At 42.2% G+C, this 126186-nt stretch overlaps 3 protein-coding genes across 3 annotated transcripts; 1 reads left to right on the forward strand and 2 right to left on the reverse strand.

The window, feature by feature from the left end:
- Positions 1 to 3560: 3560 nt before the first annotated feature.
- On the forward strand, positions 3561 to 67383 carry LOC139367289 (guanylate cyclase 2g). Its single transcript, XM_071105513.1, has 23 exons — positions 3561 to 3854; positions 4634 to 4901; positions 6075 to 6373; positions 20097 to 20445; positions 26179 to 26303; positions 34729 to 34911; positions 38883 to 39027; positions 39712 to 39847; positions 40005 to 40108; positions 41893 to 42059; positions 42223 to 42366; positions 42691 to 42774; positions 44289 to 44393; positions 45506 to 45577; positions 45673 to 45841; positions 46326 to 46481; positions 46712 to 46889; positions 56523 to 56663; positions 56877 to 57069; positions 60204 to 60378; positions 62868 to 62966; positions 63671 to 63762; positions 67261 to 67383. The coding sequence occupies exons 1-23, from the start codon at positions 3561 to 3563 to the stop codon at positions 67381 to 67383; spliced, it is 3801 nt and encodes a 1266-aa protein (XP_070961614.1).
- Positions 67384 to 71647: 4264 nt separating this feature from the next.
- Positions 71648 to 87396, reverse strand: LOC139367532 (tectorin beta). The gene is made up of 10 exons (XM_071105777.1): positions 87327 to 87396; positions 87025 to 87215; positions 86720 to 86871; positions 86539 to 86611; positions 86144 to 86247; positions 76936 to 77019; positions 76601 to 76763; positions 72390 to 72468; positions 72039 to 72071; positions 71648 to 71721 (listed from the first exon to the last, which is right to left on the reverse strand). Exons 1-10 carry the CDS (start codon positions 87391 to 87393, stop codon positions 71648 to 71650), a joined length of 1020 nt encoding a protein of 339 aa, XP_070961878.1. The 5' UTR covers positions 87394 to 87396.
- A 4025-nt stretch (positions 87397 to 91421) lies between these two features.
- Positions 91422 to 100913, reverse strand: LOC139367290 (uncharacterized). Its single transcript, XM_071105515.1, has 5 exons — positions 100752 to 100913; positions 99526 to 99700; positions 98994 to 99195; positions 98636 to 98667; positions 91422 to 91789 (listed from the first exon to the last, which is right to left on the reverse strand). Exons 1-5 carry the CDS (start codon positions 100911 to 100913, stop codon positions 91422 to 91424), a joined length of 939 nt encoding a protein of 312 aa, XP_070961616.1.
- Between the last annotated feature and the right edge of the window lie 25273 nt (positions 100914 to 126186).

Genomic DNA, 126186 nt, shown 5'->3' on the forward strand with positions numbered 1-126186 from the left:
TGTACTTTTTCTAGGTGGCTCCCATTTTGGCTGTAGTGTTTCCCATCGCGTGGAAGAGAGTGCGTTCTTTGGTATTTTTCTTCGGTAAAGACAATAACGATTCTCCGTCTTAAATTTTATAGTTTATTTACTTACTAGGGTACCTAAGGTTTGATTATAAACGTTGTTTTACTTGTTTGGAAAATGTATTAGTAACGTTTGGGATTCATTTTGTATGCATTTTGATGGAGGGAAACTGGGTGGATTATTGACTGAAGCACGCCAGCTAAACTGAGATTTTATGGATATAAAGAAGGACATTATCGAACAAAAGGACCATTTGTGATGTATCTGGGACCTTTTGGAGTGCCAACAGAAGAAGATCAAAGGTAAGGCATTTTTTAAATCGCTATTTCTGACTTTTGTGGCGCACCTGCCGGGTTGAAATATGTTTTTCATGCTTTTGTATGCACTGTCCTCAGATAATCACATGGTGTGCTTTCGCCGTAAAGCCTTTTTAAAATCTGACACAGCGGCTGGATTAACAAGACGTTAAGCTTTATTTTGATGTATTATACTTGTGATTTTATGAAAGTTAAACATTTATAATTATGTAGTTTGAATTTCGCACTCTGCAATTTCACCGGATGTTGGCCAGGTGGGACGGCCCATAAGAAGTTTGAGAAAACGGCATTTGAATGTTTTGGTACATACTGGAGAGCTCTCCTTTGTCTACAGCCATTCAGCATTGTTCACACCCTCTTAAACCAGCCCCACCCATCTCTTTAAGGATTCACCTGTGAGGTCTAAACAGTAAGTAGTGTAGTAAACATTAAGACTAAAAGTGGTAGTAGCCTACAATAGGTAAAAATTCCAGGTAAACAGAAAGTGTCCAGATAAAAATATTTTATAAATATTAGATGACCCTTACCCAGACACACTTGTCTAAATTGATGGGTCATGTGAAATAAATGCTATAACCCCCAGCCACATCCAGTGGTGGAGAAAGTACTACATTGTCATACTTGAGTAAATGTATATTTAATTAAAAAATTCTTATGTTAAACTAGATGGTTTAATATTGATGGATAGCCAGGGGCACACTCCAACACTCAGACATAATTTACAAAGTATTTGTATTTAGTGAAATGGGATGACCAGGGTTGTTCGGGTGAGTGTGAATTGGACATTTTTCCTATCAAAATGTAACGAGTACTTTTGGGTGTCAGGGAAAATGTAAAAAGTAGTAAAAGTCAAAAGCCAAAAACATAAATAGTAAAGTAATGTACAGATACCCCCCAAAAATACTTAAGTAATATTTTAAAGTATTTTTACTAAAGTACTTTACACCACTGCCCAAATGTCTTCACACCATACATTAGCATACTTTATATTGTGGCGTATAGCAGGTCAGCCACCAGGTGGAGACTCGCCGTTGCCTGGTGACAGACGGAGTCTACATCATGAGGCGATGGCACATGGGGGAGGGGACTGGGGGAAGAGAGCTTACTCCCGTATCGTTGTGCTCAGTCCCAGGGATAATGGAGGGAGTTCAGTTCAGACCCGGAGCCCAGAAGTCTCCTGCGGAGACCTATTCTTTTCTACAACGAGCGCCTACTGAATCGCATCCAAACCGTTTTTTAATCAAGCTAACGGAAGACGATAACATCAAAACATACCTCTGCATGTTTGAACAGACAGCACTACGGGATGAATGGCCAAGGCCGAAGTGGGCAAGTCTGCTGGCCCCGTTCCTCTCTGGGAACGCCCAAAAGGCGTATTGCGACCCTGACGACAAACAGGCGGCTAACTACGACGGACTCAAACAGGAGATACTCAGCCGCCAAGGGTACAGCCTGGCCCATCGGGCCCAACTGTTCCACAACCAGAGGTTTGTGGCCGACGCACACCCCCGAGCCCAGATGAGCGACCTACTGCACGTCACCAGGGCATGGCTCCTAACCGTCGTATCCACCCTCTCTATCCTAGACAAAGTGGTCCTGGATCACTTCTTAAGGGCGCAACCCCATGACATGAAGAGGACAGTGAGTCTATGTGCATCGCAGACCTTGGAGGACCTCCTGGGATTAGTGGAGACACATCAGAACACTGAGGTCCTGCTGAGTGGGAGCCGGCTGGAGTCGTGGACCTGTCCGAGTGGACAGAAGGACAGCCCCACCGCTGTATACCCCAAATCGACAGTCGGCAGGGCCAAAGGGCCGCAGACCCGTGGAGAGATGGCTGGGGGAGAGCCGACCCGCCACCAACGACCCCAGGTAAATGGTAAATGGAGACTAAAGGAGGTGTTTTGAGTGTGGCGCCCGGGGGCACCTTGCCTGGAATTTCCCAGCTCATGAGGAGTCAATGCCATGAGCAAGCCCTGGAGGCAAGATGGGCTATGCAGTGAACAACGTTATTTCTTGTTGGACGACCCGTCGCCTGCACGGCCCGGAAGCAAGCGGTTGACAAACCCGTATCTATGGGTCCGGAGTAGGAGTCGGAGAGGGAGCTGGAACCTGACCCCACTGGTGAACCACTAGAGGAGGAGCCCATCCTCCCCCTCCTTGATTTCGAGGGACCAGTCGAGACACCCACTGGGGGCCAACTGAGGGGACAATTCGGGACTGCCTAGTGGGAGGATCCGAACTTGAAAGCCGCCGCAGCCCGAGTGATAGCGATGGATGGACAGCTACTTCCGGGGGTGAGTGACTTGCAATACCCCCATTTCCAAATCAAGTATAACTTTTTGTATCAGGTGTCGCGCCAACAGGGGTAACTTTGACAGGTACTGTTGCTGCCCCGACGGTTAATGGGATCTGTTCTTCAGCTGGCCCACACCCACCTGTTGGGTGCTCACCTGGGAATGGAGAAGACCTGGGAATGGATCGCTGCCCGGTTCCACTGGCCCAGGATGAGGAGGGCCGTGGAAGACAATTGTCAAAGCTGCCCGAAGTGTCAAATCACTGCACCAAAGTACACTTCCGAAACCCGCTGGTCCCCCTACCGATCATTGGGGTGCCCTTTAAACGCATCACCATGGATAGTAGGACCCCTGGTAAAAACAGCATTAGGACACCGGTACATCGTGGTATTAGTAGATTATGCCACCCAGTATCCCGAGGCCATTCCACTATGGGCGGCAGTATCCAATGGAATCCCAGGAGCTGTTCCACCTCTTTAGCTGGGTGGGAATCCCGAACTAGATCCTGAAAGACCAAGGTACGGAGTTTATGTCCCGTCTAATGAAAGATTTGTGTGCTGTCCTGCAAATCAAACAGACCTGGACCTCCGTCTTTCACCCGCAGACAGATGGGCTCCTCGAGCGGTTAAATAAAATGCTCAAACAAATGCTGCAGAAGGTCATAGAGCAGGACGGGAAGAACTGGGACCAGCTACTACCCCACCAAATGTTCTTGATCCGAGAAGTACCCCAGTTCTCCACAAGTTTTTCCCCTTTTGAACTTGAACCCAGCCCAGTAGCAAACGCTCAGGGAGCTTGTCGATCGGAACACGGCGTTGTTCTCTGAGAAGCTAGGCCGCACGACCCTCATTGAACACAACGTCCGCATCTGGCACGGGAAATGGTACGAAAGTGGCCATATCTGATTCCTGAGGCCCGAAGGAAGGCTGTGAAGCAGGAAGTGGAGGCTATGCTGAGGATGGGGGTTGTTGAAGAGTCCCACAGCACATGGTGCAGGCCTATCATGTTGGGGCCCAAACCGGACGGTAACCTGCGCCTCTGTAATGATTACTGGGGTGTGAATGACATCAGCTTGTTCGACGCCTACCCAATGCCGAGGATGGACGAGCTCATTGACCGATTGGGAAAGGCCTGCTACATCAGTACCCTCGACCTGACAAAAGGATATTGGCAGGTACCGTTGGCAGCCTCCTTCCGGGAGAAGACTGTTTTTCACACCGGACGGATTAACCATAGAGTACTAGCAATACAAACTGATTGTCATAGCTAGTTGAAGTTATAACTAGCCATGCAAAATGGCATTCTGAGAAAACATCACTAACGTTACACACAGTTCATACACGCTGATCGCCATTTCATCCCCATCACTGTCCTCAGAAGACTCAATGTCTTCTTCAATGAACATGTTTTTACCTAATTCAGGGATTTCCTCATCGTCTGATTCATTTTTCAGAGTCAGAGAGAGTCAACATGGCATGATCGTCCTCCAGAAAGTAGTTCATCACAACTTTTTCCCACTGAAATTTGTCGATAGCGCCTGATAAATTCAGGGCAGCAATGTTATTGAGAGCAGTAGGAACATATTGCTTTATTGCTTTATATTGCATATAAAGTTTGTTATTATGGCACATGAAAATAGTAAAAATAAAGAAAAACCCTTGAATGAATAGGTGTGTCCAAACTTTTGACAAGTACTGTATGTACAGTATAAGTGTGTAAATAAGTGTATCTATGTATGTGTATCTACTAAAACTGTTTCAAGTTTTGAGGGAGCGTGCAATTGGTATGCTGACTGGAGGAATATCCACCAGAGCTGCTGCCAGATAATTGTATGTTAATTTCTCTACCATAAGCTGCCTCCAAAGTCGTTTTATCAAATCAGAGAAGCTCATTTGCGTAAGCTACGGAAAACAAACACAATTGGATTTTATCGATGGCAATTTGAATTCACAGAGATACTGTGACAAGATCCTGAGTCCCATTGTTGTGCCCTTCATCCGCCGCCATCACCTAATTTTCAGCATGATATTGGATGGCCCCATGTTGCAAGGATCTGTACACAATTCCTGGAAGCTGAAAATGTCCCAGTTCTTCCATGGCCTGCACACTCACCAGACATGTCCCCCATTGAGTGTGTTTGGGATGCTATTGATCAACGTCTACGACAGCGTGTTTCAGTTCCTGCCAATATCCAGCAACTTCACACAGCCATTGAAGAGGAGTGGGACAACATTCCACAGGCCACAATTAACAGCCTGATCAACTCTATGCAAAGGGGATGTGTTGCGCTGCATGAGGCAAATGGAGGTCACACCAGATACTGACTGGTTTTCTGATCCACGCCCCTACCTTTTTTTTAAGGTACAGTATCTGTGACCAACAGATGCATATCTGTATTCCCAGTCATGTGAAATCCATAGCTTACACTCTTTGAGAAAAAGGTGCTATCTAGGAGAACTCTTTGTAACTCAGTAAAATCTTTTAAATTGTTGCATGTTGCGTTTATATTTCTGTTCAGTGTATATTACCAGGGCCTGTATTCATAAAGCGTCTCAGTGTGAGTATAGGCAATCAATGTGGGAAAGCAGTTTGTTTTTTAAAAAGTTTGGTAACAACAATTCCTATGAATACCCTCCCCATAATGCATAGTAAAAAGCATTTCTAAACCCTTATCTGCTTTCCATAATGCGTTATAATGCATAACATAGGCTCTAAACGGCTTATTAACGGCTTATTGATGTCTATAACTACATTATGTACATTATGCATGCTGCATACAGTTGTAAGAGTTACTATGTATTCAGCAATGTGGACTTGTAATTTCACCCTATACAGGTTTACACGATGCATGCCTATGTAACTACCAGTTATTATAGGGATACTTATTGTAGTACAACCTGACATGACTGCAATGTTGTTTTGTGTGTAACCAACAATGGGAGAAAAAAAAAAAAAATGTAACCTACTGTGCAACCTCAGTTTTCCATCATTCATTGAAAGGTCAGGAAGGAAAGGAAATGGGAGGAGAAAACAATTATGGCTAGAAGCATTTTGCACACTGAGATGTTTCATTTATATGAAATAAAAAGTTAAATTTTTTTGGCTGCTCATTGGGATATAAACAACAGGTCAAAGTGTGTACATTGAGTGCCAACCACTCCCTCTTCACAGGTACTCTGAGAGAGTTCGATCATTATTCCCCCTGTGAAGGTAGAGGGGCAATGTCAGAGGAGCGTCAGGGGTATTTAAACCTCTCACCATAACAAGAGAGCATACTCTGCTTGTCCTAGAAGGACTAGGAGGATGACAAGGAGAATGCACACCCTTTTGCCTTTACCTCTCTGCAGCCTGAGCCATAGCTCCCTGTATTTGTCTCTGCTGCTGCTGCTCATAGCTACTACCCCAGTTCTCTGCAATGGCATGAATGGGACCAACTCTTACCGGCTACTGATTGGCTTCCAGGCTCCCTGGAACGTGTCCTATCCCTTCAGTGCCCGCCGGTTAGGCTCCGCAATACAGATTGCTGTGGAAAAGGTCAATAGCAACCCATCATTTCTGGGGAACTACAGCCTGGATTTTGTTTATGTGGACTCGGAGTGCGACGCCAAGGTTTCCATAAGAGCCTTCATTCAGCAGGTGTGGAAAGAAAACGTGTCGGCGGTCTTTGGTCCGGCTTGTCCCGAGGAGGCGGAGGTACAATTCAAATCAATTCAGTGCAGTTTAATAAATGTTATTTCATTTCAATGTACATTTGTTTTAAATAATTTGAGTATTTTATGAATTTGAATGCATATTTGGAGCTTACGTAATGCAAATTGGTAACACTTTGCTATTTCAGATTAATTTACAATTTACTATTATATAATATTACTATGTAGCGGACCATGGATATAATAAGTGAATACTTTTACATGCAGATATACGATAAGATAGATCATTATGCTGGCCAAATAAAACAAAAAAAATACTGTTTAAAGGGACATTTAAATCAAAGTTTGTTTAAAATGTTCTGACCTCAATTATGGTTTTATATTGAAATAAGTCCACAGCCTAGGTCATTGTGTGTGTTGTGTATATCCAGCTACCCTAAATGACTGAAAGGATAAGCACCACATCTCTTAGATCGTATTAGGTGCTTTCTTCCCGCAATCATTTAAGGTTGACTCATTTCAACGAATCGACACAATCGATGGTGTGAGACGTGGTTTAATCTTGAAATGTAGGCTATTTTTGAGGGGGAGGGGGAGGAATTGTGGAATTAATTTAAGATAATGATTACCACTATAGTAAATGTATTTTCACACCAAGCCTGATGCGTTTTCTCCCCACCTTTCAGAAATATTCATACATCAACAAACTAACCGTTGCTGCTGTGCTCATTCTCCTGCCTTTTAGAAGGCAGTGTCAATGTAATATGTTGTTCAACGTGGCTAGAGACGACGCTGTAATGATAGATTATTTATCTATGTTACTGAGTATATTACAAAATGGAAATCATGACAGGAGCATTTGCTTTAGTTGCGTCCCATTTAGGATGAGACGAAATGCAAAACTGACACCTGTCGTCATTCCTTGCACATAAACTGTTCAACTGTTGTTTTTACAACAACTTATTGGCAGCCAGATACCTGTACGTTATCGTACAAAAATACGCAGTATATTACCATACAGTATTTTACAGTATCCAATACTGTTACTGTTATTAATTTACGGTACAACTAATAATACCTTAAGTCTTTTTACTACCAAATACTCCTACTGTAATCTATTGTATGGTACTAACACTGTTACTGTACTCTATTGTACATACTAATACAGTTACTGTAATATATTATATGGTACAAACAGTTACTGTTATCTCTTGTATGGTACTAACACAGTTACTGTCATCTATTGTACATTACCACTGCTGTGACTGTAGTCTATTTACAGTAACATATCAATTACTTTGAGGAAAAGATGCCTTGAGTCAATCACAGAAGACAAGAGTCCCAATCCTCTGTACAAAGAACAAGAAGGGCTCCAGAGTGCGTTCATTTCGTCCGGTCAAACAGTAGCATTAATATCCTGATTCCTGCATGAAAGTGTCTGCCCTGCCCTGAGCCTGTTTCTCACTGAGCCCTACGAGAGGGAGAGAAGGAGAGGGAGAGAAGAATGCACAACATTTCAAAATGCAATCGCGGGAAAGACACATTTTTAGCCAATGTGATATTTGTACACAAAAATATGTATGCAAATTAATCTCTACTGAACAAAATAAATATTTTGAGAGTAAAATGTAGCACATAGCCTCATTATCAACCCAAATTCATGACAATCACTGATTTAGGTAGCACATCAAAATATCTTGATCATGCTTGGACATGTTGGATGAAACTTATTTCTTGAAGCATACCATCTCAGTAGCACTGTGAATAACGATTAGTTGTTTTTTTTAAACTGAAAATGTAAAGTGCACCCAGGGGAAAAGTTAGCCTGAACACGAGTCTGGACACTGACCCCTAAAAATAAAAGTGAATGATATCAATCAATATACAGAAAGAGAGAGAAACAAGAGTGTGTATGAGGGAGAGGTGTGTGTGTGTGTGTGAGAAAGGGTATATTACTAGAAACATTTCAAGTTTACCAGCAAACTACCGGAAATTTGGTGTCTTTCAAGGATTTTATGTAATCTATAACAAGACAACTAGTGGCCCTTTGGGTACTTTAGATTATCACAGGTGTCTGTAATCATCTTTAGCCCTCTGTGTGGTCTTATCACAGGTAAAATACACGGAGTAAACCAAACATTAGGAACACTATATTAGGAACACCAAACATTAGGAACACAACTCAGTATTGAGTTGCAAGGCAGACCCCCATTTTGCTCTCAGAACAGCCTCAATTTGCCGGCGCATAGACTCCACATGGATGCTGGCCCATGTTGACTCCAATGCTTCCCACAGTTGTGTCAAGTTGACTGTCCTTTGGGTGGTGGACCAATCTTGATACACACGGGAAATTGATGAGTGTGAATAACCCAGCAGCATTGCAGTTCTTGACTCAAACCATTATCCCTAGTACATACAGTGGGGCAAAAAAGTATTTAGTCAGCCACCAATTGTGCAAGTTCCAATTGTGCAAGATGAGAGAGGCCTGTAATTTTCATCATAGGTACACTTCAACTATGACAGACAAAATGAGAAAAAAAATCCAGAAAATCACATTGTAGGATTTTTTATTAATTTATTTGCAAATTACGGTGGAAAATAAGTATTTATGTAGGTCTACATAGCCTTGGTCTCCGGACCTAACAGAGAGTACAGTCGTCCCCGTGGCGGAGTGGTGCCTTGGAGAAGGTCAATCCCGCAGTCATAGGGTCAGTGCGGTGGAAGCGAAGTGGCCCGGGCCTTACTGAACACCTCCCGGAGGTCCTGGTGTTCCGCTTTAATAGCAGAGAGGTCCGGAGCAACTTCCGAGCCCCCAGAAAGACGTCCCGGGGCAGGCTGCGTCCCGGGCTCCATCCCATGATGGCACCAGCAGTCCAGTCTATGATGGGATTGTGTCGCTGGAGCCAAGACAATCTCCATGCCATGGGAACCTGAGGAGACTTAATAAGCGGCAATTGGACCGTCTGTGTTTCTCTGACACACAAAGGTTGATGGGATGGTATTGTGGGTGACCCGGCCTATAGAGCGCCCGTCCAGTGCTCTAACGTCCATGGGAATGGAGAGGAGCCGAGTGGGGATGCCCAGCTCGGACACCAGGATAGCGTCCATAAAGCTCTCATTGACCCCAGAGTCGATGAGTGCCCAGAGAGATTTTGATTGGTTCCCCCACAGCAAAATTACATGAAAAGGGGTGTGAATAAGGGGAGAGGAAAAGTTCTCCATATGGCCCACCAGAGTACTCGCTCCTACCGGTGAGCCTGGTCTTTTAGTGGACAGGTGGAGACGAAATGACTAGTAGTCCTGCAATACAGGCAACTGTGAAGCCTGTATAACCGTTCGGCTGGAGACAGCCAAGCTCTGCCTAGTTGCATTGCCTCGGGAAGAGGTGATTCGGCAGACTTCATAGACTCTCGGGGGAGCTTGGGTAGCCTCGGGTTCTCTCAGCAACAGAGCCGTCTGGGACTTCCGGCATGCCTTGGAGGCGAGGTGGAAACCTTGGGCGGGAAATCTCCTCTCCTTCCTTCGTTCCTGTAGTCGCCCATCAATCCGAATGGTAAAGTCGATGAGCGAGTCGAGATCCGTTGGTAGTTCCTGGGCTGCGTCCTTTACTTCCTCCAAAACTCTGTGCAGGAACATGTGAAATAGCGCTTCCGGGTTCTAAGCACTCTCAGCTGCCGACGTGCGGCAATCCACGGCATAGTCTGCCACACTGAGCGAGTTTTGCCGAAGCTAGAGTAACTTCCGGGCAGCCTCTCTTCCGGACAATGGAGCATCAAAACTTTATTTGTCACCGCCACAAACTCCTCCAGACTGAGGCATACTGTTGTTCCCATACTGCCGTGGCCAGGCGAGAGCCCTCCCCGACATTAGTGTGATGAGGTACGCTATCTTAGAGCGGTTCGAGGGGAAGGAGGAGGGCAACCGCTCGATGATGAGGGAACACAGAGAGAAACGCCCAACAGGTGCCCGACTCTCCATCGAAGCGCTCCGGGGAGGTAAGCGGGGTGGCCGGGGAGGCGGTAATGCTGCCTAACAGACAACCACGGAATTGCTGTTCAATGCTTGGTCATGGAGTATGGTCAAGGTCTGGAACCCTTCCATAATACCACGAAGCAACTCCTCGTGCCTTCCAATGGTGGCTCCTTAGGAGGAGATGGCGTTGCGGAGCTTGGGTCAGTCATGGCAAGTTCGTACTATCACGTTTTAGGGAAGTCCAAGATACAGACAGTATCAAAGTAACAAACGTTTGTTACTAGAACAGGGGGCAGGCAAAACGACAGGTCAAGGGCAGGCAGAGGTCGGTAATCCAGTGTGATGTGACAAGGTACAGAATGGCAGGCAGGCTCAGGGTCAGGGCAGGCAGAATGGTTAAAACCGGGAAAACTAGAAAACAGGAACTAGAAACAGACAAGTGCAAGGGGAAAACGCTGGTAGGCTTGACGAACAAAATGAAATGGCAACAGAAAAACAGAGAACACAGGAATAAATACTCTGGGGGATAATGGGGAAGATGGGCGACTCAAGTAAAAGTGAGTCACAGTAAAATACTACTTGAGTAAAAGTCTAAAAGTATTTGTTTTTAAATATACTTAAGTATCAAAAGTAAACGCAAAAGTACAAATAATTCCATATTCCTTACGTATATTAAGCAAACCAGATGGCACCATCCAACACATAGATATAATTTACAAACAAAGCGTGTGTATTTAGTGAGTCCGTCAGATCAGAGGCAGTAGGGATGACCAGGGATGTTCTTTTGATAAGCGCGTGAATTGGACCCTTTTCCTGTCCTGCTAAGCATTAAAAATGTAACAAGTACTTTTGTTTGTCAGGGAAAATGTATGGAGTAAAAAGTAATTTATTTTCATTAGGTATGTAGTGAAGGAAAAGTTGCCATAATAACAAAGCAATTTTAATAAAAAACAAAAAACATGATACCTTATTTACATAAGTATTCAGACCCTTTGCTATGAGACTCGAAATTGAGCTCAGGTACAACCTCTTTCCATTGATCATTCTTGAGATGTTTTTACAACTTCATTGGAGTCCACCTGTGGTAAAATGAATTGATTGGACATGATTTGGAAAGGCACACACCTGTCTATATAAGGTCCCACAGTTGACAGTGCATATCAGAGCAAAAACCAAGCCATGAGGTTGAAGGTACAAGACAGGATTGTGTCGTAGGCACAGATCTGGGGAAGGGTACCAAAAATGTTCCGCAGCATTGAAGGTCCCCAAGAACACATTGTCCTCCAGGATCGAGGCAAAGATAAACGGATCAATGTACAGAGAGTTCCTTGATGAAAACCTGCTCCAAAGCGCTCAGGACCTCAGACGGGGGCGAAGGTTCACCTTCCAACAGTACAACGACCCTAAGCACAGCCAAGACCATTCAGGAGTGGCTTTGGGACAAGTCTCTGAATGTCTTTGAGTGGCCCAGCCAGAGCCCGGACTTGAACCCGATCGAACATCTATGGAGAAACCTGAAAATAGCTATGATGCGATGCTCCCCATCCAACCTGATAGAGCTTGAGAGGATCTGCAGAGAAGAATGGGAGAAACTGCCCAAATACCGGTGTGCCAAGCTTGTAGCGTCATACCCAAGAAAGGCCATAGCTTTTTGAGTTCTTCTAAGCTCGGTGAAGGGCTTCCATTTATTGTGCAGTGCTACTGTGCATACCTGCTGCTCAGACCACTGCACCATCGCAGTTCACTCTGCTGTGCACACGTGATCTTCATGAGCTCCTCCACTCTTTGGTCCGCACCTTTGGGGCGCCTCTTGTGAAAAGATATTGACCATCTCCATCCTCTTCCATGGTGTCAGACGTCTCTTCATCTGGCAAATCTTCAGGCTGCCAGTTATTGCAGCCATACTGTAGCTGTCCTTTTAGGCACAATTTGAAGGTTTGGGCTAGATTTCTTTAGTGTTAGTGCGCTTTTTTCTTTGGAGACGGGCAACCATATTAGTTCTGTTTTTGTTCTCTACTAATTTTTTTTGTTGCATAAACAAAACCAATTCCCCCTCTTCTGTTTTGTCCTGAAAGCTGTCAGGGTGCTTTTGTATAATTGCCTTGGTAACTACTGCACACTGGTCGCGTGTAGGGTTCAAGCAAACCTTTTGGATTCCATTTACAATAACTCTAATCATGTGTAGTCTATCTTGCTTCTCTGGTCTTTACCCATTGTTATCCTGTCCCATGGGACATTGAAACTGTCCACCAACCAGACAGCAGCATTGGGGAATAGATTGTGCCTAAGGCTGTCTGAGACAGCAGGGGATTACACACGGGGAGTTGGCTGCTGGCTTTCTTGAGCACCATTATCTAGAAAATAAGGGAAGTAGTAACAGGTCATAAAATATGAGGGAGCACAAACAGCAACTTCACAGGCTGTTTGTACCCCTCTGGTCTGGGCACAGAGTTCCAAAGTATTAAGTCCCAGACTATCAGGTTCAGAGTTCAGCCTATTCACACATATAGTAGTGCACACAATATTTGTGTACAACGGCAGTATTTGCTACTCTGACTTATTTATTTTACTTCTATCGCAAGCCTTTCCCTTGAAGGCATGGATCATTTAACTACAGTGAATTGGTGAGCTAATGTTTTTGATGTCCTCCTCTTAACCAAACACAGACCTTGTGGCTCTTCCACACAAACTTTAGTTAGTTAATTTAATAAAGTCTGCAGTGGCTCCTCCAGTTTTGGCAGCACTCTCTGTATGGCCTTTTCAACAGTCTCCATTTCACCATGATATTTGTGCGTCTAACTTTCTCACTCATCATTATTCACTCATCATTCAGGACTATCTGTAATCATGGTAGCATCCACATTAATATAGAAATGTTTAGAAATAAATTCTATTCTTATTTACAATAAAAGTGACTCCAAAATGACACAATACATTATTTGCTATTCATTTCTATTGGGCACAAAATTATCTAAAACACATCCAAAACAAACAGCAAATGTGTGCAACAAGTTTGTAGAGTCACAAGCTGGATGTAATCATTGGGTGCTAGGAATATGGGACCAAATACTACACTTTTGACTACTTTAATACACATTTTGTACCAATACTTTTGGTCCCCTAAAATGGGGAGACCATGTACAAAAAGTGCTGTAATTAAAAAAAATACAAATATTGATATTGTTATTCTGTTTCAGTAGATTCTCTTTTGATAAGTCATTCATGATTTGTCTGATATCATTGTCTGAAGTGTTCGGTTTAGTCACTTTTTATAGTGCATGCCATACCATCATTATTTATTGGAACTCCTATATTATTGTTTGAATGGTGGTGGCCGATAACAGCATTTTTAACTTGTATTCTAAGATTGAAATGATTATTCAAATATTCCTCATTGTCAAAGGAAACAAATGTGTCTTTTATCTCTACACCTGCACCCTCACAACTGTGCTTAGGCATGGTCTCAGTGTGATGCGGATTACTGCTACCTGTGGGCCTACCTCTATCCCCATAGTCAGGGTGCTCCACCAATTATTTATGTTTTCTGCACAAATGTGATGTGAAAGATGACTTCGGACAACTGTTTAATAGACATTGTATTTTTTGTCAGATCCCTGATATGCCATTTCAGTGCTGGCAAAGCATTGAAAAAGTTGGGAGATATGAAAGTACACCCATCAAGTTGACATGTCAGATTCACATCCTCCATTTTTTCTCTATTTTGTGTTGTTATTGCTAGCTTGTGGTATTAAAACTTAAGTTTTAAGTTCCTCGGTGTACACATCACAGACAAACTGAATTGGTCCTACCACACAGACAGCATCGTGAAGAAGGCACAGCAGCGCCTCTTCAACCTCAGGAGGCTGAAGAAATTCGGCTTGTCACCAAAAGCACTCACAAACTTCTACAGATGCACAATCGAGAGCATCCTGTCGGGCTGTATCACCGCCTGGTACGGCAACTGCTCCGCCCACAACCGTAAGGCTCTCCAGAGGGTAGTGAGGTCTGCACAACGCATCACCGGGGGCAAACTACCTGCCCTCCAGGACACCTACACCACCCGATGTCACAGGAAGGCCATAAAGATCATCAAGGACAACAACCACCCGAGCCACTGCCTGTTCACCCCGCTATCATCCAGAAGGCGAGGTCAGTACAGGTGCATCAAAGCTGGGACCGAGATACTGAAAAACAGCTTCTATCTCAAGGCCATCAGACTGTTAAACAGCCACCACTAACATTGAGTGGCTGCTGCCAACACACTGACTCAACTCCAGCCACTTTAATAATGGGAATTGATGGGAAATGATGTAAAATATATCACTAGCCACTTTAAACAATGCTACCTAATATAATGTTTACATACCCTACATTATTCATCTCATATGTATATGTATATACTGTACTCTATATCATCTACTGCATCTTTATGTAATACATGTATCACTAGCCACTTTAACTATGCCACTTTGTTTACATACTCATCTCATATGTATATACTGCACTCAATACCATCTACTGTATCTTGCCTATGCCGCTCTGTACCATCACTCATTCATATATCTTTATGTACATATTCTTTATCCCCTTACACTTGTGTCTATAAGGTAGTAGTTTTGGAATTGTTAGCTAGATTACTTGTTGGTTATTACTGCATTGTCGGAACTAGAAGAACAAGCATTTCGCTACACTCGCATCTGCTAACCATGTGTATGTGACAAATACAATTTGATTTGATTTGATTTGACACACATGGGTTTTAAAGAGGCAACGTTTTTAAAAGTGCAGAGGCTCTCAGACACCCCACAGACAAATATTTGTGTTTCTTCACATGCTTTATAAATGCCGGGGTAGAGTCTGTGGGGAAACCACACTGTTTGCACATCTGCAAAATTGTGGCGAGGCAAGGAGGCTGAAGACGTGCGTATTTTCCAGACGTTGAAATCAGGCACATTTTTGGTTCTGAATGAAAGTTCGAAAGTAGACGTCTATGTTTGGGCCAAATCAAGGCTGGTCCAGACTGGACAAAATCTGAACCAAACATAGACAACTATGATTTGTTCAGATTTGGTCCGGATCAAACCAAAATAACACATATAGAATCATGTAGTAACCAAAAAAGTGTTAAACAAATCAAAATATATTTTATATTTGAGATTCTTCAATGTAGCCACCCTTTGCCCTGACTCTTGGCATTCTCTCAACCAGCTTCATGCTTCATGAGGTAGTCACCTGGAATGCATTTCAATTAACAGGTGTTAAAATTTAATTTGTGGAATTTCATTCCTTTTTAATGTGTTTGAGCCAATCAGTTGAAGTACAGTTGAGCCAATCTTCTTGAACTACACTGTTGGTTAAGGGCTTGTAAGTAAGCATTTCACGGTAAGGTGTATACACTTGTTGTATTCAGTGCATGTGACAAATAAAGTTGGATTTGATTTGATTCAAGAAACCAACAAAAAAAACGCAGACTTAGTCCGGCTTCGACACTTGGTATCACATGAAGGTAAAATGTTCTCCCTTCCAAAAACAGGGGTGTATAGTTTGGGATCACATGGGTTGCGTGGTGATGGTTTGTTACTATGCCAATAAACAACATTATCCATTCGAACCTTTGCCACCTAGGAAATTTGTGTGACTGGACCTTATCAAATATTACTTGAGTACCCCTCGCCTTTATGTACGGTGTTTATTTATGTGAATTTCACACTATTTTGTGGAAACAGCGAAATACAGTGCCTTGCGAAAGTATTCGGCCCCCTTGAACTTTGCGACCTTATGCCACATTTCAGGCTTCAAACATAAAGATATAAAAATGTATTTTTTTGTGAAGAATCAACAACAAGTGGGACACAATCATGAAGTGGAACGACATTTATTGGATATTTCAAACTTTTTTAACAAATCAAAAACTGAAAAATTGGGCGTGCAAAATTATATAGGGTGATAATTGAACATCATGCCTCACGGTACAGAAATAGGAGATAGCCAAGTCCCCCCTTTATGTCACCCTATCCAACAGCATGCCACTCACGGGTAGGTTTACACACGAAGAGGGGAATACAGTGAAATATGGAAAGGTTTATGGAAACAAGGTGTACCTCAAATATTTCAAGAAGTAGTGGAAGAGGTGGTTTAGCTTAACAGCACCTACATGTATGCAAAAATGCCCTCTGTGTCAGCCCTGACACCCTCCATCCATCAGCAGCTGAAGCCACTGCAGGTGCCCGTGGCAATGCCTGCCGACTGGCATCATGGTCTCTCTCTCTCTCATATACTGCAGGAGGCAGAGAAGATAAATAAGGTGGCATATCTTCCAGAACGGTGCTGTGAATGACGACAGACAACAAAAGATCTCAGTGACCCAAGTCAGCTGGCCGCCACTCACACACAACGCTGCACTCAAATGGTTCTAGATCCCCAGGGTGAGACAAATATAGGCCAGTCAGCACCGGATGTCTGTGGACATTGAAATGAAGGCTGGCTGGGCCCGGGTCAAATCTTAACCAAACATAGACGTCTATGTTTGGACAAATCAAGCCCTGTACTGACCAGACCAAATCTGAAACAATTATACACGTCTTTGTTTGGCCCAAATAGGCTGGTCCGGACCGGACGTCTGTGGATGTTGAAATCAAGACCGGACCAAGTCTGAACCAAATATAGGCATTTATGATTGAATCAGATTTGTTCCGGTCCGGAGTGGCCTTGATGTGGCTAAAACAAAGACATCTATGATTGGTTCAGATTTGATCAGGTCCGGACCGTCCGGAATCTGTTTTTTGGACCTAACTTGCTTGCCACTTTTTCCATGTGGTTTCTTCCTTCACAGAGCAGAACAAAAATCAACCCAAAAATATCGCCGGTCTGGACAGGACAAAAAAAATACAAAAATAATCTGTCGGACTGCCAGATGGTGAAGCGTGATTCATCACTCCAGAGAACAAGTTTCCACTGCTTCAGAGTCCAATGGCAGCGAGCTTTACACCACTCCAGCCTACGCTTGGCATTGTTCATTGTAATCCTAGGCTTGTGTGCGGCTGCTTGGCCATGGAACTCTTTTCATAAACAGTTATTGGAACTCGGGTACTGTTTGGAACTCGGTACTGAGTGATGCAACCGAGGACATTCCCAAAGGCACTTCAATCTTTTGTCTTGCCCATTCACCCTCGGAATGGTACACATACACAATCCATGTCTCAATCGTCTCAAGGCTTTAAAATCCTTCTTTAACCTGTCTCTTACCTTCCTCTACACAGAGTGAACTAGATTTAACAAGTGAGATCAATAAGTAATCATAGCTCTCACCTGGATTTGCTTGGTCAGTCTATGTCATGGAAAGAGCAGTTATTCTTAATGTTTTGTATACTCAGTGTATACGTAGATATCTTTGTTAGAAATAATAATATATTTCCCTTGATGGAGGGATGCTGAATGTAAAAAAAATCTCAATTTACCCCACTCTCTCCTACAGTTTCTAATAAGGAAGTGAATTTCAAAATGTCAGATCAAATCTGAAAACTGTCCCATACATATCTAAATTTAACCCAACCCAGCATTTAACCCAACCCCTCTGAATCAGAGAGGTGCTGCCTTAATCGTCATTCACGTCTTCAGGCGCCCAGGGAACAGTGGGTTAACTGCCTTGCTCAGGAGCAGAACAACAGATTTTTACCTTGTCAGCTTGGGGATTCGATCCAGCAACCTTTCAGTTCCTGGCCCAATGCTCTAACTGCTAGGCTACCTGCAAAACAGACACCTTTAGTCTACCACATTCCATAGTTGCTTCATGCACCATTACTATCCTGTAAAATCAAACGAATTTGCTGCATAGGATATGCTGCAAAGGATACCCATAGTATAATGGATTAAATATATGTATCAATCATAATGTTATCAACATTGTCTTCAGTCGTGCCAAGATATTGCATCGGGAGGGGATGGGGGGGGTTAATTCAGGCTAAGTGTCCTGCGTTTTACATGTAGCTCCTATGTGCTTGGTTTACTTTTAACAATGGAAACTATTCATTTGTATGATGTACCTGTCAGAGCCATTTTGTTATTGTACGGAAAATGTATAGAAGAAATGTTGGTTGATATATGAATGTTTATAGAATGTATAGAAACTGTTTAGAAAACGCTTATTGTGTACAGAACTGCAGACGGATATATCGGTCCACTAATACAGGACTATTAAAGGCTCGGTGTACTACTTATGTGAACAACCATTTTGATTGTCATTTTTTCATTCAGATTTTTCAGGGGGTGCTGCAACAACCCTTCCCGTGGCTATGCTCATAGATAGAACCTAACCATTCCATACAGTATATGCATAATATAATACTAGAGTTCACAGTCAAAAATGATTCCTGGAGTTTGTTTATTTTTGCAGCAGACTAAATATTTACCAAAGACATTCTAAATCTATGGCCTTTTATATTTTTCTTTGTAATTTGTATAACGGCACAATCATGTTTTCTCATTCTGGCATGGACACATCAAATATTTTTAATGTAGGAAGAACTCCGGTAGGTTCAGGCTTGAATTTTGGGTTTATGTGTGTTTTGTAGTAATATCTAAAAAGCTTTGAATTAAAATGCACATTAGAGATTGCTGTCCATTACAGTAAGTCTACCATAGATTGTAGCCTAATGTGATTTGTCTGCTGAACATTGTGTTGGTAACTTTTTTTCTCATGCATTCCGGTACCTCTGAACCCCCAGGTCAACCCCTCTAGTGCTTACTTTGTGTTCCTGCACCTCCAAATTTGCAAATGAAAGGTCCAGCACAGTAAAAATCTAGATTTACCTGTGTTTTATATATTTTTCCACACTATGAGGTTGGAATAATACTGTGAAATTTGGAAAATTATGATAATGCCCTTTAAGTGTAAGAACTGTTTGAAAAGAAATTTCAGCCTGTATTGGTGGGATGTAGTTTTGGCCTGCCTGGTGACATCACCAGGTTCAAAACCTCTCTGCAAATAACGGCTAGTTTTCAGTATTCCACTCCCCACTCAGACCACTCCCAAAAAGTCCACGCAAAATTCTTACTTGAGAAATTGTTCTTTGCTAAGAAGCTACTTTTGTTTCTTTTTGACCATTTGATTTTGCGATAAAACGGTTGCATTGGACTTGAATAGCACTGAATAGGCCTATAGTTTGGTCACTTATTTTGAGGAATTTTTAAAACTAATGTTTGAGGACAAGACGTACCCTTGTTTGTTGAGTCTTTGGCAATGAACTGGCTGGGAAGTTTGAATGGCCAGAGTGTGTAGCTCTGGTGTAGGACAAATGTGATCATATAGGCTGGTGGTGATGCATTGGTGCAGTACATTGCAGTACTGATGCATTATAAATGTAGCCTACATGAGAAACAGATAAATTCATGAATTCAACAATGGACCTGTCGGTGACAGAACACTTGTCCCAGAGAACACTTTCTAATGGTCAAACCAAGGTATGCAAGTATATGGGTAAACTTGGCTAGGTTGGAATAAATTATATAGGAAAACCTGCAAAACTGTGAATTTTAAACCGGGGGAAAAATGCACATCCCTCCCCTGTGCCCAAAAGAAAAACACGCAACCCTCCACAAAGTAAAAAAACATGTTGCACCCCCCTACACTATTTTGGACCCCCCCCCCTTCCCCCCAGTAATTATCGAACAGTCCCTAATGACTATGTATTCACTTTTGGAGGCACTGTAGTATCCTTTAAAATGTATACATTTTGCACGGGCAACCATGAACAATGTTTATGAATATAATAATAATTTTACTCTTTGTTTTACAGGTCACCGGTCTTATTGCATCTACTTGGAACATCCCAATGTTTGGCTTTGTCGGACAATCCTCCAAGATGGACAACACTGCCATTTACGATACCTACATCAAAGTTGTGCCCCCCCTTAAAAGAAGTGGAGAGGTCTTAGTTAGGACACTGCAATATTTTGGGTGGGACCATGTGGCTCTGATTGGAGGGGGGCTAGATTCAAACACTTGGGACAAAGTCGATGCTTTATGGAAGTCTGTCGAGGATCAGCTCAGAGCTCAACTCACCGTAACAGCAAGTGTTAAGTTTGACACCAGCAACATGGAACTTGTCCACAGGAATGTCAAGTACATCTCGACAGTGGCAAGAGGTAAGCAAACAAATGTTCCTCCTCTATTACTTCAGTTACTTCAGTTAATCAGTTATATAGTGCTGTAGTGTCTTTTAATGTGGTAAGTGGGTTTGTATTGCAGATGGCCTGATGAACTATGCTTGCATGATGAGTAACCTTGCTATAGACCTGAAGACTTGCATTATCTCCCTATTCTATTACATAGGCATCGATTGAAGCTCAATGTTAAATTCAGATCTCCCTGCCATCATATTTAAGCCAATATGACGCCAATCTCAATCAAAATTAGCAAATCAACTTGATTGGAGATACACAATACACTCTCACCTCTCGTCATGAGCCATCCATCCATTACCAAGAACCGTATACTGGATTTTTAACAGGGCCGTTAAGCATTCCATGCTGACCACACTGCGCGCATCGCGTGAGCGAGCTTTGCAAAATAAATGTACACATACATGTTATTCAATTATTGCACCTACACTTGCTGACGCACGCGTCTGCGTAGCCGGGTGCTAAAATAGATCTTGGTTCTATTTGTGATGCTCAATGCGCTGCAAGTCTTGCCTCTCAAATCTTCTCATTGGTTTTTAGGAGCATATACCCCACATGGGTGATTGAAATATGAACTGCGGTCCACTCTCCAGTCGGTTGTGGTAATGCACCGTAAAGTTGGTTGCCAACCACCATATAAAGTCCAAAGAAGAAAAAGAAGCCTGAAGGAAGGAGGAGAGAAACAAATTCGGTTTACCATTTTATCTGTGGATTAATTGTTGAAGTAGAGGACCTTGTGCATTTTGGGTAAAATAACAAACCAATATTTATATCCCAAGACAAATGAGCTAGCAACAGCAAGCTAGCTAGCTAAATTGCCATAAATGCTTTTCGGCCTGTCCTCAAATTAATATAATTGGTTCAGAGTTCATTTTGATATTTTAACCCGTCATGATCACGTCAGGTGTGGGGGGACAGAATCAACATACGCGCGAGCGGTGTGGTCAGCATGTTAGGGTTCTCAGACAACTTTGTGCCCAGAATTAATTCAATGTTTAGGCATTGGATGAGAACGAGACTACAGCGTCCATAAAGTGACCATTAGACTTGCGGACCTTTTGGACCGAATACGTTTGTAGGGGCAACAGATTTGATTAAATGTATAATTTATTGCTCTTACTTGCTCATTTCTGTCCATTAAGAACCAACGATGTGCTACCTTTTTGTAGCATTTCTGACAATGCTAACATATTTTTTAGCCGAAGCCCAGAGTTCTAACACCGGGTCGGTTGCTCAGCAACAACACAGCTGCTTTCACCAGGCTGCCAGTCATAAGAAGTGTATGCGAACAAACCTAGGCTACTGTAGATAGCTAGCTATATGGTTGTATTCAAGCTGAGGTAAATCAATAAATGCAAACAGATATTTTGATTAGCTAGGTAGCTAGTTAACGTTAGCTAATGTTAGCAAAGACTTGTATAGCTAAACCAGCCTGTCGTTTCCAATGGCAACAAAGTAGTCATAGTGGGCAGAACAAGCAAGGAGGTGGGCAGAGCCAAGCACGATTAAAAAAAATAAAAACTTTTGCAAAGGGTAAAGTCTACAAAACTTTGTCCACTCTGTTCATAAAAAAAATCCTCATCAATCTACACACAATACCCCATAATGACGTTGCAAAAACAGGTTTTTAGACATTTTTGCAAAAAAAATTACAAAAAAATAATGAAATATCACATCTACATAAGTATTCAGACCCTTTACTCAGTACATCGTTAAAGCACCTTTGGCAGCGATTACAGCCTGGAGTGTTCTTGGGTAAAACACTATAAGCTTGGCACACCTGTATTTGGGGAGTCTCAAGCTCTGTCAGTTTGGATGGGAGTGTTGCTGCACAGCTATTTTCAGGTCTCTCCAGAGATGTTAGATCGGGTTCAAGTCTGGGCTCTGGCTGGGCCACTCAAGGACATTCAGGGACTTGAAGCCACTCCTGAGTTGTCTTGCCTGTGTGTGTAGGTTCGTTGTCCTGTTGGAAGGTGAATCTTCACCCTATTCTGAAGTTCTGATTGCTCTGGAGCAGGTTTTCATCGAGGATCCCTCTGTACTTTACTCCGTTCATCTTTCCCTCGATCCTGACTAGTCTCCCAGTCGCTGCCTCTGAAAGACATCCCCACAGGATGATGTTGCTTCCACCATGCTTCACTTTAGGGATGGTGCCAGGTTTCCTCCAGATGCTTGGCATTTAGGCAAAAGAGTTCAATCTTTTTTATTTTATTTATTTATTTTACCTTTATTTAACCAGGTAGGCAAGTTGAGAACAAGTTCTCATTTACAATTGCGACCTGGCCAAGATAAAGCAAAGCAGTTCGACAGATACAACAACACAGAGTTACACATGGAGTAAAACAAACATACAGTCAATAATAAAGTATAAACAAGTCTATATACAATGTGAGCAAATGAGGTGAGAAGGGAGGTAAAGGCAAAAAAGGCCTTGGTGGCAAGGTAAATACAATATAGCAAGTAAAACACTGGAATGGTAGTTTTGCAATGGAAGAATGTGCAAAGTAGAAATAAAATTAATGGGGTGCAAAGGAGCAAAATAAATAAATAAATTAAATACAGTTGGGAAAGAGGTAGTTGATAGGGCTAAATTATAGGTGGGCTATGTACAGGTGCAGTAATCTGTGAGCTGCTCTGACAGTTGGTGCTTAAAGCTAGTGAGGGAGATAAGTGTTTCCAGTTTCAGAGATTTTTGTAGTTCGTTCCAGTCATTGGCAGCAGAGAACTGGAAAGAGAGGCGGCCAAAGAAAGAATTGGTTTTGGGGGTGACTAGAGAGATATACCTGCTGGAGCGTGTGCTACAGGTGGGAGATGCTATGGTGACCAGCGAGCTGAGATTAGGGGGAACTCTACCTAGCAGGGTCTTGTAGATGACATGGAGCCAGTGGGTTTGGCGACGAGTATGAAGCGAGGGCCAGCCAACGAGAGCGTACAGGTCGCAATGGTGGGTAGTATATGGGGCTTTGGTGACAAAACGGATTGCACTGTGATAGACTGCATCCAATTTGTTGAGTAGGGTATTGGAGGCTATTTTGTAAATTACATCGCCAAAGTCGAGGATTGGTAGGATGGTCAGTTTTACAAGGGTATGTTTGGCAGCATGAGTGAAGGATGCTTTGTTGCGAAATAGGAAGCCAATTCTAGATTTAACTTTGGATTGGAGATGTTTGATATGGGTCTGGAAGGAGAGTTTACAGTCTAACCAATCTTGGGTTCATCAGACCAGAGAATCTTCTTTCTCATCGTCAGAGTCATTTAGGTGCCTCTTGGCAAACTCCAAGCGGGCTGTCATGTGCATTTTACTGAGGAGTGGCTTCCGTCTGGCCACTCTACCGTAAAGGTCTGATTTGTGAAGTGCTGCCGAGATGGTTGTCCTTCTGAAAGTTTCTCCCATTTCCACAGGGGAACTCTGGAGCCATCCCTGACCAAGGCCCTTCTCCCCCGATTGCTCAGTTTGGCCGCAAGGCCAGCTATAGGAAGCGTCTTGGTGGTTCCAAACTTCTTCCACTTAAGAATGATGGAGGCCACTGTGTTATTGGGGACCTTCAATGCTATCTATATTTTTTGCTGGTTACAATCCTGTCTCGGAGCTCGAACAAATCCTTCAACCTCATGGCTTGGTTTTTGCTCTGACATGCACTGACAACTGTGGGACCTTATATAGACAGGAGTGTGCCTTTCCAGATCATGTCCAAACAATTTCAATTACCACAGGTGGACTCCAATAAAGAAACATCTCAGGATAATCAATGGAAACAGGATGCACCTGAGTATTACTTATGTAATAAGGTATTTCTGTTTTGTTTTAAAAACATTTACAAACATTTCTAAAAACCTGTTTTCGCTTAGTTATTAAAGGGTATTGTGTGTAAATTGACAAGGAAAACATTTTATTCAATCAATTTTAGAATAAGGCTGTAACATAACAAAATATGGAAAAGTCAAGGGGTCTGAATACTCTCTGAATGCACTGTACATGTACTTATCTGGAGTGCCTGAGGGTGGCGCTGTTACCCTGCCTCAGTGTGCTAATATATTACGTGGTGTCATGTTAAAAAGTAATACAAAGGAAAGCTCAACATTACAAAACATGGAACAAATGAGACCACCATCTACTCTGAACCTAGAGGGAAATTGGAGTGTGGATGCAGAAATTCAACCTTTATATCATCGCCAATGGCATCACAGAGAAATCCGAAAAAGTGAAATGTGCCACATTCCTGCACGTAGCCGGAGAAGATGCAATCAATCTATTCAATTTTGACAGTGATGTAGATGACTTGGATGTATTAAAAGAGCGTTTCCGAATGTGCTGTGAGCCCCAATTTTTTTTTGACATACCTGAGGCATATCTTTTTTTACGAGAGTACAAGGACAGAGTCAATTGATGCTTGTGTCACTGATCTAAAAAAATAAAGCAAAATACTATGTTTTAACAACATACCGAGTCACTGATACAGGACAGAATTGTGTGTGGAATCACAAATGACCAAGTGCGAGGCAGATTACTCAGAGAACCAGATCTCCTGCCAGCTAGAGCAATAGACATTTGCCGTGCTAGTGAAGTGAGCCAGAGACATTTGAGAATGCTTCATGAGTAAGTCGAGCTTCACAAGTTGCATTAGCGAAAGAAAACACAGAAATGGCGAAGACAAAGACTGTGCACAGCTAGTAAAAGAGAGATCACAGGGAGAATGCTCACGTTGTGGATACAAACATGAACCAAAAAAGTGTCCAGCATATGGTCAGATATGCAAAGTATGTTACAGGAAAAAATCCTTGTGCCAAAAAGTGCTCCTCAAGCACACACACACGGGCAGAAAACCAGAGGGTTCACAGCATAGACAGGGGGATAACAGCAGGAAATGAGGACATGTTCATTGGGACAATTAAAGTGAAACAGAGTGAAGTGCAATGTGTAGCTCAGCTAGTGAATGTCAATGAGAAAAATACTGAGAAAGAGCAGTGGACAGAAACACTGAGAAAAAACAACCAGAATCGGACTGTTAAGCTATGTACGGGAGCTGACTGTAACATCTTATCTCATCTGTGAGAGACTTGAAAACGCTGAAAGTGAAATTCAGTGTCGATTCCATGCAAAAATCCAACTGTAAGCATGTGACGTATTCTGGCCACCAGAGGCTCTGATACCATAGGATCAAACTGCCAGGGAGAAGCTGTGGCCACTTATACAAAAGGCACGACAAGAGGGAAAAAAGGCTGGGTTCAAGGGCCCACACACGTTCATCAAAAGAAGAAAGATTACTGGTTAACGCTGATGACATGAACCACACTTGAACTGTGAGTACTGCCAAGAGTACATTTACTGTGGTGCCACGAGTAAATTTACCGCCCGAACTACAATTAAGGAACACTTGCCAACCAAAAAAAAAAATATATATATTTGTTATACTGTTAACCACCGCTACCTCAACTGAGCGTAGTTTTCCGTCGAAGTAGCTACTATTCATTTTGCGAGACGAAGCTCCTACACCAACCAGTTGTGGGCCGGTTTCCCAGAAACAGATTAATATTAGTCCTGAACTAAAAAGCATTCTGAATGCATTCTGAATTCTGAATGAATTTCATTAAAAGCACCATTGAGTCCAGGACTAGGTTTTATCTGTCAAGGAAACTGTCCAAAAATGCTTACTGAAACCTAAGTTACCGAAACCATAATTCCCCATCTTCTCCTAGTGATTGTGGTGATGACCAACGCTGAGGATGCAATTAACCTTTTAATGGAGGCGGAGAGGCAAGACCTAATGGCTGGAGAGTATGTTTTTTTCCTTCTGCAGCATTTTGAGGTCAGTGGCAATTTGGTGAGTAAGCCTTTCTTAATTCAAGTTTCAAGTTGTTAATGTCACGTCCACAAATATAGTGCAATGCCTTTCTTGCAAGCTCCAAACCCAACAGTGCATTAATCAAAATCAATGTAGCATTAAAAATAACGTAAGGTAGAACAAAAACACACAACAAATAAAAAATAAGAAGAACACGAGAAAGTAAGAAGCTATATACAGGGTCAGTTCCAACACCATATTTGCAATGTGCATGGAGTGATTGAACTAGATACATGTATGTATAAGGGTAAGGTGACTAGGCATCAGGATATATGATAAACAGAGAAGCAGCAGCATAAATTATGATTGTATTAGAGTGTGTGTACGTGTGTGTAGAGTTGGTATAAATGTGTGTGCATGTTAGAATGTGTGTGTGTTGGAGTGTCATTGTGCGTGAGTGTGTAGCTTGATGCCACAGTTAGGGTTAGCTAAAGTTAGGGTTAATTAAAATTTTCTAAGTTGTAGTGTGTCTACAGTGTACCTATAAAAGGTTAGTTTTGGCTGCTCCAGATCATGTCATCAGAAGAAAAACTCCTGGACCTTGAGGCTGAGGATTTTCTGAAACGTGCTCTGTATTATTGTCAATGTTTACACCCTATGTATAGATTTAGGATCAGCAATCAGAATCTCCTCCCCCAATCCTAACCTTAAAAACTTCTTAGGGCTTAGGCCTCTTTTTTTCTCCACCTCCCGTGCCCTAAGTAAACTGCCTGTTCGTCAGGCCCTGAAGCCAGGAAATGCACATAACTGTTACCATTGGAAAGAAAACACTTTTGAAGTATGTAGAAATATTAAAATAATGTATATCACAATAGATATGGTAGGAGAAAATCCAAAGAAAAAACAACCAGATTTTGTTTTTGAGAGACCATCCTCTTAGAAAGGCAAGAGAAAGGTCATACTGAAAATTCCTATGGCTTCCACGGGGTGTCAGCAGTCTGTGTTCATGGTTTCAGGCTTGTAACTTCAAAAACAAATAACAAATAACAATTTAAGGAGAGGGATACAGTCTTGGAAATGTATGTTTGCGCGTGCCATGAAGACATTACGCACCTGCTAAAATCGGTTTCCTATTGAACATAATTCTTTCCGAAATAAATATTATAGTTTGATTACAATTCAGAGTAAATATAAACATATTTTGACTTGTTGAAACAAAGTTTAGGGGTAGATTTTCAGATTCCTTTCTCTGCAAGTTGAACAAGCGGATTACTCAAATCGATGGCGCCAACTAAACATACTTTTTTGTGATATAAAGAAGGATTTTATCTAACAAAACGATAGTACATGTTATAGCTGGGACAAATCAGAGGACAATTTTCAAAAAGTAAGTGAATATTTTATCGTTATAGGTGAATGTATGAAACCTGTGCCAGGGGAGAAATATTTTGATGTGGGGCGCCGTCCTCAAACAATCGCATGGCATGTTTTCGCTGTAATAGCTACTGTAAATCGGACAGTGCAGTTAGATAACAAGAATTTAAGCTTTCAGTCGATATAAGACACTTATATGTACATAAATATTTAAAATACATAATATTTATGATTATTTATTTGAATTGTGCGCCCTCCAGTTTCACCTAGCCCTCCATTAATGGGGGGAAATGCAAATGAAAACCTGACCCAAGATCAGCATTTATGGAAAACCTCACCCTACTCCAGTCATAGTTTAGCAACCATAGGTTATTCAAGACGCATGTCAACTGCTGGCAGGATGACAGCTCAAGGGGGACCTCTAATGGTCTTATAATATAATTATAGAGCCCCAAAGTGGACGTGTCATAATACCCATAAAACCTAACGGTCAAACACGGAAATGGTTCCAATCATTTTTTCACCATTCATTTTAGAACCACTTAAAACATGGTCTGTGTTTCATGTAGGCTTTCCCTGACGTGCATTTTTGATAACCACTTGAGTGTTGCTTTATCAGTATGCTTAGGGTCATTGTCCTGCTGGAAGTTGAACCTCCATCCCAGTCTCAAATCTCTGGAAAACTGAAACAGGTTTCCTTCAAGAATTTCCCTGTATTTAGCGCCATCCATCATTCCTTAAATTCTGACCGGTTTCCCAGTCCCTGCCGATGGCCCAGTCCCTGGCCAAAAAGCTACATTTTAGTCTCATCTGACCCAGAGTACCTTCTTCCATATGTTTGGTGAGTCTCTCACATGCCTTTTGGCGAACACCAAACGTGTTTGCCAATTTTTTTTCTGTAAGCAATGGCTTATTTCTGGCCACTCTTCCATAAAGCTCAGCTCTGTGGAGTGTACGGCTTAAAGTGGTCCTATGGACAGATACTCCAATTTCCGTTGTGGAGCTTTTCAGCTCCTTCAGGGTTATCTGTGGTCTCTTTGTTACCTCTCTGATTAATGCCCTCCTTGCCTGGTCTGTGAGTTTTGGTGGGCGGCCCTCTCTATGCAGGTTTGTTGTGGTGCCATATTCTTAAAAAAATAATAATAATGGACTTAATGGTGCTCCGTGGGATGTTCAAAAGTTTTCGACTTTTTTTTATAACCCAACCCTGATCTGTACTTCTCCACAACTTTGTCCCTGACCTGTTTGGAGAGCTCCTTGGTCTTCATGGTGCCTCTTGCTTGGTGGTGCCACTTGCTTAGTGGTGTTGCAGAATATGGGGCCTTTCAGAACAGGTGTATATATACTGAGATCATGTGACACTTAGATTGCACACAGGTGGACGTTATTTAACTAATTATGTGACTTCTGAAGGTAATTGGTTGCACCAGATCATATTTAGGGGCTTCATAGCAAAGGGGGTGAATACATATGCACGCACCACTTTTACATTTTGTAATTACGGTGTAATTACGGGGTAATTACGGGATGTAATGCAACTAGACTGTTGGTTTATAAAAGTCAAAGAAAGTTAAACTCGTTTTTATTAGTTGCTCATGCATTTAAATGGCTAGACAAGTAAATGGCTAATGTACCCATCTAGCCAGGCTAAGGTTGATAACTAGCTAACCATGAGCTAGCTAGCTAGATAACATGTATTGTGTAAATGTAAAGACAGTTCACAGAATTGTAAATTTAAACAAATGTAGCCTATTGATTAATTGCTCAATTTAGCTAACATTAGATAGCTAATCCAGAGATTCGTACCTCTCGTCCAGATCATCATGGCCCTGGTGAGTGATGTGAAGCTTGAGACAGGCATGTGTAGTGCTGTATGATAGCCACATTAGCAGCTAATTAGTCATTTGTTTTGGGGGCTAAATATATTGATACAAGTCAACTTGTCTGAAAGAGATTTACACAGTTATCAAAATGTCACACCAGGGTGAGTCTACACAAAACACAGCCCTTATTTGAAGTGTTTGAATGAATGGTGGAAAAACGATTGGAATAATTTCCATCAAAACACAAGTTTGTCCTTGTAACTGTCACGCCCTGACCTTAGTTATCTTTGTTTTCTTTGTTATTTTGGTTTGGTCAGGGTGTGACAATGGGTGGTTTGTTGTGTTTTGTCCTGTCTAGGGTTTTTGTTTGTTTATGGGGTTGTTTTCTAGTCTAGGTGTTTTGTATGTCTATGGTTGCCTAGATTGGTTCTCAATTAGAGGCAGCTGTTTATCATTGTCTCTGATTGGGAACCATATTTAGGCAGCCATATTCCTTGGGTAAGTCGTGGGTGATTGTCGATGTTTAGTTACCTGTGTAGGCACTATTATTATAGCGTCACGTTCGTTTTGTTGTGTTTGTAAGTTTGTTTAAGTTTCTTCGTTTCATTAAAGAAGATGTATTCTCATCACGCTGTGCCTTTGTCTCATCGCTATAACGAACGTGACAGTAACCAGCTAGAAAAACCTAGCACTTCATATAATAGGGGAAGTGCATTCTAAATGCAATCAGTGTTTTAAATATTAAACAGGGTTAAATATCGGGGTTATGATCGATGATAGCACTATAAACTGAACAAAAATATGGAAGCAACATGCAGCGATTTCAAAGATTTTACTGAGTTACAGTTCATAGAAGGAAATCATTCAATTTTAATACATTCATTAGGCCCTAATCTATGGATTTCACATGACTGGGAAGGGGCGAAGCCAGGTGGGCCTGGGAGGGCATAGGTCAATCCAGAATGAGTTTTCCCCACAAAAGGGCTTTATTACAGACAGAAATACTCCTCAGCCCCCCCCCCCCCCCCCCCCGGAAATGGAGGTCCTGGGCTGGCGTGGTTGCACGTGGTCAGTGGTTGTGAGGCCGGTCCAATGTACTGCCAATTCTCTAAAACGATGTTGGACGTGGCTTATAGTAGAGAAAGGAATTCAATTCTCTAGCAACAGCTCTGTTGGACATTCCTGCAGTCAGCATGCCAATTGCCTGCTCTCTCAAAACTTGAGAAATCTGTGGCATTGTGTTGTGTGACAAAACTGCTAATTTTAGAGTGGCCTTTTATTGTCGCCAACACAAGGTGCACCTGTGTAATCTGTTTAATCAGCTTCTTGATATGCCACACCTGTCAGGTGGATGGATTGTCTTGGCAAATGAGAAATGCTCACTAACAGGGATGTAAACACATTTGTGCAAAAACATATAGAAAAAAATATATATACAGTGCCTTGCGAAAGTATTCGGCCCCCTTGAACTTTGCGACCTTTTGCCACATTTCAGGCTTCAAACATAAATATATAAAACTGTATTTTTTTGTGAAGAATCAACAACAAGTGGGACACAATCATGAAGTGGAACGACATTTATCGGATATTTCAAACTTTTTTAACAAATCAAAAACTGAAAAATTGGGCGTGCAAAATTATTCAGCCCCCTTAAGTTAATACTTTAGCGCCACCTTTTGCTGCGATTACAGCTGTAAATCGCTTGGGGTATGTCTCTATCAGTTTTGCACATCGAGAGACTGACATTTTTTCCCATTCCTCCTTGCAAAACAGCTCGAGCTCAGTGAGGTTGGATGGAGAGCATTTGTGAACAGCAGTTTTCAGTTCTTTCCACAGATTCTCGATTGGATTCAGGTCTGGACTTTGACTTGGCCATTCTAACACCTGGATATGTTTATTTTTGAACCATTCCATTGTAGATTTTGCTTTATGTTTTGGATCATTGTCTTGTTGGAAGACAAATCTCCGTCCCAGTCTCAGGTCTTTTGCAGACTCCATCAGGTTTTCTTCCAGAATGGTCCTGTATTTGGCTCCATCCATCTTCCCATCAATATTATTATATATTTTTTTATTATTATTATTATTTTTTTTTGAATTTTACCCCTTTTTCTCCCCAATTTCGTAGTATCCAATTGTTGTAGTAGCTACTATCTTGTCTCATCGCTACAACTCCCGTACGGGCTCGGGAGAGACGAAGGTCGAAAGTCATGCGTCCTCCGATACACAACCAACCAAGCCGCTGCTTCTTTAACACAGCGCACATCCAACCCGGAAGCCAGCCGCACCAATGCGCCGGAGGAAACACCGTGCACCTGGCCACCTTGGCTAGCGTACACTGCGCCCAGCCCGCCACAGGAGTCGCTGGTGCGCGATGAGACAAGGACACCCCTACCGACCAAGCCCTCCCTAACCCGGGCGACGCTAGGCCAATTGTGCGTCGCCCCACGGACCCCCCGGTCGCGGCCGGTTACGACAGAGCCTGGGCGCGAACCCAGGACTCTGATGGCACAGCTGGCGCTGCAGTACAGCACCCTTAACCACTGCGCCACCCGGGAGGCCCTTCCCATCAATTTTAACCATCTTCCCTGTCCCTGCTGAAGAAAAGCAGGCCCAAACCATGATGCTGCCACCACCATGTTTGACAGTGGGGATGGTGTGTTCAGCTGTGTTGCTTTTACGCCAAACATAACGTTTTGCATTGTTGCCAAAAAGTTCAATTTTGGTTTCATCTGACCAGAGCACCTTCTTCCACATGTTTGGTGTGTCTCCCAGGTGGCTTGTGGCAAACTTTAAACAACACTTTTTATGGATATCTTTAAGAAATGGCTTTCTTCTTGCCACTCTTCCATAAAGGCCAGATTTGTGCAATATACGACTGATTGTTGTCCTATGGACAGAGTCTCCCACCTCAGCTGTAGATCTCTGCAGTTCATCCAGAGTGATCATGGGCCTCTTGGCTGCATCTCTGATCAGTCTTCTCCTTGTATGAGCTGAAAGTTTAGAGGGACGGCCAGGTCTTGGTAGATTTGCAGTGGTCTGATACTCCTTCCATTTCAATATTATCGCTTGCACAGTGCTCCTTGGGATGTTTAAAGCTTGGGAAATCTTTTTGTATCCAAATCCGGCTTTAAACTTCTTCACAACAGTATCTCGGACCTGCCTGGTGTGTTCCTTGTTCTTCATGATGCTCTCTGCGCTTTTGACGGACCTCTGAGACTATCACAGTGCAGGTGCATTTATACAGAGACTTGATTACACACAGGTGGATTGTACTTATCATCATTAGTAATTTAGGTCAACATTGGATCATTCAGAGATCCTCACTGAACTTCTGGAGAGAGTTTCTGCACTGAAGGCAAAGGGGCTGAATAATTTTGCACGCCCAATTTTTCAGTTTTTGATTTTTTTAAAAAGTTTGAAATATCCAATAAATGTCGTTCCACTTCATGATTGTGTCCCACTTGTTGTTGATTCTTCACAAAAAAATACAATTTTATATCTTTATGTTTGAAGCCTGAAATGTGGCAAAAGGTCGCAAACCACTCCACACATTTCTTGTTAACAAACTATAGTTTTGGCAAGTCGGTTAGGACATCTACTTTGTGCAAGACACAAGTAATTTTCCCAACAATTGTTGACAGAACGATTATTTCACTTATAATTCACTGTATCACAATTCCAGTGGGCCAGAAGTTCACATACACTAAGTTGACTGTGCCTTTAAACAGCATGGAAAATTCCAGAAAATGATGTAATGGCTTTAGAAGCTTCTGATTGGCTATTTGATGTCATTTGAGTCAATTGGAGGTGTACCTGTGGATGTATTTCAAGACCAACCTTCAAACTCAGTGACTCTTTGCTTGACATCATGGGAAAATCAAAAGAAATCAGCCAAGACCTCAGACATTTTTTTTAGACATCCACAAGTCTGGTTCATCCTTGGGAGCAATTTCCAAACGCCTGAAAGTACCACGTTCATCTGTACAAACAATAGTACGCAAGTATGAACACCATGGGACCATGCAGCCGTCATACCTCTCAGGATGGAGACGCGTTCTCTCCTGGAGATGAACGTACTTTGGTGCAAAAAGTGCAAATCAATTCCAGAACAACAGCGAAAGACCTTGCGAAGATGCTGGAGGAAAGTACAAAAGTATCTATATCCACAGTAAAAATGAGTCCTATATCGACATATCCTGAAAGGCGGCTCAGCAAGGAAGAAGCCACTGCTCCAAAACCGCCATAAAAAAGCCATTCTACGATTTGCAACTGCACATGGGGACAAAGATCATACTTTTTGGAGAAATGTCCTCTGGTCTGATGACTCAAAAATAGAACTGTTTAGCCTTAATGACCATTGTTATGTTTGGAGGAAAAAGGGGAGACTTGCAAGCCGAAGAACACCATCCCAACCGTGAAGCACGGGGGTGGCAGCATCATGTTGTTGGGGTGCTTTGCTGCAGGAGTGACTGGTGCACTTCACAAAATAGATGGCATCATGGGACAGGAAAATGGTGTGGATATATAGAAGAAACATCTCAAGACATCAGTCAGGAAGTTAAAGCTTGGTTGCAAAGGGTTCTTCCAAATGGACAATGACCCCAAGCATATTTCCAAAGATGTGGCAAAATGGCTTAAGGACAACAAAGTCAATGTATTGGAGTGGCCATCACAATACCCTGATCTCAGTCCTATAGAACATTTGTGGGCAGAACTGAAAAAGTGTGTGTGAGCAAGGAGGCCTACAAACCTGACTCAGTTACACCAGCTCTGTCAGGAGGAATGGAACCAAATTCACCCAAATTATTGTGGGAAGCTTGTGGAAGGGTACCTGAAACGTTTCACCCGAGTTAAAACAATATAAAGGCAATACTACGAAATACTAATTTAGTGTATGTAAACTTCTGACCCACTGGGAATGTGATGAAAGCAAAAAAAGCTGAAATAAATAATTCTCTCTACTATTATTCTGACATTTCACATTCTTAAAATAAAGTGGTGATCCTAACTTTTTACTAGGATTAAATGTCAGGAATTGTGAAAAACTGAGTTGAAATGTATTTGGCTAAGGTGTATGTAAATTTCCCGACTTCAACTGTATGTGTCGTTTGGTGTACGTCTCATACCGATAACCAGCTAAGTACTGGCTTTACTTTACTCAAATTTGAGAGGTACGATAAACAAGAGCAGAGGAGAGGGGAACAACGTTTTACACTGGAATGCAGCCATAAAAACTCATCTTTGTCCACCACTTTTGGTTTGAACAGGACAACCTGTGGAAATATGCCATGAACAACAGGAAAGACCTGGCGACCATGAGGGCCTTCGACATGGCCTTTGTCATCGGTCAGAAGTCCAACGAGGGTTACGACTACTACGACTTCTTTGAGCAAGTCTATGAGAGGCTGAAGACGCACCCTTTTCACAGCAAACTTACATCAGAAAAAGAGGTGAGAGAAAAGAGGTTCTCAATGTTACCAGTTTTTTTTGCATAATCCATCATAATGGGTGCATTAGAGCGAATCACTTTTGTCAAATCGCCTTTCAACGTGTATAGCATTATGAAGCGTTGGTGTCAGTTGGGTATGGCAGTCTTAATACCCTAGCTCAAGACCAATAATGTTAAAGTAGGCTACAAAAAAGTAGACTAAAATCAATCCAATCCCGAATCAAATGTAAAGGCTGTTTAGAGTTTTATTGGGCTGGCTTTAGGACCATGCGAAACATCGCTCGGAGAGAAACCTCCTTTCTCTCAAGTTAAGAAGGCAGAGAGCAGAGACAGTGACAGACAGTTTTCTTTGCCATTCAGCCATTTAGCTAATGCACCGATTGCTTTGAATTTGATGTCGGCATTTGAAACATTCACGGCCAGTTGTATAAAAATAGTTGAAAAGATAATAACACAAGGAATAAATACACAATGAGTAACGATAACTTGGCTATATACACGGGGTACCAGTACAGAGTCGATGCAGCAGTATGAGGTAGTTGAGGTAGGTATGTACATATAGGTGGGGGTAAAGTGACTAGGCAACAGGATAGATAATGAGCAGTAACAGCAGTGTATGTGATGAGTCAAATGGGGTCAATGCAGATTGTCCGGATAGCTATTAGGTTAACTATTTAGCAGTTATTTATTTATTCAGAAGTTATTTAACAGTTATTAACTATTTACAGTGCATTTGAAAACTATTCAGACCCCTTAACTTTATCCACACTTTCATTACATTACAGCCTTATTCTAAAATGTATAGCATTTTTTCCCCCCTCATCAATCTACACACAATACCCCATAATAACAAAGCAAAAACAGGTTTGTAGAAATTTTTGCAAATTGATTAAAAAAAATACAAAACTGAAATATCACATTTACATAGGTATTCAGACCCATTACTCAGTACTTTGCGATTACAGCCTCAAGTCTTCTTGGGTATGATGCTACAAGCTTGGCACAACTGTATTTGGAGAGTTTTTCCCATTCCTCTCTGCAGATCCTCTCAAGCTTTGTCAGGTTCGATGGGGAGTGTCGCAGCATAGCTATTTTCAGGTTTCTCCAGAATTGTTCAATCGGGTTCAAGTCCGGGCTCTGGCTGGGTCACTCAAGGATATTCAGAGATTTGTCCCAAAGCCACTTCTGCGTTGTCTTGGCTTAGTGCCTAGGGTCGTTGTCTTGTTGGAAGGTGAACCTTCGTCCTAGTCTGATGTCCTGAGTGCTCTCGAGCAGGTTTTCATCAAGGATCTCTCTGTACTTTGTTCCAGTCATCTTTCCCTCAATCCTGACTAGTCTCCCAGTCCCTGCTGCTGAAAAAACATCCCCACAACATGATGCTGCCACCACCATGCTTCACTTTAGGAATGAGAGTCCTTTAGGTGCCTTTTGACTCCAAGCAGGCTGTCATGTGCCTTTTAGTGAGCAGTGACTTCTCTCTGGCCACTCTACCATAAAGGCCTGATTGGTGGAGTCTTACAGATACGATTATAATTCTGGAAGGTTCTCTCATCTCCACAGAGGAGCTCTTGAGCTCTGTCAGAGTGACCATCGGGTTCTTAGTCACCTCCCTGACCAAGGCCCTTCTCCCCCGATTTCTCAGTTTGGCCTGGAGGCCAGCTCTAGGAAGAGTCTTGATGGTTCCAAACTTCTTCCATTAAGAATGATGGAGGCCACTGTGTTTTTGGGGCTTTCAATGCTGTAGAAATGTTTTGGTACCCTTCCCCTTATCTGTGCCTCAACACAATCCTTACTCAGAGCTCTACTTACAATTCCTTTGTTCTCATGGCTTGGTTTTTGCTCTGACATGCACTGTCAACTGTGGAACCTTATATAGACAGGTGTGTGCCTTTCCAAATCATGTCCAATCAATTGAATGTACCACAGGTGGTACATTCAAGTTCTAGAAACATCTCAAGAAAGATCAACGGAAACAGGATGCGCCTGAGCTAAATTTCAAGTCTCATAGCAAATGTTATGAATACTTATGTAAATAAGGTATTTCTGTTTTATTTTTAATACATTTGCAAAAATGTCTATAAACCTGTTTTTGCTTTGTCATTATGGAGTATTGTGTGTAAATTGATGAGGATATTTTTTTAAATCCCTTTTAGAATAAGGCTGTAACATAAGAAATTGTGGAAAAAGTAAAGGGGTCTGCATACTTTCCGAATGCACTGTATCATTGGATCAGTTCCACTGGAAAGGTTTTTGGGGGCACTAATTTCCTGCTCCAGGCTAGATGGACGTCATATTGTACAATTTGTTTCTCTCCCTTTCGTAGGTCTAGATTAGATGGTTGCCTTCAAGATGAGGTAGCTTCCAGTCATATAAAATATATCCAGTTTCCAGTCATATAAAATGTAGTAGAATTGCATGAAATTTATTTATAAAAGGCCTACTCTATGTCATTAAGTGCTCAGGCATGCATTGTTCAGAACAGTGTTTTGCTAACAATGATTTGAGTTATATTATTAGCCTAAATTATGACTATGCAATCTACTCATCACATTAGGAATAGTAGCTTATATTACATTAGTTTGAAAGTGCGATGATAGACGCACGCAATCCTTTATTATAAAGGTGAAATTTCATGGTGAAAAACAGCTTTAAACTGACACACCGCTTATGGATGTCAACATTTGAAGTCGCCCTTGTTGTGACTTGCATGTATTAGGCATCTATTTCACATTGCACTGCATGCACCGTTCAAAAGTAAATTAGTCAATTTATGATGAGGTTCAGTAGTTGTTAACATTGTCTGTGCCGTTCCACATATATTTAAACCTTTTATTTTTGCTGGGGTCAAAGGCTGGGGTCATTTTTTTCCTGTTCTCCAAATAGCATTTTAGAGTTTTTAAATTGTGTAAAAATGCAGTAAATGAGCTTCAACTTCCAACCCCCACGCACCCCACTTTGCCATAGCTGAGCTGAACTGACGCCACTGTTATGGGGATAAAAATGGTCCCAAACTTTACAAAATGTGATCAAAGGTTATGAAGATTTGACTACAGTCGACTGCAACTTTCTGCAGTTGCTCTTCACCAACTTCATCCTGCAGCCATCACCTGCATTGTGGCAGGCTCTATTGTAAACCAATCATTAGAGAGTTTTTGTTTGACTCACGGGAACATGACAGAAGACATGACTGGAACAGGAACCAACTTTGCCAAGATTTATAGCATGCTACAGTGGATATTCAAATGAAAGTGATATTTTTGTCTCTCTCTCACTAATTGATTGTACAATGTACACACACATATATTTCAGTTTGTGAGTGTGTGATATGGGGTTAAAAACATTTTATTTAAACATTATAAAGAACAACTTTGATAAACAATGGAAACACTGCCATGTTGATCTGAGCCTTGCTGTTGGAAAACCACATTAGTGTCTGACTTCACTCCTCGACTTTCTTCGACAGTCAGTTGCATTAGTGTTACCACTCAAAAGCACCTAATATCTTTAAGGTAACACTTTACTTGATGAGTACCTACATAAGGACTTCCTAACACATTCATACCTCATACATATCACATACATGAGCATTTTAACAATATTCATTAGCAGTTTTTCAACTTAAGTAGATTTTTCGTTATGTCTTGCAGATGTTGACAATAAGCATTGCATCACATCTCTCAACTAGTAAATTAAGACAGCTGAATACAGGGTTTTTTACTAAAAACCTTTCAGATCAACATTACATTCACATGTGTGGTAAGATCACTTTAGAACAGTCTCAACTTTGATGTCCAAAACCATGCCCTCATTAACCCCTTGTAGCTTGGCAGAAAGTAACTCTGTATTGTATTGTATGTATTGCTTATGAATGGGTTGTGAATGCTTTATGAAGTCCCTTCAAGCAAGTCTTACCCTTTCCATTGAGATCTAGTAAAAGCATGAGATTCTGCTGTGGGTGATGTTGTGTTCCAGGTTAGCCCTTACTCTGCCTACTTGCACGATGCAGTCCTGCTTTACGCCATGGGACTGAAGGAAGTCCTGAAAGATGGCAAAGACCCCCATGACGGCAGTGAACTGCTCCAGAGACTGAAGAACAAGAACAACATCCACTTCTATGGTAGCTTCAATTCAGCTTCTATTCATTCATGGCTAGACAGAAAAAACTCCAGCACATTTATGTCTAGACTCTGGAATGTTCATTGTCCCTGTCAAATAAATTAAACCTATTACAATGCAGTGACATTCAGAAATCCAAGCCCTGAGCAGCTGTCTACACTCAAGTCTATGGGAAAGCATGATAATGGTGGCCAGGTAGCCTAGCAGTTAAGCTTGTTGGGCCAGTAACCGAAAGGTTGCTGGTTTGAATCCCTAAGCTGACAAGGGAATACATATTTCAATGTGCCCCTGAGCAATGCACTTAAGTCTAATTGCTCCTGTAAGTCACTCTGGAGAAAAGCATATGCTAAATTGTATTATTTCATCAATTTTTTTAAATGAATTTACCTGTTCACAGATTTTTTTCTGTTGAGAAGCAGCTGCCATTGTCAATAAATAAACTAGCTGAAACGAGCCACCTACAATTCCCCACGTGGCAGCTGCTTGTCATTATTCTAAGCTGGCCATCCAGAATCAAAGCAACACACTGCCTTCTGCCCCATTGAAGCGTGCGCATTGTTTTTCGTGACGTTGTTAGCTAACCCATTTACAGAGTATTAATAATTGGTGTTGCACTGCTATGGAGGATTTATAAAAGAGTGTAATGTAAGCATAATCGTTGTATGTGGGGACCTGTGTATTACAGGAGCATCTGGACTGGTCCACTTTGATGAGGAGGGTGAGAGGAACTTGGACTACTCCATTTTTGATCTGCAGCATACTGATGACAGCACCACATTTGTGCCCATCCTTCATTTTGACAGCCACACCAAATCTATCAGGTGACACAATGTAGAAGTTAATTTCAAATATATTACCATTTTACCGTGTAATTTCTTTGTAAATACCTGGCCATTTCTGTATCGTACAAATAATTGGGCCCGCCATGAATATCGGATAGTAGGTTTATAGAATACATGTCATGTTGTTCCTTTGCAGACCGACCCCAAAGTTTGTATCTGTGATCTGGCCAAAGGGAAAGCCTCCGACTGATAACCCTGACTGTGGCTTTGACAACAAGCTTTGTCAATGGCTCTCCAATGGTAATTCCCAATATCACCATGCAACAATAATCTACACTAGTGGCATCCCTCCCTACAGGCGGTAAATCATTGGATCTGATTATTAAAATTCAATGCAGTTCACTCTGAGGACTGCATCCATATAAATACTATTTATACACTGTCAATTTGCTGTCTATGGTTATTTTGCTCATTGCTCACTGTCAGTTGCTCACTTTTCACATTATGTATTCAGAAAAATAATTTGTTTGCAAATGCAACTTGGGACATGTAAATAATTATTAAGCTACTCATTTTGAATCTACCAGTGGCATCTCGTGTGACAATAAGAAGTTTTGTTTACAAAAATTACTGACCCTTTACTATAGAAATAGGATGACTATTGTGATGCACAGTAAAATCAGTTACTGGCCTGCCCTACATCATAGAAGGCCCTTCACCATATAAATATAATTACAATAGTGATACAAAATTGCCATCGTAATTTGGAATGTTCAGTCACTGAGCATTGTGGGTAATGTAGTCATTCTACAATTTCCAAATTGGCCTACAAATGCATACATCATATGCACGGTTACCCATGGCAAAAACTGGGAAAATAAACAAAAATCCAAAAGACAGCAGAATATAGAGTGGCCAGTGACACACTTTTTTTTTTGCCTAAAATTAAGAATATCTGTGCCAAAAAATTGTCGTAGAAGATCATATAGATCGTATTAAAAAATGTAATGTCATAAACCTTCAAAGTTCCATAATGGGGTGCAAATGGCAGACATATTGGTCAAGGGGAAATCCAAATCAGTCTAATTGGAATGAATGGCAGTAAGACATATCAGAAATTGTGTAATAGAATTATTATCAAGCTATAATCTAATCATATAATTATAAATACAGTTTATACATGTTTTTATAAAAAAAAATCTGTATAAATAGCCTCAAAAATAAATGTAAACAGACCATATTATTTATTTATTATCCTCTAAAATGTAAATATTATAATTACCAACATAGAAACTAATTGTACACAGTTTCTTACCTTAATGTTGTCATCCTGATCTCAAAAGCAGAGCTGTCAAAGTTGTGAGAAACCTTTCAGGTCCAGTGGAGGCGAGGCACTTCCTCCTGGTGGCGGCATTCACTTTCAGTCACGGTGCTAAACCTCACAATTTGGTCAAGCCTACCAATGACACATTGGCAACAGTCGTTACTATGTAAATTCAAGATGGTGCTACCCATACCTCTAATAAACCATTGTTCAAGCTCAAAATGTTAAAAATAGAGATGTTTCTATGTAAAAATGCACGTTTAGTATTAGTGGATTGAATACATATATTTTCTTAGCGATACCTCCTAAAGTGTTTCCATTTCACTATAACAGTATTATAATATACATATGCTCATTTTAATGTATATATACATAGCTGTACATTGTGGTCTTGCTGTTAAAGGGACATTACACTCCATAATCAAAGATGATCAAATGTTTTTAAATCTACAAAAATATTCTAACATCAAAATGAATCCACGTCCCATGTCTTTGATTCTGTGTATCAATCCAGCCATATGCCTCAATCTGAAATTAATGGAAAAGATCAGCGCAGAATAAAATCAGGACATTTTATGGTGCTTATGTTTTACATGTATTTAAGATAGAAACATAAGTGTGTCTACACACCAGATGACCTGGGACGTGGTAGTATCTCAATATTAGTCTACAATTGATGTCTGAAAATATCTGGAAACTTTTATGTTGAATTGTCCCTTAAATGGTCACTTTAAAGCTAACCCTGGGCTTTTTTAAATAGATATATCCCTGGTGATCTTGCTGGTGGTGTCCCCTCTCATCGGTGTGTCAGCCCTGGTCTTCATTGGCCTCCTTATGCTGCAGAAGTTCCGGCTGCAGACCAGGCTGGACGGCTCCTGCTGGTGTATCATCAACTACAATGAGATCACTATTATCAAAGAGCCTAAAGTATGAGCCAATTCAAAAATGGACATGTCTGAGATTCCTCTCATCTGAAACATTGCGTATCAATGGAAACCAAAGGGAAAGGGAAAGGGGATGCCTAGTCACTTGTCTAACTGAATGTATTCAAAGTATGTATGTAACTAACAAAAATATGGTTAACGTCTAGGGAGTGCCGGCCCTATCTATGAGCACGACAGCCAGTAAGACTGGAAGTAGAGGCTCCTATCAGACCATCCTCTCCTCCACTAGCTACGGACTGAGAGACAATGCAGGGAAAGAGCACATCTACTCCACTATAGGTCTTTTTCAGGTATACATAGACAGAATACAATCAATATACTCTACAGCCGGATGACTCTGCTGGTTAAATTAACATACTGTTCCACAGCCATGTCATAAATTACATAGATGTTAGCATGAATGCCGTTAGGAATGTTGAAGCAAAACTCATGTTTTGAACTGTTTATCATGTCAGGTGTTATGTATGCATAATGTATACCCCTTTCAAATAAAGGCCCCTACCTGCAACTGATACAATCTAATAGATTAGAATAGAATAGATGTTTTAACTGCCTCTGTGTGCCTGCCAATGTGTTACTGACACTGTGTTACTACCTACCTCTATTTTGTTCAGGGAAATCAAGTGGCCATCAAATACATGCAGAATCAATCTGTCAGCGATATCAGGAAGCCGTCCATCATCGCAGAGTTCAACATGGTAAAGTTGGGTTTCACTAGACTGAAGCCCTTTTGTGGCATTTTCAAACGACACAACATTACATTTTTAGTACAATGCCTTTTTAACTTCTAACCATTTCTAAAGTATAAATCCAACAAACACATGGTTAGTACATTTAGAAAGGTAAGAACTGAGCTTTTGAATGGTCAGCTTATGTAAAAAAAATATTGTATATGTGTATATATATATTGTGTGTGTATATATATATATATATATATATATATATATATATATATATATATATATATATATATATATATATACTGCATATTTTGGGGCAGACCAGGGGGTTTGATCAAGACGTTTACACAGATCAGACACGGACAGAGTTGGATTAGCTCGGTTTCAAGGGTGTTTATTTAAAAAACAAACACAAACAAAATAATGATCTGTGTCTTCTGGACTTTCCTCTCTTGGGGCTTGACGTTCCCCCATCGAACCCTAGTTTGCATTTCTTTGAGTTCGCTGTCAACCCGGCTTGCCTGAGCGCATCCAGCACTGCCTGTGGATGATGATAGCATCCAAATAGGCCGCTGCGTACTGTTGGTGGGGTCGAAGTACTTTGTCCATCAGGTGCTGGAATGTGGGTGGGGCTCCGTGGAGACGAATGGGAGCCCCCGGTACCAATGGTCTCTTTTATACCGTTTCCCCGGGATGGCCGATATGGCCTCTTGTACCATTTCCCCGGGCCAGATGCGGATGTGGTGTTCAATGAGGGTCGTGCGGCCTTGCTTCTCAAAGAACACCGCCATGTGCGGATCGATGAGCTCCCTGAGCACTTGCTTTTGGGTCCTCATTGTTCGGGACCACCACTGCTATCGTTGGCGTCTTGGGTCCCGACCATAACACGGCCAAGGCTGTCCTATGGTGCCACTTCTTCAACAGGTTCACATGGTGAATCTGTTGGGGTTTCTGTCTCCCTGGCTGCCGTGCGCGGTAATTGACGGGTCCCACTTTCTCTATCACCTCGTACGGCCCGCTCCAGGAACTTGCTTTCGGCCGTCGGGATTAAGCCCAACACCTTGACTCCCACCTGGAATTCTCGGGGCTGGGAGAGTGATGGAGTGCTGCATGAAATGACCTAGATTTTGATTTGTTTAACACTTTTTTGATTACTATTTGATTCCATATGTGTTATTTCATAGTTTTGATGTCTTCACTATTATTCTACAATGTAGAAATTTGTACAAATAAGGAAAAGCCCTTGAATGAGTAGGTGTATCCAAACTTTTGACTGGTACTGTATGTATATATATATATATATATATATATATATTTACATAATTGATTTATTATTTACATAATTGATTTACAATATTGAGTCCAAAACAATTGCAGGGAGTTGAAGTTTGTATGCTTATGATTATTCTGTTGTTTTTTTTTTAATAAAAAAAAAAGGTAATCTTAATATTTATTAATAATTCATTATTATTGAAAAGCCCATTTGAAAGTATTTTTGTAAATAATGCTCTGTACTCCCTTTTATAAAACAGTTGAGAGAGATGAAGCATGAAAACTTGGTGCAGTTCTTTGGGGTTTGCATTGACCCTCCAAAGGTCTGTATGGTCATGCAGTACTGCAAGAAAGGCAGCCTGAAGGTAACAGCAAAGGACAGTGATGGTCCGGATTGAAATGACAACAACTTGAACTAATGAGGCCGCCATAAACTATTTATAAGTCCTTCGTAGATGCTTTACAACTGATTTATAAACAAATTCACACTATATAAACTATGTTACAACAATGTATATAGAATGCTATTTGTCAAACATCTGTGAATGCCATATAAACAGTTCGTGAAGGCTTCATAAAGTTTTTAACCCATCCCTTATGTTCCGGGTCAATTTGACTAATTTTTTACATTTTTTATCACTGACATACTTAATCTACTCTCCTAGGTATGAGTCTCAAACTTGTAAAACGCGTAATGTACACACAATAAAACCCTACCCGGTACAAGAAAAGTGACATCCATGATGTTCTGTGTCAATTTGACCCGGAATTTGACCGTGAGCTTGGTCTATATATCTCTTGAACGTTATGTCCTAGAAACAAGCTGCTATCTGCACAGGAATGATGCAACCATGCTGATCACAGTATTTTTTTTCCTACGACGCTCAATGGCTGAGCAACAAAGATCTGAAGTCAATTTGACCCGCAATTTGACCCTTGAACTTGACCATTTTCTAACTCTTGAGGCTGAGCAACACTGATCTGAGCAACAAAACTGAGTTTTGACAAATCATGATTATTCGATCTTATGGATTTCTGACTATTTACATGCATCAAACATTTGGGTCTAAGTTTAGAAAGGTTGGAGCTATCAACCCATGGGAAAAAAATCTGAAAGGTGACATTCTCAGCAACATTTAGATAAGGGGAACTGTACTTACTGTACCTTTTGTGTTCACTGTACCGAATCAAACTGACCCAGAACATAACTTGTGTATAGCCGAATCGAACCTAAGAGAAGGGTTCAAGTTGATGTTCATTTAAAGTGGTACCACTGCTGCTTTTCTTGTATCACTCTGTATGAGGTATCATATTATGTGGTGCGTTGTGTTTAGTAAAAAATGAAAGTTCAGGTAGTACTTTCTCATTTATCTCTGTTTCCCAAAAAACCCTCCCTAATGGACACGACTCAGATGTCAATCATTGGGTTGTAAAGGATTGCTACAAAATGTATCATTTTTGTTGTTTGTGACTGCAGGATGTTCTGAAATGCACTGACATTGAGCTGGATTGGATGTTTAAACTGTCCTTTGCATACGATATTGTTAATGTGAGTAGCAAAATCCCTTTAGACTGGTACGTCCTTTATGTGAACAGGGCTAGACTTTTTCCCGGTTTAGTTTGACACTGTTGATTTACTTGCAGGGGATGGAGTACATCCACAAGAGTAGCCTGAAGTCCCATGGCAACTTGAAACCCAGCACGTGTCTGGTGGACAGCAGACTTCAGGTCAAACTCTCTGGCTTTGGACTGTGGGAGTTCAAATACGGCACTAAACACAAAGTCATCCCTCTGGAAAATCCCAAATTTGAAGGTTAATAGTTCAATTGATCATGGGAGTAGAACTGAGTAGTTTGATGTAATCACTATTCAGGCCAGTGTTTGGAGATGTTTATGAGGCCTTCCTTTATAAGACCTTTATAGATGCTTCAGAAATCATTCATAAGCAAATATCATGCTATATAAAGTAGGGCAAAAGAGATATTCCACATTTGGCAAAGCAACAAATGTAGTGACCTTTTATATTGACCATTATGTAGTATTACTTTGCTTAAAATAATTTGTGAAGCATCTATGTAGGGCTTATGAAGACTAATGAACGCCCTATGATGCCTTTATCAATTGTTGTTTGTGGGACCTTAAATGGACATAAATTATATCAATGTTATATTAAACGTCATGAAATCCATTATGAATGTTGAGACAGAGCTCATGAATGTGTTTATCAATGTATGCCCCTCTCAAGTAAAGTCTTACCACAAGTCGAATTAACCACAGTTTGATGCCACTTTGTCCAGAGATGTACTGGACGGCTCCAGAACTTCTGAGGCAAGACCAGCTCACGTTCAATGGCACACCCAAGGGGGACATCTACAGCTTTGCAATGATTATGCGTGAGCTGATCTATAGCTCAGAGGTGGGTCCATACAACAATATCCAGCTGGAGCCAAAAGGTGCGTTGTTAATTCATTCTAGAAGGTCCTCGAAAACACCACAAATAATCCATCCTTTGTGGGGAAAATAATTGTTTAAAGTGGTAAAACGTTGGATTTGAGCTACCTGAAGTAGATCTAAAAATGTGTGAAATCTGTATCAAGTCCATTAGATACTGGGAAATGGTAGTTTTGTTGTACTTGGTATCACGTTGTGTAGAAAGTGTTTGTGTCTCATTGGTTTTCTCCAGAGATTATCAAGCAATTGCGGGTCCCTCTCTTAGGGGAGCCCCTCAGGCCGACTGTGTGCCCCCAGATGTGCAACGAGGGGCTGGTCGACCTTCTCAAGGCCTGCTGGAGTGAGAACCCTGACTACAGACCCCCTTTTGGCTCCATCAGAATACAGCTGAAGGAGACCAGCCCAGAAAGGTCTGTCGTGGAGAGACCAGCCCAGACTGGGACAGACTTGCCCAGACAGGAAGAGACCAACATGTTGAATGCACCGAGCTGCCTGTCTAAACTACTGGCACACAGCTCGGACACCCATACATACCCCACAAGACATGCCACAAGAGGTCTCTTCACAGTCCCGAAGTCCAGAACAGACTATGGGAGGCACACAGTACTACATAGAGCCATGACTACATGGAACTATACTCCACATCAAGTAACTGATGCAAGCAGTAAAATTTGATTTAAAAAACAGATAAAAAAATACCTTATGGAACAGTGGGGACTGTGAAGCAACACAAACATTGGCACAGACACACGCACACACACACACACACACACACACACACACACACACACACACACACACACACACACACACACACACACACACACACACACACACACACACACACACTATAGATACACACGGCTTTAGTACTGTAGATATGTGGTCGTGGTGGAGTAGGGGCCTGAAGGCACACAGTGTGTTGTGAAATCTGTGAATGTATTGTAATGTTTTTGCCTTAATTTCGCTGGACTCCAGGAAGAGTAGCTGCTGCCAAAGCAGACATTCAGACATTTCTTATATGGTGGGCTGGTATGTACAAAACAATCTTCTTGAGTTCCAGAAGGTTCCATGTTGTAGCTGAAAGGTTTGTCTGCCTGGTTGAGTGATTATCCTCTAAGGGCCAGACAAATTGGTATTCAGCTTATGTCCTCTCAGTGATCTCTTTACCCAGACACAATCTCCAACTTGAAGTGAGGGATCCTCCTTGACATTGTTACTTTTGTTGTAGTTCTTATTTTGAGCATCCTGATATTTCTGTACCTCTGTCATTAGCTTTGGAATTGCGGGCCATTATCAGTCACTTGAACTTGAGGCATTTTTGTGTGAACAGATCTTAAAGTCAATTGATCACAGTTGCTGTGGTCACATTGCTTGTGGCTATGACTCCAGGCCTTTTACTGTACAGGTCTGTCACAACAATCAGGTATTTCTGGTGAGCTAGAGCTGCTTGTAGTTCTCCGAAGATATCTACTTGAATATTTTCCCAAGGTTCCTCAGGTCATGGTATTGGTTGTAGTGGTGGTTTCTCTGGTCTGAGCAATTCTTCACTCAGTGCGCATGGCACACAGTTTTTCAAAAAGTTGGTGACGTCGTCCATCTTTGACCAATATACTTTTCTGCAAAGGAACTGCTTTGTCTTTCTTGTTGCTGGGTGTCCTTCATGTGCTCCAGTGAGCACATTCTCTAGGTGGACCTTTCCATCCTTTTTGCATCTAGGGTAGCACTTCACTTAGTACAGGATCTTGTAGCGCCTCTTGAGTGCCTTTCAAGTGTGATGGCTGCTTGTAACTTCTCAATGAAGGTATGTTGACAGTAACCCCCCCCCCCCCTCTCCCCACCACTTGGGTGAGCCTGACAAGCCGGCCGAGGCATAGAAGCCCGACGAGCTGGCTGAGGCGTGGGAGCCTGACGATCCGGCTGAAGCATGAAACCTGACGATTCCTCTGAGGCGTGGGAGCCTGATGAGCCGGCTGAGGCATGATGGGGCATGGGAGCCTGCCGAGCAAACCGAGGCAAGGAAACCTCACGAGCCAGCTAAGGCGTAGAAGCCTGACTAGTCAGCTGAGGCACCCCCGGTTCCATCGGCGGCGGCATCCGGACCCAACGTCACCACCAAAAACAAAAACACGAACTCCCTGATGCTTCAAATAGGGGTGTCAGTATTCTGTAACGACAGACGCTGGAGACGAGAAGCAAGTACAGGGAGTGAACATTTAATAAAACAAGAACAGCATCTGGACAGGGTGAACAAAACAACATTATGACAATAATGCTGACACGGGGAACCAACCGAGGAACAGACAGATATAGCGGGGCAATCAACAAAGTGAAGGAGTCCATGTGAGTCCAATGAGCGCTGATGCGCATAATGATGGTGACAGGTGTGCGTAATGAAAGGCACGCTTGCCTCCTCGAGCGCCAGAGAGGGCGAGCGGGAGCAGGCGTGACACATGGGCTACTGAAGCATTGCAGGTAATGAACCTAATTCGACCTGGGTGGAAGTAAGCCAGAACAGGCGGTTCTGCTATTGTAGGCACCTTGTCTCTCTTTCTTTCTTTCTCTCGGAGGACCTGAGCCCTAGGACCATGCCTCAGGACTACCTGGCATGATGTCTCCTTGCTGTCCCCAGTCCACCTGGCAGTGCTGCTGCTCCAGTTTCAACTGTTCTGCCTGCGGCTATGGAACCCTGACCTGTTCACCGGACGTGCTACCTGTCCCAGACCTGCTGTTTTCAACTCTCTAGAGACAGCAGGAGCGGTAGAGATACTCTTAATGATTGGCTATGAAAAGCCAACTGACATTTACTCCTGAGGTGCTTACTTGCTGCACCCTCGACAACTACTGTGATTATTATTATTTGACCATGCTGGTCATTTATGAACATTTGAACATCTTGGCAATGTTCTGTTATAATCTCCACCCGGCACAGCTAGAAGAGGACTGGCCAGCCCTCATAGCCTGGTTCCTCTCTAGGTTTCTTCCTAGGTTTTGACCTTTCTAGGGAGTTTTTCCTAGCCACCGTGCTTCTACACCTGCATTGCTTGCTGTTTGGGGTTTTAGGCTGGGTTTCTGTACAGCACTTTGAGATATCAGCTGATGAAAGAAGGGCTATATAAATACATTTGATTTGATTTGTCAGCCCCTCCCCTTAAATCTCAGCTTCTTTAGTAGCTGAGCACAGGACTTGGGTACCAAGGCTCAGACAGCCTGTGAACCAGGGCCCAGCATTGATTGCCAATGGGGTTGGAGATTATTTGTTCAGGGAAAATGGGCACAATGTTTGTAGAGTAGATGGGGACCAAGAGGAAATCCATGATCAGAGAATGGCTTTACCCTCTGCCTAACAGCAGGAACCAGGTTAGGCGAACCAGAGCTCACCTGTGATAACGTGGGGATTTTAGCACAAGGCTCCACCAGGGCACAGAGAGAGGAACTTGGGGAATCATTAGTCAGCACTGGCGACTCAGGGGAGATGGAAACCTCCACCTCTAAGACAAGACGGCCTTCTTTAAGACCCAGCAGTACAGTAGGACCCTCCAGTGGGCCCTGGGCATCGAAAAGTAGGCACTCCTCTTTTGGGACAGGAACAGTCACAGGAGTAGGGCTGTTACGGTGACCGTATTACCGCCACACTGGCGGTCGCGAGTCATGACGGCAGTCAAATTCTACATTATCTTTTAGTCATGGTAGCTAGACTTCCCCAAGCTCTGATGTTGATGATGGTCATTAGTAGCCTACCAATCTTGCTAACTTCCTTGTACTGCCTGGTACTCAGCACTCTATTGTCTCTCTAATCACTCTGACATAAATGCAAATGTAATGAAAAATCTAATAAAACAGGAGGATACCATCAGCTTTCTACGGGCTAGGACTACTATAATTATTTCTCAACTTTCCTAATATTAAGCACATTGCTTTTCTTTACCACAGGAGTATAAACCCGTCTGGCTAGCATGAAAATGGACCACTGGGAAAAGTGTCCTCCATTCGCTATTTAAGTGCATACTGTAGATTACTTTTTTTCCCCCACTGCCTTGTTTCGAGACAGGTGCATGATATTGGTCCCTTCTAAATCAAAACAAATGTCACACATATATTATTTAGTATGTATGAAGACGAGATTAAATCAAGAACAGTCTGATGGGTGAAAATATTAGCCTATCACTAATTGTGAATTATGCCAAGCTTGTGTTTAAAAGGCAAGAAACAGCACGCCTTTTTTGGCGACATTTTCTAATCATAGTCTCACCTCATGTGAAGGCCTATATGTTTTGATAAGGTTTGTATCAATAACGTCTTAAAATTAAGCACATGAATCCAGTTTACAACGGGTGTAGAGCCTAATTGGCATACATATGCAGCGCTTGAGTTTCAACTTTGTGGAAGATCATTTTCATCCTAAACATGGTCGATCGATATTTAGCCTGACGAAAAGTAAATGTGGACGGAATTGAGCTATCCGAGAGAGCCATGTGAGTGAGAGGTGCTTCGGAGAAATCAGCCTGGAGAAGGGAATTATAATTATTTTATTCAGCCCGAGGGTACAACGGCCACTGGCCGCAAAAGGGATGGATTTTTTTAAGGGGCATTGCGGCCACACAAGGGGGATGCTGTCGGGATATTCAAGGCATTAGCAAGTGCGTGTCAAATTATGAATGAGAGATGAAAGGATGTGCAGCCTGTGCAAATAACAATGCAGAGCTCATGCCTTTCATAGGACTATATTTTCAAATCATTATTGGAGTCGCATCATGCACACTTAAATTGTATTAAAGATACAAACGTTGGGCTATATGTTTTGATCACAACTAAAGTTGCATAAATAACTCTATCAAGCATATAGGAAGACCTGTTTCTTTGTTAACAGCTCAACACAGAATAGCCGCATGTGCGCACTCACTCAGAAATCTTTTGGAGAAAACATCCTTTCTACAGTATTTTATTCAGCTATGTTCAATAGTAATCTTCATACTACAAAATAATATCAAATAATGCCGCGGAATTCTAAGCAAATCTTGTCTGCTAAATTAACTAGTGTAGCCCACAGACATATGGCAGACCAGGGCCTAACATCAGGACAAAGAGTATGCTATTCTGTCCTTCTGAAATAGACTACATTTTCTTCATGTCATGTTTCTTCAGACCTATCTAAAATACATAATGGATTGATTGTGATGGTGTAGGCTATGGATTTATTATACTTTTTTTTTTAAATGTAGATGTTCCAAAAGTCTGCGTCAGGGGCTTGTAGGCTATGTGTGGAAGCCAGGAGACGCTAAAGGTGTTTATGTTAAGTAAAGATCAATTACCGTGAGAAGGCAGTTATTTGCTTGACAATCACCAGGCTGACTACATTTAATGACTGCCACAGCCCTAGACAAGAGAAAGCGTTTGAAGCTCCCTCTCAGCTGGAAGAGTAGGGGACACCAACCCCTCAGAAGAAGGTGTCTCCTCGATAGTGTTAGGTTCTTATTATCAGAGTAAGAACTCAACGGACACCATGAAAGCTTAAACCAAGTTTATTTGCCCATTTGGTCAAAACAGCTGCATCAGACTAAAGACATATTCACACAAGCGCTGATATGTAAACCCTTTCTCCTATGCTGAGTCTCCTCCTACACATCTCAACAGCCAATGCATCTCTGTTGCTAGACAGAACCTTAGTGATAGCAGCACTTCCTCACTTCATCTGACCTGACCTCTGCCCCAAAGTGCTCACTCCTCCCTAACTCGCGGCTGTCATGTTGACTCGTACCAGACGGTGTCTTTCCTTCTCCCATAGGATCCCTGATGGCTAACAATAACATATCCTGACATAATGTAAATGTTATAAGTCATCCTCTCTCCCTCAGTGAAAGGAATAGGTATATTTCATAAGTCAAGAAATCAGAACCCAACAATGGAAACCAGAGCCTCAGACGGCTCCAGCTGCAGGTCTGAAATGCCAGGAACTGGGGTGGCCCACTTACAATCCGATGTGCAAGCAGGTGGCGCCACCTCCTAAAAACTCCAGGAGAAACAACTGCATTTGGTGGTACTCCTCACATGGCAAATCAGTAGGGTAGGACTTACACCAACCCGGCCGTGATGAATGGCAGGACTGGCTGAGTAACTCAATGATGACAGCTGTCATCATTGACTTCCGGCGCCGACAGAGATGGCCGCCTCGCTTCGCGTTCCTAGGAAACTATGCAGTTTTTTGTTTTTTTACGTGTTATTTCTTACATTAGTACCCCAGGTCATCTTAGGTTTCATTACATACAGTCGAGAAGAACTACTGAATATAAGATCAGCATCAACTCACCATCAGTACGACCAAGAATATGTTTTTCGCGACGCGGATCCTGTGTTCTGCCTTACAAACAGGACAACGGAGTGGATCCTATGCAGCGACCCAAAAAAACGACTCCGAAAGAGAGGGAAACGAGGCGGTCTTCTGGTCAGACTCCGGAGACGGCCACAGCGCGCACCACTCCCTAGCATTCTTCTTGCCAATGTCCAGTCTCTTGACAACAAGGTTGATGAAATCCGAGCAAGGGTAGCATTCCAGAGGGACATCAGAGACTGTAACGTTCTTTGCTTCACGGAAACGTGGCTTACTGGAGAGACGCAATCCGAAGCGGTGCAGCCAACAGGTTTCTCCACGCATCGCGCAGACAGGAAAAAACATCTTTCTGGTAAAAAGAGGGGCGGGGGCGTATGCCTTATGACTAACGTGACATGGTGCGATGAAAGAAACATACAGGAACTCAAATCCTTCTGTTCACCTGATTTAGAATTCCTCACAATCAAATGTAGACCGCATTATCTACCAAGAGAATTCTCTTCGATTATAATCACAGCCGTATATATCCCCCCCCAAGCAGACACATCGATGGCTCTGAACGAACTTTATTTAACTCTCTGCAAACTGGAAACAATTTATCCGGAGGCTGCATTCATTGTAGCTGGGGATTTTAACAAGGCTAATCTGAAAACAAGACTCCCCAAATTTTATCAGCATATCGATTGCGCAACCAGGGGAGGAAAGACCTTGGACCATTGTTACTCTAACTTCCGCGACGCATATAAGGCCCTGCCCCGCCCCCCTTTCGGAAAAGCTGACCACGACTCCATTTTGTTGATCCCTGCCTACAGACAGAAACTAAAACAAGAGGCTCCCACGCTGAGGTCTGTCCAACGCTGGTCCGACCAAGCTGACTCCACACTCCAAGACTGCTTCCATCACGTGGACTGGGAGATGTTTCGTATTGCGTCAGATAACAACATTGACGAATACGCTGATTCGGTGTGCGAGTTCATTAGAACGTGCGTTGAAGATGTCGTTCCCATAGCAACGATTAAAACATTCCCTAACCAGAAACCGTGGATTGATGGCAGCATTCGTGTGAAACTGAAAGCGCGAACCACTGCTTTTAATCAGGGCAAGGTGTCTGGTAACATGACCGAATACAAACAGTGCAGCTATTCCCTCCGCAAGGCTATCAAACAAGCTAAGCGCCAGTACAGAGACAAAGTAGAATCTCAATTCAACGGCTCAGACACAAGAGGCATGTGGCAGGGTCTACAGTCAATCACGGACTACAGGAAGAAACCCAGCCCAGTCACGGACCAGGATGTCTTGCTCCCAGGCAGACTAAATAACTTTTTTGCCCGCTTTGAGGACAATACAGTGCCACTGACACGGCCTGCAACGAAAACATGCGGTCTCTCCTTCACTGCAGCCGAGGTGAGTAAGACATTTAAACGTGTTAACCCTCGCAAGGCTGCAGGCCCAGATGGCATCCCCAGCCGCGCCCTCAGAGCATGCGCAGACCAGCTGGCCGGTGTGTTTACGGACATATTCAATCAATCCCTATACCAGTCTGCTGTTCCCACATGCTTCAAGAGGGCCACCATTGTTCCTGTTCCCAAGAAAGCTAAGGTAACTGAGCTAAATGACTACCGCCCCGTAGCACTCACATCCGTCATCATGAAGTGCTTTGAGAGACTAGTCAAGGACCATATCACCTCCACCCTACCTGACACCCTAGACCCACTCCAATTTGCTTACCGCCCAAATAGGTCCACAGACGATGCAATCTCAACCACACTGCACACTGCCCTAACCCATCTGGACAAGAGGAATACCTATGTGAGAATGCTGTTCATCGACTACAGCTCGGCATTCAACACCATAGTACCCTCCAAGCTCGTCATCAAGCTCGAGACCCTGGGTCTCGACCCCGCCCTGTGCAACTGGGTACTGGACTTCCTGACGGGCCGCCCCCAGGTGGTGAGGGTAGGCAACAACATCTCCTCCCCGCTGATCCTCAACACTGGGGCCCCACAAGGTTGCGTTCTGAGCCCTCTCCTGTACTCCCTGTTCACCCACGACTGCGTGGCCACGCACGCCTCCAACCCAATCATCAAGTTTGCGGACGACACAACAGTGGTAGGCTTGATTACCAACAACGATGAGACGGCCTACAGGGAGGAGGTGAGGGCCCTCGGAGTGTGGTGTCAGGAAAACAACCTCACACTCAACGTCAACAAAACTAAGGAGATGATTGTGGACTTCAGGAAACAGCAGAGGGAACACCCCCCTATCCACATCGATGGAACAGTAGTGGAGAGGGTAGCAAGTTTTAAGTTCCTCGGCATACACATCACAGACAAACTGAATTGGTCCACTCACACAGACAGCATCGTGAAGAAGGCGCAGCAGCGCCTCTTCAACCTCAGGAGGCTGAAGAAATTCGGCTTGTCACCAAAAGCACTCACAAACTTCTACAGATGCACAATCGAGAGCATCCTGGCGGGCTGTATCACCGCCTGGTATGGCAACTGCACCGCCCTCAACCGTAAGGCTCTCCAGAGGGTAGTGAGGTCTGCACAACGCATCACCGGGGGCAAACTACCTGCCCTCCAGGACACCTACACCACCCGATGTCACAGGAAGGCCATAAAGATCATCAAGGACATCAACCACCCGAGCCACTGCCTGTTCACCCCGCTATCATCCAGAAGGCGAGGTCAGTACAGGTGCATCAAAGCTGGGACCGAGAGACTGAAAAACAGCTTCTATCTCAAGGCCATCAGACTGTTAAACAGCCACCACTAACACTGAGTGGCTGCTGCCAACACACTGACACTGACTCAACTCCAGCCACTTTAATAATGGGAATTGATGGGAAATGATGTAAATATATCACTAGCCACTTTAAACAATGCTACCTTATATAAATGTTACTTACCCTACATTATTCATCTCATACGCATACGTATATACTGTACTCTATATCATCGACGGTATCCTTATGTAATACATGTATCACTAGCCACTTTATACTATACTATGCCACTTTGTTTACATACTCATCTCATTTGTACATACTGTACCCGATACCATCTACTGTATCTTGCCTATGCTGCTCTGTACCATCACTCATTCATATATCCTTATGTACATATTCTTTATCCCCTTACACTGTGTACAAGACAGTAGTTTTGGAATTGTTAGTTAGATTACTTGTTATTACTGCATTGTCGGAACTAGAAGCACAAGCATTTCGCTACACTCGCATTAACATCTGCTAACCATGTGTATGTGACAAATAAAATTTGATTTGATTTGATTTGATTTGTAGCGTCGATGGTTTCTTCCTCCCCTAGCAGCCACTCCCACCAGGCCTCAGCCAATTCACATTACAATGGCCATACTTAACTCATTAATGCAAACAAAGGTTATAATTAGCATAAACATTAACATTCAGTTACTCACTCCTTAACTCAGGCAAATGTCAGAAGGGCTGGCCCATTTTTTGCTTAGTGGGCCTGTCTGACTTGTTGTTTTTGTTGCACAAAATTATAATTATCTGGCTAATAATGGGGCCTCAATTAATAAAATGGGTTGGTGTGTTAGCAATGCAAGAGGTGGTTTTTGGTCCCAGGCATCCCTTGCCTAAGCTAATGATGTTTTCACTATGATTATTGTTTTCCTCACCTCACGCAATATCAGTCTATACCGTGTATCGACTCATCTATTTTATACTTCTCAGTCATGTGAATATCCTTGACAACATGGTGAACAAGTTGGAGAGCTATGCCAACCACCTGGAGGAGGTGGTTGAAGAGAGAACCAAACAGCTTACAGTAGAGAAGACCCGGTCGGACAAGCTTCTCTCCAGTATGTTACCAAGGTAACACAGGCCTTCTACCTACAAGCATTTGGATTATGTAAAAATAAACATTCCAAGATAATTACGCTACAAATATTGAGATTTATAAGATACTATTTTTGCAAAATTCTGTGCTGTTTTGTGGACAGAAACTTTTGTGGACAGAACATTGGTGTAACATACCCTGTATGTATATTTAACCCACTCCATTGACTTCCCTGGCTTGACTAACAGGTACATAGCGGACCATCTGATGGCTGGGAAGTCGGTGGAGCCTCAGGGTTATGACATGGTGACAATCTTTTTCTCGGACATCGTTGGCTTCACCACCATGTGCTCCATTAGCTCCGCCCTGGAGGTGGTCACCGTCCTCAATGACCTCTACAGTCTCTTTGATGAGATCATCAAGCTCTACGATGTCTACAAGGTACATTATACCTGTACAATCATTTTAAAGTGTTAGACAGACCCCAGTGTTTTGGGGTACCACTTCACCTTAAGTGACACCATTAACTCACGTAGTTATTAGGGCATGGTCAAACTTTATTGAAGGTTACCTACATAAGGAATTCATAACCCCTACATAATGCATAAGCAGTAAATACGCATTTTAATAAGTAACTTATGAAATGCTGATGTAGGCTATTGTTTATGAATACATTATGGGTTCTGCATGTGCCTACTGCATGTGACTTTCCCCAAAAAAATTGTGTTACCGCCTGAATTTAAAATTGATTCAATTTAGATTTCTGTCACTGGTCTACACACAATACAACATAGTGTCAAAGTGGAATAATGTCTTGAGTCAAAAAGTATTCAACCCTATTGTTATGGGAAGCCTAAATGAGTTCAGTAGTAAAAATGTGCTAAACAAGTTGCATAATACGTTGCCTGGACTCACTCTGTGTGCAAAAATAGTGTTTAACATGATTTTTCAATGACTACCTCGTCTCTTTACCCCACACATACAATTATCTGCAATTTAACCTTTATTTAACTAGGCAAGTCAGTTAAGAACAAATTCTTATTTACAATGACGGCCTACCCCACCAAACCCTAACGACTCTGGGCCAATTGTGCTCCACCCCATGGTTCTCCCAATCATGGCCTGTTGTGATGCAGCCTGGTATCGAACCAGTGTCTGTAGTGACGCCTCTAGCACTGAGATGCAGTGCCTTAAACCGCTGCACCACTCAAGAGCACCCAGTAAGGTGTGGTGGTAATTCTAACCAAGTGAGAGAGACTTTGTTATTTATTCAAACAATCAATCTTTATTTTATTATAAATTAAGAATTGCAATAATGAAGCTGGTCAACGACCACCCATCGGTAATTATTGAGAGCCCAACAAGAATATTTGAGTTACAGCTCTTTATAGCAAAGTATATATTTCTGAATGTTCATGACAAACAACAGATGTGTATAATTATACAAAGGTACATTATGCTATCAAGCAACAGACAGCGAGATTTACATTGTGCCAGGTTTCTGTCTCTAGGTCATTTACTGCTCGTTTACACAGGGTTATATTCTCCTTAACACACAGATACAAATCATTCAATGGAATGCAGGCTGTAGGTTCTATCACCAAGCCACCATAAATCAATTGCTAGCGCCAAGCCCCAGAGGCCTAACGAAGTCCCACAGACAAAGATGAGAGAGTACTGAGAAACCTTATTTGATGCATCAACAGAATTAAACATAATCTTGTAATTTTGGATGGTGTATCAATACAGCCAATCACAGCAAAGATACAGGCGTCCTTCCTAACTCAGTTGCCGGAGAGAAAGGTAACCGCTCAGGGATTATAAGGCCAATGATTATGAGGCCAATGGTGACTTTAAAACAGTTACAGAGTTTATTGGCTGTGATAGGAGAAAACTGAGGATGGACCAACAACATTGCAGTTACTCCACAATAGTAACCTAATTGACATAGTGAAAAGAAGGAAGCATCCTGTGTGCACAAACATGCATCCGTGCATCCTCTGTGCAACAAGGCACAAAAGTAATACTGCAAAAAATGTTGCAAAGCAATTTATTTTTTGTCCTGAATACAAAGTGTTATGTTTTGGCCAAATCCAATACAACACATTACATATTACCACTCATCACATTTTCAAGCATAGTGGTGGCAGCATCATGTTATGGGTATGCTTGTAATCGTTAAGGACTGGGGAGTTTTTCAGGATAAAAAATAAATGGAATGGAGCTAAGCACAGGCAAAATCCTGGACGAAAACCTGGTTCAGTCTACTTTGAACCAGAAACTGGGAGATGAAATCACCTTTCAGCAGGACAACAACCTAAAACACAAGACCAAATCTACACTGCAGTTGCTTACCAAGAAGACAATGATTGTTTCTGAGTGGCCGAGTTACAGTTTTCACTTAAATCTGCTTGAAAATCTATGGCAAGACTTGAAAATGATTGTCTAGCAATGATCAACAACCAATTTGACAGAGCTTAAAGAATTTTGAAAATTATAATTGGCAAATGTTGCACAATCCAGGTGTGGAATTGTAATCGGGTCAACTGTTATCGGGTCAATCTCATAATATATATATTTTTTAAAGTCAATAACAAAAAAAATTGTCTCATAATTTCATAATTATGTTTTTGGATCAAATATTAAGCATTTTACAAACTTTTTTTACAAAATGTAAAGTTCAACAAATTAATAAACAAATCAATATTTCCAATTTTTTTTTTTTTACATTGCTCCCCTAATAAAAATGTCTGAGTTAAACATAACACTGAAAATGTGAATATATCATAAAATGATCAGTCTTTTTCCCAATTTGAGCTCTTTCGCTGTTTCAGTAATGAGAAGGCCAAGTGAGGTAAAGGGGGTGTTTGAGAATTAGAACCTCATTCTGAAGGCATATAAGTGAATAAATTGACTTAATTTGTGCTCATCTAATTAATACTCCTGTAGATAATTGGCTGGGGTAGGCCATCAATGTAAAATAAGAATTTTCTCTTAATTGACTTGCCTAGTTAAATAAAGGTTAAATAAATAATAATAATGCATAATACTGTGTTTTATTCAAATATGTTTGTTTTTTCTAATGATTTTTTAAAAATAAAATGACCCAAGAATTGAATCCAGATGCATTTCGGTAATGAGAATTTGTGTTAAAAATGTTCAAAATTCTGGTGAAATGTTTAAATGGATTTAAAATAAGACGTTTTCCCAAAAACTAAAGATCTTAGTCCTCAGAATTATAGTTGATTTTTGCAGATGCGTCAGGGTTTTATTACACAATTTGCTACAGACATTTTAAAACTAGTTTCATGAGAATCACCCAATATCTGCCAAAAGTGATTCTAACATGTATTTCTTCCACTTTGACATTACAAAGTATTTCTTGGAGATCATTGACAGAAACGGACAATTAAATACATTATAATCCCACTTTGAACACAACGAAATGTGTAAAAAGTCAAGGGGTGTGAATACTTTCTGAAGGCACTGTACAGTAGGTAGCCTTGTAAGATTTACAGTGTATATTGTAAAATGTACGGTGTATATTGTGGCCATTTATGTGTATGGTGTATCAGGTGGAGACTATAGGGGATGCGTACATGGTAGCTAGTGGGCTACCCATCAGTAATGGCATGAAGCACGCATCTGAGATTTCTACAATGGCTCTTCACTTCCTGTGTGCCATCAAGCTCTTCAAGATTCGTCACTTGCCCAATCAGAGCTTGTCTCTCCGCATCGGGATCAACTCAGGTCAGTACGTACGAACAATCTGTCAAATCGAATACCCAGACAGCGGCTGTCAGCCATGAAGTAACGAATCCTAACTCGAGATCTGTGTGTATAATTTAACGGGTGACTGCATTTCCTGATTTGGCACAAAAACAGTGTCTACCTATGTGAAAACAGCACGTTTCTATGATCTGTGGTTAAAAAGATAAGGTCAAAGGAATTGGTCAAATGGTCAAGGTCAAATGGTCACAAGGTCAAATGACATTAAAAATGTATGAGTTTCTAGCCCAAGGAAAGGTATTTTCTTGCTCCCCACATCACCTTGAATCTCACAGTGTTTAAAAATCACAGTTAACTCAGATTTTTCTACGAAACATAGAAATGCGCCATTTTCACATTTTTACACTGGTTTGTGCTGGAGATAATGGAAATGATGTTGAAATGTAATGGAGTTGCCCATGAAGAAATGCTAGCAGCCATGACGGATGGCAAACGAGAGTTGTCTTGGGGGTGTGGAATAATGTGGAAGTTTCTTGGGTGTTTTTTTTGCCATTCAATCACAAAGAAAGAAAGCCAGTAGTGAGTACGGCGAGGTAAGCTAAGCTAGCTTCGCTATGGAGAGAACAAAGTTTTGAAGTTGAGGACTTCTCTCCCCCTGATTGACTTACCATCTCAAGATGGTCAGCTAATTCCGTTCTATGTGTAGGCTAAAGCCTGCGCTGACCTTGTGTTTAGCCAAGCTGACAACAGCTAGCTAGCATAGCTTCGTGATAGCTGCAGCTGTCCATCCTATCTAGCTGATATTTCATTGCTAAATCAGTTATAGCAAGATAACAAGAGCCTGTGTCGAATGTGTTTTATAAGACACTCGTTCTATAACACCTTGCTAGTTTCAACATTTCATCATATCATGTAAATACATGTTACTGTGGAAACTGTATCAACTGTGAGTTGTATGCCTGGTCTTGAGTCATATCAGTCCTACAACACAATATGCTATAACTGGCTAGTTTTGTCTATTGTCATCTCTCCTTAAGTCTGCTGTAAGGTCTTTCCCAGGGGACATATCTCAGAACTACTGATATCCCTACAACAGGTGTAGGCTACATGTGGACATTGCTCAAACGTCGCCCAGCTTGAGTATAGATACATTTATCAACAACAACAAAAATCGATGAGTGTGTTTATGATACAAAGACAAAACATTCTGTGCTGTAAATATCATATTGATGTGCTTATAAAGACTGTACGCCTACACCTATCTAGCAAATAAAAATAAGTTGTGTGTAGAGTACAACTTCAGCTGTCTATCCAAAACTAGAATTTGGCAGTCTAACCACACACTGACATGCACCCCACTGGGCACAGACTTTAGTTCAACGTCTAGATTTGATTTACATTTGGATGAGTTGTCAACTATGACAAATTCAACGTGAAATCAACCAAAAATGTCACAATGTAGTTATTTAATCCAGCAGGCAGAATTCAATAACTACAGGCAGATAGATGTGAGATGCAGGAGGAAGGCACGTATGAAGAAATTCTAAACTAAGGTCTCCATTCAATCCGTATCGCGGAAATTCACCGTTATAGCGTGATTGAAATTTAAAGGCAACGTTCCCGTATTAGCAGAGTCTGCATTCACGGTAAACGCATATGTCGCCTCAAACGGAAACCATCTATACTTTGTAGCGCGCAATCGGTAGTGCTTCAGCGATACAGATTGACTAGAGTGTGTTCATAACTTTCAAGTGTAACAGTTCCATGTAGAATAACCCGTACATCACATTATACTGTAGAAGCGTGTCTTCTGCTAATATAACAAAGTGAAAATATCATACCTTCATGTATGGTGTCCCGTATAAGACAGGATTTCCCTGACATGTTTGACAATGGTGGTTAGGTGAATTCCAGGACAGATAGTATTTTGACCATGGACCAGATCAAATGCCAATGGGCTACAGTTGGCTGTTGTTAGCAAGGTAGCTAACTAACGTGAGCTATGCACATCTTCCTCTGACCTGCTACATCACATTACATGTTAGCTTGATGTATTTAGCTAGCTACAGTATCATTCCCCTTTCATCTGTGGTATCATAGCTAGCTAGCCTGGCTCGCTAGCATTGTCAAATAATGTTGCACAATCAAAAGTAGCTACTAGCAATCGCGCATCATTTGCAAAAGTGGGCATGCAAATAATCCATACCCAACCCGCCAGTAAGTCGTGACAAACTCACTTACAAAAATCAGTTTTGGACGAGAATTACTTTATGACCAAAATCATCCTATTTACACTTTGTAGTCCATTTTGACACTATAATTAATGTTTCGGATTCATATGCCACATAGGCCGTTTAAAACCAGAGAAGTTGGTTCTAAGGGGCAGTTAACTTTTAACTTGGACTGTTGCAGGAATCACACATTGATGTCAATGGGACATTTGTGCCAAAAATCTGCAAGTTACTGATGTGTGTGTGTGTGTGTGTGTGTGTGCCTGTGCACGTGTGCAGGTCCAGTGGTTGCTGGAGTGGTGGGCACAACCATGCCTCGCTACTGTCTGTTTGGTGACACAGTGAACACTGCTTCCAGGATGGAGAGCAACAGCCTGCGTGAGTTCCATACACCTGCTCCTGAAACCTAATGGAAAGCTATTGATGTCAATTCAAGTGATACTACATAATTTTAAAAATATGTATTTATTTATTTCACCTTTATTTAACCAGGTAGGCTAGTTGAGAACAAGTTCTCATTTGAAACTGAGATACCAAGATAAAGCAAAGCAGTTCGACACATACAATCAATAATACAGCAGGAAAATCTATATAAAGCATGTGCAAATGACGTAGGATAAGAGAGGTAAGGCAATAAATACGCCATGGTGGCAAAGTATAGCAAATAAACACTGGAATAGTAGGATGTGCAGAGGATGAATGTGCAAGTTGAGATACTGGGGTACAAAGGAGCAAGATAAATAAATAAATACAGTATGGGGATGAGGTAGATTGGATGGGATATTTACAGATGAGCTATGTACAGGTGCAGTGACCAAATTATATTGTGTTTCATTTTGGTGTCTCTGGACTATGTTCAAATTCATAGTTGCCTAACAGGGATCACATTGAATTGAATGTAATTGAATTTCCTCAAACATAGTTTGTGTGTGTGAATAGTGTTGTTTCATCCCAACTCCACTTAGCTGTAGCTCCAGTTTATACTATTGTGCATTCTCCATACATTGGTAATGATCTTGTTGTATTAGCTACATTACAATAGTTTTTCCCTCCTATTGATTTGATCTGTATATATTCCACAGCCCTGAAAATCCACATATCCCAGAGCACAGCTGAGATCCTCACTCAGATAGGCTCCTTTGAGCTGGAGGAGAGAGGAGACATTGAGATAAAGGTGAACATTTGACCGTTCTGTTTTGTCTCGTGGGTTTCATAACCACGCTTTATAACAATGAAATAATGATGACGGGAATTAGTTCAACCATTTATCTGAACGTGCTCATCTCAACACATATTACTCATGATGCTCTGCTTATAGAACTATGGTAAGTGCAAATGGTACAACCTTAATACACAACAACTACATGAACTGTAGGGAGAATCTGTTCTAAAAGTCCAAGCTTCTAGGTTCACGCCACTTGTAGGGTAACAGTGGTCAAACTGACTCCCAACAACAATGTCACAAACTTGTGTGGGTGCGGCTGAGTCAGTGTCCTGAGGTCGTAACTGTGAGCTCCTAGGTATTCAACCAATGATTGGAAGAATGCACATTTGTCCTTACAAACTCCCAGTCCATAGTCATTCAATCTCTGTGAGGTCACATCCAAGTTCTGGAGATGGTCATTTTCATTCTTTCCAGTCACGAGGATGTCATCCAGGTAGCATTGCACTCCTGGCAATCCACTCAAGAGCTCGTCCATCGCCCTTTGGAACAACGTTGCACACTTGTGATTCCAAACGGTAAACAGCAGTACCTGAAGAGCCTCTTGTGTGTTATGACGGTCAGCAGCTCCTTTGACTTTGTCATCCATGTGCACCTTCAAGTAGGCTTGGCTGAGGTGGATTTTGCTGAACTTTTGACCCCCAGCTAAACCCACAAAAGGGTTGTTGATGTGTTATAGCAGATGCTGATCTGTGGACAACACAAGGTTAACTGTGACTTTAAAGTCTCCACATATCCTGATTCTACCATCCTTCTTAATTAAGGACTGGTATTATGGGTGTCGCCAATTCACTCACGCTGACTGACTGGCATCGACTTTTGCGCTGATAGCGTACAGTATGCTTTCAGAAACTTTGGTTTGCTGTCTGGCTTAATGCTAAGTTTCACTGTAATATATTTCATGTTACCCAGCTCTCCATTAAAGACTTATCCATGTTTCTATAAGATGGAGGGTAGGCTTGTGTCTCCGCGTGTCATTGTACGCCAGTCCAGTGGGATTTTCTCCAGCCACGAACATCCCGGTAGTGACGGATAGTCTCTTTTCACGACGTAGTGGCAGCTTTTCAGTATGTCCGTTTAACTGAAGTGTGACGCCAGTGATGCTTATCACGGCGACAGCTTCACCTGTGTAAGTCTTTAACACGATGTGTGCTGGCTGAAGTGAAACGTATTTCAGTGTCTTTTTTGTAGACTGTGCCTGACACGAGCTACAGCTGCCCCTGTGTCAATCTCCATACGCACCGGCTGCCCCTCTAGCAAGGGAGAGACATAGTAGCCGTGCGGCCCCCCCCAGCAACGGTCAGTATATTCAGTGGGACTTCCTTGTCTGATGAGTCACTCACCTGAGTGTTCTCTTGATCAATAGTGTGAACTTGTCTCTTTCTTTTGTTGGAATGACTCTTTCTTGTATTCCGTCTTTGATGTTTTCTCTGAGTTATTTTTGTTGCCCTTTTTACCACAAGCTAGGCAATCCATGTCCTCCATGTCCTTACACCAGCCTGATCTCCCGAAGCATGTACCTTGATTTCCCTGTCTCTGATTTTTTTAGTTGAAACTCTGTGCACTTTTCCCAATGAACTCAACTGCTGAGCCTCTTTAGCAGCTAGTTCCCTGGACACTCTGACTTCAATAGCCTTTGCCAAGGTCAGGTTACTTTCAATCAATAGTCTCTTTTGTGTAGCTTCACTGCGTATCCCACATACTAGTCTGTCTCTAATGGTGTAATTTAGAACATAATTAAACTCACAGTGCTCTGATAGGTTTAGGCTCCACAGAAGAAATCAGGAAGAGGGAGAATCGGGGAGAATGTTTGCTGCTGCATTAAATACACTTTCAGCAATAACTAGTGGTTTTGGCGAAAAGTGGCCTTTCAGTATTTCCACAACATCCCAATATGTCTTAATACCTGGCCTGTCTGGCTGTAGCAGGCTGCGTATTAAATGAAATTGGCCCCATTACACCAAACAATGTAGGTACAATTTTGTCCTCATCAGTAGCTAGGTTCCCATCCAATTGGCGACAGATTTTTATGCGAATATTCTAGAATATACATAAAGAAAATATGTACATTTTCCCACCAGTGGTACTGTATGTTTCCACCAAATGGACTTGTTGCAGATATACATTTGTGAGTGATGACGTTTTCATGTAAAGTTTTGTGCTAAATAGCAAATGTGCCTACTCTGGTCTTGCCACCTGCGCTCTAGCCAACAGCTGGCAGATACAGTGTGGGTAAACTGTGCGGGTTGTGTAGTCTACACGACGAGATTATTATTGATATTTGTATTTGTCAAATGGCAGTCAAGCATCGATCATCATGTCACCAGAACAAGACCCTCGACATTTATTGGAAAGCAGCATCAAGCTCATCACCTTGCACTTTCACCACCAATGAAGTTCATCATAACTTATTTCATCTGTAGCCTAATAAACTGTATGGTTTCCTGAGTCATAGTGGGAGGACCACACACCATATCATCGCGAGATTCCAAATTGACTTCGATATGATGGTTATTATATTAATATTTGCAGAAAGGCATTTCCACCGACATTTCCCGCATGATTCATTTTACAGACACAAAAAATCCCACCATGTCAAACAAACAAATGATCTGCCGGCATTTATAAAATTACGCCGAAACATCACAGCTGTCATGATTTGTTTTCATATGATTTGACTTTACTCACATAAAAACTGTGGATGGAAACGTGGTTAGTGTCATTTGCAAGAACAAAATATTTAAACCGTTCTGCATACGAGTTCCACTGCTCAATAGTTTCATCAAACTGTCCAATGTAACAACCAATTCCAGCCATTTTTCTTGTCTCATTAGCCACTTGATTGTCACTCACGTCAATATTGTCCTCAACCACAGCAATGTTTTCCTCACTCACATGATCTTCATTCACTTCACTCACTGACGTTATATCATCAAGTTCCTTCGTTTAGCAGTTTTTATTTCCAAAGTTCGTCTTCACAGTTTAATAAAAGTCCTTTCCTTTACTAACTGTATATTTATTCCTCCTTTTTTAAATCACGTTTTCTGCTGGCCATGACGATGCTAACTCTTTTTCTAGGTAGCTCGACTATGCACTTGCCTCTGCTAGCAATACACTGTGCTAACATTAGCCTAGACTTTACCACAGAAAATAACAGTTTTAAACTTGTAAAACCAACTTCTTCTAGACAGAATAGTAACCGTAGGTTCAAACTTACTCTTCGCAAATCTTTTGTTATGTCTCGTTTTATAACCAGGTCTTTGTAACAATTCAATAATGATAAGCAGGAGACGGGAATAAGTTGGCATAAGTATAATTAATGCTTATTTGACTTATGAATTGATTATAAATGTGTTATGTCCTTATGTAGGTACCCTTCAAATACAGTGTTACCTCAATGTAATGTGTGTGAGTGACACAAACTCTGTGTATATCCATCCATGCCATAAGGGAAAGGGCTGTCAGAAGACCTTCTGGCTGTTGGATAAAGAAGGCTTCAACCCTCCTCTACCAGTCCACACCTCTCCCCCAGCTTCATGTTTCAAACCACCAACTGAGGTACTTGCAAGTTGATTCCTCTGCTTGCTTTTCAACAGAATACACGCCTCTGCAGGTCTCTAAAGTGGACCAATTTATTTTGCACCTGGTTTTAATTTGGGAAATTTGGTGAAAATCCAATATTTAGTTTTTGTTGATAATTGTTGTAACGATTAGGCTTCGCTGTACTATTGTTACCCAAGCACAGATTTGTTTGCGTCATACTTGCACCATTAATACAATGAAAACCGCTTGTTGCTAACCCAAACAGTTCAAAAGATCTGATGCATATTAGCGGCACAATTCTTTTTTAAAGAATTCTGTCACTGATTGGAGGGGGGCACATTTTATAAATCATGTTCTAAAACTACTTGCAGTCCTCATTTGTTTCACACCTTGTTCAGTCATATTTGTCACCTCACTAGCTAGCTAGTTAACAACCTGGTAACTTTACCAGTATATCCAGAATGAAAGGAAAAGGGATAGCTTCTTCAGGAGATCAATGATCAAAGCAATGAATGAATGACCGATAACTTGTGTAGTCGTCACAAACTTGACACTCTAAAAGATGCAGTGTACAATTTTCAATGTAATGCATTGCAATTGGAAAATAGTTCATTTACACAATCGACAACCTAATATTCCACATGACTTCATTTCAATGACAGGTACTGCAAACCCCCCCCCCCCCCCGAGTTCTTTAATAATTTGTTATTCTTATCTGCTACTTTTTGTTTCCTTTTTGGGGGGGTATTTTCTTAAAACTGTATTGTTTGTTAAGGGCTTGTAAGTAAGTATTTCACTGTAAGGTGTTACCCCCCCTGTTGTATTTGGCGCATGTGACAAATAACATTTGATTTACATAGTAGTTTCTAGGGCACAACATGTGCTTCAGAAGTAGCTATAATTCATAGAGCCTAAATCTCAATCAATTTAAGATATCGTATTTTCTGGTGCTCATAAATGTTATTTTGTGCTCCTAACTTTTTACATTTGGGAGCACTAGTGCTTTTAGGTTAATAACCTAAAACACAAGGCCAAATATACACTGGAGTTGCTTACCAAGATGACATTGAATTTTCCTGGCCTACTTAGTTTTGACTTAAATCAACTTGAAAATCTATTTCAAGACTTGAAAATGGCTGTCTAGCAATGATCAACAACCAACTTGACAGAGCTTGAAGAATTTTTAAAAGAATAATGTGCAAATGTTCTACAATTATAGACTTACCCAGAAAGACACACAGCTGTAATCGATGCCAAAGGTGATTCTAACATGTATTCACTCAGGGTGTTGAATACTTATGTAATTAAGAGATTAGTGTTTTATTTTCCATGATTTGTGTTCCAAATTTTTTCACCCATTTTGACATCTGAGTATTTTGTGTAGATCATTGACAAGAAAATGACAATTAAATACATTTTATCTGACCTTGTAACTAAACAAAATGTGGAAAAACTCAAGGGGTGTGAATCCTTTCTGAAGGCAGTGTAGCTGTTATTGGCAGAGAGGTTTGGAACTCTCGTTGTTATTTACCACATGGTGATGTCACCATGGGAAGCCAAAACTCCCGTCCTGCAAACCTGCTGATTAGAAGGTCCTGTGTAGATTGTATTTTCAACCAGCAACTATCAGGAAATAACACAGATCAAATTTCCTCACCCTTTTTCAGTATTAGTTTCATCAGCTGTTGTACAATATGATACAAAACACAGAAAAAATATCATTTTTACTGCACTGTGCCTTTAAGTCCATGTTTAAGGCAACTTATCTCCGGTCTGAAAAGGTCCCTAGTGACGACACATGATGATTATAGGAAATGTTATGGTAACACCTTTCTTGAGTAAATGTAGATGTTTGATGTGAACCAAATTAAATAAGCATATGGTGATAATCCTGGGGTGTGTTCAATGATGTGAATTTGAAATGTAATGAATAGAGCTAACATGATTTCCGATAAAGATGTTCTACACAATACAGTTCTATGATATCTAAATGCTCTGTAACATTACATCCTTCTAAACAGAGCCCTGGTCATTTCTTTGTTAGGTCAAACCAGCAACATCCAAAGACCAAGAGAGCAAAGGGAGGGGAAGAGGACAGAGAACTCTGACCACTTTCACATGACCAAGGCACACACGCTGACTGCAGGGAGAGGATGACCTACAGGCGAACTCAGGCCACACTGAAAGTCTTTCTTTTTTTTGCCAACATGGTTGTTAATGGCAGCTATTTTTCTAGTAATGATCTTGTTTAGTACATTAATACAAAGATGAATTAGTCAACACATTACTGGTTTCTGGATTTGTTCACATGAAAACGGGTCATTTCTTAGCAGAATAATTTATTTGCAGAAAGGGCATTTTACATGTTTTGTTGTCACATGCCTTTGTTATACGAGGTTTGAATGGAATGTAGTTACACGTAAATTAATGTATGTGGAGATGTGTACTTTTTGTCAACAAGGTTAGAATTAATTTAATATATAAAATAGACTAATGGGGAACAATTATTGTACTTTTTTATTATTTTGAAACAGGATACTTGTACTGCAGGTTACATTAAACATGAATATTGTTAGAATTGTAAAAGTATGTACTGATAACTAGAAGCGATGAGAACATGGGTGGATGTTAACTGTAATGTCACTGTGAATGTACTGCACAGTTTGTAAAGCTTAATACAGTATGGAATGTGTACGTACAGTCCCTGAGACCTGATGAGCATGTATGTTTCTTTGTTTCCACGTGTGATAGCACTTAAATACACTACTGGTCAAAAGTTTTAGAACACCTACTCATTCAAGGGTATTTCTTTATTTTTACTATTTTCTACATTGTAGAATGATAGTGAAGGCATCAATCAACACCATGGAATAACATATGGAATCAAGTAGTAACCAAATTAGTGTGAAACAAATCAAAAATCCATTTCATATTTGAGATTCTTCAAAAAGACACCACTCTTGGCATTCTCTCAACCAGATTCATGAGGTAGTCACCTGGAATGCATTTCAGTTAACAGGTGTGCATTCTTAAAAGTTAATTTGTGTAATTTCTTTCCTTAATGCATTTGAGCCAATCAGTTGTGTTGTGACAAGGTAGGGGGGTATACAGTAGACAGCCCTATTTGGTAAAAGACCAAATACACATTATGGCAAGAACTGCTCAAAAAAGCAAAGAGAAGTGACAGTCCATCATTACTTTAAGTTATGAAGGTCAGTCATTTCAAGAATTTTGAAAGTTTCTTCAAGAGCAGTTGCAAAAACCATCAAGCGCTATGATGAAACTGGCTCTCATGAGGATTGGAACAGGAATGTAAGACTCAGAGTTACCTCTACTGCAGAGGGTAAGTTCATTAGAGTTACCAGCCTCAGAAATTGAAGCCCAAATAAATGCTTCACACAGTTCAAGTCACAGACACATCTCAAAATCGTGAATCGGGCCTTCATAGTCGAATTGCTGCAAAGAAACCACTACTAAAGAACACCAATGAGAAGAGACTTGTCTGGGCCAAGAAATACGAGAAATTGACATTAGACCAGTGGAAATTTGTTGTTTGGTCTGGAGTCCAAATTGGCGATTTTTGGTTCAACCGCCGTGTCTTTGTGAGTCGCGGTGTGGGTGAACAAATTATCTCCGCCTGTGTATTTCAAGGCACACTTAACCAGCATGGCTACCACAGCATTCTGCAGTGATACGCCATCCCATCTGGTTTGGGCTTAGTGGGACTATCGTTTGTTTTTCAACAGGACAATGACCCAAGGGCTATTTTACCAAGAAGGAGAGTGATGGAGTGCTACATCAGATGACCTGGCCTCCACAATCCCCCGACCTCAACCAAATTGAGATTGTTTGGGATGAGTCGGACCGCAGACTGAAGGAAAAGCAGCCAACAAGTGCTCTGCATATGTGGGAACGCCTTCAAGACTGTTGGGAAAGCATTCCAGGTGAAGCTGGTTGATAGAATGCCAAGAGCGTGCAAAGCTGTCATCAAGGCAAAGGGTGGCTATTGGAGAATCTCATATATAAAATATATTTTGATTTGTTTAACACTTTTTTGGTTACTACATGATTCCATATGTCTTATTTCATAGCTTTGATGTCTTTTCTATTATTCTACAATGTAGAAAATAGTACAAATAAAGAAAACCCTTGAATGAGTAGGTGTTTCCAAACTCTAGACCGGTAGTGTATATTCTTTTCAGTATATGTGTCCAGCATGTCTATATAGTTTCATATCCTCTCCAAAAGTGTAGTAGTTTGTCCACACATACAGATTCTAATGCATTTATATATTCTACATTTTGGGTAGATTCACACAACCCAACAGTGTGTTTACCAGGACTATACACAGGATACATAGAGACGTGCCTGGGAGAAACAGGAAAGAGACAGGGTATAAACAGGAAATAGATAAGAGAAACACAAATTGGAGGACATCGTTAATTGACTTACAATACACTACAATAGTACTAATTGGTGGTATAATAAAAAAGGGTACGGAGCCATATTTCAAGCATAAATTTACTGTATCAGCATAAGTGCGTCACTTCAGCAAACTTCCTATTTCGGCAGCAGCAGCATTAAAAACACAACATTAACTCAGTGGTTACATGTCAACTGATTAAAAATAGGCCATATAGATTTGTATTGTAATTATGCCATGTGATCAGCTCTTAGATAATTACCTGTGATGTGTTCATTATTGGAAGATTCATTAGCTGTGGGAAACAGTGAGACATAATAGAAAGGCAGACAGCAAATTATGATGGAAGTCAAACGTCACACCATACATCACAAGCAAGACCTTGGCACCTTGCTGGTGTTAAAAACATTGAAAAAAATGTATACATTTATTAACTGATTTTCAATTATTAAAAAATAAAAAGGTGAAACAAAGACAAAAAGGAGCCTCTAATGCTATGTTACATTATATTGCATGTTTTGACTATACCACCCCTTAGTTGTTACATAGGCAAAGGGGAACCAACCACAAGTGATTGGTCAGGAAATGTTACATCAAGATGAAAAAGACATACCTTTAAGGTGGAACTCTGTGGTGAGGATACCGCCACTTGGCTCTGCTTCAGAAGGGAGGCTTCTGGCAGTGCACGGGCCCTTAAAAAAGATTAGAAGATAGTGTTTAATGACCTCTTTGCTGACCAGAGCTGTATACAACCAACTCCTGATAAATGTGTGTTGTGAATGCACTAAACTGAAATATGCAGATAAGTAAAAAAGTATGCATTTTAATAGGACAGTGAGTAGAAGGCATTGCACTTAAACAGTTTTTAGGTGCAATGACAGAGTTTGCATTTATGGGTCATTCTATAAATTAAGGGGCCAACGTCAGCGTCAACATTTCAAAATGGTTGGATATTCACTTAAATATGATTTTCTTGCAGCTTCACATGTGTAGTTACAGGAATAAGAGTCTAGATAAGCACAATGATGCCATAACTCCACCTAGCAACAACAAAATATTCAAAAAGGTCACATGAAACATGGACACCACATGTTTCTTTGCCTATTAGCCAGGCCCGTTTGTGCTTTAGTCAACTTCTCTATCATTTACAGCCATGCTAAACATTGCTTTAGAATGAAAATTATCAACAGCATTTATGTTTTAGTTAATATAACAATGTAATACAATTGGTTCTGTCAGCAAAATCATTGACAATAACCAATAATGAAATCATTAAAATCTGTAAACTCTTCAATATTGTGTTTGGACATGTTTTAACTATTCTTGTGGGGACCAGAAGACCCCACAAGAATTGTAAACTAACAAACATTTGACCAACTGGGGACATTGTTAGTACCCATGAGGTCAAATGCTATTTATCGGGGGTTTGGGGTTAAGGTTAGAATTAGTGTTAGGGTTAGAGTTACATTAAGGGTTGGGTTAGTTTTAGGGTTCGTGTTAGGCTTTTGGGTTAGGGTAAGTGTACTGGTTAGGGTTAGGTTTAGCGGTTAGGGAAAATAGGATTTTGAATGGGACTGAATTGTGTGTCCCCACAAGGTTAGCTGTACAAGCCTGACTGTGTGTGTGTAGTGTGAGTGAGTCTGTATCTGAAAACTAACCATCAAATTCTTGCTTCCTCTGTCTTTTTCCAATACTCCTTGCCTCTCCTTGAAAGTGCATTGGGGCCCGAGGGGAGGAACCTTTAGTTCACAATGTACTTTGAGAGGGAGGTGAGGAATGGAGGGAACAAGGGAAGAATCTCAATTGCATTTCCTTGATTCCTCACATACTCTCTCCTCGCCTCCTTCTCAAAACCCATTAGATAAGAAGTTGAGGGGAGGGGCCTCTGACCTTCTCATCCAATGGATTTTGAGAAGGACACGAGGAGCGAGGATGCAATGAATCATGCAATTGAGATTCTCAAGGACAGAGGATGCCAGAAGTTGACAGCTGTTCATATTTTTAGACAGTGTCAGACTGACTGAGAGACTGAGCTACCCCTAGCCCCTCAACATCTACTCTGTACAACTGTCTGGAAGAGGTTAAGTCCTGGCTGCAGAACAACTCCAATTCATCAGCAGCAAGACAGAGGCAATGATTGTAGGCACACCCAGCAGATCACCAACTCATCTGCCCTGCTATCAATGGCCACATCATTCCCCTCTCCTCAGTCATCACCAACCTTGGCGTTAAATTCGACCCTGCACTCTCCTTCAATGTCCACGTTACTCACTTCTGTAAAACAATCTTCACCTGAAGTACATCTCCCGCCTAAGACCCTCTCTCAGCGCTTCTGATGCAGAAAAGTTTATCCATGCATTCGTCTTCCCCAGAATTGATTATGGGAATGCAGTACTTGGGGGGGAACTACCTGCAAACTCAATTAATACATTACAGCTCATTCAAAAAACAGTGCTGCAAGGATTCTGACAAACCAAAAAGTCTGCCAACATCACCCCTATCCTTGTTGACCTCCATTGGAAACCTGTCCCTCAAATAATTGTCTAAATAGCATTGGACCTGCGTCCCGGTCAGATCTACTCTCCTATGAACCTCCATGCACCCTTTTTTAAATATATATATTTTTAGTTCACCTTTATTTAACCAGGTAAGCTAGTTGAGAACAAGTTGTCATTTACATCTGCGACCTGGCCAAGATAAAGCAAAGCAGTGCGACACAAACAACACAGAGTTACACATGGAATAAACAAGCGTACAGTCAATAACACAATAGTTGAGGGTGAAGCCACGCCAAACGGCTTCATGCACCCAGGACCCATCTCCAAACTATGGGTGGTCTTTTCTCCCCATGCACCATGGCTTTGGAACTCCCTTCCTGACAATCTCAGGGCTCAGACTATTTGTTTTAATGCACTTTTAGTTTATTCATGTACAGTATCATGAAAGGCGCTTTACAAATGTAATACATTATTATTAATACTGCACAGATTCTCGACACTTGTGGAGATCTGAGAGGGCTTGATGGGTGGTGACATGGTCAGCTCTCCATCTAACTCTGATAGGCTTGGCGGAATTTTTGCGGTATTGCTTACACCTGTCCGATCCTCTCAGTGTTTAGGGGTAGGGGCTCAGGGTTGTTTCTGGACAGGACCCCACAACCCTTTGGGTGTGTGGTGGATCAACAGTACAACACTTGTGGCATTGTTTGGATGTTTCATTCCATTGCTATACAGATTTGCACCGGTGTAAGCTGGACACACCTATGTCACTATTGTGTGTGTATTTCAGGAAATGACTTCCTGAAGTCCTAAGCAGCTGATTGGTCCGCCCCATTGATGATTGGAGCTCTGCCACGCCCTCTCGTCAGAAGATACAGCTGTTTTCAACTACCCACTCCTTCTGCAGCTTTAAAAGCCAGTGTTCCGTTATTAGGAGGAGAGAGCTTATTGGTATGTCCTGTGTTTTGTTGTTGGGCTTTCTGAATTTTTGTGAAGTATTTTGTAACCGGTCCTGCTGATGTTTGTGTATGCAGTAGGACTGTGTTTTTGATTTGTGAAATTGTTCACTTTAACTTTAAGTTTGTATTATTCTGTTTCATTTGTTCCTGGAGGGGAAGGGCAAGGCACATTGGGAGTGCTTAGACAAGAGGCCTGCGGGCACACATACTCGTAGTATGTACTATGTCTATGCACACTAGGTAAGACCTGGGTGGACCATCCCCTGTTTTTGGTTAGTGCACCCGTTGTTGCTAGTTAGGTAAGTTGTGGGTGGGTAAGTAAGGTAGGAGAGGGGGCTCTTTAACTAACTTTTTTTTTGCTTCCGTCCAGCCCATTTTCCCCAAATGACTGTGTGAAGGAAATAAATTCCCTGTAAACGGTAATATATTCTGCCTCGTCATCCTTACCCGCATCTGCAGTCACCTACCGCTTTCACTCCACGGGGAGTTGAGTGTAGCAGGGTGTTGCGTTCCCTCAAAGAGGCGTGTGTAACTTTTATATGCAGAAAATTGAAAAATAAGACATCTTACCTCAAGAATCTTGACCTAATTTTGCCTATGATATAGACCGCCTAACATAGACACCAATGTTCTGTCAATCCTCGAGATCCACATTAATTCTCTCACTTCGGCTGTTGTTCAAAACATGTGCAGTATCACACAAGCTCTTTATCACTTGACTGTCATTCATAAAATCCTTTCCTGAATCAACTGGTATTGTGCAATAATGTCCCCACACAACTAAACAGCTAGACAACTACTATGCGTGATTATTGAAGAACCCCCTTAATGACAGTATAGATTTTTTTTTATTTATTAGTCATGTTAAAGTTACTCGTTCTGTTAAAAGCATGACATTTTGAAATTGCGTAATTATTTGGAATGTGTGCCCATGAAAACTGAGTCCAACAGCAATATCCAGGAATTTTACAGTATCAAGTTCAATGTGTAATTTAATTCTTAAATGATTAGTATATGATATAACAACAAACAGTATCATAAATGCAAGGAAAGAAAGTTCATGTTTTGTCAAATGATATTTGCCAAATCTGTGAAGACGCCAAGCAGGAGAAAGGTTTTGATTCAACTCATGAATTAAATTTAATGTATCCATGTTCCCCCTTTATATCTTAATGCATTCAAATGAATTTGTTTAGCTAATTATTATTGACTTTAACAGCTCTAAACAGTTGTCCACAACAAGAAATGCTTACTGGTACCCTAGTTTATAGAAAGACCCTTACCCAGTATCGACTTCCTGGCGACTACGCTTATTTATCACAAATGTCCCATGTCACATATGTAGGATGGTAAAATGTCATACTTACTGGCTGACATGATAGTTTTTCTCCGTCACAAACCCCAACCTCGCAGTGAAGCCAAACAGTGGACACCTTCTCCTGGCGCTGGAAGCGGAATGAGTTGAACTTGAACATGGAGCGGCTGTCTTTGGCGTTCTCGAAAATGGTCACAGTTTTGTCATACGAGCAGCTGTGAATGAGAGACCTCAATTGATTGAATGTTTGATCAAATGTTTGGAAAATATAGGAACAACTATCAACTGTACGAAAGTTCAATGCAATTCAGTATGAACTTGTTTATTCCACAAAGTTGGGTTTTGATCGGCAAGCAGTGCGAATTAGGTTGGTTACCACTGAAATACCTGTTGATGATGAGATTCCACCTCTTCTTGTCTATTGAGTAAGGAGTGGGTGTCGCCCAGCAGTTGCTTATCACCACTTTGAATCTGGGGGAGCAAAGAATGTTGGACAATTATATTCAAGAAAGGGGGATCCGGGGGCACCTCCCCCTGTTTTGTGTTTTGAATTATCATCCCCTTATTTCTATCCAGAGAAGTGATCTCTTTAAGGGTGAATGGATGTTGCATGATACAAATACAGTGCTTTCAGACGTTATTCACACTCCTTGACTTTTTCCACATTTTGTTGTGTTACAGACTGAATTTAAAATGGATTACATCATTGGCCTACACACAATACCCCATAATGTCAACGTGGAATTATGTTTAGAACTTTTTACAAATCAATTAAAATGTGAAAAGCGAAGATGAAGGAAACCGCTCAGAGATATCACCATGAGGCCAATTGTCACGTTGTATAAAGGAATGGAGGCAGGCGCAGGAATACCTAATAGGGGGTTTTAATACTCCACCCAAAAATACAACATGCCGTGAAAGCCACGGGGACAAAGCCCAAAACAAACACGTATACAAAACACGTATGTAACCCAAACAAAAGAGCGAGGTTAAACCGCAAATACACGGGACAAATACACAGGACGAGACCTGGAATAACATGTACACAACACATGCAGCTTGGAAGCCGCTACAACAGCACAGGACCAACGGGCGTGGTTAAAATAACCGACAAAACAATGGTGAACAGAGGGCACATATACAACTACTAATCAGGGGGAATGGGAAGCAGGTGTGCATAATGAAACAAGTTCAGCGATGCCTAGAGGCCGGTGACGTAGACCTCCGGAGCTGGTTTACGGAATGAGCAGCAGTAGCGGGGGAATCCTTGACACCAGTGGTGACTTTAATACAGTTACAGAGTTTACTGAGTGTGATAGGATAAAACAACTACATTGTAGTTACTCCACAATACTAACATAATTGACGGAGTATAAAGGAGGAATTCTGTACAGAATAAAAATATTCATTAACAAGCATCCTGTTTGCAACAAGCCACTAAAGTAATACTGCAAAACATTTTTGTCCTGAATACAAAGTGTTGTTTGTGGAAAAATACAATACTATAAGGGCACAGGGCGAGACCCAGATGCAGACACAGGAGGCAGATGGTTTGAGTCTCTGATATTTATTAGTATCCAAGGGGCAGGCAAGATAATGGTCGTGGACAGGCAAAATATCATAACAAGGTCAGAGTCCAGGAGGTACATAGTGACAGGAAGGCGCTAGGGCAGGCATTATGGTCAGGCAGGTGGGTTCAGAGTCAAGGCAGGCTTGGGTCAATACCAGGAGGACTAGCAAAAAACAGAGAAAAGGAAAAAGCAGGAGCACGGAGTAACACACTGGTTGACTTGACAAAACAAGACCAACTGGCACAGACAGAATACACAAGTATAAAAACCCAGGGGACAATGGGGAAGATGGGTGACACCTGGAGGGGGTAGAGAGAAGCACAAGGATAGGTGAAACAGATCAGGGTGTGACAGCAGTGGAACGATGGACTCTAGAGATGGGGAAAGGGCCAATGAAACAGGGGGAAAGTTTGCGGGATTCCACCCGAAGGGGCAGGTCCCGTGTGGATAGCCATACCCCCTGCCCAATGCGATAGCGAGGGGCTGGAGTCCGGCAGCGGACCGCTTGTCGACGATACCTGGAGTTGGTCTTGAGAAGCGCCACCCAGGCTCTTCTCCAGGTACGCCGACAGCGGTGGATGAACATCTGGGCCAAGGGTATGTTGACTTCTTGCTCTTATTCTGGGAAGAGCGAAAGCTGATACCCCATGGAGCACTCAAAAGGTGAAAGTCCCGTGGTCGAACAGGGAAGAGTGTTCCGGGTATACTCCACCCAGACCATTTGTCGGCTCCAGGTAGTGGGGTTGGTTGAGATGAGGCATCTTGATGTTGTTTCCAGGTCTTGGTTTGCTCGCTCCGACTGGCCATTGGATTGGGAATGGAATCCGGAGGACAGGCTGGCCGACAACCCAATAAGGGTGCAGGGTTCCATAACTGAGATGAGAACTGAGGACCCCGGTTGGAGACCATGTCTACTGGGAGTCCGTGGAACCTGATGACGTGCTGCACCATGAGCTGGGCCGTCTCTTTGGCAGAGAGTGGTTCGGGGAGAGGGATGAAATGGGCGGCATTGGAAAACAGATCCACTACCATCAGATGGGTCTTATTCTGAGCACAAACGGTGCACGCAGCGACGAAGGCTAAAGCGTCAGGAACCATTGTGAGCCACCAGAGATGTTGTCGGAGAGAGGACAGGGTTCGACGGGAACCCAGATGACAGGTAAGCCTGGAGGAATGAGCCCATTCCAGGACTGAACTGGGGATGAACAACCGGTTAGCCGGGCCCCCTCCAGGGGCAGGCTGGGAATGTTGTGCCTTGCAGTCCAGGGTCTCAATACCCCAGCACACAGCAGCTGCAAGCACATGAGGTAGGGAGGATGGTCTCTGAGCCAGAGGATGTGGCAGCGGGACTGTACCGGTGAGAGAGGGTGTCAGGTTTAATATTCTTGGACCCTGGACGATAGGAAATGGTGAAGCTGAACCTGGTGAATAACAGAGCCCACCGGGCCTGCCTGGAGTTAAGGCACTTGGCTGTGCGGAGATATTAGAAACTCTTGTGGTTGGTCCAAACCAAAAACGGATGTTCTGCTCCCTCCAGCCAGTGTCTCCACTCCTCCAGTGCCATCTTGATCGCCAGGAGTTCTCGGTTACCCACGTCGTAGTTTCTTTCTGCAGAGTTGAGACGATGGGACATGAAGGCACAGGGATGGTCCTGGACGGATCTCTGGGATAGGATAGCCCCCACTCCAACATCAGAAGCATCGACCTCAACCACAAACTGACAGGACAGGCCCGGATGGATGAGGATGGGGCTGTAGTGAACCGATGCTTCAGGTCCACAAAGGCTCTGTCAACCGCTGGGGACCATGTGAACATTACCTTTGAAGAGGTGAGTGCCCGATAGGGGGCCACAAGGGTGCTGTAGCCTCGAATGAATCTCTGGTAGGAATTGGCAAACCCCAGGAAACGTTGTAGCTGCACCCTGGACGTAGGTTGGGGCCATTCCACTACTGCTTTCACCTTTTCCGGGTCCATCTGGACATTTCCTTCTGCGATGACATATCCCAGAAAGAAGAGGGTAAAACGGTGGAACTCGCACATCTCTGCATTCACAAATAACTGGTTCTCCAGGAGGCGCTGAAGGTCTTGTCGAACATGGAGGATGTGTTCTTGGGCAGAACTAGAAAAAAATACGATGTTGTTGAGGTAGACGAACACGAAATGATTTAACGTGTCCCAGAGCACATTGTTTACCAGGGCCTGGAAGACCGCGGGGCATTGGTGAGTCCAAACGGCATGACCAGGTACTCAATGTCCACTGGCAGTATTGAAGGCTGCTTTCCACTCATCGCCTTTGTGTATCCGAACCAGGTGGTAGGCATTCTGAAGGTCCAGCTTGGAGAAGATGGTAGCCCACAGAGAGGTTTGAAAGCCGAGGAGAGGAGTGGTAGGGGGTAACGATTATTGATCATTATGTCATTAAGGCCCCGGTAGTTGTCCTTCTTTTCCACAAAGAAAAACCCTGCGCCGGCAGGGGATGCAGAAGGACGGATGCCTCCAGCAGCCAGAGAGTCCTCAATATACTCCTCCATGGCCTGGGTTTCCAGGCCGGATAGGGAATATAGCCGACCACGAGGCGGTGTGGTGCCTGGGAGAAGGTCAATGGCAGAATCGTAGGGACGATGCAGGGGAAGAGAAGTAGTTTGTACCTTTCCGAAGACCTCCAGGAGGTCATGGTGCTCTGCGGGGACAGAAGAGAAATCCGTGGCTTGACTTAAGCCCTGAGGAGGCCGTCTCGGGGAAGGCTGCGCTGCTTTGAGGCAATGGCAGAACGGACTCCAACCCAGGATTGAACTTGTGGTCCAGTCAATAACAGGGTTGTGTTTTTGGAGCCAAGAAAATTCCAACACAGCAGGAACATGGGGGGACTCAATGAGGAGAAGCTGTGTAGACTCACTGTGATTTCATGAAACCCGCATATTAACACCCGTCCAGTGCACTAGCGTCCATGGGAACAGAGAGGAGTTGAGTGGGGATACCTAATTCAGAAACTATAAACCATAAAACTCTCATCCGCCCCAGAGTTAATGAGCACCCGGAGAGACATAGACTGGTCTCCCCACAGCAGTATCACAAAAAAGGGAGTGTGTTTGATAGGAATTAGAGGATTCCCAGTCTGGCTCACCAGAGTACTTGTACCTACTAAAGAAATAGGTCTCTTAACCGGGCAGGTGGCTATATAATTCCCCGCAGCCCCACGGTACAGACAACTGTTGGAACTTAGCCTATGTGAAGGTTCCCTAGGCAATAATCAAGCTCTGCCCAGTTGCATAGGTTCCAGTGTATCTGACTCACCCGTTGCCGATGATTCTCGAGGGAATTCAGGTGGCTTCAGGTCTTCTCGGAAATACAGCCTTTGTGGACTTCCGGATTCCTTCGGATATGTACGAGCAGCAGCGGATGAACAAGTGTGTCCAAGACCAGCACTGATTGTAGGCAAGTTACTGGGTGGTTGGGAGGTCTCAGAGGCGGCAGGCTGCCTATGAGCTAACTCACTGATTTGCTCCGTAATAGCCTTGAACCCTTGGTCGTGGGGTTCTGTCAGGGAACGAAAACCTTCCAAAAGCTCCAGCAGTAGCTCCTCATGCCTCGCAATGGTGGCTACCTGCAGGGAGACAGCGTGGCGGAGCTGGTCCAAGTCTGCTGGGTCTGTCATGGCCAGTTCGTACTATAAGGGCACAGGGCGAGACACAGATGCAGACATGGGAGGCAGATGGTTCGAGTCTCTGATATTTATTAGTATCCAAGGGGCAGGCAATATAATGTTCATGGACAGGCAAAATATCATAACAAGGTCCTAGTCCAGGAGGTAAATAGTGACAGGCAGGCTCTAGGTCAGGGCAGGCAGTATGGTCAGGCAGGCAGTTTCAGAGTCAAGGTGGGCTAGGGTCAAAACCGGGAGTACTAGCAAAAAACAGAGAAAAGGAAAAAAGCAGGAGCACGGAGTAACACGAAGGTTGACTTGACAAAACAAGACGAACTGGCACAGACAGACAGAAAACACAGGTATAAATACCCAGGGGATAACGGGGAAGATAGGTGGAGACAAGCACAAGGACAGGTGAAACAGATCAGGGTGTGACACAATACAACACATTACCTCACTCCATATTTTCAAGCATAGTGGTGGCTGCATCATGTTATGGGTATGCTTGTAATTGATACAAACTGGGGAGTTTTTCAGGATAAAAAAGAAACAGAATGGATCTAAGCACGGGCAAAATCATAGAGGAAAACCTGATTCAGTCTGCTTTCCACCAGACACTGGAAGAAGAATTCACCTTTCAGCAGGACAATAACCTAAATCACAAGGCCAAATATACAGTATACTGGAGTTGCTTACCAAGACAACATTGAATGTTCCTGAGTGGCCTGGTTACAGTTTTGACTTAAATCGACTTGAAAATCTATGGCAGGACTTGAAAATGTCTGTCTAACAATTTTCAAAACAAGCAATTTGACAAAGCTTGGAGAATTTTTTAAATAATAATTTGCAATTATTGTACAATCCAGGTGTGCAAAGCTCTTAGAGACTTACCCATAAAGACTCACAGCTGTAATCACTGCCAAAGATAGCATGTATTGACTCAGTGGTGTGAATCCCTATGTAAATCAGATACTATATTTCTGTATTTAATTTTCAATAAATTTTCCAACCTTTCTAAAAACATATTTTAATGTTGTCATTATGGGGAATTGTGTGTAAGTGTGTGTAAATGGGTGAGAGAAAATTTATAAATTTAATCAATTTTGCATTCTGGCTGTAACACAACAAAATGTGGAATCAGTTAAGGGGTGTGAAAACTTTCTAAAGGCACTGTTTGTCTCCAACACCTACAGTTGAAGTCAGACGTTTACATACACTTACGTTGGAGTCATTAAAACTCGTTTTATAACCACTCCACAAATGTCTTGTTAACAAACTATAGTTTTGGCAGGTCGGTTAGGACATCTACTTTATGCATGACACGAGTCATTTTTCCAAAAATTGTTTACAGACAGATTATTTAACTCATAATTCACCGTATCACAATTCCAGTGGGTCAGAAGTTTACATACACTAAGTTGACGGTGCCTTTAAACGGCTTGGAAAATTCCAGAAAATGACGTCATTGCTTTAGAAGTTTCTGATATGCTAATTTACATAATTTGAGTCAATTGGAGGTGTACCTGTGGATGTATTTCAAGGCCTACCTTGAAACTCAGTGCCTCCTTGCTTGACATCATGGGAAAATCAAAAGAAATCAGTCAATACCTACTTTTTGTAGAACTCCACAAGTCTGATTCATCCTTGGGAGCAATTTCCAAATGCCTGAAGGTACCACGTTCATCTGTACAAACAATAGCACTCAAGTATTAACACCATGGGACCACACATCTGTCATACCGCTCAGGAAGGAGACGAGCTCTGTCACCTAGAGATGAAAGTACTTCGGTGGGAAAAGTGCAAATCAATCCCAGAACAACAGCAAAGGACCTTGTGAAGATGCTGGTGGAAACAGGTACAAAAGTAACTATATCCACAGTAAAATTAGTCCTATATCGACATAACCTGAAAGGCCGCAATGCAAGGAAGAAGCCACTGCTCCATACTTTTTGGAAAAATGTCCTCTGGTCTGATGAAACAAAAATAGAACTGTTTGGCCATTATGACCATCGTTATGTTTGGAGGAAATAAGGGGAGGCTTGCAAGCCGAAGAACACCATCCCAACCGTGAAGCACGGGGGTGGCAGTATCATGTTGTGGGGGTGCTTTGCTGCAGGAGGGACTGGTGCACTTCACAAAATAGATGGCAACATCTCAAGACATCAGTCAGGAAGTTAAAGCTTGGTTGCAAATGGGTCTTCCAAATGGACAATGACCCCAAGCATACTTCCAAAGTTGTGGCAAAATGGCTTAAGGACAACAAAGTCAAGGTATTGGAGTGGCCATCACAAAGCCCTGACCTCAATCCAATAGAAAATTTGTTGGCAGAACTGAAAAAGCGTGTGCGAGCAAGGAGGCCTACAAACCTGACTCAGTTACACCAGTTCTGTCAGGAGGAATGGGCCAAAATTCACCCAACTTATTGTGGGAAGCTTGTGGAAGGCTCCCCGATACGTTTCACCCAAGTTAAACAATTTAAAGGCAATGCTACCAAATACTAATTGAGTGTATGTAAACGTCTGACCCACTGGGAATGTGATAAAGGAAATAATAATCTGAAATAAATCATTCTCTCTACTATTATTCTGACATTTCACATTCTTAAAATAAAGTGGTGATCCTAACTGACCTAAAACAGGGAATTTGGTACTAGGATTAAATGTCAGGAATTGTGAAAAACTGAGTTTAAATGTATTTGGCTAAGGTGTATGTAAACCTCCGACTTCAACTGTATCCCCCCCCCCCCCCACTTTCACATATTGTCGTATTTGGTCACGTGTTTTTGCTTTATGCAGGGCGAGGAATATCTATACTGAACAAATATATAAACGCAACATGCATAGTGTTGGTCCCGTGAGCTGAAATAAAAGATCCCAGAATTTTTCCATATGCAAAAAAAGCTTATTTCTCTCCAATTTTGTGCACACATTTGATTACATCCCTGTTAGTGAGCATTTCTCTTTTTCCAAGATAATCCATCCACCTGACAGGTGTGGCATATCAAGAAGCTGATGAAACAGCATGATCATTACAGAGGTGCACCTTGTGCTGGGGACAATAAAAGGCCACTCTAAAATGTACTGTTTTGTGCACTAGAGCTGTTGCCAGAGAATTTCATGTTAATTTCTATACCATAAGTCGCCTCCAACATTGTTGTAGAGAATTTGGCAGTAACTCCAACCGGCCTCACAACTGCGCACCACATGTAACCACTCCAGCTCAGGACCTCTGTATCTGGCTTCTTTACCTGTGGGATCATCTGAGACCAGCCACCCCAGACAGGTAATGGAACTGAGGAGTATTTCTCTCTGTAATAAAGCCCTTCTTTGCGGAAAAACTCAATCTGATTGGCTGGGCCTGGCTCCCGCATTGGGTGGGCCTATTCCTTCCCAGGCCCCCCATGGCTGCCCAGTCATTTGAAATCCATAGATTAGGGCCTAATGAATTTATTTAAATTGACTCATTTCCTTATATGAACTGTAAATTGTTGCATAATGCTTTCATATTTTTGTTCAGTATAAATAAACATTTGCTAAATATATATACAGTCGGAAGTTTACATGCAACTCAGCAAAATACATTTAAAGTCAGTTTTTCCACAATTCCTGACATTTAATCCAAGTAAAAATGAGTTAGGATCACTTTATTTTCAGGTTATGTCGATATAGGACTCGTTTTACTGGGAATATAGATACTTCTGTACCTGTTTCCTCCAGCATCTTCACAAGGTCCTTTGCTGTTTTCGCACCAAACTTTGTTCATCTCTAGGAGACAGAACGTGTCTCCTTCCTGAGCGGTATGACGGCTGCGTGGTCCCATGGTGTTAATACTTGAGTGCTATTGTTTATACAGATGAACGTGGTACATTCAGGCATTTGGAAATTTCTCACAAGGATGAACCAGACTTGTGGAGGTAAACAATTTTTTTTCTGAGGTCTTGGCTGATTTCTTCTGATTTTCCCATAATGTCAAGCAAAGAGGCACTGAGTTTCAAGGTAGGCCTTGAAATACATCCAAAGGTACACCTCCAAATGACTCAAATTGTGTCAATTAGCATATCAGAAGCTTCTAAAGCCATGACATCATTTTCTGGAATATTCCAAGCTGTTTAAAGGCACAGTCAACTTAGTGTATGTAAACTTCTGACCCACTGGAATTGTGATACAGTGAATTAATTCTAAGTGAAATAATCTGTCTTTAAACATTTTTTTTTAAATTACCTGTGTCATGCACAAAGTAGATGTCCTAACCGACTTGCCAAAACTATAGTTTGTTAACAAGAAATTTGTGGAGTGGTTGAAAAGCGAGTTTTAATGACTCCAACCTAAGTTTATGTAAACTTCCGACTTCAACTGTATATACTGTATATTTTGAGTACCTGTTGCTGAGTCCTTTGGCTTCCATCCCAATGAACACTTCAGAGCCAATCTCTGATGTGTCAATCACATAGGGGGCGTCTTTGGCATACAGGAACTTGGAATTCTAAAGACATGAACACAGGTCAGTCAGTTATATTTATATTCACATTAAGTTGACTTTTACGACTTGAGTGATCCTTACAAGTAATGGACAAATTATTATCTCCGTAATATTACAAAACTAATGTTAGCATTACGTTTTACACTCAGCAGCTAAGAACCTGTTTCGCGGGGCCAGACTAAGCCTATTCCTGGACTAAAAAGCATGCTTTATGGATAATCTCCATTTAATGTCCAAGACTAGGCTTAATCTGTGTCCGGGAAGTTGATGAGAACCTAAACCTGAGGTACTCACCGTGAACACGTTCATAGACAACTGTGAACTAAAAGTGCCTAAACTCCCGTTGTTGACAAAAACTGTAGCCACTCTGGAAGAAGCAAAGGGTTTAGTAAAAACGCTGAAAGTCATTGGGTTAGAATGCAAATGCTTTCCAGAAGGTACCGGCGGTGACCTAAATGCCAGGATTGGTGCTTACCTTTGGCTGAAGACGGCGTTGTTGACCAAGTAGGCGGCCCGGTACGTGCAGCTGAACGTGTAGTTGACCGGCTGGTTTCTGACTGTTAGTGAAGTGTCATTGGACACAATGGAGTTGTAGAAGACATACTTGGGGTCTTTACCACCAATATACTGGGAAAGAATAGCAGACACGCCAAAGAATGAGGATGGGTTGTTGATTCTTTAGGCCTATCGCTTTTGCATTTAGCTGGAATACCTTGCTCAGACCTGCAACTCTTCATGTCTCAGGCAAGCTTACCCCCTCCATTAAAAGTACTTTCTCACCTCGGCGTGAGTGCCACAGTACGAGTTGTTTTTGGGCGTCAGGTCAGGGATGGTGAAGCGAAAGTACCCTGGGCTGTTAACACCGCTGTAACACAGCCCCCCTAGGGATAGCTGGCCGATCTCCCAGCCGTAGGGACACTCCGGGACGTTAGCAATGATGGCATTGGGGAAACACGACACCATCACATAGTCTGATAAACAACAAGCACAGAGAAAAGACGATCTTAGAGGATGCTGATAGAACCTGTTCCATAGTGTCATAGGGATAGCGATTCCACTCTCTTTAAGGGAAAAATACTCACCTGCTTTCTGGGGGGCACAAGTCCACGCTACCGGCAGTAGAAGTAGTAGAGCGCTTACAGCAGCCATTGTCAAAGGCTGAAAATAAATATCAGAGATAAATTGTAACACATTGATATGATAAAGTCAATTAAAAATGTTAATCGTATGATCTCCCCATATATAATGAGGTTTATTTGAGCTTGTACACATGCATGCACAGCTAAAAGCTGAATTTCAGTGTTCAAACAGAAAGGAAAGAAAAATAAGAAGAGGGACTGCAGATGAAGCATCGTTGGTCTCTGAGCGGAGGGGGAGGATCACAATAGCAGCCAGGGGAGTCAGATCCCAAGCCATAGTTTTGTTTAATCATGGTTTAATAACCAGCCACTCCTTCACAACCACTGCACAGTCACAGACAGACATGACCAGTACATAGTTCTAGTATTAATTGGCATGAGCTGATAACGTCCGTTCCCGTCAGGATTTCTACATGGTCTAAAAATGCTCTCAGGGAGATGTTGGATGTTTAAAAAAAAAAAAAAAAAACTATTTAAGAGACTTAAAAATGGAATGAAAACACGTTAGGTAAGGCCTAAATAAGGTTAAACCTAAGTGAACCATCTCTTTAACCTTACCATAGAAGATTCATGAAGGGTAGGCGGCTAGTTCTAGTCTGGCTAGGTTTCCGTCAGAGGGTCTTCGTGGTCTGTATAGACTGACTGGGAACTATAGCCACCACTGACAGCTAAACAGCCAAGAGGATGGATTTTATACTTTTACCGGTAAGAGGAACCCCCCCCCCCCCCACACACACACACCCCCCACCGCTCACCTCTCCTCTATCTCAAGTCCCCTACTTGGCAGTGCCAAATTGGTAGCCCTATTGTGGAGCTACTCACAAAAGCTCTCTGTGAAGTAAACGACATTGACTTTCAAATGACTAACTTCTCAGGGGATCACTGCAGCACACTCAACATTGCGTTAGTCTTTAACATTCCTTTCATGTCTTACTCTACTCTGATACTTCTATGTTATATTCGATAATCAAGGGTTGAGCATGACTGTGTTGCGTCCCGAGACATATTTGAATCAGTATTGTGTTGATTCTAAGCATGCTCTCAGCTTAAAGATTCTATGCAAGTTAGATGCTCTGAAAGGGAGAGGTTCCCTCACTCGCTCGCTCGCACGCACGCACACACACACACACACACACACACACACACACACACACACACACACACACACACACACACACACACACACACACTGTCACTCTTCCTAGCTCTTTGTAGATCACCTAGCATGTTTTTCGCGACTGGAAGTGTGGGATGCCAACCTTACATAACATGATGGAATCTGGGGGCTTCTCATTGTTAGCATGGCTAAAGAGCTGTAACTCTACCTGTCCCCTGACCCTTCCTCTGATTTGTATCTTCCATCAATCCCCCTCCAAGAATTCCCCAATGCTCTATTCTGATGCTAATGCTAACGCTATGCAGCCAGCTATGCCTCTTCAATAGCACTGTAATGTTTCCCAAACTGGTATATGAATGACAGGAGTGTCTCGATCTGCTCCTATCATTTTACACTTGATTGGTGGAAATGGCCTATTTTGTCAGACCAGACGATAGTTGTTCAGAATAGGATTTTTAATTGATGTAGCGTTTCAGTACCATGGGTAAAAGGGACATTAATCTATCACGTAGTCATCTCATTTCAAGTCCACAACGCAAGCCATCGGTTGTGTGGATCTAGCTATGTCTCGATCCCACATTATATATAATATATGCCATTTAGCAGACCCTTTTATCCAAAGCATACATTTTTTTTTACAAATGAGTGACCCAGGAATTGAACCCACCATGCTGGTGTTGTAAGCACTGTGCTCAATCAACTGAGCCATACAGGACCTTTACCAATTAGTCATTAGACTGCTTTTGACCAGGGTTGGGATAATTCTACGAATTCCATTTGAATTAAATTCCCTCTCACTCTAAATTCCATTGAATTCAATTCAAATTGCAGGTCAGTCATGTTAGGTCAATTCCAATAATTCAATTCCCAATTCAATATTATCCTCAACAATTTCACAAACTCAAATTCAATTACCTCCACCTTTCAGGCTGATCGTGTCACTGTTCAGACAGCCTAGCTGGAAATATAGAAATTCAAGTTGAAATTATTTCAAACAAATGCATGAATTCCATTAACTGGGAAATGCATAAATATTGAATTCCAATACCATTCAATTTCAAATATTGAATGTTTTTACAAATCCAATGCAATTCCAATTCTAACAGTCTAATGTCAATAAAAATGTCATAACTTGAAGATTGTGGTAATAAAAAATTTATTCAACGTCAAGAATTGAATTGGAAAGTCAAACCCTGTAAGGAGCATGATATGGCTGCATGGTATGGGCTGCATGGTATGGGTCATCATAATAGCTGACTAAATATGAATGGAGAGAGGGGTCAATTAGGACACTTTCCCCCAGTCCCTCTGTCCTCATACATACAAGAAAGGGACACCAGACCAGGGACAAAAGCTGCCTCTATCTCATTGTATCCCACTGGGCTCTGTGAAACCCTATATCTCTGAATGATGTGAAATGTCTGTGAAACAAAGTCTCCCATCTCATCTCCACTTTGGAACACTCATTGGTAGTGTGTCTTGTCTTATCAGAGCCTCCATCACAGTTCAGGGATATCCATACATGCCTGTTTGCAGTGTTGTGCCGCTAAGATGGTGTTTTGTTCCCGATACCTTTTAAAGATTCCTCAAATAATGACGATGTCATTATTGTGTGGCGGTCCCTGCTTTTCTCGTGTTTGGTTCAATGAGAGGTAGCGATCACTATCAGTCTGTCCGAGTCGGTGACTTGACAGGAATGCTGAAAGGTCTGTACTTTGACATCCTCATGTATACAGTGTGTACAGTATGTTCCATTAAATCTATGTTCACATAAAATGAGCATTATTTGCATGGTCTAAGATAAATGGGTCCGTTCCAGAGTCAAAGGTAATTCAGGTCTGTATGGGGAACACACATTGTGAAGAGGCAATTTTCAAACATTTAATTTTAGGACATGGTTATCTTCATGAAACACTCCAATCAAGTCCCGAACACCAGTGGTTTGTTCGTTCTGCAGCCTTTGCTTTGCTTTCGCGTTTGTCAGTTACTCTATCGCCATTCGGCTTTTACTTTAAAAACCGCGCTAGTTAAAATCACAAACATACTGTACAAAACACACAGAAAACAAAAAAGGGACACAGGAAGTGTGTGTCTTGCAGGCATGTGGACATTTTGTTTCATTATTCAACTAAGCACAAACTGTAATGTGCTCTCACCAAACAAGCTGCTATGTTAGCTCTGCACTAAGGATCCGCTTGGAACATTAGGGCCGTTCTCCACTGCTCAGGCATTGGATTGCATCAACCAATGGGTGAACTTCTGCCAGTTCATGCTGGGTTCATAGACGAAAAAAGGGTCCCAGCTGTCTCAGTGTCACTGATCGCGTCGCTGAAATGGCCGCACCCTGCAAAGCGCTGTCGTAGCTCTCCACTGCCTGGCTCAAGCAGCAACACTGCTCTACAAACTCCAGCTCAGAGTGTTATGCTTGTTAATGCCCTCTACACGGGAGGTGTGAATTGCAGGAAATTACCACGTGCCATGTGCTAAGGTAGCAGTCATTAGCCATAGCCATTAGACCAACAAAGAGAGCATGTTTCAAAGTTCAGGTATACTAGTTTTCAGGTATACTTATTTAACATTTTTACATTTGAGTTATTTAGCAGATGCTCTTATCCAGAGTGACTTACAGTTAGTTCATTCATCTTAAGATAACTAGTTGGGACAACCATATATCACAGTCAGAGTAATTGTCCTCATTAAAGTAGCTATCAGAAAAGCTATAAGCAAAGTCAGAGCTAGTAAGGGCTAAAATAGTCAAGTGCGAGTGTTTTTCTTTGGGGGGGATTATTTAAGATACTCTTAGGGTTTCAGATGTTTTTCGGAAGATGGCAGGAAAGCTGGTTCCACCACTAGGGTACCAGGAAAGAGAAGAGCTTGGACTGGGCTGAGCGGGAGCTGCCCTCCCATAAGGGGTGGGAGGACTAAGTGACCAGAGGCGGCAGAACCGAGTACCCGGGTTGGGGTATAGAGTTTGAGCAGAGCCTGAAGTTAGGGAGGGGCAGTTCCTCTTGCTGCTCCGTAGGCAAGTACCATGGTCTTGCAGTGGATGCGATCTTCAACTTGAAGCCAGTGGAGTGTGTGGGGAGAACGACAAGGTGTTGTATAGAGAATGACAGGCTGTTGTCCAGGGTCACACCAAGGTTCTTTGAACTCTGGAAGGGGGACACCGTGGATTTGTCAACTGTGATGGAGAGGTCTTGGAGTGGGCAGGCCCTCCCCGGGAGGAAGAGCATCTCTGTCTTGTTGAGGTTGTGCTTGAGGTGGTGGGCCGACATCCAAGCTGAGATATCTGCCGGTGACGCAGAAAGAGAAAGTAGTTGAGTGTCATCCGCATAGCAATGAAAGGAGAGACAACGTGAGGATGTGATGGAGCCGAGTGACTTGGTGTATAGAGAGAAGAGGGGACAGATAGAACTGAGCCCTGGGGAACACTAGTAGTAGGAGTACGTGACACAAAGAAGAGCAGTCTTGGTTGAGTGACCAGTCTTGAGAAGGGTTAGGGTCAAGAAGATCGTTCTGAGAGAGATAGCCAGAGAGTTGGTCAGAGAAAAAATTAAATAAAGAAGTGATACCGGTCTTTGACACATATTACATCAGCACCCGTCATGAATCTCATTTTCTTCCTGAGTCCAACCTCATCCAACCCTCTGATATATTGCTGGAAATACCAGAAATGTTGAATCTCTGCTTGATTTTGTGGGGATGCCTGCAGTAACTTCAAAACTGTTCTAGCCGTCGGATTTTGCTCTGCATAAATATTCTCAATAGCCTCTTTCCTCTGGAAAGTTTGTGACAGCACTTCTCTTGCAGCATCCAACATATTATCAAGAGCATACTTTGGCTTCTGAATGAGTTATTTATGTGCTATCTGTAAAGCACAGCTCTTGGGTTAGGTACTGTACACACACCCCCCCCCCCCCCCCATGCTGTGCAGGAGATCGATCAACTTGTCTTGATCTTCGGTCTTTAGATCCTCTTTAAGGGCTTTAACAACAAGATCGCTCTCAGAATGACTTAAATATTGTAGGAAGGAATCAAACAAGTGCTCAGTAGACACTAAATGCTCTCCAAAAATGAGTGCCTCAGTAAAGGCAGATGCAAGTCGGTTAGCGAAATAGCCATTACCTTTCAATCCCTTTGCCAGTACTCTGCCGATAGATTGCCATTCATCTTCTTGCCATCTCAGGATGAGGGACGGGACCCTCATATCCTCGCCATCAGCCACAACGTCAAAAAATTCAGACCCAAAAATTCAGACTCCCCAAAAAATCCAGAGTTAACATCCCTTGAAACACCTTGTGCATGATCTCCTTTCTCATCAACCAAGTGGAACTTTACAAGGAGATCGACAATTTCGGGATTTTTTAATAGCGAATTGATCTCTATAAGTATATTGACTCTATGTATTTTTATTGTGGCATAATCTCTGTTGCCTGGAGGGGTTGTGGCTTGACCTTTGATGTCTGGATGGGTTGTGGCGTGAACTCCAATGTCCGGGGGGGGGGGTTGTGGAAGTACTTCTGACATCTGGAGGGGTTGTGGCATGACCATTCACATCTGGAGGGGTTGTGGCGTGACCTCTGACATCTGGAGGGGTTGTCGAGTGACTTCTGACATCTGGGGGGCTTGTAGCATGACCTCTGTTTTCTGGAAAAGTTGTGGCGTGACCTATGACGTCCGGAGGGGTTTTGGCATGCCTTCTTAAGTCTGGAGAGGTTGTGGCGTGACTTCTGTCTTCTGCAGGGCATGTGGCGTGACATCTGTTGTCTGGAGAAGGATCAAGTGTAAAAGCAATCAGGTGGCAAGGTGTAAATACCAGTGTGTTATCCACAGGTGTGGTGCAAACTGTATCTCTGATATGTCTGATAGGTCTGAGAGACAGCTAACATCAATCCCTTCAGTGTTGGTTAAAGTGACAGCAACTGTAACTCATTTTACATTATTAACAATTTCCTGTTTCAGCTCCTTGGTGATAAGGTAACATCTCAACACCTTACATTTCTTATATTCCCACTGTGGGAAAAACTGTTATTTTGCTTGACACAAAAGTTCCTTTTTCCTGAAAGTTTTTGGTACATTGATAACTCTGGTAACCCCAAAACACAGTTTCCTAACTTTGTTTCCCCTCGTGTATCCACCTTAATTCAATTGTTCTTGGGTTTCCTTCAGTAAGCTAGTTGCTCCTCAAGTAAGCTAGTTGCTCCTCAAGCCCTTGAACTTTTGGAATGCGGCTCTACAGTGTCCTCTGATGCTGTGGGTTCTTTAGCCCCTTTAGATCAAAAAGGACAGTTCTTTGCATCTCTCACTGTGGACTCAATCCAAAAACGCCTTGTGGCAATCCTGTCCCCATAGTTCGACAGATGAACTGACAAAGCACTGTCCTCCATCTCCTCAAGTTTGTTGTGTCTATCTGCAGAGACAGAAAGGTAGGGAAATACTGTCGTTTGCTGGTTGAATAATTATAATCATGATTTCTATCTGATGATACGTCTGAGTCACGAGACCTATTCTGATACGCACTCTAGCTACACTCCTAACTCCAAACTTAACCCCAACATCCTTATGGTTTGTCTTACAATGCTGTCAGATAAAGCAAGATTGATAATGATTCCAATAAACACTACAACATGGGCTGCAAACGTGAGCTCTGATAACTGAAAGTACTGTGTTCATTTGGGAACAGGAGAAGGGACAGGAGGGAAAATACCTCATAGTCAGGGCTTTTCTTTTGAAAAACCTTTTCTGTACTCTATTCTTGCATGACTTTGGACCTTTGACATTTGGATGGGTTGTGGCGTGAAGGTTGTTCCTTGCCAGTGTCTGCTTTGGTGGCAGCATCATGCTGTGGGGATGTTTTTCAGCAGCATGGACTGGGAGACTAGTCAGGATCGAGGGAAATATGAATGTAGAAAAGTACAGAGAGATCCTTGATGAAAATGTGCTCCAGAGCACTCAGGACCTCAGACTGGGGTGAAGGTTCATCTTCCAACAGGACAATGACCCTAAGCACACAGCCAAGACAACGCAGGAGTGAGTGGCTTCGGTATAAGTCTCTGAATGTCCTTGAGTGGCCCAGCCACAGCCCGGATTTGAACCCCATTGAAAAATACAGCATTTGTGCTCCATTAGTTGCAATCAGCGGTAGACACAATAATTGCTGCTACAGTGCCTTGCAAAAGTATTCATCCCCCTTGGCGTTTTTCCTATTTTGTTGCATTACAACCTGTAATTTAAACAGATTTTTATTTGGATTTCATGTAATGGACATACACAAAATAGTCCAAATTGGTGAAATGAAATGAAAAAAATAACTTGTTTAAAAAATAAACAATAATAATTGAAAAGCATGCATATGTATTCACCCCTTTGCTATGAAGCACCTAAAGAAGATATGGTGCAACTAATAACCAGAAGTCACATAATTAGTTAAATAAAGTCCACCTGCGTGCAATCTAAGTGTCACATGATCTCAGTATATATACACCTGTTCTGAACGGCCCCAGAGTCTGCAACACCACTAAGCAAGGGGCACCACCAAGCAAGTGGCACCATGAAGACCAAGGAGCTCTCCAAACAGGTCAGGGACAAAGTTGTGGAGAAGTACAGATCAGGGTTGGGTTATAAAAAAATATCAGAAACTTTGAACATTCCACGGAGCACCATTAAATCCATTATTAAAACATTGAAAGAATATGGCACCACAACAAACCTGCCAAGAGAAGGCCACCCACCAAAACTCACTGACCAGGCAAGAAGGGCATTAATCAGAGAGGCAACAAAGAGACCAAAGATAACCCTGAAGGAGCTGCAAAGTTCCACAGTGGATATTGGAGTATCTGTCCATAGGACCACTTTAAGCCATACACTCCACAGAGCTTGGCTTTATGGAAGAGTGGCCAGAAATAAGCTATTGCGTAAAGAAAAAAATAAGCAAACACATTTGGTGTTCGCCAAAAGCCATGTGGGAGTCTCCCCAAACATTTGGAAGAAGGTACTCTGGTTCATGGAGACTAAAATGTTTTGGCCATCAAAGAAAATGCATGGCGCAAACCCAACACGTCTCATCAACCTCTCATCAAAGAACACCATCCCCACAGTGAAACATTTAAATGTCTTGGAATGGCCTAATCAAAGCCCAGACCTCAATCCAATTGAGAATCTGTGGTATGACTTAAAGATTGTGGTACACCAGCGCAACCCATCCAACTTGAAGGAGCTGGAGCAGTTTGCCTTGAAGAATGGACAAAAATCCCAGTGGCTAGATGTGCCAAGCTTATAGAGACATACTACAAGAGACTTGCAGCTGTAATTGCTGCAAAAGGTGACACCACAAAGTATTTTGGGGGTGAGTAGTTATGCACGCTCAAGTTTGCAGTTTTTTTGTCTTGTTTCTTGTTTGTTTCACAATAACAAAATATGTTGCATCTTCAAAGTGGTAGGCATGTTGTATAAATCAAATGATACAACCCCCCCCCCCCAAAAAAAAAACTATTTTAATTCCAGGTTGAAAGGCAACAAAATAGGAAAAATGCCAAGGGGGGTGAATACTTTCGCAAGCCACTGTATAGTCTACATTCAAATGCCTTGGCTAAAGTGTGTGCATTGAATAAAATAAGAATATATTTAATAGGGAGACCATAGAGAAGTATGATTCATACATCTAACCCTGTCTAGAGCCTTAAAGGGTTCTTCGGCTGTCCCCATAGGAGAACACTTTGAATAACCCTTTTGGTTCCAGGTAGACATAAACCATTGAAAAACACTACATCCAGATGACAGTTATGCTACATTGTGTCTTTCTTGAGGTTGCACTGTCACCACACACTTTCTGTTCAGAGGCTGCCAACTAACAGCAAGCAGTACGTCAGTCTACAACTTCGACAATTAACAAGCTCAAACAAATTTGGCAAAACAAATAGATCACAAACCCGGGACCGGCAATGAGCGCACCTTTCTCCCTCACTGACTGTTGCAATAATCCAAGATTAAGTGCATTTCCCCCTTTCGGGTAGCTAATGAACACACCCTGGCTTTACTGACTTTTCCCCCTGGATTTATGGCCTGCCTTTATACATGAATGACTAACGGTACCGTGAAGAAGAGGCATGCAAAATCTCCCAAATTCACATGTCTGAATTTGCATGATTGCATCATGGCCATGCAGGTCTTGTTCAGTTATGATATATTGTTTGGCTACTTAATAGTTTGTTATAGGCCCTATTGGCATTGGGCTTTAGCCTATTGAAATGTTTGGCTATAGCCTAATATAGTGTTCTTTATCGTAATAATGATATATTTCTCTTAAGAACAATATTTTTTATTTGTAATGATGATATATTTATTGCAATAATGATATTTTATTGTAATAAAGAGATCATGGATTATTTCATTATAATTATATATTTTATTATTTCATAATAATGTGATCTTATCTTATAATAATTATATACAAATATATATATATATATATATATATATATATATATATATATATATATATATATTATGAGTGGCAGCAATACTTCACTATAAATGTGTTATCAAAGCTTGAGTTGGCAGGCCAGGCAATATTGGCAGGCCAGGCATAAATCCATTATCCTGTGATAATGTATTAGTCCTACTGCCCAAACCTCATTCCTAAGAGAACTGTTTTTATTAGGTTAATGTTACATTTTTTAAGAGATGTTTTTAACTTTTTTTATCTGAGTGGTAGAGCTCAGCTTGCTTTTTGATCACTTTGAAAGTGATCTTGACTCAGAAAAGGTTGGTGACCATTGCTGTCGACCAAGGGTCTCCAACAGGTCGATCGCAAACTCCCAGGAGCTCGCAGCCCACCTATGAGTGGCTCGCCAAACAAGCAAACTGTCATAAACAAATCTCACAAGTATCCAACACTGTGTGCTCCCAGCTACTATCCAATCAAAATAACATTGACATTATCACACCCCTGTTAAGTGACAATTGGCTTAAAAAGCCAAACGTAACACAATATCTGCCATTACATTTCCAGCAATATCGCCCCTGTTTGTGTGGCGTGCCATCTATCATTTCATGTAGCCAGTTGGATGGTAGACAGAAAGACTACCTGGCAGAATTATAGTGTGATTATTTGTGTCAATCAGTATGCCTCAGGAAGTAGGGGTGCGGAGGGTGCTGCAGCATCCTCTGAAAAATCTTAATAAAACCATTTAAAAATGGAAACAAAGTGTGCACTGGGCCTTTACTAGTCCTGTATTAGCAGACTGATATATAAACACATCAATGACCTGGGGAAGAGTTGCAGGGGAGATGAGAAGAAAAGAGTATGCCTATTTGAAAGCTAGAAGAAAAATAGTAGGTCGGGACATGTTCCTTTTTTTTTAAGTAGAAAAGGCTGGAGAACCCTGCTCTAGACCATTACTTTACTTACATTTGCTCTCCACTAGAAAGCGGCAAAGTCTCTCTGACTCTGTCTGTCCTTATCTGTTGTCAGACCAGTGTTGATGACCCTCAGTCATCCATTTAACTGTACCACAAACAACATACACATATCTCAATGCTAGACGCAGTAAACTTTACAAAGGACACAATAGAAATAGAAACCTCCCAAATGAGCCCATTGTGATGTAAGTATTAAAAGCAGCCAACGATCGTCATAGGCTGCTTATGACCTCTACATAATGGCATCGTAGCAGGTTGTGAAAGGTTATGTCTTGTCAACTTTTAATGGATATGTGTACTCTGATGGTGTCCTAATATGGATAGTGTAAATGTAAGAGCTGTGTAGTGTGACAATCAGAGAAAAAGAAAACAAATCACCCATACAAAATAACAGCTTTTATTTTAGCGCTTATTTCGCCAGATGACATTGTCTGACATGACCAGATGGCGCAAATTCGATTTTAATAACGATTTACTTTGTCAAGAAAACCGTGATGGTAATTGGCCTCGCTAAACAGTGCATTTGTTAAAATATACAAAATGGCAACAAACGTAAAAAAAAAAGTTTAAAAAAAGTTTTTAAAAAGACAGCCTATTTGTTGATATTTACATTATAGTACATACAGTCATATCGGTATACACACGATACTGACATAATAAATAACTGGTTAATTGATCAGTGTTCATCAAGGCTTTGGGGCTTGACAGGTCCAACTTGTAGTGTCAGGGTGGTAGAAAAACTCCTTCCTGGAGAAACAAGGAAAAATGTGGTCAGAATCTGTCTAACATCATGCCATAAACAACATAGATCATGGGTTGCAATTATTACTGTATGACCATCGATGTTGCAATGATTTAGATAGTCCTCTGCTGCACAGGAGGCTACTGAGGGGCGAACAGTTCATACTGGAACGAAGCAAATGGAATGGCATCAAACACCTGGGAACCATGTGTTTGATGCATTTGATATCATTCCACAGCAGTCATTTACCACAAGCCCATTCTCCCCAATGAAGGTACCAGCAACCTCCTGTGCTCTGCTGCCATTCTTAAGTCTTTTATTGTGTACTCACTCTCTCCATTTGGGCTCAACAGCGCCACGACACAGCAGGCCTTCATCACATGGGCAGATCTGGTTGATGCTGAACGCTAGGCCGCCTTCGGGAACGAAGCAGCTCTCATCTCGCAGCAGACGCCGCTTGCACAACTGCTCACCGTGATGACGGGCACAGCACATAGACTCGCCGCAGTCCCTGTCTACTTTACACCTAGCACCTAGACAAGACAGAGCCAAACAGTGAATCATTTCATGAAAGTGAATAAAAATGAAATGAATGAATTAGTTCAGGAAGGCATGAATTATACAAATCACTACTTGATCAATTAGTCCGTAAGCATCCTGTCACCCTGTGGTCATCATGAAACATTTCTCTCTTGTATTATTATTTGAAATGTAGACAGGTGCCAGCACTCAGTATAGCAAAAAAAAAGTAGCACAACATTTTTTTTACTTTTATCACCATAAGGTACATTTACTTCAATAAACTGTACTGTGTCCACCACAAATGTTCAAGTGAGTCGCAATGCCCTTGTCACTTAGCCTACCCTCTTGTCCCTCAGAAATGCGCCGGTGGCACTTCCCAAACATGCAGCTGAGTCCTCGGACACACTGGGCATCTCTCCTGCAGTACTGGCCCTCCCCACGGAGAGGAAAACACAGGCCAAAGTGACGGTCACAGGAGAAGCTTCGACCACAGGCGCGGTCATGGTCACACACACCCTGATAAACAAAGCAAGAGCTTAGAAACTGTGATAATGATGACACACACCCATAAGCAAATCATTGCATTCACATCTGGTATAACATATACTCTCTTGAAACAAATATTAAAGTAAAGGTAGTTGTCATGTTTTATGGGAAATAAAGTGAAAATAAGTTGTGTTATTATAGACTGAGCGAGATGCCGTTGCAATGAGCAGCACCGCAGCTATTGAGATGGGCCCGATGCAAGATCGCTCTCACAGAGTAACTGTGCATGTGCGCTTCCCGCTGATAAAAAAAAAGTGTTAGTATTGGGAGCAAAACAGCGGAGAAGTTTAGCCTAAGGCTTCAATGCTCTTAGATGTTACGGAAATTGACCCGATTATCGTGTTCACTTCATGCACGCAACTTCATTGTGCTGAGTCTACATTTAGGTTTGCTTAACTGGATTTGAGCTAGTTGAAACCAATGAATGAAAACCAAGAAAGGAAACCAAGATGAATGAAGTGGTGGTGATACACTGAGAACCATCTAAGTAAATAAAACCATTCAGAGTGTTGCTGCCCATTTACTGCTGCTGTGATTGAGAGCCATTATCAGTCGAAGATTGGTGCTCTAAGGTCCTAATTTTTTCGAACCACTTCCAACACAATACAAACAGAGAAAGCTACTGGAATAGAGTAGCGCCGTCACTAACATGCTAATGTGCCATTTACAACTCTGGAGTATTGACAATGGTTCAGCTACTACTGAATACATCCAGCCTTTATGCTTGACTAAGCTACTTCCCGAATCTTGAAATGTGTGTGGTTTTTATCTGGACAAACAGATAGAGACAATGTGTCGTTGACTTTTAGCAAATTGCATTCTTCGACCAGATTGACCATGTGAAAATGCTACAAAAGCAGATACACATGTGTGTCAATTCAAGCTCAGGTAAAATAGCAAGAGATTACCACTTCATTAATTAGGAAATTCAAAAACATTTCAGAACTCCTTCAGTAGGACAAAACCTGTTTAAGCAAACAAGATGCTTTCAAACACAATAAAATGATGATCTGGATCTTACCGAGGATCCTTTGGTGTTGACTGGAGGGGTGCTCTCCATGAGAGCCATGGGTCCTTTCTTGGGGGGACTGTGGGGCATGTTGAGCATCCAGGCCCAGATACGGCCCTGGGCCAAGGGCATACACAGCCAGAGAGATAGGAGCCACAGAATCTTGGTTGACATCATCTCCACAAAACGTGCAATTAGGTAGGAAAAGAGAGAACGAGAAGAGGAAGAGAGAAAAAAAATTAGCTTGTCCGAATGGAGTTGAAGAGGTATTGAGACAGGGAGAGAAGAGAGTTTCCAAAACGGAGGGTCTCAGCCTATATAGATGTCCTGTGTGTACAGTCTAGGCAGGAGGGTTTGATATCAAGCTTCTCTTGTGCCCCATGGCTTATAAAGGCTCTGGAGGCCCCTCTCTCTCCCCCCTGCTATGCTGTTTGTTCAAGCCACAATGTGGGAGGAGACAATTAGTGGTTAATGGCTTAACTAAATTGACTGAGACACCCCCTACGACCAGAAAAGGATGACAGAATTATCAGCTGCGGAGGCAGAAAGGGGGAGAGTAGGGGTGTTGGTCCAGGGGTGGGGTAATGGGCTTGATGGATTGACAACATTGACAACAGGGGCCACACAATGGAGCAAGACAGGCACCTTCAAGGCTTATCTCACTCAGACAAACAAGGTGGGGAGTGTGAAGACAAAAGCAGACCAAAACGACATGCACAGATTCATGGCCTGGGTCGTTGAGTGGCAGCCCCACAGGGCCAACGCAGTTGACCCTAACTAGTGGCCCTCTGTGCTGGACAAGGGCCCCACACTGGGAGTAATTTGCTTCAGTGCACACTGCAGACGACCCCCAGATCTCATTAAACGTAATTATCATCAGGGAGGTTGGAATACAAACTCTGGCGGGACGGCTCGCTTTCTCAAGCTGCCATTTAATAGATGTTGGTCCTCTTGTGTCTTCCTCCTAACTTTTTACACATTTCCAGAGTTAGGACATTTAATCATACTAATTTGGTTATTGTATATGATCAAACTTCAGAATAATATTGTTGATTCAAATTATCCACCCCAAAATAAGCAACTGACAAACAAAGATTTAAAAAAAGAGGTCTCCCGATAAAGACCAAAGAGTAGAGATGTTGTGTTACAAAAGGACACGGTTTTGGGTACTACTAATTGCCTTAAAGATGATGGGCAGTTGTGGTTGCCTTGCATGACAGAGGCAAAACTCTCATGTATAATAACCACAACGGTCAAAATCCTCCGAAAATATTTTCTAATACTTGTTTTGTTTCAATAGCTCAACCAAGCACACCTTAAATGACTTCTAGGTATTCGACATAAAAATACTTCACCCAGATCTGATAAAAACTTTTTTTGTTGCTCGGGAGAGCCATGACAATGAAGTATGACCTACTTGATTCACTATCTCTTAGCAATTCTGGGCAGCTAAAGATGTTGTGTGTCCAACCTTAAGCCCTCTGTTTGGAAAAAAGACTGACATTTAATATATGTGTATTTTGAATTTATAAAAGTATTTTCTTTGTCTGTTTACAACCTTTTTTCCCCCCATCTTACAGATTCCCTTTCTTGACTTTTGATGCAGCAATCTTCAGACCAAAGTAGGTCTAATTTACAATGTGCTTTGCAGCATGGCTACCTGGAGTGAGTTGTTGTCTGTTTCTTTGACATCTGGTCTTTTTCTGGGTTTTTTTCTTCAGTTTTATGCTAGGGCCCAACTCTGGTTACCTAAGCTAACAGATGCGGATGTTGCTGACTATATTTTCTGCTCTGTGGGTGACAGTATCAATCTATGTGTTACTCACATATCTGTCACAACTTTAATTACGTATTTGGACAGACTGGAATACAGAGTTTGGCAAAAACTTGACTGTAACATGATTACCATACTCAATATTTATTACACCCTTTACAGCATAGAGCAGAGATTTATCCTTTCACCCTGACTCCCTTTACTCTCCCTGTCCCGCTCTTTCTTTCCCTACCCTCCTGTCTTTCCCCATCATTCCATCTTCTAGAGACAGTGCAGTCGATCTCGCCTCATCTGTTCTGGTTTTGGAGGTGGCAGTTAATGAGGGACACTCAGCATGCCTGTGTTTGGCCGTTTAGCACTAAATGGATAACATCACTAAATCCCCAGCCGTTGGTGCACCAGAGCTTACTGCCTGGCCCCAGAGGCCCGGGAGGAGCCTTTATGTGGAGCTCTAACTCCCACCTCATTTAGGGAGTCAATTATACTGAACAAAAATACACTGAACAAAAATATAAACGCAACATGTAAAAGTACTGGTCCCATGTTTCATGAGCTGAAATAAAAGATCCCAGAAATGTTCCATACTCACAAAAAGCTTATTTCTCTCACATTTTGTGTACAAATGTAATTGCATGTCTCATGTTTCAGCATGATAATGCACGGCCCCATGTCGCTATTCCTGGAAGCTGAAAATGTCCCAGTTCTTCCATGGCCTGCATACTCAGCTGACGTGTCACCCATCGAGCATGTTTGGGATGCTCTGGATCGACATGTACACCAATATGCAGCAACTTCACACAGCCATTGAAGAGGAGTGGGACAACATTCCACAGGCCACAAACAACAGCCTGATCAATTTGATACGAAGGAGATGCTGCATGTGGCAAATGGTGGTCACACCAGATACTGACTGGTTTTTGGATCCACTCCCCTACTTTAAAAAGTTATCTGACCAACATATGCATATCTGTATTCTCAGTCATGTGAAATCCATAGATCAGGGCCTAATGAATGTATTTCAATTGACTGATGTCCTTACATGAACAGTAAATCAGTAAAATTGTTAAAATTGTTGCATGTTGCGTTTATTTTGTTCGGTATAAATAAAAACAAGCAAAATCAAGTATGAAAACTAACTGAAACAAAACTGAATTTCAAATAAAAATCTAAAAATGAATTGAAATCAAGACGAATAGAAAATCACAAAACTGTAATAACCTTAGTGTCAGCATAACCACCCATTGATTCAATGGCAGATCTTTAGGCTTTGGACAGGTTGCACGATGTTTATATGTTTCTAGTGGTTGTCAGTTTCATCTTCATCATAGACTACCATTGCACAGTTGTCTCTCTTCAAACTTTCCTTGTCAATTCATTTGATAGACTAGGCCAACGTTGTTTAAGCTTCATCCTAGGCCTAATGCAGCTTTTTGATAGCCTACAGCCAGGATTTGAAGGTGGGCCTACACTCTAAAGGGGTTGTCTTGAATTTGACAGTTTCTTCCAGGCAGCTCGCAAGCAGGTTGGCTGCTAGAAGTAAATTGTTTACACATTACAGAATTTAAATGAATATTTTGTATTTTATATCACTTGCACTTCTAGAGGCTTTAACAAAGGCTTCCAAACTGGCTGCAACTACAGGACAAAACAGACCAGGACAAGGCAAAATGCTCAACAATTCAAGGTTTAAGACTTGCCGCCACTCCAATATGTCCCCTATACACTTTACATTTCATGGGGCACTATAACCACCAGGAGTTAAATTAGTCACACTCATTGGTGCAATAGCCTCTTACAAGATATGCCTCAAATATGTTAATGAGCCAGAAACAACAATACCACAAGTGGTCAAAAGGTTTCTGGAGCTCCAAAGATATGATACTATGAGGTGGATTTACAGTAACATTTGAAATACAGCAATTTTCACACAATGCACCATCGTTTACAGCACAGTAACATGTTTCAGAACTTTTTGGTGTTGATAGTACCAAAGATGACCTTATAAATTACAGTTTTCCGTTGCTGTGTAGGATTTAAATACGATTCTGGGAAAGGAGAAATGTGATTTGCTTATGTGTCTTGAGTTGTTCCGGTGGCTTTGATTGACAGGTCCTTTAATGTGTGTGTGTGTAGGGGGGGGGGGGGGGGGGGGGGGGGGGAACTCCATCTCTTTAATCAGATAGAAAGAAGGACTGGTAAATGGGATGCAACTGAAGAAAAGGTTGTTCCTTTCATAATTGAATCATCTTAGAATATTTTCAGTGGCTTAAGCTCTATTTATTTCATTCTCTTTATTGCGTAGCCAACTCTCTAGCCACTTTAAACAACTCATTGCCAGGGCCACTGCCTTCTCGGAAGCAAGAGAATGATCACAGACGTTTATTAAAAAGTGGGGGAAAAACACATCGGACTTGGTGTGAATGGTTTTGCGCTTCGAAATCAGAATTCTGATTTTATTTTTAAACAACCCAGTTGGTGGGAAAAGGCCTTTACTTGATTTCTCATCCTTGGTGGTTACCAGGTTTGTCATTACCCTCCAAACATTAAACAATGTTATTATAATACTGTTGTTGTAGGTTTATTGTAACACTTGTATAATATTGTATGACTTTTTATTTATTGTTGACAGAAATCTGTAAATGGTTCAGTTGGCAAGTTGAAAAGTAACCCCCCCCCCCCCCCCCACTGGGAACACATTGGTTGAATCCATGTTGTTTTCACGTCAATTTCAATTAAATCACACTGAACCAACGTGGAATACGTGTTGAATTAGCATCTGTACCCAGTGGGCGACTCTTGAAAAGTGGACTGCGTACAATCAGTCAAATGTGAACACAGTTCGAGACACCTTGTCAGTTTGGTGATGTGTAGAAATCCATTTTTATTTGATTTGTCCCATGCAACGAATACAACGGGTGTGGACTTTACTGTGAAATGCTCACTTAGGAGCCCTTCCCTACGACGCAGAGTAAAACAATTAATAATAGTAACACAAAAGGGATACAATATATACAAGAATGAAGCTATATACAGGGAGTACCAGTAACAGATCAATGTGCAGAGGTACGAGGTATTTTAGGTAGATACAGTATGTACATGAAGGCAGGGTAAAGTGACTAGACATCAGAATAGATCATAATACGACTGAGAATAAAGGACAGAGTCGCAGCAGCATATGTTGAGTGTGAAAGTGTGTGTATGTGTGTGTTTCGTGCGTGTGTAGTGGTTGATAACCAATTGCAAATAACTTTAGCGAAACAATTCACTTATTTACAGTTAGTTACTGTGGCTGCCGCGTCAGTCTTTGCTCCAGACATAATACCGCCTCCCACAAATGTATGTTGTCTCCACTTACAAACACCGAAATAATAATGCAACAGCTCTACTTTCCAAGCATTTGGGCTGCAAGACTTATAGCCTATAGACACATTTTCTGTTGAGGTCATGTTTATTTCTTTATGTTGCAGCCTTTCTCTACGTAGCTCATATCTGAAAGTGTTTTCGGTCTCTGCTTCTGGCAGTCAAGCATTTATCAACACACAATGGCGCAGCCTCCCTCCATCCCTTCTCTTCCTCTCTCACTATATCTATCGCTATATCTCTCTACCTCTAATGAGTTGGTCGTATCTGTCAATATGTGGAAAGGTCTGGGCCTGATCTTATCAGTGGGCTGTTTTGCACACAAACAAGGGCGCCTCAACAATGGAATTACTAGCCTTACTACGACTCCCACTCCCCTCCTCTATCACGTCTCTCCACGCACACAAATCTGATATGGCCACCCTCACCAGCTATTGTATGTCTACACTCAGGCACACACACACGCACGCACACACACACACACACACACACACACACACACACACACACACACACACACACACACACACACACACACACACACACACACACACACACACACGCCTGTTGAGTTATTCCCAATCTCCAGCCAGATAACTGTCTCCAAACATTCTCAGCGTCATCTCCCCCCACCTTTCTCCTCCCTCCCCAGCGTTAATGACCATGTTAATGGGGTTCGTAATGAACGTGGTTGCTGTCACAATCAACACTGGGGTCGCACTCCCAATTAGGCAATAACAAATAGAGCCAGGCAGGGTGATTTGTCCATTGTAATGTACCTTGACCCCTGGGGGGAGAACTAAATGGCAAGGGCATGTGTGTATTCAGCATTGAAATGAATGGTAAATCATGTATTGTGTCATTTTGGAGTCACTTTTATTGTAATTAAGAACAGAATATGTTTCTAAACACTTCTACATTAATGTGGATGCTACCATAACTGCGGATAGTTCCTGAATAAATAGTGAATAATGATGAGTGAGAAAGTTACAGACGTTCAAATATCGTACACCCAAGACATGCTGACCTCTCACCATTACAATAACAGGGGAGGATAGCATTTGTTTTTGGGGGGGGGGGGGTAGGATATTTGTGGGTCCGTAACTGTCTCACTCATCATTATACACGATTCATTCAGGACTATCTGTAATCATGGTAGCATCCACATGAATGTATAACTGTTTAGAAACATATTCTATTCTTATTTACAATAAAAGTGACTCCAAAAGTTCACAAAACAATTTTTACCATTAATTTCGATTGGACACAAAATAATCTGAAACACAACCAAAGCAAACAGCAAATGCATTCAACAAGTTTGTAGATTCACAAGCTTGATGTAATCATTGCGTGCTAGGAATATGGGACCAAATGCTAAACCTTTCACTAATTCAATACACATATAAAATGGGGGGACTATGTACAAAAAGTGTTGTAATTTCTAAAAGGTTCACCCGAAATGGGTGAAAATACCCTTTTGGAGCTCACAATATACAGTACCAGTCAAAGGTTTGGACACACCTAGTAATTCAAGGGTTTTTCTTTATTTTTAAAACTATTTTCTACATTGTAGAATAACAGTGAAGACATCAAAACTATGAAATAACAAGTAGTAACCAAAAAAGTGTTAAACAAATCAAAATGTATTTTATATTTGAGATTCTTCAAAGTAGCCACCCTTTTCCTTGATGACAGCTTTGCACACGCTTGGCATTCTCTCAACCAGCTTCATGAGGTAGTCACCTGGAAAGCATTTTAAGTAACAGGTGTGTCTTGTTAAAAGTGAATTTGTGGAATATCTTTCCTTCTTAATGTGTTTGAGTTTATCAGTTGTGTTGTGACAAGGTAGGGGTGGTATACAGAAGATATTTGGTAAAAGACCAAGTCCATATTATGGCAAGAACAGCTCAAATAAACAAAGATAAATAACAGTCCATCATTACTTTAAGACATGAAGTCAATGCGGAACATTTCAAGAACTTTGAAAGTTTATTCAAGTGCAGTCGCAAAAACCATCAAGCCCTATGATGAAACTGGCTCTCATGAGGATCGCCACAGGAAAGGAAGACCCAGAGTTACCTCTGCTATAGAGGATAAGTTCATTAGAGTTGACTGCACCTCAGATTACAGCCCAAATAAATGCATCACAGAGTTCAAGTAACAGACACATCTCAACATCAACTGTTCAGAGGAGACTGTGTGAATCAGAAGAAGAGACAAGCTTGGGCCAAGAAACATGTGCAATGGACATTAAACAGATGGAAATCTGTCCTTTGGTCTGATGAGTCCAAATTGGAGATTTTTGGTTCAAACCGCAGTGTCTTTGTGCAAAGCAGAGTAGGAGAACGGATGATCTCCGCATGTGTGGTTCCCACCATGCAGCATGGACGAGGATGTGTGATGGTGTGGGGGTGGTTTGCTGGTGACACTATCAGTAATTTATTTAGAATTCAAGGCACACTTAACCAGCATGGCTACAGGAGCATTCTGCTGCGGTCTGGTTTGCGCTTTGTGGGACAAACATTTGTTTTTCAACAGGACAATGACACAACACACCTCCAGGCTGTGTAAAGGCTATTTGACCAAGAAGGAGAGTGATGGAGTTATGCAACAGATGACCTGGCCTCCACAATCACCCGACCTCAACTCGATTGAGATGGTTTGGGATGAGTCGGACCGCAGAGTGAAAAGCATGATTCTGTATGTGTTATTTCATAGTTTTGATGTCCTCACTATTATTCTTCAATGTATAAACTAGTCAAAATAAAGAAAAACCCTTGAATGAGTAGATGTGTCCAAACCTTTGACTGGTACTGTATATATATATATATATATATATATATATATATTGTTTATATGTATGTCTTGGGATTAATAGATTATTTATTTGTATGTGTTGGGCTTTGGCCGAGATTATACTTTACAAAGTCATTATATTGGTCCAGGCCTCAATTGTTCCTTGACTAGCTGCATTCCTTCTCGCTGTCGATAATTCTATACTGTAACTTCTAATAGCAACTGTATCCACCGGCGAATTGGGAGAGAGTCGGGTGAATAAAATCTAAGAGCCAACATCTTTTTGCGGCAGTGCTGCCTGCCAGTAGTCATCGCCTCTGATTGATTGAGATTCAAGGAGCTTTTATCGTTAAGTAACATAGTGGGTGCAATGCATTAAATATGCACTTCAGCATGAATTTTGTAACTTTGTCCCAGAAGCATTTAAATGCATGGCACTTCCACATTAGTATGAAGGAATGTGAATACCTGATTTAGGGGACACAGTGAACAGTTGGGAGTTGGGAGTTGGGGACAATTTCATCGTAAAACTTTTTCTTGGTGTTATATCCAGTCTGTGAACAAACTTAAGGTCATATTTTTCCATATTCTGTTCCAGTTAAATGGTTATTCAGATTCACTTAGATCTGTGAACTATACTTTTTAGGGCTAGGCCCCTTTTTTCTCAATTTCCGCCTGAATGACGCGCCAAAAGTAAACTGCCTGTTGCTAAGGCGCTGAAGCCAGGATATGAATATAATTGATACCATTGGAAAGAAACCACTTTGACGTTTGTAGAAATATTAAAATAATGTAGGAGAATGTAATACAATAGATGTGGTAGGAGAAAATCCAAAGAAAAAACAGCCAGATTTTTTTTGACAGAAAGACCATCCTCTTAGAAAGGCAAGTTGGAAATTAGCTCCCTGTATGCAATTCATATGGCTTCCACAGGGTGTCAGCAGTCTATGTTCAAGGTTTTAAGCTTGTAGCTTCAAAAACGAATAAGAAATATCAGTTTTAGTACAGGGACACAGTCTTGGAAATTTGTGTTTGCTCGCGCCATTAAGACAGTACGCACCTACTAAAATCGGTTTCCTATTGAACATACTTCTTTTCCTAAGAAATATTATAGTTTGATTACATTTTAGGGTATCTGAGGAGTAAATTGGAATGTATTTTGTCTTGTTGAAATAAAGTTTAGGGGTAGATTTTTGGATTCCTTTCTCTGCAAATTGAACGAGTGGATTACTCAAATCGATGGTGCCAACTAAACAGACTTTAGTGGGACGCCTATCCCTAATTAATGCCTAGCTCAGAAGACAAGCTTTCCAGGAATAGTTTATATATTATAGATATCAGTCCTTTCTGGAGACCAAATCATGTATTTATAAATCCCATCATTGTATGGTTTGGTAGTTGAATATTCCAAGGGACTCCATAGGCCAGCATAGATTATGTAAATTGTAAATATAAAAAAGGTAATGTCTGGTAATGTCCTGTGTGGCACAGTTGGTAGGGTATGACTGTCAGCATGTCGGTGTCATGGGTTCAAGTCCCATGGGGGGGTGATAAGAAAATGGTTACCCTCACTTCTCTAAGTCCCTCTGGATAAGAGTGTGTGCTGTATTTCTGCCTTTGAAATGTCCTCAAACCTATACTGGCAAGAGTACGGATTTCACTTTTGGACCATTGGGGGATGCAGAAGTCTGCCCTCTAGATCGCAATGCATCATTGTAAAATTATATTGGTGATTCCCCTTGCATTTTATTGTTTTTGGTTTCAGTTTGGACTTGCCTTCACCTACTCAACATGGCATCTTATTGGCTGGTTTGCGTGGCTTGCTTATGAGGGAGGATTTTTCAGTTAGAATCGTCCCAGTGAACAAGCACCAAACCAGCGGTAAGTTGTTGGTTGCAAAGCACTGTACGTCAAAGTGATTTTTATACTCCCAAGTGATGATTTGAATGTACAATTTATATAAATTTGTTTGCAAATGTTATTCGAACATCACACATAAGATGCAGCGTTTTTGTGCATATTAGTTGTGCATTTTGTTGTAGAGAATTCCAGCTAATGCTAGCTAGTAACTTACTGTGTCTGGTGGGCATACGCTAATAGCGTTTCAATCGGTGAAGTCACTCACTCTGAGACCTTGAAGTAGTGGTTCCCCTTGCTCTGCAAGGGCTGTGGCTTTTGTGGAGCAATGAGTAACGATGCTTCGTGGGTGTCAGTTGTCGGTGTGCAGAGGGTCCCTGGTTCGAGCCCGGGGAGGGGACGGACTAAAGTTATACTGTTACATTGGTGCCGTGAACCGGATCACTGGTTTCTGCGGAAAAGGAGAAGGTCAAAAGGGGGGTGAGTGTAACCGATGTGAAACGTTGGTGTGCAGAGGGTCCCTGGTTCGAGCCCGGGTAAGGGCGAGGGGATGGACCAACTGTATACTGTTACACGTGAGTGCAGAGTTGGATGGTGAGCCGTGCATTGCATGACGTGCTGTTTTGTGATAAATAAATCTCCATGACTGGTGCTACAAGTTGGAGTTTGCATCGATGATTGATTGTACACAACATGCAAGAAGAGTACTGTTACAGTGGTGCTGTGATCGTTCTTCTGGATAGGATCGCTGGTTTTCCATCTCAGAACTTCGCTATGGTTGCCGTTCGAGAATCAGATAAGATGTTGCTTTTGCAATTTATGGCGATATCGCATTTTGCCACAAGAGGGAGCTACGGCAACATTTTCTTTTTTATTACTGAAATGTATGATTTCTCTGAGACTTAATATATTGTTTGGGACTTTCTCTTCACAGATAAACTATATAACTTTTGTGTTACTTGTTTATTTGCAATTCTAACGTATATCTGATATAACTAGGCTGAGTTTTACCAGTGTACTAGATATAGGTTAGATTTTAGTTTGAGTTTTTATTTTAATATATTATGATATTACCATTTTTGTTTTAGTGTGTTGATTTTCCATGAGTAAGATGGAAGGTGTTGGGAGAGGCAGGGGTTTCCTGACATTTAATCTGTCACCATCTGTTGGTAGGGGTTCAGCAAAAATTCCAGTTGCTTCTACACCTATGCCTAAACTGGAGGGTTTTGAGTTCTGATGATAGTTTCCCCATGGAAACGCCCAAGGATGTGAATGAAAGAGGTTTGCCAAATAACATTGCCTCCTGTTTGGAGTCAAAGACAATTGTTGGACATGTTGGGGACAATGTTATGGGGAATACATGCAGCTGCAGGGGTATGGATGTGTCAGGCCTGAACCTGGTATTGCATTCTGATATCGGTGAGCCGGTGTACTTTAGGGGGGATGGTTCTGAAAAGTGCACAGTGCATGAGTGGGAGGATATGGTCATTGTTTACATGCATAAGAGGGGCGTATCTGTGATGGTCCAAGCAGATGAGGTTATGGTCAGGCTTATGGGAAAGTCCCGCGATGTTGTTAAAGTGGGCATACGCAGCAGTCCTTCTGTTGATTTATCTAAAGGCCCAAGTCCCATCTTTGCCATTCTGAAACAGTATTTTAGTGACACTGCTTTTTCAAGCATGCTTCTCGCTAACTTTTATGCCACATTACCTCGGACTGATGAACAACCATTCGACTATTGGCTCAGACTTAACAGTGCTATGGAGGTTGCTGAAGATTGTCTAAAGAGACAGAAAAAAGTGTTGAAAGACACACCTCGTGAGCTCACAGTCATGTTCATCCGACATTGCTCTAAAGCTGAACTGTCGCTTATCTTTAAGTGGAAGCCATTACAGCAGTGGACCGCTGCAGATGTTCATGAGAGGTTGGATGAATACAGGAGGAGGGAGCGGAGGTACTCTCACTTATCTAAGGTGAGCCCAACAATGAAGCAGGAAATTGGTGCTGTCGTGCCACTCACCATGCCTGCTGTGAGGCCCCACATGGAATCACCTAATGCGTCGTCTCCCCCAGCCCAGACTATTCAGGGCTCAGCTGAGCCGATGATACGGATCCTTGCAATGCTGGAGCGTGTGCTGTAGCAGAGGCCACAACAGTCTAACCGTCAGTTCCAAAAAGGGAATAGGAGCAAATTGAGGTCTAATGGGCCATATGAAGTGTGCGGGGATGCTGGACATGATACTTACTTTCACTGCAGGGCCAATCACCTCTGCTATCTTTGTCATGTAGCTGGCCACGCATGCTCTCAGTGCCCCAAGGCCGCAGCTCTGAGCACAGCTGGTGGAGTCCCTACAGTAATCACTGCTCAGTTCCCAGAAAACTAGTAGGCTTGCATGTAGAAGGGGAGAGTGTTGGGCCTTTTGTAGAGTCCCCATCAGTGAGAGCTGTTGATTTGGAGTCTGTATGTAAAAGTGTTTGTGACGAAATGGAGTCTGAGAAGAGTATCATAATGCAGAACACACAGAGACCTTCTCCGTATGATGATTTATTCTATGCCAAGGTTAACAGGAGAAGTGGAAGTGAGAGCTATGCTTCATAGTGGGTCCATGGCTTCGTACCTTGAGCTCTAGGGTATTACCTGAACTGTTGCATGCAGGAGTGTTGAAAATGGGTTTTGAAATAGTCCTGCAACCTTGATTAGCCTGCTGCGTTACCTTCACAACGTCTTGGTCTTTGCACCCACTAAAGATCTGTCTATACAGCGCCTGGAAATCGTTTTTGATCGTCTCAAAGCTCACAACCTGAAGTTGGCACCAAAAAAGTGTCACTTTATGCAGAGGTCTGTGAAGTTTCTGGGGCATATCATTAGTGCGGATGGTCTATCTACAGACCCTGAGAAGGTGAGGGCCATTACAAGAGTAACAGAAGCTGATCTGATGGAAGATGGCACTGACATTCCATCTCAGAAGAAATTGAGGTCATTCCTTGGGATGGTGGTGTATTACCAACAGTTCATTGAAGGTTGCTCGACCATCGCAAAGCCTCTCTTTGGATTGACAACTGGACACAAGGCGCCACGCTGTCAGGAAGTTGATGGTTGCAGAATGGACAGCAGAATGCAGACAGACCTTATTCCAGCTAAAGCAAGCCTTACTGGACCAGGTTCTGTTGGCCCAACCAAACTTCGACAAACCCTTTCTACTCTCAGTGGACGTCTCCAGCAACGGCTTAGGTGCTGTGCTGTCCCAAGTACAGGAACAGGGAGCTGCATCTAGACCCTTAGCCTTCGCAAGCAAGTCCCACAGTTATGGGCAGTCGAGGTATCCTGGGCACAGGCTCGAGTTCTTTGCCATGAAATGGGCTATCTGTGACAAGTTCCACCACTGGTTACGGGGGCGGCAGTTCACAGTATGGACGGATAATAATCCCTTGACATCATCCTGACCAAAGCAAAGCTCGATGCTTGTGAACAGAGATGAGTCGCTGAAGCTAACGCTGTGCGCACAGACGGAGTGCAAGACGTGTTTAGCTGGTCCAACCACCCCTTTGACAAAGCCTCTGATTCCAACGAGGTGGTCATTAGCTGCCAGGCTACTGTTGACCCCCCCCCCATCTGGTGCTTTATCAAGACATGAAGTTGCAGCTGTTCTTCATTCACACAAGTGCTGGGTGGGTGAGGTGGGCTCGCATGCACTGCTGTTGCCACAGCTTCCACAGGCTGTTATGTCATCCGAGCAGACCGATTTCGATGTTCTGCCACAAAACCTACTGATGAGTAAGCAGCGTGATGACAACGTGATGAGCAGAGTGATCTTCTTTGTGGAGAGGGGGAGAAGACCATCCCAGGGAAAGCGTGCCCATGAGGTTTTGTGTCTTCTCAGAAGTTGGGCCAAGTTGACCTGAAGATGGGTGTACTGTATCGTGTTTCGAAGAATGAGGTTCCAAAGAGGAAAACGTATATGTGATTCCAGTCTCCATGAAAGAAATAGTGTTGAAGGGTGTCCATGAGGAAGCTGGCCACCAGGGCCAACAGAGAACAGTCTACATGACAAGACAGAGGTTCTTCGTGCATGGTCTGGAGTTTTATTTTATTTATTTATTTCACCTTTATTTAACCAGGTAGGCAAGTTAAGAACAAGTTCTCATTTACAATTGCGACCTGGCCAAGATAAAGCAAAGCAGTTTGACACATACAACAACACAGAGTTACACATGGAGTAAAACAAACGTACTGTCAATAATACAGTAGAAAAATAAGTCTATATACGATGTGAGCAAATGAGGTGGGATAAGGGAGATAAAGGCAAAAAAAAGGCCATGGTGGCAAAGTAAATACAATACAGCAAGTAAAACACTGGAATGGTAGATTTGCAGTGGAAGAATGTGCAAAGTAGAAATACAAATAATGGGGTGCAAAGAGGCAAAATAAATAAATAAATAAATACAGCAAGGGAATAGGTAGTTGTTTGGGTTAAATTATAGATGGGCTATGTACAGGTGCAGTAATCTGTGAGCTGCTCTGACAGCTGGTGCTTATAGCTAGTGAGGGAGATAAGTGTTTTCAGTTTCAGAGATTTTTGTAGTTTGTTCCAGTCATTGGCAGCAGAGAACTGGAAGGAGAGGCGGCCAAAGGAAGAATTGGTTTTGCCGGTGACCAGAGAGATATACCTGCTGGAGCGCCTGCTACAGGTGGGTGCTGCTATGGTGACCAGCGAGCTGAGATAAGGGTGGACTTTACCTAGCAGGGTCTTGTAGATGACCTGGAGCCAGTGGGTTTGGCGACGAGTATGAAGCGAGGGCCAGCCAACGAAAGCGTACAGGTCGCAGTGGTGGGTAGTATGTGGGGCTTTGGTGACAAAACGGAGTGCACTGTGATAGACTGCATCCAATTTATTGAGTAGAGTACTGGAGGCTATTTTGTAAATGACATCGCCAAAGTCGAGGATCGGTAGGATGGTCAGTTTTTACGAGGGCATGTTTGGCACCATGAGTGAAGGATGCTTTGTTGCGAAATAGGAAGCCAATTCTAGATTTAACTTTGGATTGGAGATGTTTGATGTGAGTCTGGAAGGAGAGTTTACAGTCTAACCAGACACCTAGGTATTTGTAGTTGTCCACAAGTCACTTGTCCACAAGTCAGAACCGTCCAGAGTAGTGATGCTGGACGGAAGGGCAGGTGCATGCAGCGATCGGTTGAAGAGCATGCATTTAGTTTTACTTGTATTTAAGATCAGTTGTAGGCCACGTAAGGAGAGTTGTATGGCATTGAAGCTCGTCTGGAGGGTTATTAACACAGTGTCCAAAGAAGGGCCAGAAGTATAAAGAATGATGTCGCCTGCGTAGAGGTGGATCAGAGACTCACCAGCAGCAAGAGCGACATCATTGATGTATACAGAGAAGAGAGTCGGCCCAAGAATTGAACCCTGTGGCACCCCCGTAGAGACTGCCAGAGGCCCGGACAACAGGCCCTCCGATTTGACACACTGAAATCTATCAGATAAGTAGTTGGTGAGCCAGGTGAGGCAATCATTTGAGAAACAAAGGCTATTGAGTCTGCCGATGAGGATGTGGTGATTGACAGAGTCGAAAGCCTTGGCCAGGTCAATGAATACGGTTGCACAGTATTGTTTCCTATCGATGGCGGTTTAGATATCGTTTAGGATCTTGAGCGTGGCTGAGGTGCACCCATGACCAGCTCTGAAACCAGATTGCATAGCGGAGAAGGTGCGGTGGGATTCGAAATGGTCGGTAATCTGTTTGTTGACTTGGCTTTCGAAGACCTTAGAAAGGCAGGGTAGGATAGATATAGGTCTGTAACAGTTTGGGTCAAGAGTGTCCCACCCTTTGAAGAGGGGGATGATCGCAGCTGCTTTCCAATCTTTGGGAATCTCAGACGACACGAAAGAGAGGATGAACAGGCTAGTAATAGGGGTTGCAACAATTTCAGCAGATCATTTTAGAAAGAAAGGGTCCAGATTGTCTAGCCCGGCTGATTTGTAGGGGCCCAGATTTTGCTGCTCTTTCAGAACATCAGCTGACTGGATTTGGGAGAAGGAGAAATGGGGAAGGCTTGGGCGAGTTGTTGTGGGGGGTACTGTGCAGTTGACCGGGGTAGGGGTAGCCAGGTGGAAAGCATGGCCAGCCATAGAAAAATGCTTATTGAAATGTACAATTACAGTGGATTTATCGGTGGTGACAGAGTTTCCTATCCTCGGTGCAGTGGGCAGCTGGGAGGAGGTGTTCTTATTCTCCATGGACTTTAGTGTCCCAGAACTATTTTGAGTTTGTGTTGCAGGAAGCAAATTTCTGCTTGAAAAAGCTAGCCTTGGCTTTTCTAACTGCCTGTGTATATTGGTTTCGAACTTCCCTGAAAAGTTGCATATCACGGGGGCTTTTCGATGCTAATACAGAACGCCATAAGATGTTTTTGTGTTGGTTAAGGGCAGTCAGGTCTGGAGAGAACCAAGGGCTATATCTGTTCCTGGTTCTAAATTTCTTCAATGGGGCATGCTTTTTTAAATAGCCAGGCATCCTCTACTGACGGGATGAGGTCAATATCCTTCCAGGATACCCGGGCCAGGTCGATTAGAAAGGCCAGCGAGCGCTAAAGTGTTTCAGGGAGCGTTTGACAGTGATGAGTGGAGGTCGATTGACCGCTGACCCATTACGGATGCAGGCAATGAGGCAGTGATCGCTGAGATCTTGGTTGAAAACAGCAGAGGTGTATTTAGAGGGCAAGTTGGTTAGAATGATATCTATGAGGGTGCCCGTGTTTACGGCTTTGGGGTGGTGCTTGGTAGGTTCATTGATAATTTGTGTGAGATTGAGGGCGTCAAGCTTAGATTGTAGGATGGCTGGGGTGTTAACTTCTTTGATATAGGGGGCGCTCTTTTAATTTTTTGATAAAAAAACCTTCCTGTTTTAAGCGCGATATTTTGTCACGAAAAGATGCTCGACTATGCATATAATTGACAGCTTTGGAAAGAAAACACTCTGACGTTTCCAAATCTGCAAAGATATTATCTGTGAGTGCCACAGAACTGATGCTACAGGTGAAACCAAGATGACATTTTAAACCGGAAATGCCCCAGATTTTGAAGGCGCTGTTTTCCAATGTCTCCTTATATGGCTGTGAATGCGCCAGGAATGAGCTTACACTTTCTGTCTTTTCCCCAACGTGTCTGCAGCATTGTGACGTATTTGTAGGCATATCATTGGAAGATTGACCATAAGAGACTACATTTACCAGGTGGCCGCTTGGTGTCCTCCGTTGCAATTATTGCGTAATCTCCACCTGCGTGTATTTTTCCATTTTCTTCAGAGGAGAAACCCAACTGCCAGGAATGACTTATCATCGAATAGATATGTGAAAAACACCTTGAGGATTGATTCTAAACAACGTTTGTCATGTTTCTGTCGATATTATGGAGTTAATTTGGAAAAAAGTTTGGCGTTGTAATGACTGAATTTTCGTTTTTTTATCTTAGCCAAACGTGATGAACAAAATGGAGCGATTTCTCCTACACAAATAATATTTTTGGAAAAACTGAACATTTGCTATCTAACTGAGAGTCTCCTCATTGAAAACATCCGAAGTTCTTGAAAGGTAAATTATTTTATTTGAATGCTTTTCTTGTTTTTGTGAAAATGTTGCCTGCTGAATGCTATTCTTAATGCTATGCTAGCTATCAATACTCTTACACAAATGCTTGTGTAGCTATGGTTGAAAAGCATATTTTGAAAATCTGAGATGACAGTGTTGTTAACAAACGGCTAAGCTTGTGAGCCAATATATTTATTTCATTTCATTTGCGATTTTCATGAATAGTTAACGTTGCGTTATGGTAATGAGCTTGAGGCTATGATTACGCTCCCGGATACGCTAGAGGTTAAGCATGTTCCAGTTTAGGTCACCTAGCAGCACGAGCTCTGAAGATAGATGGGGGGCAAACAGTTCATATATGGTGTCCAGAGCACAGTTGGGGGCAGACGGTGGTCTATAGCAGGCGGCAACGGTGAGAGACTTGTTTTTTGAGAGGTGGATTTTTAAAAGTAGAAGTTCAAATTGTTTAGGTACAGAGCTGGATAGTAGGACAGAACTCTGCAGGCTATCTCTGCAGTAGATTGCAACACCACCCCCTTTGGCCGCTCTATCTTGTCTGAAAATGTTGTAGTTAGGGATGGAGATTTCAGAGTGTTTGGTAGTCTTCCTACGCCAGGATTCAGACACGGCTAGAACATCCGGGTTGGCAGAGTGTGCTAAAGCAGTGAATAAAACAAGCTTAGGGAGGAGGCTTCTAATGTTAACATGCATGAAACCAAGGCTATTACGCTTACAGAAGTCATCAAAAGAGAGCGCCAGGGGAATAGGATTGGAGCTAGGCACTGCAGGGCCTGGATTCACCTCTACGTCACCAGAGGAACAGAGGAGGAATAGGATAAGGGTACGGCTAAAAGCTATGAGAATTGGTCGTCTAGGACATCCGCAAGAGAGAGTAAAAGGAGGTTTCTGGGGGAGATAAAATAGCTTCAATGGATAATGTACAGCCAAAGGTATGGTAGGATGTGAATACAGTGGAGGCAAACCTAGGCATTGAGTGATGATGAGAGAGATATTGTCTCTAGAAACATCATTGAAACCAGGTGATGTCATCGCATGTGTGGGTGGTGTAACTGAAAGGTTGGATAAGGTATAATGAGCAGGGCTAGAGGCTCTACAGTAAAATAAGCCAATAAACATTAACCAGAACAGCAATGGACAAGACATATTGACATTAAGGAGCGGCATGCTTAGCCGAGTGATCATAAGGGTCCAGTGATTAGTGAGGTTGGTTGGGGTCACGGCGATTCAGACAGCTAGCTGGGCACAGGTAGCAAGCTAGCAGAGGATGGAGGTCTGTTTTTAGCCACCTCGTGCATTTCCGTCGGTAGATTAGTGGGGTTCCGTGTGGTAGAGGGGACTAATCCAATTGGCAAAATAGATATAGTGACCCAAGAAAATTGTCCGATAGGCCTATTCAGATAGCAGCCGATAAAACAGCTAACGATTAGCGGGCCGCAGATGGGCGTTCAGGTAATGTCGCGACGGAGGGGCCAGTTGGATAACTCACTCGGGCAGATAACGTCGGTAGTCCAGTCCTGAAGGCCCGGTGGGGCTCCGCGTCGGCAGTAAAATGGGTCCGGATAGGTGATTGTAGCCCAGGAGTGGCTGATATGGAACTTTTCAGCTGGCTAGCTCCGGAATAATTGATGTTAGCTCAAGGGACCGACGTAAGCAATAGTCACTCGGATAGCAGCTAGCTAGCTGCAAGATCCAGTTGTAAATGTCCAGAGCTTGCGGTAGAAATCCGGGGATATGGAGAGAAAATAGGTCCGGTATGCTCTGGTCTGAGTCACGTTGTACAAAACTGGCGATAGCTTTTCGAGCTAAAGGATAGCTGTGCTAACCGTGGTTAGCTGAATAATAACATTAGCCAGTAAATTGGCTAGCTTCTGGCTAGCTTCTGGCTAGCTTCTATTGTGGATTTCAGTTTTGAGGTGAATAATATTTTTATTTTTATTTTTTTAAATTGGTGAGGCGGGTTGCAGGAGAGTGTTTTGAAGTTGAGATTTTTAGAAAAAATGTATATAAAAAGATATGCGAGGAAAATATGTAAATATATTTATACACGGGACACGACAAGACGAGGACAAAGGACGCCTGACTGCTATGCCATCTTGGGTGATAAGTGGGAGGTAAAGGAATATGTGAAGTGCTGCAGGAGATGTATCATGAGCAAAACTCTTGATCCTGAAGCAAGAGCTCCTCTTGAGAACATAATAACAACTGAGCCTCTTGAACTAGTGTGCATAGACTTTTGGTCTGCAGAACATTCTTCAAACAAGTCCCTGGATTTGCTTGTTGTTACTGACCACTTCACCAAATTGGCTCATGCCTTCTTGTGTCCAAACCAGTCTGCTAAGTCTGTAGCTCATCAGTTGTGGAACAACTATTTCCGTGTCCATTGGATGCTTCGCCGTATACACTCAGATCAGGGAGCCAACTTTGAGAGCGCTCTAATAGCCGAACTGTTGAGTGTTGCAGGTGTTTAGAAGTCTTATACCACGCCGTACCATCCGATGGGGAACGGGTCCTGCGAAAGGAAGAATAGGGCATTGGGAAACATGATCTGTGCCCTGCCGATGAGGGGAAAACACAGATGGCCTCAGGCGCCGAAATCCCTCACGTTTGCATACAATTGTACAATTCACGAGACCACAGGCTTGGCCCCTTTCCTGCTAATGTTTGGGAGTATGCCAAGACTGCCTGTTAATCTTGAAGCTAGGGGGCACTATTTTTATGTTTGGAAAAATAACGTTCCCAAAGTAAACGGCCTATTTCTCTGGACCAGACGCTAGAATATGCATATAATTGACAGATTTGGATAGAAAACACTATAAAGTTTCCCAAACTGTCAAAATATTGTCTGTGAGTATAACAGAACTGATATTGCAGGCGAAACCCTGAGAAAAATCAAACCAGGAAGTGGCTTCTATTTTGAAAACTCCATGTTCCATAGCCTCCCATTGCTCCATTTAAAGGGATATCTACCAGATTCATTTTCCTATCGCTTCCTAAAGGTGTCAACAGTCTTCAGACATAGTTTCAGGCTTTTATTTTGAAGAATGAGCGTGAACGACCACATTGCGGAAGTGGATAGGTGGGGGCTCTCAGAGTGAATTGTGCGCAAAAGAGAAAGGCGGCCATTGTTACTCCCGGTCCTAGTGAAAAGCCAACTGTCCCGGTTGATATATTATCAAATATATATGTCTGGCATGTTTCTGTGGACATTATGGATATAATTTGGAATTTTTGTCTGCGTTGTCGTGACCGCTCTTTCCGGTGGATACCTGGGCATAACGCACCAAACTAACGGAGGTATTTGGCTGTAAAAAATATCTTTATGGAACAAAAGGAACATTTGTTGTCTAACTGGGAGCCTCGTGAGTGAAAACATTCGAAGATCAACAAAGGTAAATTATTAATTTGATTGCTTTTCTGATTTCCGTGACCAAGTTACCTGATGCTAACTGTACTTATTGTTTTGTCGAGCGATTGATAAACTTACACAAACACTTGTATTGCTTTCACTGTAAAGCATAATTTCATAATCTGAGAAGACAGGTGGATTAACGAAAGGCTAAACTGTGTTTTGCAATATTGCATTTGTGATTTCATGAATATGAATATTTTCTAGAAATATTATTTGACTGTGGCGCTATGCTATTCAGCGTTGCTGATGACAATTAACCTGGATCCGGTATGGGTGGTTCAGAGAGGTTAACATTGTCTTCGGCTCTGTCATAGAGAACCCAGAAGTTGTCAACTATGACCAGTTTATTCAGTCCTTGAGGAGAGATCTGAAAGAAGCCATGAATACAGCACAGGCATCTGCAGCAAAGCAGTTGAAGAGGCATGCTGACCTGTATAACAGAAGAGTCAGAGGAGCACCCGTGGAGATTGGTGATTGAGTGTTGCTGGCTAACAAGGGGGAGCGCGGAAAGCGGAAGCTCGCTGACCGTTGGGAGGACAATGTCCACCTTGTCACTGGATTGAATGCTGACAATCAAACGTTTAAGATTCAGAACAGCTCCACTGGACAGGAAAAGATGGTACATTCCAACCTGATAATGCCAGTCAACTTTCTTCCTCTTCCCCATGCTGCCGTTGATGATGGAACAGACATGTCTGGATTAACAGAGTCTGAGGACATAAATGACGGCCTTGTGGTCTCAGCTGCCATGGACACTGCAGTGGATGATGATGCTGAGTACAGAACAAACGTGTGGGTATCGGAGTTGCCTTCTGAAGGAACAGGTGACACAATCCTGGAGGGTGATATGCAATCCTTGGATATTCCACCTTTGGATTCTGTGGAAGATGTACTGCAGCTGGAAGGTCTGCCTCGATCAGAGAGTCTTCATGAATCTGACCAAGACCATAACAGTGTAGTGAGTGAGCTAATTGACCAGTCTGCTTACAATATCCGTACTGACCTACCAAACTCGGACCATTTCCTACCTGATCAGTTACGCACTGACTGTGTTGACAGACCCACTATTGCAACAGCACAAAACACTGTCACTCCTTATGCAGTTGAAGGTACTCTGGGTCGTTTTATGTCAAGGGCAGGAAGACTATTTAAACCAGTGTCAAGACTGATTGAGATTATGAATCAGCAGAAAGTTCGCTCTGTTAGTTAGATTACTTGTTGGTTATTACTGCATTGTCGGAACTAGAAGCACAAGCATTTCGTTACACTCACATTAACATCTGCTAACCATGTGTATGTGACAAATAAAATTTGATTTGATTTGATTTAAAGGTTAAATATGTGAATAGAGGGTCAATGGCATTGACATGTTTTATTTGTTTTGTATTTACATCATTGTGACCATGGTTAGAGGTTGCAGGATGGTAACGTGACGGATATGATAAAGTCACTTATGGTGGTTTATTTTATTCCTTGGCTGTTTTAAAGTTACTGACTGTACTTAACATGTGATAGGCATGTTTACCTATGAGGGCTAAGGGGATTGATCAACCACTTTTCACTCTAATTCTCGTGGAGAATCGTCTAATGGCTGGAATATTTCGCGACTGTTTTAAAGTAGTGTCTGCATCCTCGATATACACAGCTTTACCTTTTAGTTTTCTCTATTAGGTGTCTAAAACTATGTCTTTTTTTCTCTGGATTATTCTGTAACATATGTTGAGTGTCTCTTTACCTGATATGTTTGCACAGTGCAGTTCTGTATTTTTAATATTTTTGTTTGCAAGTGGAATTCAGTAATGGGGAGTGTAACAGGGTTATATTGGTTATTCCCCTTGCCATTCTATTGTTAAGCCAATGTGCTTTTGGTTTTAGTTTGGTCTTGCTCAACATGGCATCTTATTGGCTGGTTTGCGTGGCTTGCTTACGAGGGAGGATGTTTCAGTTAGAATTGTTCCAGTGAACAAGCACCAAACCAGCAGTAAGTTGTTGGCTGCAATGCACTGTACGTCAAAAGTGATTTTTATACTCCCAAGTGATGATTTGAATGTAAAATGTATATAAATTTGTTTGTAAATGTTATTCGAACATCACACATAAAATTCAGCATTTTTTTGTACATATTTGTTGTGAATTTTGTTGTAGAGAATTCCAGCTAATGCTAGCTAGTAACTTACTGTGTCTGGTGAGAGGGTTTGTATATTTTGTACAGTGCGTGAGTGCAGAGTTGGATGGTGAGCTGTGCATTGCATGACATGCAATTTTGTGCTGTTTTTATCAGGTACTGTCACGATCGTCGTAAGAAGCGGACCAAAATGCAGGGTGGTATGTGATCATGATGATACTTTAATAAAAGAAAGCACTGAACACTGAATACAAACTATACAAAACAATAAACGAATAACGACCGTGACGCTATAATGAGAACTGTGATGACACAAGCAACTAACATAGACAATCACCCACAAAGTACCCACAGAATATCGCTGCCTAAATATGGTTCACAATCAGAGACAACGATAGACAGCTGCCTCTAATTGAGAACCAATCTAGGCAACCATAGACATACAATTTACCTAGAAAGGAAACAGCACCATAAACATACAAAACCCCTAGACAAGAAAAAACATACATCAACCACGCCCTGACCTAACCAAAATAACCAGGAAAACAAAGAACAATGTACAATGTTAACTCTTCTGCTCAGAACTCACTTCGTTACTCCTCCACGGGGCGAACTCCTTTCCAGTGCGTCCTGGGACACCAGCCGGCCCTGGCTCCGTGGACTCTGAGCCAGACCGAGAGGTCCCGACATGCAGAGGAGGTGTGGCACGCCACCCACTTGAGGCTCCAGCACGCTGTCCACCATCAGAAGGACGAGGTGGACTGCCACCGCAGTGAGGCGCCCCATGTTCCATCCTGGTGACTACATCTGGCTCTCCGTCAGGAACCTCCCACTCCGCCTGCCTGCCCTGCCGGAAGCTGAGCCCACGGTTTGTGGGGCCCTTCAAGGTCCTCCTGAGGGTTGATGAGGTAACTTACCGTTTACAACTCCCCACCAACTACCGGATCTCACCCTCTTTTCATGTTTCCCTCGTCAGGCCGGTGATTCCATGTCCCCTTGCTGATGCGACACCCCTCCACCTCCCCTGGACAACAATGGGTCCCCTGCCTACGCTGTCAGGCCCCTTCAGTACCTGGTGGACTGGAAGTACAGCCCAGAGGAGTGCTGTTGGGTTCCGGCGGCCGACATCCTGGACCCCAACATTGTCCGGGATTTCCATCTCCGCCGTCCGGACCGCTCCTTGCCCTCGGGGCCATCCTCCTGGCCGGTGTTACGCTTCGGGGCCGGGGGGCTATCAATATAACACCACATTCCGGACGGTCGAGGAACAGGGTCATCTACTCCTCTCTCTGGCTCTCGACTAACCACTGGGCCTGGCAATCCGCATTATGCACACCTGGACTTCATCATTGTCTTGATTACTTCCTCTTTATTTAGCCCTCAGTAGCCTCAGTCTTCAGACAGTATATATGGCTACTTGCTAAAATATCAAGACAGCTGGAACGTTTTGATTCCACAAGAGAATCGTTTAGTTTTTTTAACATAATTGTTATCTTTAGAAATGATAAGCCCATGGATGTAAAATGAAAAGCAGGACCCACAGGAAGCAGGAACCACAGGGAAACCAATCAATCAAATGTATTTATAAAGCCCTTTTTACATCAGCCGATGTCACAAAGTGCCTACCCATTGGTCGCTACCCACCCAGAAGACCCTCTCTATAAACCGTTCCCCCTTCCCCCAGGGACAGACCATTTATAATGAGTTTCTGGAGAGTGAATGTGTACTTCAGTGTAGAGTGTAGCAATGAACAGAGTCTTTCGTTAATTATTTTCTATATTATATAAAAACATATGAGTAACACTTGACTTACAGCCAACCAGTATAAAGCTTTATTAGCCTACTTGTTACATGCATGTATGAGCCTCAATAATGTCTTATTATAAAGCTTATAATATGTTATTGTATATCTCTCTATGTATGACATTTAGGACTCAAGGTGTGTGCTATTTAATCAGGATAATTTTGAGATGATCATAAAACATTATAAGGGTGTCATAGCTGCTTATGACAAGTCTTATAATGGATCATTGCCGCATCATAATGTTCTCTCAAGGGGAAAGCTGATTTATTTGTCCCTAGATAGGCCTGATGATTATTTTGACAATAGGTAAATTATTTTGAGAGAGTGAAGACAAAAGACTGTTACATTCTTCAAGGCATAGGTTCTCCTTCACTGCAGCCGACGTGAGGAAAACATTTAAACGTGTTAACCCTTGCAAGGCTGCAGGCCCAGACGGCATCCCCAGCCGCGTCCTCAGAGCATGCGCAGACCAGTTGGCTGGTGTGTTACGGACATATTCAGTCAATCCTTATCCCAGTCTGCTGTTCCACATGCTTCAAGAGGGCCACCATTGTCCCTGTTCCCAAGAAAGCTAAGGTAACTGAGCTAAATGACTACCGCCCCGTAGCACTCACTTCCGTCATCATGAAGTGCTTTGAGAGACTAGTCAAGGACCATTTCACCTCCACCCTACCTGACACCCTAGACCCACTCCAATT

Source organism: Oncorhynchus clarkii, chromosome 16 (genome assembly GCF_045791955.1).
Source record: "Oncorhynchus clarkii lewisi isolate Uvic-CL-2024 chromosome 16, UVic_Ocla_1.0, whole genome shotgun sequence".
Lineage (NCBI taxonomy): Eukaryota > Metazoa > Chordata > Actinopteri > Salmoniformes > Salmonidae > Oncorhynchus > Oncorhynchus clarkii.

Coding starts and splice junctions, on each gene's coding strand:
- LOC139367289 (XM_071105513.1), top strand. CDS start 3,561: ATGGTACGAAAGTGGCCATATCTGATTCCTGAGGCCCGAAGGAAGGCT. Junction 20,446..26,178: donor CATCTCGACAGTGGCAAGAG/GTAAGCAAACAA, acceptor ATCTTCTCCTAG/TGATTGTGGTGATGACCAAC. Junction 42,367..42,690: donor CCACTATAGGTCTTTTTCAG/GTATACATAGAC, acceptor TATTTTGTTCAG/GGAAATCAAGTGGCCATCAA.
- LOC139367532 (XM_071105777.1), bottom strand. CDS start 87,393: ATGGCTGCTGTAAGCGCTCTACTACTTCTACTGCCGGTAGCGTGGACT. Junction 87,216..87,326: donor TTGTGCCCCCCAGAAAGCAG/GTGAGTATTTTT, acceptor GTTGTTTATCAG/ACTATGTGATGGTGTCGTGT. Junction 86,248..86,538: donor TGTCTATGAACGTGTTCACG/GTGAGTACCTCA, acceptor TCATGTCTTTAG/AATTCCAAGTTCCTGTATGC.
- LOC139367290 (XM_071105515.1), bottom strand. CDS start 100,913: ATGTCAACCAAGATTCTGTGGCTCCTATCTCTCTGGCTGTGTATGCCC. Junction 99,196..99,525: donor CATTTCTGAGGGACAAGAGG/GTAGGCTAAGTG, acceptor TGTCTTGTCTAG/GTGCTAGGTGTAAAGTAGAC. Junction 91,790..98,635: donor CTACCACCCTGACACTACAA/GTTGGACCTGTC, acceptor CGTCACCGGCAG/ATATCTCAGCTTGGATGTCG.